This window comes from Capra hircus, chromosome 5, assembly GCF_001704415.2.
Source record: "Capra hircus breed San Clemente chromosome 5, ASM170441v1, whole genome shotgun sequence".
NCBI lineage: Eukaryota > Metazoa > Chordata > Mammalia > Artiodactyla > Bovidae > Capra > Capra hircus.
Window position 1 is genome coordinate 60,504,972 of NC_030812.1, and position 144,179 is coordinate 60,649,150.

Consider the following 144,179-nt stretch of genomic DNA (forward strand, 5'->3'; position numbering starts at 1 on the left):
CTTCCCTGGTGGTCCAGTGGTTAACACTCTGCCTTCCAATACAGGAGGTGCAGGTTCCACCCGTGGTGCCTCATGGCCAAAAAACAAAAGCATGGAGCAGAAACAACGTAGTATCAAATTCAATGAAGATTTTAAAAATGGACCATATGAAATAAATCTTTAAAAAACCGACATACAGACAGTGGGTGCTGCACCAACCATCCATCCTTCTGAGACGGCCCAGGGACCCATCAAGCTCACGTGAGGCCCTCAGGATTCTGGGGATGCATCCCTGCCCCCTGGAAGCAGAGTCACATCAGGACACTGCTCACTCAGTCCTGTCCGACTCTTTGCAACCCTGTGGACTGTACCTGGCCAGGCTCCTCTCTCCATGGAATTTCCCAGGCAAGAATATTGGACTGGGTTGCCATTTTCTGCTCCAGGGGATCTTTCCGACCCAGGGATGGAACCCATAGCTCTTACGTCTCCTGCATTGGCAGGTGGATTCTTTACCATTAGTTCCACCTGGGAATAGACTAAGGTATATTTATACAGTAGTGTATTACACAGCAGTTAAAATTAATGACTCATAGCTACAAGATTAAATATCAAAACAAAGAAAACTGAAAGAAGCAAGTTGCAGAAGACAAAAGCAGTATGATACTCTTTGTATGCGTTGTGAAATTTGTAAGCCATATATTGTTTACATACACACATTCTATGTTCTAAAATGGGGATGGGAAAGATAGTAACTTCCAAACAAAAAGCATTTCTAGATAGGAGAGAGGTGAATGGGATTAGGGAGGAACACGAAGGTTGATTCAACTATAACTGTAGTGTTTTGCATGCGAGCTCAGTTGGGTCCGACTCTTTGCAACCCAGTGGAATCCTCTGCCCATGGGACTTTTCAGGTAAGAATACTGAAGTAGGTTGCCATTTGCTTCTCCAGGGGATCTTCCCAACCTAGGGATCAAACCCGAGTCTCCTGTATCTCCTGCATTGCAGGCAAACTCTTTACCACCGTACCACCTGGGACACCGGCCACAGCTGAAATTCATCACAACTCTATCTTCTATCCTTGGAGAAGACGATGGCACGCCACTCCAGTACTCTTGCCTGGAAAATCCCATGGATGGAGGAGCCTGGTGGGCTGCAGTCCATGGGGTCACAAAGAGTCGGACACGACTGAGCGACTTCACTTTCACTTTTCACTTTCATGCATTGAAGAAGGAAATGGCAACCCACTCCAGTTTTCTTACCTGGAGAGTCCCAGGGATGGTGGAGCCTGGTGGGCTGCCATCTATGGGGTCGCACAGAGTCGGACACGACTGAAGCAACTTAGCAGCAGCAGTAGCAGCATCCTCTCCACCACCCTCTCTTGCTCCCACCCCTACAAAGCAAATCTCTAAGACATGCAAACCAGATTCCCAATTTTGGCTGATCTATGTTCCCTGATAATCAGTGGTAATGAATGCATCATACATAAAATAAAAGTGATTTGTGGATCTCCCAGAAAGCAAGCTGAAGTCAAGTCTAATAACTAGCATACAATTTCAACTTTGATTATCCATGAGTGTAGTATTCATTGCAAATGTTTAATCCCATGAGGTTACATATGTGAAAGGGCTTCGAAAGGTATAAAATATTCTACAAATGCCAAGTATGATTATTCTTGCCAATGTCACACTCACCCTCCCAACAGGTATGTGCTGGGGGAATATGCTTGCTGGAGCCAAGCATATCGAGGATGTAGAGAGTGTGACACCAGGGCCCAGTGACGTCAGGGTAAGAGCCCTCATATAATAGTCAGGAAACCTGAATCTGAACTCTGACCCTGCCATTAACAAGCTGGGGGAACTTTGACAAGTTATTGGCCTTCTCTGATCATCTATTCAGTAATAATTCAATAGCAATAATAATAACATTCATAAAACAGCAATTGCAACTATTATCATTTAAAGTCCTGTACTTGTCTAAGAGCTTTGCATGCAACAGTCTGTTTGGTTCTCATGACAGTCTGCTGTACTGGTAACATCCCATTTTACAGATGCATAAACAGATGCTCAGAGATGTGAAATGACTTAAACTGGCTCCATATCAAGTACGGAAGCGTATTTGGAGCTAAGCCAAATTCCATTTTGCTATTCATTGCAAAAGCAAGTGATTGGGAGGTTATTTATGCTCTGTTTCTATTTCACTAATAGGAAAATTAGCTATGGTTAGATTTAGAATTTGTTAGAATTCCAGAGGGAGTATATAGACTCCTAATAAATGAAATAGGCAAGTGATTGATCATGACATTTTCCTAATATGTGAGCTATGCCTGCTCTCTCTTTGGAAAATGCCTTTCAGACTGAGGGCATTGCTCCCACAAGAGGCTACCTTGCGAGAAAATGGAATATTGTACTTAACTGCTCATGTCGCAACTATTGATTGAGCCTTTTCTCTTGCTGCTTCTGGGCTGTGAATTTTTTTTTTAATGGAAAGTTCTAGAACTTGTCTACATCCCCAGCACCTACCTCAGTGCTTGTCACATGGTAGATGAATGTTCAAAGGCAGGATGAATAGACATGTTTGCAGGATGAAAGTGAGAGTGTTAGTCGCACTCTTTGCGACTGTCTGACTCTGCAACCTCATGGACTGTAGCCTGCCAGACTCCTCTCCCCATGGAATTCTCCAGGCAAGAATACTGAATTGGGTCACCATTCCCTTCCCCAGGGGATCTTCCTGATCCAGAATTCAAAGCCAGGTCTCCTGTGTTGCAGGCAGATTCTTTACCATCTGAGTACCAGCAAAAGTATAAATGCATGGATGTCTGACTCCTTGCTCTTGTGGTTCTTTGTTCTTTTCTAGGAAACCTAATTGACTTCTTACTAGAGCACAATGACTACTCTTGTCCTTTGTCACTTGAAGTCTAAGAAACCTAGTTCAGAAGCTCAGGTATTTGTTCAACCTTGGCCCTCCTGTTTCTCTGCTGTTGTAAGTCTCTGTCTGACTTCTAAAAACATAGTGTATATTTGTTGTTTGTGAGTACCTAGAACCCATTTTATCTTCTTTCAGCAACACCTACTCTGTCCTCTTGTTTTATACGACTGACTGGGCTGACACTGCTTCCTTCCCTCCACTCCTTCCTTAGTAAGCCTAGGGTCCAGGTATGAACAACTGAGCCTCGTGGTGGCTCAGTGGTAAAGAATCTGCCGTCAATGTAGGAGCTGTGGGTTCAATCCCTGGGTTGGGAAGATCCTCTGGAGGAGGGCATGGCAACCCACTCCAGTATTCTTGCCTGGAAAAATCCCATGGCCAGAGGAGTCCATGGGGTCGCAAAGAGTCAGACATGACTGAAGCAGCTTAGCACATAGTACACATCTTCAAGCCAGAGTAATTGCTTGGCTCATAAAAGAGCACATCACTTGTGGTGCTCCAGTGAATCACAGGACTTCTGTTGAGCCAGTAAGGAAAAAGCATCTCTTTCCACTAGTGACACTAGGCTAGTTTACTCAAGCCTATAGCTGCTGGTGGCCATCTTGCTGCTAGTAAGAGAATAGCCTGTGTGAGAATGAACCCAAATTAGGAAGACTTGTGTTAAGAGATGAAGGAAGAGATATTCTTGACGACACAGTGTATGCACTATTTAAGAATTTATCCGTGCTTGGAATCAATTCTACTAGTAAGTGAGCCCAAACAACCAGAAACATCAAAGTCTAGAGCATAGGAAGGTTTACTAGAGGGCCAGGCAAGGAGATGAAGTGGCTTATGGCTAAAAACCCTCAAGCTCCCAGAAGAGTTACAGCAAAGCATTTTTAAAGGTCAGGTGAGGCAGGCAAGAGTTGGGTCACAGGGTATGTGATCAGATTAAGCACAATTCTCTGATTGACTGATAGTGAGGGAACAGGGCAGTTTCACAGGGTTAACTTTATCAGTCCTTGGGGTTATGTGCTCAAGGTCATCAAGCAGTTGACTTCTTCCTTTTGGTGGGGAGTTTTTATACTGCAAAATAACTTGGGAAATTTGCATCAAATATTGTCATCTAAGTACTTCAGAGACATGATAGAGCAGAGGATATGGGAGAAGGCCTGTCCTGGAAAGGCCCCGTACAGGCCTGTTTGGTTTCACTGGGAGACTTTCAGTTATGTAATCCAATAAACCCAGCCCTTTGTGTGCATGTTTGTGTGTGCGTGTATCTAAAAATGAGCTTGGACTGCCATATACAGTTATTGTTGAGTACTATACTTTAAGGACCTAACCTAACTTGTTCCCACTATAGAATATTCCTCCCAGGTAGCTCAGATGGTAAAGATCTGCCTGCAGAGCAGGGGGCCTGGGCTTAACCCCTGAGTTGGGAAGATCTCCTGGAGAAGGGAATGGCTACCCACTCCAGTATTCTTGCCTGGAGAATCCCCAAGGACAGAGGAGCCTGGTGGGTCACAAAGAGTTGGACATGACCGAGCAACTAACATTTTTCTGACCAGTGTCTGCTGCAGGCTGGTGGTTGTATGCAGTCTCTAAGTTCTTTAAGTGTGGAACTGTTCTGTCACTGACAGAGGCCTGACCCTGCTGTTTTGACACATGTTCGTGGGGAAAGCTGGTGGTTTTCAGTTAAAGATACAGTAGCATGGCTTAATAAGTAAGGGCCTTCAGTCTCAGGTAAACAGAGTTCGAATTCCACTTTGTTCAGAAACAATGTACCCTTAGAAAATTGCTTTATCTCCATGAAAGTAAGCTTTTTTGACCATAAAATGGGGATAAAAGTATCCTGACTGCAAGGAATTAGAGAAGTTATGTAAAGTGTCTAAAACTTGGCCATACATAGTAAATGATCTTTAAATGGTATCCATTACATTATTTTTTAAATAAGCCTTAAAGGTAATCTACCAAAAAAGAATTATCTTTGGCACCCTTAAAGCTCTATACTGACTTAAAGCTATAACTGTATGAAAAACAGATGCATGTGTACTTGGAAAGAAAAAAGCTATCTTAAAGAATGATCATTATAGGATTTCCCTGGTAACACAGTGGATTGGAGTCTGCCTGCCAATGCAGGAGGCAGGGCTTCCATCCCTGGTCCAGGAGGATCCCTCATGCCATGGGCAACTAAAGCCATGCTCTACAATACTGAGCCCCGTGCCAGCTACTGACTGTGTGCTGCAACTACTGAAGCCCAAGTGACCTAGAGCCTGTGCTCAAAAACAAAAGTCACTGCAATGAGATGCCACGCCCCTACTTGCCACAGCTAGAGAAAGCCCACATGCAACAATGAAGACTCAGTGCAACCAAAAATAAATAAAGTTAAAAGATTTCAAAAAATGCTTGGGGGAAAAAAAAAAAAAGAATGACCACAGTAACAGATTGTGTCATTCTAAAATCTTCCAAAACTGGAAGTGGTCAGACATAAGTAGTTGTGTCTTATGGTCTTTGGAAGGAAAACAAGACTTTGAGGGTTGTTTTTTTTTCAGTTGAGAGGTCTTGGGCAGAAAATAAAGACATTCAATTTTATAAGGCAACAAATAACTTACATGAACACAAAAAATATGGAAAGTCATTTTAGATTTCATTAAAAAGGATTAGAGAAATATGGGTAGGACGTTTTGATATGAGACCAGCTAAGTCAAATATCACAAGTAAACAAATATGCGGAGGGGTTTATTACAATAATTTATTTATACATATGCCATATTATACTATGAAATTTTTAAAAGGCAGGCATATAATGGAGAAGGAGACAAAAATAGTCTCTGTGCATTTTTTCTGAATGTATAAAAGTAAAGATAAAATATGGCACTCCATGTTTTAAAAAGCAAAATTATTGTGGCAGAAAAGAAATATCAAGAAAAACATAATGATACATTGAGAGAGCAATATTTCTAGAGATGTGACGGTCCTTAGAAAAAGAATAATGTGTGGTTGGCAGAGACAGTAAAATGTGATGTCCAGGAGGGGAAAATTTTCACCTCTACCCCCCTGGAGTTCTTGTGGCTGGACTAATAATAAAATTGACACAAGACAAATTAACAGAAGAAAAAGAAACACATTTAATTTGTGTGCAAGAAGGTCTTGTAGAAATGGGATCTAAAGAAGTGGCCAAAGCAGGCAGCTTTTATACTTTTTAGACAAAGAAACAATGGATTTGAGAGAAATTGATAGGACAAAGAAACGTAAGCTTGGCTGCTTAATTAGTAAGTCATTTAAATAAAGTTTGGGCTTGGATAGTAAATTAGTAGAGACTAGCAAGGTTTCTTTTATACTGTCCATCATCTCAGTCTTGAATCCCCTGTCTCTGGTGACAAGGATGTCTTTCTACCTCCCAGTACGAGGAAGACCATTTCACGGGGGAGATTTGCTTCCTGCTTTCAGGGAGGCAGAGGAGGGTTGGAGCCTCCCTCTTGCAGTTGCTGTTTCTTATGTAACATTTAATTCAAACTGATCAGTGCGCCATTGGGGCATACTTTTTCCTTCCCAGGTGGCTCAGCGCTAAGGAATACACCTGCCAATGCAGGAGACTTGGGTCTAATCCCTGTGTCTGGAAGATCCCCTGGAGTAGGAAATGGCAACCCACTTCAGTATTCTTGCCTATAAAATAGAGAAGCCTGACTGGCTACAGTCCACGGGGTTGCAAAGAACTGGACACAACTGAGTGATTGACTGCAAACACACATACACACTTTTTAAAAATTGAAGTATAGCCGATTAACAATGTTGTGATTATTTCAGGAGACTGAAATAAAAAAGGGACTTAACCATACATGTACCATTGAGACATATTTTGAGGTGACATGCCTTTGGCCTCCATGTTACTGGGCAAAGGACTCAGTGCCAGATGAGTATAAACGAGTCCTATGGCACCAGCTATTGAACAAAGGAAGAGTGCTAATTTGAGGTCCCACAGATCCTAGCAAGGAGGCAGGAGGCTTGGCTCAAATCTGTTTCCTTGATTTGGCATTCAATTTTATGAGTTAGGAGAGGAGGACTGGTGTTCAGATGTACTGGTGGGGTAAGTTTTAATTAAAAGAACTTATTTACAACACAGAAATAGACCCATAAACAGACAACAAATTTATGGTAACCAAAGAGGAAGGAGGAGGAGAGATAAATTAGGAGTTAAGCATTAACATATATATGTGTTTTATATATATATATATATATATATATATATATATATATAAACTCAGACAGTAAAGAATTTGCCCATAATGCAGGAGACCCAGGTTAGATCCCTGGACCAGGAAGATTCTCTGGAGAAGGGAATGGTACCCACTCCAGTAGTCTCACCTGGAGAATTCCATGGACAGAGGAGCCTGGGAGGCTATAGTCCATTGAGTTGCAAAGAGTGGGACATGACTGAGTGACTAACACTATCATATGTAAAAATATATATATGCTATATATAACATATATATACTACTCTATATAATACATATATATGCTGCTGCTGCTGCTGCTAAGTCACTTCAGTCGTGTTTGACTCTGTGCAACCCCATAGACGGCAGCCCACCAGGCTCCCCAGTCCCTGGGACTCTCCAGGCAAGAACACTGGAGTAGGTTGCCATTTCCTTCTTCAATGTATGAAAGCGAAAGTGAAGTTGCTCAGTCGTGTCTGACCCTCAGCGACCCCATGGACTGCAGCCTACAAGGCTCCTCTGCCCATGGGATTTTCTAGACAAGAGTACTAGAGTGGAGTGTCATTGCCTTCTCCAAATACATATATATATATAATAGATAACCAACAAGGTTGGAAGAAAAGTTATGACCAACCTAGATAGTATATTCAAAAGCAAAGACATTACTTTGCTGACTAAGGTCCGTCTAGTCAAGGCTATGGTTTTTCCTATGATCATGTATGGATGTGAGAGTTGGACTGTGAAGAAGGTTGAACACAGAAGAATTGATGTGTTTGAAGTATGCTGTTGGAGAAGACTCTTGAGAGTCCCTTTGGACTGCAAGGAGATCTGTGAAGAAGGCTGAACACTGAAGAATTGATACGTTTGAACTGTGGTGTTGGAGAAGACTCTTGAGAGTCCCTTTGGACTGCAAGGACTTCAGTCCATTCTGAAGGAGATCAACCCTGGGATTTCTTTGGAAAGAATGATGCTAAAGCTGAAGCTCCAGTACTTTGGACACCTCATGCAAAGAATTGACTCATTGGAAAAGACTCTGATGCTGGGAGAGATTGGGGGCAGGAGGAGAAGGGGATGACCCAGGATGAGATGGCTGGATGGCATCATGGACTCGATGGACGCAAGTGTGAGTGAACTCTGGGAGTTGGTGATGGACAGGGAGGCCTGGCGTGCTGCGATTCATGGGGTCGCAAAGAGTCGGACACGACTGAGTGACTGAACTGAACTGGACCAACAAGGACCTGCTGTATAGCATGGGGAACTCTACTCAATACTTTGTAATAACCTAAAAGGGAAAAGGATCTGAAAAAGAATATATACATATTTCAGCCCAGCATTTATTTACCCTAGGAAGCACTTAAATGCATTAATAAATTAATAAATAGGTCTAAATTTATTCCACATATATATATACATATTTTAACTGAATCATTTTGCTTTATACTTGAAACTAACACAACGTTTTAAATCATCTGTATTTCAATTGAAAACTAACTTGTCTGTTCACAGTAAGGTCTGGAAAAGGGATGTCACCAAGTCTTCCTGGACTTGAGCCCTCTGCTTCTGAAAGGGTCCTGTCCTTCAGGTCCCAGTCCCTGTCCCTGCCCCTTGGTTTCATGGGGGGAGTGGAATCTTGGTTTCAGGTATTATTTGAGAACAAAATTCTCTCCTCTGCACACACTTTGGCTGCGTGACTTGCAGTTTAATTCTGTTGTCTCTGAAAACCAACTTAATGTCTTGTTAGAACAGGATAGTGCTCACTTGGAGTTGGTTCTGAGACTACATTTCTATACACCATCCATACTGAGTTCTTTCCTTGTCAATACATTTCTACTTTTGTTCACTCCCCTCTACAGTTGGCATTTATTTACCCTAGGAAGAAAACTTAAACTTATTAATAAACTTTAACTAATGGGTCTAAATTCAGACCTCATCCTTGAACAGCATCACTGACAAAAGCCCTCCTTCTAGTTTCTCAGAGCTGGCTCTTCCCCCAAATTGGTTGCCTTGGGAAGAAGAAGAATGAGATGTGGTTGCCCTCCTAGAAGCTCCTCTGATGAAGAGATGAGGGCTCTGCAATTGAAAACGATTTCCTTCTTGAAATGAAGCTGAATTCCATCTCCATTGCTTTTGGCCCTCTCCATCGTTCCTTTAAATGTCACATCTGCCTGCCTCACTCACTATGTTTTGCATAGGTCAGGATGCTTCCCCGTCTCAGCCAAGATGACATCTTGGGCACCGAGAATTCATCATCTTTATAGATGTTGAATCTGCTCAGTGCTAGAAAGAAAAGCCACAGAGCAAGGCCTTTAGAGTAGGATCTGTGAAATCCCTGAAAATCATGAATTTACTCCAAGAAAATATTTCAAATGTCATTCTGGGGCTTCTTGAGTGGCATAAGAGAAGAGCAAATCCTAACGGATTGGTAAAAGCCACTTGCTAATGGCTATGTGGCTTGTGTGTGGCTATTACCTTCTCATTCCTGAGTATAAATATCCACCAGGGAGGCACAGCCAGTGCTGTGGATGTTGGCAACAGATCCATCCAGATTATCGGATGGGAGGTCCTGCCTCTTAGCCCCCTGATGAGTATTGCAGAATCCAGGTAATGCTTCGTGTCTAGTATACATTGTTTCCACAGGAAAGTTACCCTTGAATCTTTTCCTACTTCCCCACTGCAACTTGTTATTGGTGTGTTGTGTTTAAATCATAGTCTAAGTTGTGTTTGCTGTTAACTCTCCCAGGATATCTATTTTAAACAGAATAGCAAGAATAGGAGGCAAGTGTTTTGCCTAGAGAATTAATCTAAGAACCCAAACAGAATCCTTTCCAGAGGCAAGAAAATTGACAGAAAATGATGGGTGAGACACAGCTTGCTGTCAGAGTAATCATCTTCAGTTGTGGGAAGGGGGGGTGAGGGTGAGAATGATCACCATTAAATGAAACAGGTATCATGGAAGACGCATTTCTGGGAGCACATTTTTGATGGAGATGCCTCATCAGCTGCCAAATCTCTCGGCAACTCGGCCAGGATCATTCTGCAAATGGCCATCGTGGCCTGGATTTCATCGCTTCACATTTGCACCTTGCAGCTTTTAAGGGCCATTAGAATCTAAATACTGCCCCATCAAAGCTCTATCTGAAAGGAGTTGTTGCTGGCAGCCAGACAGCCCATGGAATCTCAGCCTTCGACAGTTCTTAATAGGTAAATACCTTTGCTTATGAGACAGAATGATGATCTGGAAAGGGTGATGCTCTAAAACACAGATGGCATCCATGAGCAGTTGGAAATTTGACATCAACACCCATCACAGTCAGGCTCCCATCCCCGCCGCTCAGAATGGGCTGGAATGTCAGAGATTTTGCCTTTTCAAAATGTTGCATAATGCGAGACATTAAAATTAAAGGTGATGTTTACTGTTCACTTCTTATACAGATATCTCCAGATTCACAGTGGGATATTATTTCCCTTGAAAATGCTTTGTGTCTCCGCCAGTTACTGAATGCAATCAGATAGCTTTGCGTGGGCTGGCATACCAATTAGAGGCCTTGTCTGGGTTACGTGTGATGTCTTCCCTCTTAAACTCAATAGCACGTCTGCACATAAGTAGATTCAGAGAGGAGAAAACCCAATTGCCAGAAAAATCTAAGGACTCTTTCTGTTCTTAACATTACATGTGTATGTACACAGTCACAAGGTGGAAGCCAAAACAGCCATAAAGCGTGGTGAATAAAAGAAGATTAATGAGGGAAAGAATCTGACAAAAATATTTAATTAGAATGCAATGGCTTGGCCCTATTATCTTGTATTATTATACATCTTGTCATTAACCAAATCTGTATCTAAACTGTGGGCATTTGTCTTCATTATGTAATAAAACGGTATAATGAGCAGGTTCCAAACAACCAATAACTACCCTGAAATGCTCACAAATGTGGGGAATGGTAAATGTTTCTATTTTGAATCCATGGCTTCTGGTAGCTAGAGCTCAGCCCTGCTTTGAGAGAGGAAGGAATGTTTTTATGTTTAAAACTGTGGCTAGATAAATCAAATCAAGGTGTCTTTTAGTCTGACATCCAACCATCTTGGCATCCAGAGGCCTCTCTCTGCTGGAAACTCACCAGGAGACTTTTTCTGGATTATGGTTTCCTTGTCTGTCAGACATGATGGATCTGTATCTTCTCGAAGGTCCCTTCTGGTACTAATACTCGGTGTTCAAGAAAATGGTATGAATTGTCAATTCTCATTTGGGGTCTAGTTTAACTGATATGCAAGAAGCCATTCTTCATTCATTCATTTGTTCCTTCACTAAACATCTATTAGAATGTTAATAGAGTGCCAGCTGCTACTTCATGTATGAATGGTCCAGAGATGAAAAGTCTGCCCTAAGCTAGTTCTGTGGTTTCCAGTCCTAACTGCACATTGGACCAATTGGGGAGGTACTTTAAAACCCTGATGCCTGGGCCCTAGCCCCAGAGATTCTAATAAATTGACTTGCAATAGGGCACCTTTCTAAAGCATAATCTGGCTTGAGAAATTCTAAAAGAAGATGCAGAAATTGCAATACATTATACTGTAGTGTTGGGCTTCCCAGGTGGTGGTGCTAGTGCTAAAAAATCTAACTGCCAATTCAGGACACCTAAGAGACCTGGGTTCCATCTCTAGGTCAGGAAGATTCCCTGGAGGATGACATGGCAACCTACTCTAATACTCTTGCCTGGAGAATCCCATGATCAGGGGAGCCTGGCTGGCTTATAGTCCATAGGGTTGCACAGAGCTGGACATGACTGAAGTAACTTAGCAGACACAAATGCACATACTGTAGTATGTAGTATGTGTCTCTAAAAGACACACTTTCTGCTCACTGAGAGAACTCACAGGGTGCAGAGGAAGTTTTCCTGTAGGAATTAATGTCTGGGGTCAATTTTAGAAGATGAGCAATAATGAAGCTGGTTGAGAGGTGTTGGGATTCAGCTGGGTGACCCCCAAATATATTAATACCACAGTAACATATTAATTACTTTGAATTGAAGTTACTTAAGACACAGCCAATACAAGAGGGCCACTCTAACCCTCCTCTGTCTCTCAGAAAGCAGGAAATGAATCTTTCGTGTGGAAGGTGCACTCCCAGCCTCTGGAGGTAGAAGGACACCATTATCGGCAGAGACAGGATCCGCAGAGTGAGAAGACTGTATCAACACACCTGTCACTTCTTTAATGTACTATCCTACGCCCTGACTCCACAAGTTCTTTCTTTTGTAAAACTTTTTATTTTGTATTGATGTATAGCTGATTAACAGTGTTGTGATAGTTTCAGGTGAACAGCGAAGGGACTCAGCCATACGTGTACATGTATCCCTTCTCCCCAAACTCCCCCCCGACCCAGGCTGCCATGTAATATTGAGGCAAGTTCCATGTGCTATACAGTAGGTCCTTGTTGGTTATCCATTTTAAATAGGGCGGTGTGTTCATGTCCATCCCAAACTCCCTAACTATCCTTCCTCCCCTTCTTTCCCCTTCCACCTCTCCAGCAACCGTAAGTTCATTCAAGTCTGTGAGTCTCTTTCTGCTTTGGAAGTTCATTTGTATCGTTTCTTCTTCAATTCACAAGTGAAGGATGTCATAGGATATTTCTCCTTTTCTGTTGGACTTATTTCACTCAGTGTGACAAACAAATTCTAATTGACCACCTGAAACCTAAGTTTCTTTGTCCTGTCAATTCCTCACAAATGCATTTTTTTTTTTGTTTAAAAATATAAAAGCTACCTGCTTTGACCACTTCTTATGTCTTATTTCTATGAGACCTCCAAGCACAAGAATTAAAACTTCTTTCTTTTCCTCATGCTAATCTGTCTTGTGTGTTAGTCTGGTCACATGAATTCAAGTTGGGGGGAATTTCTCCTCCCAACCAAGGAAAAACAAATGTGCTCCCAGAAGAGAGAGCTGCAGAGACATCCACTGGCCCAGAGATACCTGTAATCACAAGAAGTTCAGTATGGCCAGAGCCAAGGGGGCAAGGCTGCCCAGATGAGGCTTAGGAATAAAGCACTTTGGTAGAAACTGCCGGTTATTCCCTGAAAACCCTTCATTTTATGGGGCCCATAGCTACCCAATAAACAACCACATTCCCTAGCTCTCTGGAAATTAAGTATGGCCACAGAACTGAGCGCTGGCCAGCAGGAATGTGAAAAGGAATAATGTGAATAACCTTTAGGTCTCATCCTCAGGGAAAAAAATATCTGCTTACCACCATGTCCTCTTTCTCTCTGTGCATGAGCTGAAACACAAAAATAGTGCTTCAACAACGCTGGTCAACAGCATCCAAGAGAATGAGAGAGAACAGATCGGAAGAAATTCTCTAAATGATACTCAGATCATTCACTAGCTTGGACTTACACCCCAAGTGAGAAATAAAGCTTTTATTTTGCTTGACAGACTGTTTGATATTCTTTGTTTCAATAGAATGTGTGTGTGTGTGTGTGTGTGTGTGTGTGGGTGTGTGTGTTAGTCACTCAACCGTGTCCAACTCTTTGCAACCCCATGTACTATAGCCCATCAGGTTCCTCTGCCCATGGAATTTTCCAGGCAAGACTGGAGTGGGTTGCATGCCCTTCTCCAGGGATCTACCTGATCCAGGGATCAAACCTGGTTCTCCTGCATTGCAGAGAATTCTTTACTCTCTGAGCTACCAAAGAAGCCCCACTCTTCTCTGATGTATATCCCACCAGAAAGCTACTTTCTGGTGAGGAGACAAATCACTGCTTTCAGAGGGGTGGCTTTTCTAAACATCTACTTTTGCGAAGCTCTGTTGTAGAATGTGTATCACAGGTTCTTTACAAAAGCCTAGTAAAGGAAGAAATTTCCTGAATCATAATTTTTCACAAAAATTTTAGTGTCTTTAACTTAGGCCAGTGTTTTTAAAACCTCTCAAGATTGTAGATAAATACTCTTCATTTTCAAGACCAAATCTGTCTTTGGCTAGTGAAGGCCCAGTTGTAATTCCAAAAGATTGTTAGAATGGGCCTGGAGCTGGCCTTTTGTTTCATATTCTGGAATACGATTTTTGTGTACAATTCCCAGGCTTCAGGGTAGAACAAGCTCTCAGACACTTTATTGGGTTTTGATTGAGAATATTTGCAGGAGCAATTTCCAGGGGAACACTTAGGTGATCAGCCTCAGGAGCCTGCAATCTCAGGTCCCAAGGGGACAGAAATCACCAGTGGAAACATGACTATTACTGGGGAAATCGATCTTCTTGACAGAACATAAATCAGAAGCGCTGACCAGACATGGCAATGAAAATGCCCTCAGTCATCCTATCAGAGCAGAGGTGTTAACATTGTCAGGGCGGGAGAGCAAAGAAAACCAGTTTGAATACCAGAGACTTCCCTCCTGCTTCAGTCTGTGTGGTTCACAGACCTGCTTGCAAACACTGGGCAGTTGGGGGAGGTCCAGTCCTGTGTGTCATGGGGCCTGTCCCCACAACTGGTAGTGGTTTCCACGTTCATTCTCTGGGGCTGAGCGCCCTCGTTCAGTCTTGCCCCTAAGACTGTACCCAGGCTGAAGACCCTCATTCTACCATCTCTGAGGCTCCAATTATCCCTGTCTCTCTTGCTGCTGGCTTGGTTCATGTTCCCCATGACCTTTCGTCTGAGCTGCTGCTGCAATTGTCTCCTAACAGCTCTTCCTTTCTCCCTCAGTCGTCTGCACACCAACTTCTCACTGTAGCCACAGACCCTTCAAGAGCACAAATCCAACCATGCTACTTTCCCCTGCTCCGGCCCTCCCATGTCATCCCTGTGCCCACCAGGTTCTTTCTTTGTTTCTTTCTTTGGCTTGGTGGGGTCTCAGGAGGCCCGTGGGATCTTCATTGCGGTGTGTGGTTTTCTATAGCTGTGGTGTTCGGGCTCAGGAGTTGTGGCTAGCGGGCTTACTTGCCCTGCCGCATGTGGGATCTTAGTTTCTGGACCAGGGGTTGAACTCATGTCCCTGCACTGGAAAGCAGATTCTTAACCACTGGACCACAGTGAAGTCTTGCCCGCAAGTCGGCCAACTTCCTATAGCTCCCTCAGTCTTACTCCCCGTTTTTCCTCCCTAGATTGGCAGATGCATTGCTTCTCTTGCCTCTGGGAGGGGATGATGCCATTTTCATTGCATGGACTCAGGGAGGCACTCTGGCCCCTAAGAGCATCTCTGAGCCAGAGTTCTCACTCTGCTTCTGTTTGTCTCAGCTCCTGGGGAGCAGCATTTCTGCATAGTGGGTGCAGCCAAAGAATCCACTTGCTGTTAGCACGCCTGTAACTGGCTTCTCACTATTCACAGTGCTTCTGCTCTCAGGAAGAGAGATCAGATCGGCTGTGGAAGTTTCCATAATATAACTAGCAAGTGGTGGTAGATACTACCTTTTATTTTTAAACTGAAGTATACTTTTTGGCAGCAAAAATGTATACTTCTTTGGAGATTTAATGTTTTAGATAAATATTGTACTTTCTAGTTCACTGTGGTGCCCACCACCACATAAATTAAATTTTTTAAAATCTAGTTTGCAGTAGAGTTGATTTCCATTGTTGTGTTAGTTTCAGACATATAGCAAAGTGGTTCAGTTATATATATATATATATATGTGTGTGTGTGTGTGTGTGTGTGTGTGTGCGCGCGCGCGCGCAGGTGCTTAATCACTTCAGTCGCTTCTAACTCTTCGACATTATGAATTGTAGCCCACCAGACTCCTTTGTCAGTGGGATTCTCCAGGCAAGAATACTGGAGTGGGTTGCTGAGTCTTTTTCCAGGGGATCTTTCCAACCCAAGGATCGAACTCATGTCTCTTATGTCTCCTGCATTGGCAAGTGGATTCTTTACCATTAACACCACCTGGGAAGCTCATATGTATATGTATATGTGTATATAAATATACATATATTCCTTTTCAAACTCTTTTCCCTCATAGATTGTTACAAAAAATTAAGTAGATGCTACTTTTGCATGTAGTATGATTCTAAGGAGCATGAATAAGTTTCCTCCCAATACAAACACACACACCTGGTTCCTAGGAATCAAAACGTTATTTGAAACACCTAGGGCAGCAATAGAGAAGAAGAGAATAGTAAATGGGGTGACAGAGTATTGAGAAGATAAGTTGAGAGAGAAAGCCTTGGAAGGGAATTAAAGAGACCAATTTGGAAACCTTGAGCATTTCTCACTTTTGTCAAGCGAACCCCTGGGTGCAGGCATTGTGGTTTAAAACCAGAATTGATTGGGTTTAGGTGGCCTGGGGATTGATGACTTCAGAGATGCCGAACATTTGTAATAACCTAAGTGAAAACCCTCTGAGGAGTTGGTATTCTGGGTCACTAGTCTTCTTTCTCTGACTCTCTTGAGAAATAAAGAAACCAGATATTAAAATGCAAGAAACACAAGCACTAAGGATAAGAAAGATTGGCTCTCTGTCCCAGCCTTCCCATTTACTAGCTGGGTGCCCTCAGATAAGTAGTTTAACCTCCCTGAGCCTCGGTTTATTTAATGGCAAACACAGGAGCAAGAGCACCTACTTTCCAGCCTACTGTGTCTCAATGAGATAAGGATGTTCCGCGGCAGCACCGAAGCAGCACATACGTGATCAACAGATAGATTATATCATCTCTTCTGAATATGAATCCCATCTACGTCAAATGGTAGGACCATCTGCCCTGTCTCTCATAGCGTGGTTAGGTTCTATCAGTAGATAGTGTTCATTGAAAGACCATTGTACATCAGATAGTTATTTTTGTTGATTTGTCAATTATTGTTATAATTCCTGTAGTGATTATTTATAGAGACTGGAGCTTAATATTCTGTTTTTTAAAAGGTTAATGATTCTTAGTCTAAGAAATACAGATACCCGGCAATACATGTCACTCTTGACAGTTGCCCACTCATACTGGAGCGAAGGAAGGAAACCAGTGTCAGAGAAAGGCTCGACAGTGCTCTGGGAAGCAGAGTGAATGGAAACTTAGCCTGGGAACTGTTTTTTGCTCTCAGATGACATGAGAAAGCTTAGAATTGCTTTGATGAAGCAAGGTGATGGTGAAATTATGATATGGTGCAAACCTTATATGAGGGTCATCCCTATCATGGTGAACTTCTACCCTACCTCAAACTCTTCTCAGGCATCACTTACTTTGCATGGATTTGATTCCTTCTTCTCTATGCTCTCAAGGCACCCTATGCTTACCTCTATTCATGCAGCTATCATGCCACATTAAATGCTATCCATCCATCCATCCTTCAATAAATATGTGAGTCTCTCATGGGCTGGACACTGTGCAAAGTACTCAAGTCATACAGGTGGTTCATCACCTATTCCTTTCACTGGAGTGAGAGTTCTATGACCTTTTTTATTCATGCCTATGTTCTTGAGGCTTAATCCAGGGTTTGGTTCATAATAGACACTCAGGAGATGGTTCAGTGTGGTGATTAAGAGCATGCCAAGTCCTGTGCAAGCTGCTTAAGCCTTAACCCTCATTCTCCTTGTCTGTTAGAATAATACCTACCTCTACACTTACCCTAAGGATAAAGATAACATACTCCCATAAAACACTTGGTAAGTGCTGTATAAACACTAGCCACAGTCATAATAACTGACTCCAGCTTACACTCTCAGGCATAGGAGACCCACCTGTCACTATGGATGAGGGCAGCTCACACCTCCTTGTCCCCCTTTCTTTCATCCCTCCCCTCCTGCCCCTCATCACCAATGCCCCTGTGACCACACACATATTCAGAAGCATCTTCTGGGTCCCTCTTGCTCTTGGAAGCTCACCTGGGGTAAAGAATTTGCTAAGATCTCTGACAGCCCTTCCCAGCACCGGTTGCCGTCTCCAGTTTTTAGCAACTCTGTGCCTCTCTCTGTTCTCACATCAAGAAGCATCTCAAGGGGCAAAACTCATATCTGAACACAGAACACTTTGCTTTAGAAGCAATACCGAAACTGTCTGGCCACGAACAATGTCCTTTCCCCAGGATTAATGTTGCCTTTTCATAACTGCTGATCAAATTAAGACTACAACATGAGCAAAAGCAGAGGATGGCAGAAAGGAAACTAAAGAACACAGAGAACTCTTTCCACTCACCCCCCACCCCCACGCCGACCCCCAGCCAATCACCCAAGGCTCGAAGCTAAAATAAAATTAAAGGGAAAGAAAAAGAAACGGATCAAACTGATTAGGTGCTGGTATGCAGTTTAGAAAATGAGTTTAACGGAAGCTAAAAGAGAAAAAAGTGCTGTGATGTTTCCTGTGATTGGATTTAAAAATTCATCTCCTCGGTTAAAATCTACTTTGTCACTACACTGCCATCTGTCCTGCCTCCCAGTCATCCCGATGTAGAGTCAATAGTCTCTGAATTGTGTTTCCGAGCTCCATGGCCGGTCACTAGGATGTTCAGCTAGTGACAGTCAGCAGGAAGAATCTTAATCAAAATATGTGTCTGGGGTCAGTTTAAAGCTGGGCCAGTTTGCAGATCCATGCCCTTTGATCTTATAGCTTCGAGAAAGTTTTTGAACTTCTCTGAACATGTTTTCTCATCTGTAAAATGGGTGTAATTAACACCTACCTTCCAAGGATGCTACAATGATTGCATGGATGTATACATTTTTCAGCATTCTGGAGGTGCTCCACAGTTTGGAGTTCCTTTCTTTTTGACACCTGGATATGTTACTTTTGTTTTTGTTTTTGATCTCCTTTAAAATGTAAGTCTCCATGAACAGTGTAACTCTGTAAGGCGTTATCAATTATTTGCTCCCAAATGGGTTCAAATTTTTTTTTTTTCCTGAATGCAGGTTGTTATAAAGGAGATGGATTGCAGACAGAATGTGATGGGTACAGAGTAACCACAGAATTCCTGGGAGAAGACAACTCTGGAGAGTGGAAGGATTACAGATCTATTATACCTAAGACAACCGCATGTGTGCCAGCTCAGTTCCTTCTGTTGTGTCTGACTCTTTCCAACACCGTGGACTGTAGCCTGCCAGGCTCCTCTATCCAGGAGATTCTCCAGGCAAGAATACTGGAGTAGGTTGCCACTTCCCTCTCCAGAGGATCTTCCCAACCCAAGGACTGAACTTGTATCTCCTACATTGACAGGCAGATTCTTCACCAGTGCACCACCTGCAAAGCCTCAAGACAGTCATACCTCCTTTAAGACTTACCTATTTCCTCCCTTCTTCTTTCCTTCCATCTACCTTCCTTCCTTCTCTTTCTTTTTCAGTTCTGATGCAAATCACAATGGTCACTTGGTACAATGAAGTGAATGAGAAGTCCAAAAAAGTGGTCTATTCCCTAAACTAAGGATCGAAAGTACTTCACATTACCGGGTTTTGTAGCTGTGGGGAGAGCCATGACTTGAAGCCTTGGCTATTTCTCTGTTTCTTGTCTCTTTAGGCAACTTTCATGTCCTAAACAGAGACACACACATATATACACACACATGCATGCAACATGATTTATTAAATTCTTACCGTATGCCACATATTAAGTGTCTTATGGAAATTATAATTTAAGTCCCCAAACTCGTGTATAAATTAAGTTTAATTAAGATTTTTGGAAATCCAATTCAAGCAACCCAATACAAAAGGAAAATTTATTGACTTACAGAACCCACAAGTCTGGAGCTACAGCAGGACCTGAGGACTTAGCTCTGTCTTTCTCCATCTCCCATCGCTGACTCTCTCTGCCAGATTGTTGCTTGGATGGGCTTTTCCAAGATTTCCAGTAGCTTCTGATCTAATTTCTACTGGTTTAGTTATTCCAGCATCCAGAGATCCTTTGTCTAATAATCCCCTAAAATATCTTCAATGGGAGTCTCATTGTCCCCACTGTGTTGCTGTAGCAGAAACTAACTGAGGCACCCCATCATGTTAGCCCTTATCGAACCCTGTTCTCTCCACCCATTTAACCTACAGATGTTTGTCCTCCTCTTTCTTGCTCAGTTGCACTCTGAATATGATTGCCCTCTAGCTATACCTGATGTTTATCCCTCCAAGACGAGATTCCTAGCACTCCTTTACTCTGGGAGCATTCTTTACTCCAGAAAGAATATCTCAGGAAGATGACCTGGAAACACCAGAAGCTGTCCTGTAATCTTGATCTCAATGGCCCCAGGAGGAGGAGAATGCAGGACAATATCAGCTCTAATCCTTAGCTTTAGCCCCATTTTCCATCTTAAAACTGTAAGGCCTCTTCCAACTTTCCAGGAAGAGGGTCACAGTCTTGAAAGAATTGTTTGTTGTGACCCTCTTTTGCCTGGCAAAACAATAAAACTGCTCGTTTCTACTCTGTCTCTGTGTTTATATCTGTCATTGGTGAACAGAGGCTGGTTTTGCAGCAACAGTGAGGGCATGCATGAACTTGAAACAGCCCATACGGCCAGTGGCCACTGTGCTCAGAAAGTCCAGTCTAGTGTCCTTCTCCCCAGAGCCAGCGGCGGGGCCATCCTCTTGAGAGTGCCCGAGAGTGGAATGCGCGCTCTTCCAGTGATTGCGAGACTCCTGTTTCTGAAAGCATACGAATAGTGAGAACTTGCCTTTGGTTTACAGATAATGAGGAACCTGCTCAAGGTCACAGAACTGGCAAATGATGGGGAGCTGGATCTTGAGGTGACATGGGCCCATTTCAGGGTTTTTACCCTTATCTGGGGCTGTGCTAAATAAACTCCACTCCAGTACTCTTGCCTGGGAAATCCCATGGATGGAGGAGCCTCGTAGGCTACAGTCCATGGGGTCGCTGAGTCGGACACGACTGAGCGACTTCACTTTCACTTTTCACTTTCATGCATTGGAGAAGGAAATGGCAACCCACTCCAGTGTTCTTGCCTGGAGAATTCCAGGGACAGAGGAGCCTGGCGGGCTTCCATCTATGGGGTCGCAGAGTCGGACACGACTGACGCGACTTTGCAGCAGCAGCAGCTAAATAAACTAGGTTGATACTGAGTGGAGCAATTAAATCGTAGATAGTCCCTAGATTGAGAAAATTCTTTAAAAAAAAAAAATCAATATATCATGAGTGTTCCCTTCCCTTTTCCCTGGGTTTGTTGCAGGAAGGTGGACCCCTTCCAGGGCCCAAAATTGGGCTCTTGTCTAACACTTGGAAATGAATTGTCCAAGGAGACACATGTGCTGACAAAGCAAGAGATTTTATTGGGAAAGGGCACCTGGGTGGAGAGCAGTAGGGTAAGGGAACCCAGGAGAACTGCTCTGCCGCATGGCTTGCAATGTCGGGTTTTATGGTGATAGGATTAGTTTCCGGGTGGTCTTTGACCAATCATTCTAATTCAGAGTCTTTCCTGGTGGCTCACCCATCGCTCAGCCAAGATGGATGCTAGCGAGAGGGATTCCGGGAAGCGGACGGACACGCAGTGTCTCCTTTAGACTTTTCCCAAACTCTTCCGGTTGGTGATGGCTTATTAGTTCCATATTCCTTATCAGGATCTCCTATCATAAAACATCTCATGCAGATGGTTACTATGGTGCCTGGCCAGGGTGGGCGGTTTCAGTCAGTGTGCTTCCCCTGACAGGTTCAACCTCTCTCTCACTTCTTAGCCTGGACGCATAATGGCTCTCCCTCTACATACTTCCTCTCGGGCAGAGCCTCTGTGAAAATAAGTTCTTATTAGTAAATTTGGGGGCATATCTAATCTGCATCCAGCATTTTTTTTTAAAAAGGAAACAAGAAGTTCTCAGCAATGTCAGCCTTGTCAAGTTGAAATGTGTGGAAATCTAAGTGTGGCAGCCAGGGGGTCCATGGTGAGGATAGATTTTTTTAAAAAAAATTTATTTCTACATTTGTGTTAAGGTCAGTGTATTCATTTCACAGTAGGGAGGGATGAATTTTGACATTTTTATAAGGGTGATTGATTGGTTTGTGTCCATTTGTGAGACTCAACATGGTAAAAGGCCATGGCTAATGGAAGAGGAGGGGGGAAACTCAAAAACAACTAGTTTTGTCAGAAATTTGCCTATCACCATATTGGAAGCTGCCCAGAAATGTGGACACAGATCTGAGCAGAATATAGAAAAGTGTTCAACACACATTTAGTAAAGTACAAATGGAAGGTTATTGAGAAGGACTTCATTTGAAATTTGTATCCCAGCTGCTGTGAGAGCGTTGCCTGCTTTTTACTGACAAATATCTTGTGTCCCTCACCCAGAAGACTTATGGAAGAATGTCATTTTCACAAAAGTGACCTTTTGCCTGGAACACTCTTGCCAGGAACACTCTTGCCCGGAACACCCTTGCCCACATTTCATGGTCTCCATTGAAGGTCCAGCTTATATGGGCCTTTCTTGGGGGTGTTGGAGGCTTCCTCAGCACCCGACTAACTCTATATAGCCTGACCTTTGACCTCTACATTGTGAAATGAAAATATCTCCTACCATATCAATAATCAAGAAATGTCACAGCCATCAGCAATTTCTGGCTTCCAAACATGAATAAAAGTGAAAGTCGCTCAGTTGTGTCTGTGTCCAACTCTCTGCAACTCCATGGGTTGTAGACTCCCAGGATCGTCTATCCATGGAATTCTCCAGGCGAGAATACTGGAGTGGGTAGCCATTTTCTTCTCTCAGGGATCTTCCCAACCCAAGGATCAAACCCAGGTCTCCCACATTGCAGGCAGATTCTTTACCATCTGAGCCACCAGGGCAGCCCAGGGCTCCCAAAACTGAGATCCAACAGATGCTGCCACCCACCCAGAGGTGGCTGCTGAGGAGCTGGGGGAATACAAGAAGCAAACATCTGCCACTCCTTAAGGTGGACACGGAAACACTATTGGCTTCCTGTTTCCTTAGATGAGGTGCATACGAAAGAAATGAATTCAATGAGTCCAGAGGCTTGCATCTTCCCATACATAGAATGCTAAATTCCTTAACTCGATACCTGATCCTTGAAGTTCAGATTGTCTGCTTCCTTTGTTGCAAACTTGTATATAGGCTGATTTCCCCTCCTGCCTTCTTGGAGCAGTTTTCTCAGAGTCACTGAGGTGCTGTCTTCTGGGCTTGGAGTTCTAGACATTTTCTCCAATCAAAACAACTCTCTGCTTTAAGATTGTGACAGCATTTTTTAGTCGACAACATGATTACAGTCAGAGCACCTTTAACTCCTCCATCAATCATTGTCCTCCTGGTTAGACTGAGTTTCCTGAGTTGATGAGACAAAGAGACATGTGTGTCTGCTCCTTGTTGTATCTCAAGTGCAAAGAAGAGGGCATAAAATTTGTAGTAGGCATTACCAAATATTTTTTGAATGAATGAATGGTTTTCAAACCATTTCAGTCTCTGCCTTTTGAGCTGTAGCACAGAGCCATGCTCTCATTTGAGGGAGGTATCCCCTGGTTGATATTACTCAACCACATTCTGGCACCGGGGAGAGAAGTGGACCTTTATCAAGCAGACTTAATTCTGGAGAGCTGTGAGTAGGTGGTAATGTTATGCTTCTTATCTGACTAGATCTTTGGTAAAGAATAGCAGAAGTAATGAAGGTGCCAACGTATGTTGTTATAATTACTGCTCTGGACACTGATTCCTTTCCTTCTCAGCAAGGATGAGACTAAAGCTTCATCTAAATTGTTATGCTTATAGGTGATTGACAGGGAGTCATGAATATTTACATGGAAAGCATTTCTCTATAAAACCAGAATACCATTCCTTGGTGATTCATCACCTTCTTCTATGATGACCTCACTGTTTAAACACACTGAAGCTTCCATATTAACCCAGGACTGCTTATTCCTGTGATCTCATGTACATTAGGATTTTTTCCAGAGCATCTGAGATTGGAGACCCCTGTGTGAATGTCAGTGCCAGTCACCCCAGAGTCCTACAGCTAATTCTTCCAGTGGTGATGGCCCCAGGTTTGAGCAACCACAATACTAGGGATATTTCCACAGGATCTGGAGGTGGAAGTCACGTGGTTCTATTGACTACAGACAGTTCCCCAAACAGTTTGTAAGTTACACTGTTCAGGGATTCCCTGGAGTCAATAGTACCCAGAAGAGTAACCTCCAAGTTTGCATTTTCTGTTTTGGTATTTCATTTACCTGCTATCACAAAGGGATGAAATTATTCACTTCTGGATGTTCCCCACCTGTCCCCTTTCCTCTCTCCTTCCTAAAAGAGTTGTGGTTTTATAGTCAGTTATTTCTCCTCCTCTGTTCTAAAAGATTGCCAGGGTGGTTCTTTGGATTTTCACATTGCAGAATCTGAAGGGTAGGGGAGATTATTGCTATTGTTTAGATGCCAAGCCATGCCCTGCTCTTTGCAACCCCATGGACAGAGGCACACCAGGCTCCTCTGTCCACGGGATTCTGTAGGCAAGAGTACTGGAGTGGGTTGCCATCTCCTTCTCCATGGGATCTGCCTGACCCAGGGATTGTACCCATGTCTTCTGCATTGGCAGGCCGATTCTTTACCCTGAGCCACCAGGGAAGCCCAGGGGAGAGTAGAAAACACCTAATCCAGGAAGGCAGCAGAATGTGCCTGATCAAGGAGCACTCCTCAGGGGCCATGGAATAAGTTGAAGAGGAATGAGCATAATGCATAGGGAGGATATTCGTGCTTTCACACCTGCCTCACAGCCTGAGATGGAAGTACAAAGAGAGATTAAACAGTATGGTAAGGAAGCGAGTTGGAAACTCCCAGATATTGCAAGATACTAGAAAAATAGATGATGACTAAGGTCACTAATAACAGTTTATATGAACTATGTACAGCAGCCTGCTATATGATTTTCAAGAGACTTGAGGATGATTGGAAATTCTATTTTTGCCCCTTTGTTTTTGCTAAGACCTCTACAAGTAGGTCAGGACTCAAATGAATAGACAGGGCCCAAGGCATTTCTGCAAGTTTCCACGTGTCATCAAAATAAATGGGCTTCGTCCGCAACTTGTCTCAGGCCCCTTCCTAAGGATCCTTCCCCTGTTTTAATACTCTCTGATTCAAGTCCCTTCACATCTGAACCAACCTTGGGATTCACTTCCAGACTAAGCTGACTGTGGAATCTATGTTGGGGGTGAGTGTCCTTCTGTGAACACTGTCTTATTCCTCCTTGGGGTATAATTAAGAACATGGAAACCCAGGCTTATCACACAGGGTCAGGCTGCTGCTCATTGGCCAAGGGATCTGTATCTGACATGACCCTTAGAATTGAGTTGAAAAAGTGCATGGATCCCGTCCCTGATGGTTGCTTCAAATTAACCCCGTGAAGTGGCCTCAGTAACCACTTCCTGTGCTGTCTCCTCTAACATAGTGTAAACTTCTGAAGCTATGTTCTATACTGCATCCTAAATCATCACTTAGAACAAAGTGTGTTCCCAATGTACAACACATCTTGTGCCTTTTTCTAAATTTTCCCATTTCAAAATTCAAATGATAGCTAGCCACACACATACTTTTCAAATGTTTAGCTAGCCACACTCTTGTCTTCTTCAATAGCACAGCTCTTCCCTCTTCCCCAAATCCTATGTATCCCTCCATTTTTTTCACCCATAAATTTGGAATCTACCATTCCACCTTCTTCCAAGAAGCACTACCCTGGGCACAGGGAGAGAAAACCAACTGAGAAGTTTCTCTTTCTAAGGTTCAGCAACTAGCTCAGTATTTGAGACAGAGTTGATGCCCAGTAATAGTCACTGCATGGATGGCTCTGCTTCAGAAATACCTGGCACTGTGCTCTCAAAGTGTCAGGAAGAGTGTAGAGTCAAGTTATCTAATTAACCTAATCATTCATTAATGATCATTAATCTAATCATTCAGTAGCATTGTATAAGATTTTATTCATTCAAAGAACTCATCTGCTTAGACTGCAGGGCAGTATCTGGGGCCAAGGTCTGGTCTTTCTACCTCTTCAGATAGATAATGAGCTCGAGTTTGGTTACATCAAAGATTTTGATTCAAATCTGGTTTCATCCCATTCTACTTGTGTGAATTGAGGTACTTGATTCAACCTCACTGGCTCTCTTCTTGCCTGGCTGAAAAGTGGGGATGATAATGTCTTCTTCACAGAAGAGAATGAGATAAGAAAGCCTGGCACATGGTCAACATTCAATAAATGGCCCCTGAAGGTATTGAATGATCCACTGAAGAGGCTACTCTAGAAAATTAGAAGTTTTGAGTAGGTAAGTTAGCATGGATTCACTTGAAGGAGAAACAAAAATTGATTTTTATTTTTATCACAGAACGTTGCTCCATTCTCCCTCTGCAACTCATCTATTCTGTATCAAAAAAGTCTCACTATTAGAAAATTCAGGCTCACCTTACCTAGGCAATGGGCTACTTTCCTCCATAGAGCATAATTTCTCATAATCCTGGGCATAATAACTCTTCTCACTTCTAGTCTGCATGGGGGCCATTAGTCGACATAAAGCTCCACAAAGCAAAATTTTCATTTAATTGAACGTGTTTGTTGTTTTCCCAGGCATAATGGAGATAGGTCTATGGTCACAAGCCCTGCGTCCTGGGCCATTGCCCAGAGAGGAAAACTATCACTAATTAGCACCTTTGTGGGGACTGTGGAAGGGCTGCTTTTTATTCTCCTGCTTTCATCCCTTTTGGCAAACATCCCTGGAAAGCTAGCCATAAATGTTAATGAAATTGCAATTTCTGTTGGAAAATGCTATCCCAGAACATTTGAAAGCTCAAAACCTCACTTAACTGTGTGGTGCATTGTAGGTACATTATAATCTTTTGAGACCTGCTTGTTTATACAATGTAATATCTATTTGAATAGCATTTGTCCAAAAGTGAGGCACTGGCTTATGAAGCTTCCCACCTCGCCACCATCAGCAGGGAGGGCTCATCCTAGTCACCTGGTGTGGATAAAATACATCCTCTCTCTCCTTTGAGTTTCAAGGTAATTTGATGATAAGAACTACATAACTACGTAAGTGGGTGGGTAGATACAAACTGTCAGTCTCTCAAGAGGGATATACATATGAATCCCTAAAGAATATGAAATGACTGCTTCACATGATGTGCTTTCTGAGAGCTCTGACTTTGCCAGGATGTAGCACCCATCAAAAGCAGAAAACTAAATGCCAGGAACCATCAGCAAAGGAACAGCAACATATTGCATTTCCTTTTCTCACTAAGCAGGGTAACCTACTTTCCGATCCTAGCAATTGTGTCAGGGTATCAACCCTAAAGGGGCTTCCCAGGTGGCCCTGGTGATAAAGAACCTGCCTGCCAATGCAGGAGACATAAGAGAGGCAGTTTCAATCCCTGGGTAGGGAGTATGCCCTGGAGGAGGCCACAGCAATCCCCTCCAGGATTCCTGCCTGGAGAATCCCATGGGCAGAGGAGCATGAAGGGCTACAGTCCATAGGGTCACAAAAAGTCAGACATGACTGAAGTGACTTAGCAAGTAGGCAAGCATTAGCCCTAAAATCTAGGCACCCACCTTAGGACATACAAGGACACACAGAGGAGAAAAGAAATATATACCCTAGTTAATAAATGACTTAAACATCGACTGAGCACGCTCTGGAGAGTGACCTGGTATTGGGTCCTCTGCTATGATTTTTTTTCCAGCCTCCTGGTCTATTTTAATTTCCTTGTTGCTGTTCTTGCCTCACAGTCCTGTTCGCTGGCTTTATCTGCGATTACACACTGGTGTCTGGTGCTTCACTATAGAGTTTTGGGTCTTGACAGTGTTTCCCATCACAGTGTGAGAATTTTCTATTTTCCCAGGCCCTGGAGATCAACTCTGTCTTTTGTGAGAAAGAGGCTTTCAAAAGACAGCTGAAGTGGATAAGAGCGACGTCTGGGCTCGCCAAGGAGGAGGCTGCGCATGAGCTGCCAACCGCGGCGTTAGCCCTGTTCCAGCTCAGCCCTGGAATGACTTGTTTTGAGGGGGTTGGCTTAAGCCTATGGAAATAAAAAGACTTTTCAATTTTACCTGTTCCCCGGAAAGGCCCAGAGTTATCATTCAGCGAACACAGCAGCCCCGGCCTAGAGGAATGCCAACCAAACTTATTTTAATTGAGCAGCAAAGTCCCACAGCATAAAGCCTCTCACAAGGTCAAATACAGCTTTTGCTTTCCTGGCCTCGGCTGTTTCCTTGTTTATGTGTATATTCAACACCTCCATCAGTGGGAACATGAACTATTCCCTCCTCCAATCTGCAATGCCAGGAGTAGGCGTCTGAGCAAGAGCTTTGACAGATCAGTCAACAAGATTGTTGTGCAGGTTAAGTACAGAGAATGTTGTCATGTGTGTAATACAAGAGAAAACCATTATGCAAAATCAATATCTCCTTAAACACAAATTACTCTCATTAGGTTGGGACAATGGAGGGACTGATCTGTGAAGAAGCGAGTAGGCTTATTGTGATAATTATTTGTTCTTTCAAAATAATCTTTCATCAGGTGAGTCAAGACATTTGGAAGCTCTTCCTTATACCCCAGAGCTGACCTCCCTGACCCCTCTGCTTTTTTGAGCTGCAACAGAAGACTAATGTATCATATAAAGACTATTAGATGTGGCCTAGGAATTGGAAGCAGGCATTAATGTGAACTTGGACTGGCACTTAACATAGGCTATGAGGTGCATTTATTGTATGGTTCTGTGGGAAGCATTGCATGGAAAGAACATTAGTATTATTTTGGGCTTAGGTTTCAGTAAAATTAATTTTCATTTCATTGTGCTGAAAACAGCAAGCAAACACAAATGCTGCTGTCAAAAACATTACTTTCTACACAATAACATGTTAGAAGAAAATCTTGGTTTTGGTGGATATATTTTCTGAACTTTTTGCCATGAGTAATAAACAATCTGGTACATATAATTAAAAACCAAAAAGATTCACATAATAGCAGACAGTTACTATCTAGATTGGGCTCCCCTGGTGGCTTAGCAGTAAAGAATCTGCCTGCAGTGCAGGAGACATAGATTCATTCCCTGGGTTGGGAAGATCCCCTGAAGAAGGAAATGGCAACCCACTCCCATATTCTTGCCTGGGAAATCCCATGGACAGAAAGCTTGGCAGGCTACAGTCCATGTGGTTGCAAGAGTTGGACACAACTTAAAGACTAAGCCACCACCACCACTACCTAGATCACAAAGAAAAACCTAATGAGAATGATATTAATGTTGAAGCCTGTATCTTAGCAGTGTTGGTAATTGTGTTCTTCAGTGGGAACAATAATAAACGTGCTTTTATCAGGAGCCATATTATACTCAAACATTTAAAGTTCTCAAAAACCTAAAAGAAAATAATGCACGACAGCTCCTTGGCATGATGGTTTGGCTGATGGAATGAAATGTTAGCCTGACTATAGCTGGTGGAAGCAAAAGAGGTTTCAGCATGGGTGTTAAAGTGCCATGTTTATATTTAAATATTGGGCTTCCCAGGTGGTGCTAGTGGTAAAGAACCCACTTGCCAATGCAGGAGACATAAGAGACATGAGTTCGATCCCTGGGTTGGGAAGATCCCCTGGAAAAGGACACAGCAATTCACTCCAGTATTCTTGCCTGGAGAATTCCATGGACAGAGGAGTCTGGTAGGCTACAGACCATGTGGTCACAGAGTCAGAGACGACCATGTAAGCAGCTTCTGAAATGCCCTTAATTGTGCCCACTTCCAGGTTTTCAAACCTTGAGTAATCTCCTCCCCTTAAGTACAGTGACTTAATTATGACTAGAATGTGGCAGAAAGGATGGAATGGAACTTCCAAGATTAGTTTCCAAAGAGATAGGGACATCTCTCTTATTCTTATGCTCTTTCTGGCACTGTTTGCTTGTTTGCTGTGGTGAAGCTAGCTTCCTTGTTGGGAACTGCTCTTTGGAGAGGCTCAAGTGACAGGGTACTGAGGATGAGCTTCAGCCAACAGGGCAGAGGAACTGAGGCCATCAGTCCGGCAACCAGCGAGAAACTGAATCCTGCCAACAACCAAGCCTGCTTGGAAGCAGGTCCTTCCCCAGTGGAGCCTCGGGATGACTACAGCTCAGTGATACCTCTGATTACTGCCAGTGGGAGGTCCTGAGGCAGAGGAACAGCTAAGCTGCACCTGGTTTCCTGACTCACAGACTCGGCGAAATAATAGATGCCATTTTAAGCCACTGAGTTTGGGGGTATTTTTGTATACAGCAATCGATAATGAATGTAGTAGGAAACTGAAAGTTTTATCAAGTTTGTCAAATCAAGCATCACCTCTGGAAAGGTTCAAGCCTCATTATTCCTCTTTTCACAGGATTCTAAACAATAATCTCGTCTATGGCATTTCCTCTTTTTCTAGCCACTCTCAAAATACTCTACTTGGTCAGGGTCTGGTTCTAGTTACTGTGGTGCTGGATTTGATTCCTCAGACCCTCTGATTTGAGGATTTGATGGCTTTCTGATGACTGATAGGGCCAGTGATCATATGGGTTATGATGATGGAGAACAGTTACCATAGATGGAAAAGTGTCTTGCTCCCAAAGTTCTCCAGAAGTTGACTGCAGTTCCATGGTGATAAGGGCATTAGGCCTGCTCCGTGGAGCTCCCTAGGGCTGCACCAGGGCTTCCCTGGTGCCTCAAATGGTAAAGAATCTGCCTGCAATGTGGGAGACTCAGGTTCGAGCTCTAGATTGAGAAGGTCCCCTGGAGAAGGGAATGGCTACCCACTTCACTGTTCTTAGCTGGAGAATTCCATGGACAGGGAACCTGACAGGCTATAGTCCATGGGGTCACGAGTTGAACATGACTGAGCAACTAACACTTTCACGGACCTCAACAGTTTTCACCTCCTGCATTATCCTTGACAGCTGTGTATCCTGTGCATGCTATGTCTCTGAGGAATGCCAAAATAAAGGAAACAGTTCCTGCCCTCTAAGAATGCCCAGTGTAATGATGGAGAGAGACATATCCATAAGCAACCCTAAAAAGAAGGTGAGCAAACATTGGAGTGAAGTCCTCTCTGGCTGCTGCTGCTGTTGCTAAGTCACTTCAGTCATGTCCAACTCTGTGCGACCCCTTAGATAGCAGCCCACCAGGCTCCTCTGTCCCTGGGATTCTCCAGGCAAGAATACTGGAGTGGGTTGCCGTTTCCTCTGGCTATTTCAATGTAAATGACTAAGAGAAGGAGAAGCTTGGGGAAGTTACTTTCTTCAGGACTCTGTTAACCTGGAACAATTGAAAGAGATGTTTTTCATTGATCGAACTTTCAAGTATCCTGAGGGAAGATGAAGTGAAAGTGGTTAGAACTTGAGATATTTTCTTATTGCTGACATGGTATGGTTTGGGCCATGCTATCATGCTGATCACTATGTGACCTCCAGAAAACCTGGTTAAAATCCAAGCTGGTGGGTGGTGAGTGTAGCTGGACTTGGCAACTAGAATGCCCTGGATATAGTGGGATCTTAGGGCTGACTTAATTAACGTCCTCTTTCTTCTACTTTTGACAACTTGTGAGAGCAACACCCAACTTCCCGGATATTATATTGTTTTTCTTCTCCAAAGCAGTCAGGACTCTCATGGACAATAGACTTTAAAGACAATTGTTACTTATTGATTTACTTGTTTTTGGCAGCACCGAGTCTTCGTTGCAGCATGCAGGATCTTCATCGCTGCGCGCCGCCTTTTCTAGTTGTGGTGTGTGGGCGTGGGCTATGTAGTTGCAGCACTAGCTTCAGTTGTTCTGCGGCGGGTGGGATCTTCGTTCTCTAAACAGAGCTGAACTCACATCCCTGCATTGGAAGGTGGATTCTTAATCATTGGACCACCAGCAAAATCCCTAGACAATGGGCTTTGGCTATAAATTCCCACAGGTTAACAGGATAAAAAGATGGAGAAGAGAGGAGCAAGAGTAAAACATTTGCCCTTTTCCAAGGCTATGTGTCCATCCACCTTTAATTCTCTCTAAAAAAAGAGAACTACTGATCATATTGGTAGACTCAGGATGCTGATTGGAACCTATGTACTAGATGGTAGGTTTGCCTTGTCAAGCATATACCTCAGCCTCTTCTTCCACCTTTAGCTATGTGGCTAAGGTTTAGGTGGGGAGAGGTTTGGGCCAAGATCTGCCACAAGGAATCTCCACTGTCTTTGCTGCTGTTCTTTCATCTCATGACCTACTTGGGACTCCTCCTGAGACCTAGTGAACAAAAGCCTTCCTTGAGTTCAGGGACTAAGCCATAAGCTCCAACATAGTATTATAGTAGCTCTGAACTGGGAGCATAAGACTTTGGCCTGATATGTGACAGGCACCTTCTTTCCTATTTGGCTGTTGGTCTCCATGTACAAATGCATGTATATTCCTTCAGGTTTTCAGATTTACCAAAATAAATATGCACAATGCTATGGTACTTTTAGGAATAAGGAAATAAATTTTGATGAAAACAATCTAGGAAAACTTCATGAAGATATGAAGTGACTCTTGAAGAATGGGTATGAATTTATTTAAGTGGACATGAAAGATCAGGTCATTCCAACCTGTTCCAAGCTTAGGAAGCTAGCTCTGCTGGTCCTGTGAGTAATGCCTTAGTGTTAGAGGCACTGAGAGGCATTGAGAGACAGTAGTAGCTTTGAATGAAGCTTACAATATCCTGTAAAGAATAATGTTATCTAGAGAGTGTGGTGCCATCAGAAAAGGCATGGAATGGGTCATTTTTTAGTAGGAGACATCTTAAAAAACATCTGTCAAACTTGTGATTTTTTTAATTTATTTTTTTATTGAAGATAATTGCTTTACAGAATTTTGTGGTTTTCTCCCAACCTCAACGTGAATCAGCCATAGGTATACAAGATAGACCTTAGGGGACTTCCCTGGTCGTCCAGTGGTTGAGAGTCTGTCGGCTGGTGCAGGGACTTGGGTGGGAGCCCTGGTCCAGGAAGATTACACATGCCATGGGGCAGCTGGGCCTGTGAGCCACAATTACTGAGCCCATGTGCCCTAGAAACCATGCTTGGCAACAAGGGAAGCCACTTCAGTGAGAAGTCTGTGCACTGCAACTGGAGAGTAGCCTTTGCTCACCACAACTAGAGAAAGCCTGCATGTAGCAATGAAGATCCAGTGCAGTCATAAAAAATAAATATAATTTTTTTAACTTCTATGCAGAGTACATCATGAGAAATGCTGGACTGGAAGAAACACAAGCCGGAATCAAGATTGCCAGGAGAAATACAATAACCTCAGATATGCAGATGACACCACCCTTATGGCAGAAAGTGAAGAGGAACTAAAAAGCCTCTTGATGAAAGTGAAAGAGGAGAGCGAAAAAGTTGGCTTAAAGCTCAACATTCAGAAAACCAAGATCATGGTATCTGGTCCCATCACTTCATGGCAAATAGATGGGGAAACAGTGGAAACAGTGTCAGACTTTATTTTTGGGGGATCCAAAATCACTGCAGATGGTGACTGCAGCCATGAAATTAAAAGACGCTTACTCCTTGGAAGAAACGTTATGACCAACCTAGATAGCATATGCAAAAACAGAGACATTACTTTGCCGACTAAGGTCCATCTAGTCAAGGCTATGGTTTTTCCTGTGGTTATGTATGGATGTGAGAGTTGGACTGTGAAGAAGGCTGAGCACCGAAGAATTGATGCTTTTGAACTGTGGTGTTGGAGAAGACTCTTAAGAGTCCCTTGGACTGCAAGGAGATCCAACCAGTCCATTCTGAAGGAGATCAGCCCTGGGATTTCTTTGGAAGGAATGATGCTAAAGCTGAAACTCCAGTACTTTGGCCACCTCATGTAAAGAGTTGAGTCATTGGAAAAGACTCTGATGCTGGGAAGGATTGGGGGCAGGAGGAGAAGGGGCCGACAGAGGATGAGATGGCTGGATGGCATCACTGACTTGATGGACGTGAGTCTGAGTGAACTCCGGGAGTTGGTGATGGACAGGGAGGCCTGGTGTGCTGCGATTCATGGGGTCACAGAGTCAGACACAACTGAGTGACTGAACTGAGCTGAAGTGAACTGAAGGAAAGGAAAAGAAATGGTTTTTAAAAAGGTAGATCTTAAGCTAGAACATGAACTATGTTTAAAGCATTATCTCAGGCAAAGAAGTGTGATAAAAAGGAATAAAAATGCTTGGGATCCTTCTTTGTGGAGACTTGTAAATAATCTATTTTTACAGAAAATACCAAGATATTTGAAATAATTGAAAAACACTTCTGAAAATTTTGCCCTCTGAGCGCAAATAGATGTTATTCCTCCATTGCTGATTTCAAATTGTGAAGAATAGCACTGAATAGAGATGGAGAGGCAAGGATACCTGAGGATGAAAGAGCTGAGATGCCTGAACATGTTTAAAGATGTACAAGAGTACATTGAACTGGGGAGCGTTATTTATTTTCATTCCTAGGCATTGTGCTTGCTTGTGAAGATTCAAAGCTAAATAATAAATGGTCCTCACCATAAGATCTTCCATCAAGTGTACGTCATCTTGAAGAAGTAAGTTCTCAACAGCTATAAGGAGATGAGGTGCATCTATTGATGGAAAGAAATAGCTGCTTATCCCAGTTAGGAGAAGAGAATTGTTAAGTGGAAGGATGTTGAAATGATTTAATACCTTCCCTTGGTAGGAGAAGCCAATGGGCTTCCCCGATGGCTCAGCAGATAAAGAATCTGCCTGCAATTCAGGAGACTCAGGGAACATGAGTTCCTGGGTCGGGAAGATACTCTGGTGGAGGACATGGCAATCCACTCCAGTATTCTTCTCTGCAGAGTCCCATGGACAGAGAAGCCTGGTGGTCTATACTCTGTAGAGTTATAAAGAATCGGACATGACTAAAGCAACTAAACACAGCAGGAGATGAAATTTGGAGAAAAGTAGAGGCAGGATTTGAGCAGCTTTGATGGCCAGCTGAATGTATTAGTAGAAGTCTTGGCGATGGGTAGTTTTCTAATGAAATCTGAAGGATGAGAAGAAGACTCATACTTGAACTAAGAGCATCCTCTTTGAAATGGACTCTTACTTTGCATAGGCAATAAACTCAAAGCACAACTACCTTAGAGAAGTTACCATATTAAGCTTATTTTCCATCATTCACGGTTATATTCTTTGTGCCAAAGAATGCTCAAACTACCACACAATTGCACTCATCTCACATGTTAACAAAGTAATGCTCAAAATTCTCCAAACCAGGCTTCAACAGTACATGAACTGTGAGATTCCAGATGTTCAAGCTGGATTTATAAAAGGCAGAGGACCCAGAGATCAAATTGCCAACATCTGCTGGATCATGGAAAAAGCAAGAGAGTTCCAGAAAAATATCTATTTCTGCTTTATTGACTATGCCAAAGTCTTTAACTCTGTGGATCACAACAAACTGGAAAATTCTTAAAGAGATAGGAATACCAGACCACCTGACCTGCCTCTTGAGAAATCTGTATGCAGGTCAGGAAGCAACAGTTAGAACTGGACATGGAACAACAGACTGGTTCCAAATTGGGAAAGGAGTATGTCAAGGCTGTATATTGTCACCCTGCTTATTTAACTTATATGCAGAGTATGTCATGGGAAATGCTGGGCTGGAGGAAGCACAAGCTGGAATCAAGATTGCCGGGAGAAATATCAATAACCTCAGATATTCAGATGACACCACACTTATGGAAGAAAGTGAAGAACTAAAGAGCCTCTTGATGAAAGTGAAAGAAGAGAATGAAAAAGTTGGCTTAAAACTCACATTCAGAAAGCTAAAATCATGGCATCCAGTCCCATCACTTCATGGCAAATAGATGGGGAAACAATGGAAACAATGACAGACTTTATTTCTGGGGGGCTCCAGATCGTGAAATTAAAAGGTGCTTGCTCCTTGGAAGGAAGGTTATGACTAACCTAGACAGCATATTAAAAAGCAGAGACCTTACTTTGCCAACAAAGGTCCATCTAGCCAAGGCTATGGTTTTTCCAGTGGTCATGTATGGATGTGAGTGTTGGACTATAAAGAAAGCTGAGTGCTGAAGAATTGATGCTTTTGAACTGTGGTATTGGAGAAGACTCTTGAGAGTCCCTTGGACTGCAAGGACATCCAACCAGTCCATCCTAAAGGAAATCAGTCCTGAAAAATTATTGGAAGGACTGATGCTGAAGTGGAAACTCCAGTCCTTTGGCCACCTGATGCAAACAACTGACTCATTTGAAAAGCCCCTGATGCTGGAAAAGATTGAAGGCAGGAGAAGGGGAGGAGAGAGGATGAGGTGGTTGGATGGCATCACCCACTCAATGGACATAAGTTCGAGTAAACTCTGGGAGTTGGTGATAGATAGGGCGGCCTGGCATGCTGCAGTCCATGGGGTCTCAGAGTTGGACATGACTGAGCAACTGAACTGAACTGAAGTGACACTTTTATTGATAATTTAAATAATGTAATGTTTTCTTCTGAAATCAATTTCTCTTAAGTTAAAAGTTTTCAGAAACAAGGAAAGAACTCAGAAGACATTTAGAAGACCTGGGTATTACCCAAGAGGGACATCTCAAGTTAAGTATCTCAGGAGGGTGTATTCTTAAAGAGAGAACAGACTGATGAGACAGAGGCATATTAGAAATTTACAGAAAAATGGAAGTAAGAGCTAGACAGAAGTTTGCAGAAAATTCTCTGCAATAGCCAAGATGCCTCTTTTCTTTGAATCACGGTCTTGAAAAGAGATCAACATAGGTGTTCTAATTGGCCTCTGCCACTTGGTAATCCATGATGAGTTGTCATCTTAGGATAGGGCAGGCCAAGAGAGTTGTTGATGGTCTTAGGTCTGGCTGGAAGGTCAGGATAGAGAAAGCAGAAATATAACAAAATGCCACATCTGTTAGTATAGTACAGTGGTCAGCAAAGTTTTACTTCAAGATTCCATATATTAAATAGTTTAAGTTTTGTGGGCCATATAGTCTGTGTTGCAAATAATACATTCTGCCATGATAGTGTGAAAGCAACCACAGACAACAGAAAAATGAATGAGCATGCTTGTATTCCAATAAAATTTAATTTACAAAAATAGGCTATAGGCCAGATTTGGCCTAGGCCATACTTTGCTCATGTTGCATAAAACAAATATACTGCTGGTACCATGACTTTTTAAAAAATGGAACCAAGGCTAGATTCAGCATATCTCAGCCAGTAAGTAGCTATAGGTAAGGTCCAGAGTTGGGATCTAGTAATCAGGTTTGGGCAAAAGGGCCCAGACTGCTACCATGTCTGTCTCCTGGTAGAACTTCTTGTTCAGAGTTCAGACAGGCCAAGAGAAGATGGGTCAGGGTTAGGGGTAAGAGATGTTAATTCTTACTCTGGCTCTCTAGTAAGAATCTGATAAATCAACATATGCAAAAGTATATCATAAAACTCTGTAAGAAGAGTAGGTATTACTATTTATCAAGCATTTATTTTATTCTTAGTATATACCAAGAATTGTGCAATAGATGAGGGTATCAAAATGAATAAGACTAGTCTCTTCTCCAAAATGAACTATATCAAATGGTTAATTACAACAGGTAACACTTTCATGGTATTCACTATGTTTTAAGCACTCTGTGTATGTTTAATTTAACCTTTACAGTATAAGTACAGTTATTATTTCCATTTTAAGATGAGAATATTAAAAGAGAGTTCACTTAACAAAGAGAGGTTAGGTAATTTTCCCAAGGTCACACAGCTTGTAAGTGGTTGAGCCAGAATTTCAGCGTTGGATGTTTGATTCCACTATGCTTGTGCTTCATCATCATGCTGTATTGAATATTAGGACTATAAATACTTAACTGAAGGTGATTAGAAAGTCATTACTGATTTTAGAAAGCAAATAATTAGGAAGAAATAAAAGTAGAGATGGCCAGAAGAAAACCAATGTTAGAAAAACTCATATATTAAGCTAATATATTTCTCTAAATGTATTCCATGAAACCTAAGTCCCATAGATGCTCCATGCAAAAAAGGATTTTGTAGTCAAATATTCTGGAAATATCTCGACTTTCCCCAGAGGCTTAATATATAGTAACCTGGTAAAGTTTCGTTTAAAAGCCCAGCAGAAAAGATCACTGTCTCCTTTTGGTGGGTCCAGTGTTTCTTAAAAAGATTCATTCTTAGGATCCTTTTTCACTAATGTAGTTAAATGATTTCTTCTGAATGTTGTGTCTCCCTGAGACAGTAGTGTTGAACTTACCTTTGAAGAAACTTGACATGGAGTAGGTAGTGATCTAAAACAGCTAAATGAGAATGAGAAAGGCTCTGACCAGGCACAAAGGAAGGATCTGCTGAAGAGCTCATGGGTGCAGCTGTCTTGAAAAACCATCCATGGGTGATGACGACAACTGGTGTAGTCATGGAGTTATCTCTGGCTACACACAGCTGTGGCATGTGGGCATGCATGCTTAGTTGTTCAGTCATGTCAGACTCTTTGTGACTCTATGGTTTGTGGAGTAGGGGCAGAGAAAGTGGAAGTTGGGGCTGGTCTAGGATAAAAGACCTGCTGCAAGGCAGATGAAGTAGAAGATAAGACGGGAGGAACTGAATTTGCTATATTTTTAAAGACAAGGCAAAAACAATCTTGTGTTTCTTGTACATTGTACAATCTTGCAATTGTAATAGACCTAGAGCCTTCAGAAATGTCACTGTATGAGTAACTTGACAAAAACAAACAAACAAACAAAAAACACCCGAGGGAAACATGTTTCATTATTTTAAGGGAAAGATAACTCTTTCCCAAAGTTAATTTAACATTGTTTACTCATTCCTATTGGACCCCCCCCTGGTGGTTCATATGCTTAAGAATCTGCTTGCAATGCAAGAGACCCAGGTTCACTCTCTGGGTTGGGAAGATCTCCTGGAGAAGGAAGTGGTGACCCACTCCAGTATTCTTGCCTGGAGAATTCCATGAACAGAGGAGCCTGGTGGGTACAGTCCTTGGGGTCTCAGAGAGTTGGACATGACTGAGCAACTAACAACACACTTTCACTAATTCCTATTAGGGTTCTGATAAAGACTTTCAGGGAAGAGTTGACTCATTGGAAAATCCCTCTCTGATGATGAGAGAGATTGAGGGCAGGAGGAGAAGGGGCCGACAGAGGATGAGATGGCTGGATGACATCACGGACTCGATGGATGTGAGTCTGAGTGAACTCCAGGAGTTGGTGATGGACGGGGAGGCCTGGTGTGCTGCGATTCATGGGGTCGCAAAGAGTCGGACACGACTGAGCAACTGAACTGAACTGAACTGAAAGACTTTCAGAGTTCAAACATCTCTGCCATTAGTCCCAGTACTTACAGTAAATTCAGAAGTCTCTGAGGCAAATGGATATCTTGATATGGAAAGGTTCCAGCCTATCGTGGTTAACTTAGATGCTGGTGTCTGGATAAATGATCTTGCTCACTTGTGACTAAGGCCATAGAAGCTGGCTAAAGAAGGCAACTCACATGGCAATGAAGAGTGTTGGGGGGTAGATTTCTTGAAAGAAAGAGAAGGGGTACAGCTCAGAAAACAATGAGAGGGGCTAGATTCTCTCAGTTGTTCTTTCAGAAGTAGTGCCATCTTGCAGCAAATCTTAGTTGAGTTAGTAAGCACATCACTTTCTAGGGCAGTGGTTAATAAACGTTTAAGTCTTCAAGACTTTATTACTTTACATTCTTAAGATTTATTAAGGTCCCCAGAACTTTTGTTTCTGTGAGTTATATCTATCATTTTGGTTTATACTTGAACCAAAAATAGAAACATTTAAATATTTATCAATGTATTTAAAAATATAAATAATATAGGACTTTCCTGGCAGTCCAGTGGTTAAGACTTTGCCTTCAAATGCAAGAGGTGCAGGTTCAATTCCTGGTCAGGGATCTAAGATGCCACATGCCTTGTGGCCAAAACCCAAAACGTAAAACAGGAGTAATATCGCAAAAAATTCAATGAAGACTAAACACAGTCAAAAAAAAATCTTAAAAAAAATAATAAATCCACTACATGTTAACATAAGTAAAATAAAATTTCCTAAGAAGAGTGTCATTGGTTTGCATTTTTGCAGATCTCTTTAATGACTGGCTTAATAGGAGACAGAATCTCCTATCTGTTTTTCCAATCAGTCTGTCATTATCTATTGCCCATATACATGTAATTGTAAAAGACAGAAGCATTTAATTGCTTTTCCAGATAATTGTAAACATTCTTCATTGTTGTTATTCAGTTGTTATAACCAAAAGTTGTAGTTTCATAATGGTTAGTTGCAATGTAGAAGCTGAAACCATGTTAATGAACTCCTGATACTCTGTTATATTAAAATTCATTGATCCATCTCAGGCTTATGCAGGTGTCTTATCCATGCAGGGCTTTTTAACATCATGCATTCACCATTTGGAAAATATTGGTTCACTAAGATATGCAGATTTTCAAATGTTGATATATTTCATGAAACAATATAAAATATTACATTTATTAATATCATCTTCATCTTATCAGAAAAGTCTTTAAGTTTTGGAAAGCTGTCAAGGTCTTGGTTGCCAATACAGATTTTCCAAAATACAAATTTCTGCTCAAAAGCTCAAATTTTATCATTGGCAACAAAATCTGTCAATGTTTTCTTTGAAATGACAGATTTACTTAAGGTGCCCAACCATCCTGCTATGCCCAAGACTGAGGGGCTCCTGGAAGAGTACTAGGGTTTCAGCATTAAAACCAGGAAAGTCTCTGGCAAAGCTGGATGAAGCAACCTAGGTTCGTTCACTTTTGAGAAAATATTCATCAAAAACTCAAGTCAGAGTAACTATAGCTTGTCTGTCTGTCATTCTTTCCAGCAAAAGGTGGAGTTCCAAACCAAACACAGCTAGTTCAATTTTAAAATCAAATAACCATACAAGTACCTTTTCCTCAGACAATCATAATTCTTTAGTATACAGTAGATAAGCTTTGTGGCTATTTCCCATTTTGTCATCTAGAATATTAACAACATATGGAAGCAATTTAAATGTCCATAGACAGAGGAATGGATAAAGAATAGGGGTACATATATACAGTGGAATATATCTCAGCCATTAAAAATGAAATAATGTTCTTTGTAGCAACATGGAGGGACCTAGAGATTGCCATACTGAGTGAAGTAAGTCAGAGACAGAAGAAGAAATATTGTATGACACCCCTTATACGTGGAATCTAAAAAGAAGTGATAAAATGATTTTGCTTACAAAACAGAAGCAGTCTCACAGACTTAGAGGATGAACTTATTGTTGCAGGGGCAGGGGGTGATGGGGGAAGGGATAGATAGGGAGTTTGGGTTGGACACGAACACACTGCTATATTTAAAGTGGATAATTGGCAAGGACCTACTCTGCTCAATGTTCTGTGGCAGCCTGGATGGGAGGGGAGTTTGGGGTAGAATATATACATGTATATTGGCTGAGTCACTCTGCTGTGCACCTTCAACTATCACAACATTGTCAGCTATACAAAATAAAAATTAAAATCAAAATAAAATCAAAGTAAAATTTTAAAAACTTAAAAAGATGTACTCAAGGGTCAACATTTAATAAAGATATTAATTTCTACTGCTTCATTACAGGCATTCTTAAATGCAACTAGCATTTTTTTAAACGTAGGCTTGTGGCTGTGAAGTGTGCCATAAGTATGGTAGTTTGGTGCCCCTGCCTTAGCTCACGCTTAGATAACAGCTGTTTGTCCCACCATGGCTTCTGCGACATGTGGATACCAGGTCAACAGAGAAAATAAAAGGTAAATAATGTCGTACTATATCATGAAAAGAGCTTTGATCTCATGAACTGCCTATCTTCAAGAATCTAAAAACCATCCTTTGAGAAGCCCTGTCCTGGGGCATAAGCCTTGCCAGGGGATCTGTGTAAGAACTGGTTTAAACATCTGCCCCTTGGTGAACCCAGAATTACCATCCTCTTTTTCTCCACTCCAAGGATCTTCCCAGGGTTTGGGGAGGTTTTCCTTTTAAATTCTTAAAGCACACAAGCTTTGAATACACCTTCTTTTTGATAATATTCAATAGAATTCTGACCCTACACTTACACTTCTGAATAAACTAACTTTCAGTGATTCAAAAGTGCTCTATCTTCATCCTTCTAAGAGAATCCACCTTCTAAGATCCCAACATGTTTCTCTGGCCCCATCCAAATAAAGAGTGAATACAAAACAAAGATTTAGTCTCCATTAAATTATAACGGAGAGGTTAAGTGATTACAAATGGGTCACGAAGTACACTTTAGTCCTCTGTTAGTCGTAATCATTGCCAACATTTCCTGGATCATAGAATAAGCACGGGAATTCTGGAAAAACATCTACCTCTGTTTCATCGACTATACTAAAGCCTTTGACTGTGTGGATCATAACAAATTGTGGAAAGCTCTTAAAGAGATGGGAATGCCAGACCATCGTATTTGTCTCCTGAGAAACCTGTATGTGGGTCAAGAAGCAACAGTAGAACCCTGTATGTAACAACTGATTGGTTCAAGATTGAAAAAGGAGTATGACAGGGCTGTCTGTTGTCACCCTGTTTATTTAACTTACATGCTGAGCACATCATGAGAAATGCTGGGCTGGATGAGTTACAAGCTGGAATCAAGATTGGCAGGAGAAGAATCAACAACCTCAGATATGCAGATGATACCACTCTAATGGCAGAAAGTGAAGGAGAATGGAGGAACCGCTTAATGAGGGTGAAGAAGCAGAGTGAAAAAACTGGCTTAAAACTAAATGTCAAAAAATACTAAGATCATGGACTCCAGCCCCATTACTTCATGGCAAATAGAAGGGGAAAGGTAGAAGCAGTGGCAGGTGTCCTCTTCTTGATCTCTAAAATCACTATGGATAGTGACTGCAGCCGTGAAATCAGAAGACGACTGCTTCTTGGCAGGAAAGCTATGACAAAACTAGACAGTGTATTGAAAAGCAGAGACATCACTCTGCCGACAAAGGTCCATATAGTCAAGGCTCTGGTCTTCCCAGTGGTCACGTACTGTTGTGAGAGCTTGATTGTAAAGAAGGCAGACCACCAAAGAATTGATGCCTTCGAACTGTGGTGCTGGAGAAGACTCCTGGGAGTCCGTTAGCCAGCAAGGAAATCAAACTAGTAAATCTTAAAGGAAATCAAACCTGAATACTCATTGGAAGGATTGATGCTGAAGCTGAAGCTCTAGCATTTTGGTCAACTGATGCAAATAGCTGACTCATTGGAAAAGTCCCTGATGCTGGAAAAGATTGAAGGCAGAAGAAGAGGAGGGCCGCAGAGGATGAGATGGCTGGATGGCATCAGTAATGAAATGGACACGAACTTGGGCAAATTTTGGGAGATGGTGAGGGTCGGGGAGGCCTGGCACACTGCAGTGCATGGGGTCACATAGAGTCAGACCCAACTGGGTGACTGAACAATAGTCATAATCAAGATAGAAGACTAGCATTGAAAAAAGAATGGGATGGTTTTCAAATTGATTAATGTGCTAATTTTTATTTTTTATTACACATATTCATAGATTTTACTTGGGACTGAGACGTGTACTTAGATCTCTACTTTTTTTTTTAACTTAAATTTTGGCTACAGTGCACAGCATGCAGGATCTTAGTTCCACTACCATAGATCAAACCTGCACCCCTGCAGTGTAGAAGCATGGAGTTTTAAACACTGGACTGTCAGAGAAGTCCTGGCTATACCATACACTTAAGATCTGAGTTTTCTATTGCCAGTAAGAAACCTCAGATGAATTTATAAAAATAAAAATGATATCCTGTAACCTCGAGGCCTCTGCAGAAAAACAAGACTTTGTAATAGAAAGTAGACTTTAAGCCACTTTTCCTCAAGTCTTAGAGCTGTCCAAGGTTCTCATTATCTGTCAGAACATTTGCCATAGGCTGATGAAGAATGAAATAAATGTAGTACAGTGGTGACATTTTGCTACATTTAGGGTTTGAAATAGCTTTTTATTTTTTTCTAAAAAAAAAGGACAGATGAAAAGAAGTTCAAGATAAGATTGACAGGTAGATATATTCCCTGGAGATGCACACTGCTACTCTTTGGAGTCAGAAACATAAGCCAGAATTAATTTAACTATATAATTCTGCTTTCATTTTATGTGGCATTAAAGAGTTTGCTAAATATTTAACATGTACTATCTTATGACCAACCTAGATGGCATATTCAAAAGCAAAGACATTACTTTGCCAACTAAGGTCTGTCTAGTCAAGGCTATGGTTTTTCCAGTAGTCATGTATGGATGTGAGAATTGGACTGTGAAGAAGGCCGAGCGCTGAAGAATTGATGCTTTTGAACTGTGGTGTTGGAGAAGACTCTTGAGAGTCCCTTGGGCTGCAAGGAGATCCAACCAGTCCATTCTGAAGATCAACCCTGGGATTTATTTGGAAAGAATGATGCTAAAGCTGAAACTCCAGTACTTTGGCCACCTCATGAGAAGAGTTGACTCATTGGAAAAGACTCTGATGCTGGGAGGGATTGAGGGCAGGAGAAGAAGGGGACGACTGAGGATGAGGTGGCTGGATGGCATCACTGACTCGATGGACGCGAGTCTGAGTGAACTCCGGGAGTTGGTGATGGACAGGGAGGCCTGGTGTGCTGTGATTCATGGGGTCGCAAAGAGTCGGACACGACTGAGTGACTGAACTGAACTGAATTGATCTTATTCCTCTTCACAGTAATCATATAGTAGGTATATGCTGCTGCTGCTGCTGCTGCTAAGTTGCTTCAGTCGTGTCCGACTCTGTGTGACCCCGGGGATGGCAGCCTACCAGGCTCTTCTGTCCCTGGAATTCTCCAGGTAAGAACACTGGAGTGGGTTGCCATTTCCTTCTCCAATGCATGAGAGTAAAAAGTGAAAGTGAAGTCACTCAGTCATGTCCAACTCTTTGCGATCCCACGGACTGCAACCTACCAGGCTCCTCCATCCTTGGGATTTTCCAGGCAAGGGTACTGGAGCGGGGTGCCATTGCCTTCTCTGAAAGTAGGTATATACTTTCTCCATTTAACTAGAGGAAGCCAAGGCTGATTGGTTTGCCCAAGACGCACCAAAATAAGTATCCTACCTATGTCTGTGAACCCAAAGAACAGTGTTCATCCAATGGACAGCAGTGGCTTTATGGAAACCTTGATGGTGGAAAGGAAAAAGTGGGGGCTTAGAAGTTAAATATATCAGACTGAAGTCACCTGTTGATCTCTGCTAGCTTCACTACACCACTGGGAACATAGCATCATTACCCTCTGCCTCTCCCTAGGAAACGCATTTCCTGCACCCCTTGTCAGAGTGTTTCCAGATTAGGTGGAAGGTGGAAGACAACTGTTGTTGTTCAGTTGCTAAGTCATGTCTGACTCTTTGCAACCCCATGGACTGCAGCATGCCAGGCTTCCCCATCCTTCACTACCTCCCAGAGTTTGCTCAAAATCATGTCCGTTGAGTTTATGATGCCATCCAATCATCTCATCCTCTGTTGTCCTCTTCGTCTCCTGCCCTCAATCTTTCCCAGCATTAGGGTCTTTTTCAGTGAGTTGGCTCTTCACATCAAGTGGTCAAAGTGTTGGAGCTTCAGCCTCAGTCCTTCCAGTGAATATTCAGGGTTGATTTCCTTTAGGATTGACTGGTTTGATTTCCTTGCTCAAGAGAATGAATAGTATGAGGAGAAGAGAGACAGATGTAATTTTATTGGTGCTTTAGCAGGAGTGTATGGAGATGTAGCCTCGTTGTGTCTGAGGTTTACTGTTGCCTCCTGGTGGTTTGTAGCCCAAACTCAGGGTTATAAACATCAGTGATCACTACAGGTTGTTGCTCATGGCTTCTGCAGCTTCCTGACTTTCTGAAAGCTAGTGGTGACCTGCAAATATCAAAGGCTTTGCTTGCTTGACCTTTGAAACTCCAATTCTTTCTAAACAACTATATTCCCTAAATTAAATTCTTTCCTGCTTGAAATACCTGAGAAGCTTATTTTCTAAAAAATACCAACTCAACCCCTCAAAAATTACAGTGAGATTTTTTTTAAAAAAGAACTGTAAACCTTTAAGGACAATGAGAATGTGAGTTAGAAAAACACAGAGATATCAACAATGTTTTTGGATAATAGAATGAGTAGGTGGTAACTGACATATCAGAGAGGAGAAAACTAAAACTCAACTACATGTAGTGCTGAAATGTTGATAAGGAGTAAGCAGATGTATGCTGTACTATTGATTCCTGGAAAGTTTCAGGTAATTTTGAAGTTGATGGCACCAGATGAGTTTGAAATAGGTGGATTGATTGAAAGTCTGTGTTAGTACAGTTTAGGAGCTGGAAAACTTTTTCTATAAAGAAAAATTATCAGATAGTAAATCTCTTATGCCTATATCTCAGAATTTATCTTTATGCCTCATATGGTCTCTGCCAAAATTATTAACTCTGCAGCTGCAGTGCAAAAGCAACCATAGACAAGACTTAAACAGTGGATATGACATGTTCCATTTAATTAACAAAAACAAGTGGCAGATCAAATTTGGTGAATGAACCATAGTTTGCTGACAGAATCTTCCATTGGTTTGCATAGTTTTCCCCAACCTGGATAATATAAGAAGTTTACTCTCTGGAAAAGCTGAAATAAAGAAAGTCTATAGCTGGGGACACTAGACACAGAGAAGCGTGGATATGGATTGAAGAATCATACAGAAGATAGAGGAACTACATGCAAGCCTGCAAACTGATCCATGGAAACCATAGAGACCTTACCTCCGAGCCTCATTCCTAAAAAGGATTTTTTTTTTTTTTTGAAAAGTGGAAGGTAAATAATAAGGGAAAATTGAAAGTGGTTGCCTAAAGGGAATGAGAATCAGGTATGAGGTGCTCTTTCACTTCATAGTTATCATAGTGATTATTTGACCTTTAAAAACATAACATATATTATTTAAATAAATTCAAAATTAAATTTAAAAATTAAAGTAGAAGAATTCAAGGTACAGCCTATATGTTTCATGACCCACAGAGTAGGCAGGGCAGGTATCCTGATTTTCCAAGTAAAGAGGCTGAGGGATTAAATTCTGAAGCTGAATAACATAGAGGGAAAGCTGTTACGCTGGAGAAAGGAAATATGTTGGGCCTAGCTGGTAAAAGTAGAAGAAATTATCAGCAAATTAATGGGAGGTATTGGTAGAAATGCACTAATATAGAAAGCACTACAGAGTGTTTAGGCTGTTGTGATAACAAGTGTGAGCCAAGAACATCATTGGACACCAACAGCTCCAACTGAGTGGAAAATCTTGGCTAAAGCTGAGCAATGTTGGCATCACTCCTAGTTGCCCCAGCTATGTGTACCCTCCTCACGTTAATGATATAAAGAAAAAAATGCAAATGAAGTAAATAATAATTAGGTGTAGCGTAGCAAATGGCCCAATTAACTCCATCTTGGAGGAAGTACTGGAATGGGATTTGCAGGGTTGAGGTGTAGACAAACTATGAGCTTGTGAGGAGATGGACGTGGGTTATAAGTAAATGTGAGCTGGAGATTCTCTTGATTGATGGTGACCTGTTCCGTCTCTTTCTGACACTGAAGTAGGTGTATGTTGAGTTTTCGATCCCTCACCTGTTCCACTTGGAGCCCTCAGCTGAGAGAAGGAGACTACAGGGCAAGCAGATGACAGAGCTCATAATCCGCATGAGCTTTGGAAATTTACTTGGAAGTATCACAGCTGGCTTCCTGACTGGCTTCCCCAGTGATAGTGGTATTTTCTGCCACTATCAAGACAGAAACAAACAAACAAACAAACAAACAAAAACTACTTAAATAGATACTGCTGGGACAGAGAGTTGGTGATGGACAGGGAAGCTTGGTGTGCTGCAGTCCACAGATTTGCAATGAGTCAGACACAACTGAGAAACTGAACTGAACCGAGGAGCGAAGAGGAGTCCACAGGAAACTATGTTTTAGCAATCAATACTTAGATACCATATCTTCCTCATATATCCTGGATGACATAAGGCAACTTCCATAGAACCTCAAGTTCTTCTTCTCTTAACAAATACTTGAGGGATTGTGATGGTTAATTGTATATGTCAACTTTACTGGAGTCGTGAGGTACCCAGATATTTGGTTAAACATTGCTCTGGGTGTTTCTGCATGAGAGTAACTTTCGAATTGGTACATGAATAAAGCAGATTGCCCTTAAAATGGATGGTCCTCATGTGATCTGGTGAAAGCCTGAATAGAACGAAAAAGCTGAATAAAAAAAGAATTTGCTCCCACTCTCCCTGCCTTCAAGCTGGGACATTATTCTTCTGCCCTCAGACTTGGACTGGAACTTACACCATTGGCTCTGCTGTGTCTCCTGTGACTGAAAATCTTGGGACTTCTCAGCCTCTATAATCATGTGAGCCAACTTCCGGGTGGCTGAGATGGTAAAGAACCCCCTTGCAATACAGGAGACAAAGGTTTGATCCCTGGGTTGGGAAGATCCTCTGAAGAAGGAAATGGCAACCCACTCCAGTATTCTTGCATGGAAAAGCCCATGCAAGACAGAGGACCCTGGCAGGCTACAGTCCATGGGGTTGCAAAGAGTCAGACATGACTGAACAACTAACACACAAGCACACATATGAAAGTGAAGTGAAAGTCGCTCAGCCATGTCTGACTCTGTGACCCCATGGACTATACAGTCCAGGGAATTCTTCAGAATACTGGAGTGGGTAGCTGTTCCCTTCACGGGACCTTCCCAACCCAGGGATTGAATCTAGGCCTCTCACACTGAAGGCAGATTCTTTACCAGCTGAGCCACCAGGGAAGCACCCCCACCCCCCAACACACACACACACACACACACACACACATATATACACATGCATATATATATCCTCTTGGTTCTGATTCTCTGGAGAACCCTGACCAACACAAAGATAATAATACCTTACTTTTCTCATTTTCTAAGAAGTTTTATTTTGTACTAGTATGTGATCAATTGTAAGTATATGCACACTCACAAAAAAATAGGTCTTATTATTATAACAATCTTCTTGGGAAAAAACTAAAGAAAAATCTAAAGGTGTATACATTTGTTGATAAGTCTTTGAGAACATACAGTAGAAGGTAGTAGATTAGAATACGGATTTTGTGGTTAGATAGAAACACTCCTGCCACATATTTGCGATAGGATTTTACCTATAGCAATTCCCTAACTTTACCAATTACCTAACTTTACATCATCTCAGTATATTCTGCTACTGAATGAAGTCAATAACAGTTGCTTTCTCCTGATTAGTCTGTTTTGAGGATAAAATGTGATAACACAGATAATATCTCTCATGCAGTACATGGTGGCTGATACTGTTAAAGGATAAATGATTACCAAGATCACCTGAGTAATAAAGATGAGGCCTCATCCCTGGCTGCTCAGTCCCAGGACCTCCCACTTTATCAGCATTGTTATGGTTAGAGAGCCATCCTCTGATTTTTCTGGGTGAGAAAGAATTCCTCTGGTGTTGCTTGAAAGTGAATGGACAGTTTCTACATGACCTCCCTTAACTATGCACATTTAATGAAAGAAGGGAACCTTCATCTGGCATGAACTGTTCCTTTTTTTTTTTTCCTCTGCCAAGTGCTGAAGTTGGGCTGTCCCCTAAATAGAGCCTGTGATCTCAAGTCTTGGGCTTCTTTTGATCAAACTATGAATAGCTAATGAGCAGCCTGCCAGGAGTGACAGTGGGGTGAGAGGCCAGATCCAAGGAAACCCATAAGGAATAAGATACTTATGGCTGTCCAGACTATTGAGTACCAGGCAGCTAAGATCATTATGCATAATTGCTCAAAATGATTTCCCAGACTTGGCACATGCGTATCAGGCACACATCCACCAAATGCCCTCATCCATCTGAGGCAGCAATGGGGCACCTCCTTTTCAAATGGGAAGTGCCTTTTAGGGCTGCATAACTGAAGACACTTGAATTCTGCAGGTCAGCAACAAATAATGATAATTCGTTTCTGGTTAACATCCTGAGTCTGTCATCTTGTTCAGAGTATTGTACAATTCCCGGGAAGTAGGACACAGCTTATCACAATCCTGAGCAGTTTTCAAGAGTGTGGACTGGATATCCTGATACAGTGAGAGGCAACTCAGGACACTATTCCACTTCTGATACCAAGAGTCCCCTGGAGGCCTTACCTACGGGTACATGAGTGCTTTGAAAACTGTAGCAGCATTTTAAAAGATTTTTATCTTTCCTCATTTTGTATTTATTTCATGAAATTTAATCCATCTCATATAATATAACAAACTATCAAGATCTATGGTTCTTTTTAAAAATGTCTTTATTATTTTTGGCTGTGCTGGGTCTTTGTTGCTGCACATCAGCTTTCTCTAGTTGCTGCAAGCAGGGGCTACTCTTTCTTGCTGTACATGGGCTTCTCATTGCAGTGGCTTCTCTGTTGTGGAGCACAGGCTCTAGGCTCACGAGCTTCAGCAGTTGCAGCACATGGCTTTAGTAGTTGAGGCTCGAGGGTCCTAGAGGGCATGGGCTCAACAGTAGCAGTGCAAGGACTTAATTGCTCCAGGGTATGTGGGATTTCCTGGGCCAGGGATCAAAAATGTGTCCCCTGCATTGGCAAGTGGATTCTTATCCACTCCAACACCAGGGAAGTCCCTGGATCTGTGGTTCTTAATTTCTTTAGGAGGTTGGAGGAAGCAGAACTCACAGACTTCTTGGACCCTCTATCCACACAGATACCATAGACACACACACACACACACACACACACACACAATTTCACATTGGATTTTAAGGAATTTGTGTTCTATGAACCATTGGTTGGGAGAAGGGATAAAAACTGATTGAGGAATACAGTAAGTTCCCCACACACTTTTGAAGAGTACATTCATAAGGCCAATCAGTTCTTAAGTCTAACAAAGTTAGCCTAGCCCAACTAATACGATCAGTTATATAGTACTGTAGTGTAATGGGTTATAATACTTTTCACATAAATAATACATAGAAAACAAACATACACAAAAGAAAATATTTTCAATCTTACAGTACAGTATCTTGAAAAGCACAGTAGTATGGTACAACAGCTGGCGTACAGGGGCTGACATCAAGTGAACAGACAAGAAGAATTACTGACTGACAGATGGTACTGTGCTTCTTTACACAGTACTGTACACAAACGCACAACCACTTGTAGATGATGCACGCATGTGACGATGTACTCTAGACGCGTGACAATGTACTCTAGGCGTATGGACGAACTTACGTGACTGAACATGTGAATGTGTGTTTGCATCTTTGAGTTTGCAACTTGAAGGTTCGTATGTAGGGGACTTACTGTGGTGCATTCAAAGGCATAGGAGGAGGATTCTGGGGAAGGGGCCCAGATCCTGGTATGCACTTTCATGAGTCAGCTTCTTGAAGAGCTCATTAAAAGGATTTAGGTCCTAGAAGGAGAAAAGAAGGAAGGGAAACAGGATAGAAAGAAGAGAGGTGGGAGGAAGACATGGAGGGTGGAGAAGGCAGGTGGGTAGAGACAATCAGAGATGTTCAGCCAATGCAACTGATTGTCTCCTCTACACCAGGCACGGTCCCAGAAACAGGCGTACATGAATGCTGTTTTGTCTGGAAGGGGTTCTTAGAACAGAAGGGAGCAAATGTGCCATCATTTAGCTCTGTAGAGGAGTACACACAGTACCTGGAGAGGACAGAGTGGGACACTCACAAAAAGGCTTCAAGACAGAGAAGAGATTTGAGCTGGGCCTGAAATCTAACAGTGATTTCAGCAGGACACATCAGTTTAAATATTTTTAGATCTCTAGAATGCCTGGGAAATTATACTAACAGTATGACTAATCTCATTGTTTGGAATTCTTATTTCATCTGGACTCATTCAACAAGTATGCGTGAGGCATCTGCTCTGAGGCATGGACTGAGGGAGAAAGAGAAGTAGCATCGTACACGGCCTGCAGTATGCAGAACTTAGTTTCCAGACAGATGACAGATGCTGGTGAACACAGACTAAGGGGACGCCAGGGGAGGTGGAGACCAGGAGGCTGGGGCGAGGCAGTCAGGACAGCCCGAAGCACGAAGTTTATTCTGGGTTCAAAGCACCAATTGCAGAAACTGACAGCTGAACCCAGAGAAGAGGGTTCTCCTGGCTCTGTCGTGTCTAACTCTCTGCAGCCCCATGGACGGTAGCCTACCAGGCTCCTCTGTCCATGGAATCTCCAGGCAAGAATACTGGAGTGGGTATTCCTCCTCCAGGCGAGCTTCCCGACGCAGGGATGGAACACATGTCTTTTGTGTCTCCTGCACTGGAGGCAGATTCTTGACCACTAGCACCACCTGGGAAGCCAAATTGCATCTCCACCACCCCACGAGCAAGGAGAACCTGCGTTAATTAGATGCTGGGGACATGAGTTTGAAGTAGGCTCTGGGAGTTGGTGAGAGACGGGGAAGCCTGGAGTGGTGCCGTCTATGAGGCTGCAGAGTCAGATGTGACTGGGTGACTGAAGTGAACTGAAGATTTTCTTTTCTGCCTCTTCCTCCCATTTTCTCAACAATGACATTTTGTGAATGATAATTTTTTTTTAATTTTATTTTTATTTTTTTTTTAGTTTTTTATTTTTTTAATTTTAAAATCTTTAATTCTTACATGTAATTTTAAAAAGGTTATTCCTGTTTGTCTTCCTTTGCTTTCATATAATTCCTCGAAAACATAGGCATGTTCATCTGGAATAAGAAGTTCCTAGGAGCCCAGACTGTTGGTGGCTAGGCTCATAGACGAAATGGCAAATATTTTAAAGAAAAAATTGTGGTGGCTTTCCATTTTAAAAAATCTCTTTCAGCTGTGCTGCTGCTGCTAAGCCACTTCAGTTGTGTCCGACTCTGTGTGACCCCATAGATGGCAGCCCATCAGGCTCTCCCATCCTTGGGATTCTCCAGGCAAGAACACTGGAGTGGGTTGCCATTTCCTTCTCCAATGCATGAAAAGTGAAAAGTGAAAGGGAAGTCGCTCAGTCATGTCCGACTCTTCACGACCCCATGGACTGCAGCCTACCAGGCTCCTCCATCCATGGGATTTTCCAGGCAAGAGTACTGGAGTAGGGTGCCATCGCCTTCTCCGCTGTGCAGGGGAGGTAAACTATCTTTTCATTCTACTCTTCTGAGTTCTCAGCTGGGGCTCTGTAGCAAAAGACAGATTAACAAGAGACAAGTATAGAAACTTATTTAATATATATATTTTTGTGACTGAGCATTCATAAGGAGTGGAGAGCCCAAGCAGTGGCTGACTCGGAAAGTCTCTCCAGCACCTGCGATTTCTCATATTCCTTCAGCTTAAAATATTCAATATTCCAAAGCACTCTATTTGGAGGTGTTGTGTCTTGAATCCCATCACCTGCTCTCCCTATCTTCTAACAGCTTTTATTATACTTCACCTGATTCCCTATTCTTCTTAGTTCTTGGCTTAACTTCCTTAAAAGAGAAGGAAGTAAATTCCATGTCATTAGAAGGGCAGTGAAGGAAGATGGAATAAGACATACCTGCTCCCCTCAGAGACTGTTTGAGCGTCTAGGAATATAGACACTCAATTTGTCACTGATTCATCATTACAAACATATTTATCCCGAGCCTACGGTATACTTGCCACAGTCCCAGGAGCTGAGGACAGCAAAGGAGGAAAAATAAGTAAAAATCCCTCCCGTCCTAGATATTACATTCACACAGGAGAGAGGCACTAAAAACAGGCCATTGAAATATACAATATGTCAATTTGATAAAGACAAATAAATGAATTAAAGCAAGGAAGGGACATGGGAATTCTAAGGGAAAGGAGGGCAGCAGGTTAAAAAGAGGTTAGGAAAAACCCTGCTGAGGGCAGCATCTGAGCCAGTGGCAAAGACTTCCACGAGTCCATGAAGCCCTGTTTTGCCTCAAGAGAAGTATTTTTTTGGAAAGGTCTTTTTTGGTGGTAAAATAAGAATAATAAAAAATTTACCTTTTTAAACTATTTTAAATCTACAACTCAGTGCATTAAATACATTCACTATGTCGTGCAACCACCATCACTAATTGCAAAACTATTATTTCAAACAGAAACTCTGAAAACCATTAAATGATTAAGCAATAACTCCCCATTCCTCTTCCCCTCAGAGACCCTGGTAACTTTTAATCTACTTCCTGTCTCTATGGATTTGGCTATTCTAGATATTTCATGTAAGTGGAATCCCACAATATTCGTTCTTTTATGTCTGGCTTATGTCATTTAGCATAATGGTTTCAAAGTTCATACATGTTCTAGATTGTGGCATAATTCTATTGATTTTATGGATAAGTAATATCCATGAGAGTCCCTTGGACTGCAAGGAGATCCAACCAGTCCTTTCTAAAGGAGATCAGCCCTGGGTATTCTTTGGAAGGAATGATGCTAAAGTTGAATCTCCAGTGTTTTGGCCACGTCATGCAAAGAGTTGACTCATTGGAAAAGACTCTGATGCTGGGAGGGATTGGGGGCAGGAGGAGAAGGGGACGACCCAGGATGAGATGGCTGGATGGCATTACTGACTCAATGGACGTGAGTCTGAGTGAAGTTCGGGTAATGGTGATGGACAGGGAGGCCTGGCATGCTGCGATTCACAGGGTGGCAAAGAGTCAGACACAATTGAGCAACTGAACTGAACTGAACTGAACTGAACTGAATATCCCATATGCTACATTTTGTTATCTGTGAATGTGTTGATAGGCATTTCATTTGTTTCTGCATTTTGGCTATTGTGGACAATGCTCCAGTGAACATTGGCACGTAAGTATCTATTCAAGTCACTGTCTTCAGTTCTTCTGGACTTCTGCTAAAAATGAAATTGTTGGATCATATGATATTTCTATGTTTAGCTTTTTAAGGAAGACACTAAACTATTTTCCTTATGGTTTCACCTTGTATATTCCCACCAGCAATGTAAAAGGATTCTGATTTTTCCACATCATTGCCAATATATTTTGTTTTTGAGTGTTTTTTTCTTTTGTTTTAAAATAATACCTGTCCTAATAGGAGAAAGTGTTAAGTGAAAGTGTTAGCTGCTCAGTCATGTCTGACTTTTTGTGACCCCGGGGACTATAGCCCTGCCAGGCTCCTCTGTCCGTGGGATTCCCCAGGCAGGAATACTGAAGTGGGTTGCCATGCCCTTCTCCAGGGGATCTTCCTTACCCACGGATCAAACCCAGATCTCCCTCATTGCAGGCAGATTCTTTCCCGTTGGAGCTACTATGAAGAAGTATCTCATATCTACTTATTGCGGTATCAGTTTGTATTTGCATAATGACTAATGATGTCACCCATCTTTTCATGCACTTATTAGCCAATTATATATTTTCTTTAGAAAGTGTATATTTAAGTCCATTGCCCATTTTAAAATTGTGTTGCTTTGCCTTTTTGTTGTCGAGTGACAGGAATTATTTATATGATTTGAATATTAAATCTGTCTTAGATGACTGACAAACATTTTCTGTTTGGAGAGATCTTTTAAATAAAAATCATATTGTGTGCGTGTATGTGTGTGTGTTAGTCTCTCAGGCGTGTCTGACTCTTTGTGACCCCATGGACTGTAGCCCACCAGGCTTGTCTGTCCATGAGATTCTTCAGGCAAGAATATTGGAGTGGGTAGTCATTCCCTTCTCCAGGGGCTCTTCCTGACCCAGAGATCAAACTAGGGTCTCCTGTATTTCAGGCAGAAGCTTGACTGTCCGAGCCATCATGAAGCCCCATAATCATCTTACAAAAGGTTAAGGAGTGTGGTGAAATAAAGAAGTGAAGGAAGCAGAGAGTAGACTACTCTTTGGGAATGAAGTGGTAAAGAGAAGGAGATAATTAGGGAAAATGTGTGATAAAGCTGAGGGAGAGTTAAGTGTAATAGAAGATAGAAAGGAAAGCAGAAGACAGTGAAAAATGATGGCCCTAAAGAGAGGATAGTTGATGGGGAAGATGGCATGGATTCCAGAGTGAGGCTGGATGTACTGTGCGCTGTGCTGAGTCACTCAGTTGCGTCCAACTCTTTGGGACCTCATGGGCTGTAGCCCGCCAGGCTCCTCTGTCCATGGGGATTTTCCAGGCAAGGATACTGGAGTGGGTTGCCATGCCCTACTGCAGGGGACATTTCCAACCCAGGGATCAAACACAGGTCTCCCACATTGCAGGCAGATTCTTTACCATATCAGCCACCAAGGAAGCCCATGAACACTGGAGTGGGTAGCCTATCCCTTCTCCAGGGAATCCTCCTGTCCCGGGAATAGAGCTGGGATCTCCTGCATTGTAGGCGGGTTCTTTACTAGCTGAGCTACCAGGGAAGCCCCAGTGGGTGGATACAATGCTTTAGAAATATGGAAGGAAATGAGTCTGGCACAGGACTGACAGTAAAGAATGACCTCTTTTTCCTGATTTAAGAACAAAAGTGACAAACCAGGGCTCCATGTCCTCCCTGCTGTCTTCATGGATGTGAGAAATCAAATTAAAAATAAATCAGGTCAGTATCATTTAGAATTTATAATTTCTCCCTCATAATTTCAGTAAGTTTCATCAACAGTTATTCATCAAAAAAGCCTCAAAGTTAAGCATAAAACCTATACCTGTATGTGACAAACACAAGCTCAAGTGTCTTTCAAAAGCCCTACATTTTCTGGGGCCTCCAATTTCCAGGCCAAAATGTTTTGCAAAGACCTGCTTCCCATGTCAATATTAATGGTAGTGATGGGGGAACTCTTTATTTTGATCAGTCCATGCCTGTAATTAAGAACCTTGACCAGTTATTCTTGCAAAACCAGCTTTGTATCGCCTCTGCTCTTGAAGTGGTCCTCATCATATTAAAAGATCTGTGTGCGTGTGTGTGTGCTCAGTTTTGTCCAACTCTTTGCGACTGCATGGACTGTAGCCCACCAGACTCCTCTTGTCCATGGGATTTTCCAGGCAAGAATACTGGAGTGGGTTGCTTTTTCCTTCTCCAGGTGATCTTCCTGACACAGAGATTGAACCCATGTCTCTTGTATCTCCTGCATCGGCAGGCAGATTCTTTATCTGAGGAGAAATCAATCCAACTTGGTTAAACCAGGTTTTAAAAGACTCATTCAAACAGGAAGCATTGTATTTTATGTTAGCAACTATTTGCCTCCCAAGGACCAAAAGTCTAGAAAATACACTTTGGGAAATGTTGACCCAGATGGACAATTCCTTTCCTGGAATGTTCTGCCTCTCCTTAGTTTTATCTTACGAATCTCAGAAGAAAACCTGATTCTTCTCCACCAGTGTTTTTCTTTCTTCTGTAGTTTCTTTGGTCTTTGCTTTTCTCTAGGAAGCATTAAAAATGTCAGTGAATGATATTCTGCAGAACTGAGTCTCATAATGAAAGCTGAAATAGAATTAAACATATAAATATTACTATATATATATATATATATACAGTAATGTTAGTCACTCAGTCGTGTCTGACCCTTTGTGACCCCGTGGACTGTAGCTCTCCAGGCTTCTCTATCCACGGAATTCTCCAGGCAGGAATACTGGAGTGGGTTGCCATTTCCTTCTCCAGGGAATTTTCCTGACTCAGGAATCAAACTGGGGTCCCCTGCACTGAAGGTAGATTCTTTACCACCTGAGCCACCTGGGAAGCCCATATATACATATATGCATTCAAAGCACAAAACCGTCTATATTATTGTTGTTATTATTATTGGTTCAAATTCTTTCTGTTGTTCTAATCTTTGACACCCGATGGCAGTTTTATGGGCAATGGACCATCACATGGAATTTTTGAGCAGAGATATTAATAACTCAGTAGGGGTGTGGAAATGTGCCCATGGATGTTGTGAAGACTGAAAATTGAGCCCCGTCTGAACACATAGTCTAACAGCAAGGTGGTGTAGCAGCTCACGACCATCCTGCCCATTTGTACTTAGAAAGGGGCAGTTGGTTCATAATGAGCTGGTTCAACAAGCCTATAGCTTCTTTCCTGCTGCTGTGATCATGAGCCTGTACTGTAATTCTAACAAGTGATTCCATAAACATTATGACCATGTATTAAACATATGTGATAGCATCAGAGAGACACCATAATAACAGCAGAATGTTAACAAGCAAAAATGTGTTCGTGTTTGACAAAGCATAACACGAAACTTCCTTAAGCAGTGCTTTTCCTTTTAAAGAATGCCAGCAAATTTGGAACATAAGATTTACGTCAGCTAAATAGCCAAACAAGCAACAATACACTGGGGAAAAGAAACCTTACAAAATATGAATCCCAATTCAAAATTTCAGAAAACATATTGAGTTTCTTATCCTCAGCCTAGACTTAGAATGACAGTGTTATTTAGGAGTAAAAACTTGAAATTTAGTATAAGAAGGAAGTACACTTGTTGGGTAAATAAGTTTTAACTGAGATATTTAGAGAACAAAGAGATATAGGACCAAATGCAGGTCAAGACAAAATAACAGGCATCTATTAGAGCAGGGGTCCCCAAACTCTGGGGTCTAATGCTTGATGATATGAGATGGAGCTAATGTAATAATAACAGAAATAAAGTGCACAATAAATGTCATGAGCTTGAGTCATCCTGAAACCATCCCCTCTTTCTGGTCCGGGGAAAAACTGTCTTCTATGAAACTGTTCCCTGATGCCAAAATGTTTGGGGACTAGTGTATTAAAGGACATGGGTCACACTACAATGGTTGCAGGGATGGTGGACCTCCCTGAGGGTTAAGACAAATGAAAAAGCATGAAGGCTGTAATCTCATTATGACAGCTGCATATAGAATACAGAGACATGTGCATCTGTGAAAAATACAGAACTGGTGGGAAATCAAACAGTCAGAATTTGAGATGCCTGTTTTTGAGAATACCTTTTGACTCATTGTGCTGGGAAGTGGGAAAAACATGTACGGAACATTAGGAGAACATGTACTCAGACATTAGTTTAAACTCCCCCAGGAAGGCTAACTCCTGTAACAAACATCTCCCAAATAATACATGTTTATTTCTCACACATTCCACAGAGCCATGTTGTCCAGCAGTGGGTTCCGCATCACCAAGGCATTACGGGACCCGAGGCGCTTCTATTGGCTCCACGATTCCTAGGGCTTCACAGTCTTTCAGACCATGTCTGATCAGGAGCAGAAGAAAGAGAGTAAGAGGGCTGGGTGGAAAGCTCGGCATGCATGGAGCCTGAAAGATGCAGGTATCACCCCCACCCAAAGTCCTCTGGCCACAACTCCACCATGTGGTCCCACCTATTTACTGGGAAATGTGGTCTCCCTAGAGTCAAGGAGGAAAATGAAAGGGATTTATCTCTGCCACATGAACCTACAAGTGAAAATTTTTTGTTTCACTTTTCTTATCAGTTGTCAGTCCTCACATCAGACTGGGTTCAGCATTAGGTTGCCCCATTTATCAATTATATATATGAGAAATATATATATATAATTCTTCTTCGTTCTTAAATTGGGTAGAAAGTGAAAGTATCTGTCGTTCAGTCATGTCTGCTTCTCTGCAATTCCATGGACTGTAGCCTGATGAGCTCCTCTATCCGTGGAATTCTCCAGGTAAGAACACTGGCATGGATAGCCATTTCGTTCTCTAGGGGATCTTCCCAACCCAGGGATCAAACGTGGGTCTCCTATGTTACAAGCAGATTCTTTACCATCTGAGCCACCATTGGATAATAATAGTATATTTATCATAGAGAATCCATGAGGTTTAAGCAATATGAATTATATAAAGAAGTTAGCATAGTCTCTGGCATAAATAAGCATTGACAAAAGGTCAATTTACTGCAAGATTCTTATCAGGTCTAAAGTTTGAGATTTTGTTTTTCTTATATTGGTTAATGACAAGTCAGCTCATATCCATTGTTATCAGAGAAGGAAACGTTTCCAGGGTTGGCAAACATTTGACATCTGTGTCACTGCTCTCCTCTTTCATAAATATTGTGTGTGTGTGTGTGTGTGTGTTCAATCACTCAGTCATTCCTAATTGATAGCCACCTTTTCCCCCTTTAAGTTTAACATGTCCTCAGAGTCCGTATAAACTTAGCATCAGAGTTGGCATGAGTGATGCAACCTATCTGTCATGATGAATTTAAATTTTATACTAATAAAAAGTGAGCTCAAATGCTCTGGGACCAGTTGCACTATACAGGTAACAGGTTTGGTTGCACGAAAGATCTCGATTTCAAAGTTGAATTTAGTACGACTCAGAGAGAAGAATATAAAGTAACATCCAGGTATATGAAGTCTAGCTGGGGAGCTCATAAGCCAGAAAAGAGAATAAGGATAACTGAAGCTGATAAAGAATTTTAATGACCAATTGAATCCCCAAATCAGAAGCTAAATTAAATAAAATCAGGGCTGATGAAAACCTATTTGATTTGAGCACAATAAGAGGTTTTCAGTGGGCCTCTGGATGCTCTTTGTGTGCTATAAGGAGCATAGGACTACCGGTGGAGGACTACAGCTGTAATCATTTGTGTCTGCAGATAACACAGGTTGAACTCCCTTCTTAAGCAACATAACCAAAAATACAAGGGAAGAAATTGGTTCATGCTTAGGCAGGAGTTGATGATCGAGGAAGGATTTTTTAATAATAGGAATCACAAAACTATGCTTAAAACTGTATGGAAAGAACCCCAGAGACCAAAGTTCTCTTTCATAATCACAGAAGAAAGAAAAATAATAATGGAAAAACCCCAAAGAGAAAACTTGCAGGAGCACAGCTGAGTGACAAGAAGCCAGGGGAAATTAGTAAGAGGCCAGACACAGCCCTCACAAACCAAGGACTCCAAGTGGCAGGAGGAAAAATGGCAAACTTTCCACAAGTTAGGAATGGTACAGAGAACCTGAGAAAACCAGGGCAAATGGATCTAAACTGAACGTTTCAAAGTAGGAACATAAATTCCATTTTAGATTAGGACAGGACTGCAGCTGAGGAGTCTGTGAGTCATGGGGTGGGACTGCCCACATATAGTGGCTTTGCCAGGCCATGCTTTCATCTCCAGTTCCTCCTTTAGCCCCCAAATCATCTTTCCTCTCTGACAGTCCCTCATGCACTGCCATCCTGTCTTCCCATGTGACTCAAGTAGGGGAGAGGAACGCAGTGGAATGAACCAATGCAGCAGGAAATAGCCTAGGGTCTGAATCCTAACTCTGTGAAAGTCGCTCAGTCACGTCAGACTCTTTGCGACCCCATGGACTGTAGCCTGCCTGTGAGGCTCCTCCTGTCCATGGAATTTTCCCCACAAGCATTCTGGTGTGGGTAGCTTTTCCCTTCTCCAGGGATCTTCCCAACTCAGGGGCTGAACCCAGGTCTCCTGCATTGTAGGGGGATTCTTTACTGTCTGAGCCACCAGGGAAGCCCAAGAATACTGGAGTGGGTAGCCTATCCCTTCTCCAGGGGATCTTTCTGACCTGGAAATCACACTGGGGTCTCCCGCATTGCAGGGGAATTCTTTACCGGCTGAGCTACCAGGAAAGCACTCAGTGCTTACAACCACTATTTCCCTCACTTGTTAGGCGAGAATAATATTAATAATACCTCTTTTAAAAGACTGTTACAAGGAATAAAATAAGAAAAGACATATAAAACATCTAGCACTGTTCCTCATGTTAATAGAGTCTCAATAATGACTGGCTATAATTATTTAAAAGCAGAAGAATTCCACTCTATGGTTCTTCTATAGTTCGGTACACTAATTATTTTATTTGATGGCTTTGCACAACATTACAAAAATAAATTGGATAACTTCTGTTTCTGGCCATGAGAGACTCATAGGATCCAGACTCATCCTCCCACCATACATAACTAGAAAACTTGACAAAAATATGCAAAAAGCTGTTTTCAGACACTGAACCATCAGTAGTAGAGGACAATGGTCTTTGAGAAATAACAGAAAACAACAGAGGTAAGCCCTGTGATAGCCCTGGATTTTTCCTTAAAGGTAATTTATGAATCAATATGCAGAAAGGAGAACTTAAAACGAAGCCCTGCAGTATTTCAGAGTTGAGGAAATTGAGATTGTACATTGGGAAGGTGAGGGATCTAAAAATTTCAGGGAGAGTGTCAGAAACAATGGAGCCGTAAGCAAAACAGTTTCTGAAACCTATGTAGGGGTCACTTCTAGTCTTTGGTGAACACTAATAAGCATGCAGTATGGCTGAATGCCATAAGTAAGGTAAAACTTCCTGAGATCAAGTGAAGAATAACTTCCAAGGAAAGAACAATTCTGAGAACTTATAAGCTAAAGTTCCCAGAGCTCATGCAGAGCTAGAACTCTTTATGTTTCCAAAAGCCAGAGTGGAAAGACCAAACTGAATACACGGGCATTCAGTAGAGACTTCAGAACACTCACAGCTTCCTGGTGGGACTAAAGCGGACCTACACTTACTATAAATAAAGCTTAAAATCAAGTCTCAAAAGGATCAAAGTGATCCACAAGTAACTTCATGGCCACCAACACTTTCTAAAGAAAAAGGGAAAGTGCAAAAAAAAACAAAAAAAAGCAGCACTCAACATTATAAAATTCACAAAATTCATTCAATTAACTCCTTAAAATGTGTGTGTAAGTTTAAGCTATATCAAATAGTTGTGGAAGATGTGTAGAAATCACAATTCTTTTAAGTATCAACAAACTTTTTTTTCTAAATAGTAATTAGGATAAAAAAATTTTCCATCTAAAATAATCACTGCTAGATATGCAAGGAAGTAGGAAGATGAGTCCTATAAACAAAAAAGAAATCAATCAACTAATCAATCAATATAAACAGATCCAGTCATGACAGGGAAAATAAAATTTCCAGACAAGGATGTTAAACACGCTCAGTGTGCTCAAAAATTTGAAGGAAAGTATAATGTAACAAGGGTAAGAATAGAAGATATAAACAAGAACCAAATGGAATTGAAATGAAAAATAAAACATATGAAATAAAAATTTTACCAGACAGGATTTATAGCAATTAGACAGTACAAAAAATTCAGCAAAGTTGAAAAAGCAATAACAGAAGCCACTCAAAACTTAAGCACACAGAATAAGAAACACTTAAAAAAAACAAACCAAGAAGAATCTCAAAGAAAACATCAAGTGGTCTAACCAGTACACATCATCGAAGTCCAAGAAAAAGCGTTGGTGGACAGAACGGAAAATATACCTAAAAGAAAAAAAAGGCCAAAAATTTTCAAATTTTAATAAAAGTAATAAATCTATAGACCCAAGAAAGAAACAGAATGCAGGGAAAAAAATCAAGATTCATCACAATTGAATTATTAAAAAACAGGGATAAAGAGAAAATCTTAAACATGGCAAAGGAAACAAGTCGAATAGGTATAGAAGAAGAAGAATCATCATCTCAGACTTCTTGGGAATTATGTAAACCAGAGGCAACAAAACAATGGATTTAAAGTGTGGAAAGAAAAATAGCATTATCATTTTAGAATCTTAACATTCATCTTAAAATACCTTCCAAAATTAAAGTGAAAACAAAAACTTTTTTAGACACACCAAAGCTGACAGAATTTATTGCTAGTAGACCTGAGCTATAAGAAATATCAACTTGAGTCAAAGAGAATAGTATTTTTTTTCCTCAGACACATAGAAGATCCAAAGGAATATATTAAAGCATAGTAGAACTAGTAAGTCATTTTAGCAAAATTGCTAAAATACACAGGTCAAAATACTAAAGTATGTGTTGCTCCATACTAGAAATAAGCAATTGGAATATTAAATTTCATAACACCATACTATTTGGAATCTCATTATGAAATTTCATATCAGTTGTATTTATAGTAGTAAAAATGGGAAATAACACATAGGTACATGGAGAGATGAATAGACTTTTAAAAATGTGGCATATTTATACAATGGAAAACTACTCAGGAGCAAAAAAGTAAAAAACATGCATGAATCTCAAAAACATATATGGCTAAATAAAGGAGCCAGAGACAGAACAGTCCCTAGGGCTCATTTCAATTTTTGTGAAACTTTAGATAAGACAAATCAATATATAGTGAAGAAAAGTTGATCAGTTGCTACCTGGGGTTTGAGGATGAGGAGGATATTGGAGGAAAAATGGAATGATTAAATCGTTTGTGCTGGCAAAATATTCATCATGATTTTATTAGTAATTATAGCTATTTATCAAAACTTGAACTGTATTCTTTATTCCTTTAAGTAGACAACTGACAGATATTTTTTATTTTTTATCATATATTTTATATTCAAATTTTTTTTTGTATTGGGGTATAGCCAATTGACAATGTTGTAATAGTTCCAGCTGAGCAGTGAAGGGCCTCAGGCATACATAAACATGTATCCATTCGCCCCCAAACTCCCCTCCCATCCAAGCTGCCACATAACTTGGAGCAGAGTTCCATGTGCTCTACAGCAGGTCCTTGCTGGTTATCTGTATACTTTAAATTATTGTATTTTGTGCCTGCATGCATGCTAAGTTGTTTCAGTCAAGACCAACTTTTCACAACATTATAGTCTGTAGCCCACCAAGTTGGTCTGTTCATGGGATTTCCAGGCAAGCATACTGGAGTGGGTTGCCATGCCCTCCTCTGGGAGATCTCCCTGACCCAGGGACCCACCCCAGGAGTCTTATGTCTCCTGCATTTGCAGGCGGGTTCTTTACCACTAGTGCCACCTGGGAAGCCCATTCTATTTTATGTTGTGTAAATAATGTCACAATAAATAGGTCAAAAAATAAGCTGAGTCTGTCATTCTTTCTCCATTAGGACCAGTCCTTGGGCTCCCTACTGCCTCGCGCCAAGCCCACTACATCCTATGAGAGGGACAAGAGCAAAGTGAGGCAAGTAAAGAAAGTAGAAGGCAAGAGTTAAGAGTGCCCTCACTCTCAGCGTCTTGCACAGCCCTGCTCTTTTGCGTAACCTGACTTGCTCTGCAGCCAGGTTTCCCGGCTCGCCATTCTTTTAAAGTTCACCAAAACAACAGATTTTCTGTGCTTCTACTTGCTGTCCATACAACTTTGAGCAATGTTTCCAATCCTAATCATCTGGAAATCTTTTATCCTTATTAGCTCCCAATTATAGGTATGCTCTGGCTTTCCATATACTCCTCATTAGCCTGTCCATCCAGCGCTGTGGCGGCAATTATTCTGCTCTTCAAAGGGCCTCTATATCATTTGTTTGAGCTTTGCTGTCTATCCTGAGCTCCAGATCTGAGTTTTCTCCAGTCACTGTACAGTAACACAGGAAATCTCATATTTATTGTACAATTCAGCAGATAAATATAAAATCACCAACTTGGCTCCAAATTACCTTCTGACTTCCTTCTTCAGAAGTTCTCCCGTCACACTGCTCCTTTCCATTGCCACATCCTGTCAACTCCATCTCTTTAAATGTTATCACTTTCCTTATTGCTTCTACCACCTCCCTCCCCTCAAACTTACAACTCAGTATCTTTTACAAGTGCTGCCTGAAGACTAGCTGCTGTATGCCGCTCAGTCTCTCCTATTCTAATCCACCCGACCCAATTCCTGTACATCTAACAATTTACTCTTGTTTTTCAAAATTCTTTTTTTCTAATTGGAGTATAATTGATTTACAATGTTGTGCTAGTTTCTGATGTGCAGCAAAGTGAGTCAGCTATATGCATACATACATCCCCTCCCTCCCACCCCATCTCACCCCTCTCGGTCATCACAGAGACCGAGCTGAGCTCCCTCTGCTCTACGAGGGGTTTCCACTAGCTATCTATTTCATACGTGGTAGTGTATTCATATCAAATTCAATCTCCAAAATCGTCCCACCTCTTCTCCTCCCTCCTGCGTCCACACATCTATTCTCTATGTCTGTATCTCTATTCCTACCCTGGAACTAGGTTCATCTGTGCTATTTTTCTAGGTTATATATATTCATTGAAATTGGAAGTTGCTCAGCTGTGTCTGATTCTTTGTGACCCCATGGACTGTACTGTCCATGGAATTCTCCAGGCCAGAATACTGGAGTGGGCAACATTTCCCTTCTCCAGGGGATCTTCCCAACCCAGGGGTTGAATCCGGGTCTCCCTCATTGCAGGTGGCTTCTTTACCAACTGAGCCACAAGGAAAGCCCAAGAATACTGAAGTGGGTGGCCTATCCCTATTCCAGGGGATCTTCTCAACCTAGGAATGAAACCAGGGTTAACCAACTGAACTATCATGGGAGCCAATATATGGAAGCCTGATACAAAGAATCCTGCTGATACTCCGATTTCAGGCTTCTAGCCTCCGGAGTGGTGAGGAAATAAATTTCTGTTTCTTAAGACTCTCGATCTGTGGTGCTTTGTTATGGCAGTCCTAGCAAACCAATGTGATCACAGCAACAAAGGTTAGACATGTAGTAGGTGGTATATTCAGGGAAAGTGCAATTCTCCTCTAAGATTTGAGTAGAGGACTAATAAGAGATAAGTGTGAAGGACCTAGAATTTGTCATACAGGGTGAAGTAAGTCAGAGAGAGAAAAACAAATATCACTTCATATGTACTGAAGTTCACCCTGTATAACAAACTATAGGTCCATCCACATCTCTAAAAATGACCCAATTTCATTCCTTTTTATGGTTGAGTAATATTCCATTGCACATATGCACTACATCTTTATCCATTCATCTGTCAGTGAACACAGGTTTTTCCCACTTCCTGACTATTGTAAATAGTGCTGTAATAAACACTAGAGTACACTGTCTTTTTGAATTATGATTTTATCAGGGTATATGCCCTGTACTGACTCTCCTTCACATACTGAATAACAGATCCCTAGTTTATGTTCAAGGTTCTCTATTCTTTATCTTAAACACCCCTCTTTCACACTTATCTCTCATTACTCCTCTACTCAAATCATCTTAGAGGAGAATTGCACTTTCCCTGAATATACCACCTACTATATGTCTAACCTTTGATGCTGGTGATCATATTGGTTTGCTAAGACTGCCATAGCAAAGCACCACAGATTGAGTGTCTTAAAAAACAGAAATTTATTTCCTCACCACTCCGGAGGCTAGAAGCCTGAAATCGGAGTATCAGCAGGATTGGTTTATTTTAAGAACTTTCCCCTTAGCTTATCTTCGGCCATCTTCTCCCTCTGTCTTCATACGGGCTTCCCTCTGCATGTGTCTCGGTTCTAATTTTCTTTTATAAAGACATTAGTCATATTGGAATAAGGCCCATCCATGTGACCTTATATTGATTAATTACCTCTTTAAAGACCCTATCTCCCAATAAAGCCATATTTTGAGGTATTTGGGGTTAGACTTTAACTTAACAAATTTTGAGGGAGACACAATTTAGCCCCAAACAATGACCGTTGGTTTAGTGTGCCCTTGTTCTTCGTGACAACCCATCCAATCTCTATCCAGCCTCAAACATCAGATCAGATATTACCTTCATCTTGAAGTTTTTCCATATGGGCAAACCCGACAGGCCTGCTTACTATTCTGGGCCCTGGGAACATTTGGTTTGTACATCTGTCAGTATGTGAATCATAGTTACTATGCATTAGAGCTACTAGTAAAATTTCCTTCTCTCTTCTCTAATGCAAATTCTGTGTAGCCAGAGAAGGTGTTATTTTCATTATTTTGACATTGTTCTGGCACAAACAAATATTTGTGATTGAATATGATACTCCAAGATGGGTCAGCCTTCAAGAAAGGACTTTGGGAATGAAGAAAGGTTGCTTCCTTTTTTTTTTTTTAATGGCATTGGCAATTGATTGTAGATGAAGTACAATATCTTGATCAGTGAAATGATATTTTAGGTTTTTAGAGTAGATGTTAATGGTGAGAAAGCATGAAGACTATTGAGAGCTGGGCCAAGGAACAAGGCAAAAAAGGAGTATAAACATTTGTTGAGGATTTACTATCAGATAGGACTGTTAGTCCCAGTATTTTGATCACCTGCTGCAAACTGCTGACTCACTGAAAAAGTCCCTGATGCTGGGAAAGATTGAGGGCAGAACGAGAAGAGGACATTAGAGGATGAGATGGCTGGATGGCATCACCGACTCAATGGATATGAACTTGGGCAAACTTTGGGAGATAGTGAGGGGCAGGGAGGCCTGGTGTGCTGCAGCTCTATGGGATCACAAAAAGTCTGACACAACTGGGTGATTGAACAAGGGCAAAGACTTAGAAACTTTTTGCTCGTTTAATCCTTATGACAATGCTATGGAGATAGGCTGTAGTTTTTCACAGTTTACAAAAGAGAAACATGAGGCTCAGAGAAGCTAAGTGACATGTAGTTCATAGCTATTGGTACTTCAGGGCACAACCAGAATTCCAAAGCAAGTCCAGCATATTTCCGATACTTGACCTCAACCTCTTTCTACCAAGTCCCATTCAACTGTAGCTCAGGTAGTTCTGACAGTAACACAGGATATGGCATTTCTTAGGTGGGAGGCACTGATCCAAGTGTCTTAGATACAGTTGCAGTTGCTATTGTTGTTTAGTCACGGAGTCCTATCCGATTCTTTGCGATCCCAAGGACTATAGCCCACCAGGCTCCTCTGTCCATGGAATTTCCCAGGCAAAAATACTGGAGTGGGTTGTAATTTCCTTCTCCAGGGGATCTTCCTGACCCAGGGGTCAAACCCATGTCTTCTGCATTGACAGGCTGATTCCTTACCACTGAGCCACCTGGGAAGCCTATTTAGATATAGTAATTCATTTTTAAAACTCAGTGAGGTAGGCCCTATATTATCACCATTTTACATAGGCAGAAACTGTGGCACAAAGATGTGAAGTAACTCCCCCAAGTAATAATAAGTAGAAGGTCTGAGATCTGACCTAAGCTGACTAAATGCAGGGCTGCAGCCCTGAACTACCACCTCTCTTCATAAGAGGCCAACTTCCTGTGTGACCCTAGACTCGTGTTGCCATTCGGAATCTCTGATCATCAGCTGTCTGATGAAAAGCTATCATCTGGAGGCCAGCCAGGCATAGACACACGAGGCAAACCATTCCCAGTTTCTTTCTTTCTTATACTTTTTGTAGTGCAGTAACTACTGAAATAATAGGTACTAGACATTCACTTTCACCCTCTGGGAAACATGCTTTCTAGTCCACATGCCAGCACACATACCGCTCAGCCCAAGCTGGGGGGTGAATTGGTTTTTTGTTTGTTTGTTTGTTTTAGGAAAAGTGCATTTCTCACATTTAGTTGATCTCCTTGTGTTGCTTTTTGGTTTTGGTTTTATTTTTACTTTTTAAAGAGGAATGTATAAAGTGGGAAGTTGTCCAAAAGTACATCAATTATTTACACACAGCGTTGTATGTGCAGGCACTGTATTTGTGCAGACACTGTCCCCAGCTGCTGCTAAAAGGCAAGAAGACATTTTCCTAAAGGTTTTACCTGTAGCAACTTGCTTCTATTTGTTGCCTTTGAAGAAGGAAATTGGATTTTACCAAGATGTAATGTGAGATGTGTTCTGAATATTGCATCTCTCCTTCTGGTTTCCATGGTGGAGGGGGCAGGACTCTTTCAGCTCCTTTCCTCACTTTGCCCCTATGGGGATGAAATAATTGATCTCACTGGTAAATATGGGGAGAATGGCTGGATAAAATGCTATTCCTCTTTAACACTGCCTTGAACTGCCTTCATGGCTAAGAGAGGGAATTCACCTTAAATTTGCAAGGCAGCTTCATACCGCAAAAGACATCCCACAGGAATTCAAACTGACTTTAGATTTAATCATTACATTTAAAAGTAGGCTTCTTGGGAAGAAGTTCTCTCAAGTCTGAGCAATTTCAAGACGAGAATCAGTGTCAGCGGATACGGCAGCATACAATCAAAACACTCACAAGATTTGGTGGAGACCAAATAGAGTCTGAATAGAGTTCACAGTGTCTGGAGCTGCCACCATTCAAATTTTGAAACATTGCTAGAAGGTAGGAAGCTCTCCAGGGACCTTCTGTGAGAATGAAGCCAATATGGAGACAAATGCTTTGTCTCTTGTACATGGTAAATGCAGTGTGCTAAAATTAAGCTCTTGTGGGAACATTTCTGTCAACAGTGTTTAAGTTCATAGATTGTGACTTTGGAACAACTGGCACTACTAGATTATATATATATATATATATATATATATATATGTATCAGTCCTTCATTAATCATGACATTATTCTACCTTCTCAACCCTGCAAAGTCCCTTTTACAACAGGTAAGTTTGTTCTCTTTTTACATCTTTTTACAATACTGTTATTGGTGAGTAGAAAAGATAAAATAGGCTATAACTTTTTTGAGAATGTAATTGATATGGTGGGCTTAACTTCAGTGGAGTGTGTCTGTAGAGCTGTGGAACAGTGACTTCAGTTCCTCTCCCATTGAAATGATGGGCCAGTGACAGATAGGACCGTTAGCTGATGTCCCACCTAGACATCTCAACTGTCACACATGGCACCTGCCACTGGATTTGCTGAGCTGATCTGCCAACATTGAAAAGGTTACCAATTTGACTGCTTAAATATTATTCCTAAGTCAGTTCTTTTCAGGCAAGCTGCGTCACTCTGGCTTGGGGAGGAGAATGCATGAAAGTTTGAATTTCAGAAAGCATGCCAATTTTTCTTGAATCGTGAAAGACTCTGAAAGGTTTTTATTTTTTTTAATTTTTTTTTGCAAGGCATTAACTCTCAGTAAATGTTTACCTTTAATTTTAACTTGAAACTAAGTTTGAGAAATTCCAGTCCACATGGATTTTGTTTTCACAAAACTCATCAAGAAGGCTTACAGAAGACCGCCTCTGATAAAAGATGATGAAACTGCTGCTTCACTTCCAAGAGAATCTGGAGTATTTTATTTATTATGACCTCATTTACAGACAAAGTTCCAATTGGTGAAATCTAATTTAAATATCAGAAGTTTCTGTATCTCCCAAACCAAGTGCGGGGGGCAGTGGGGGGGGGAGGGGAGAAACAAAGAAAGGAAGGAAGAGAAGAAAGGAAAGAGAGGAAAAGAAGAGGGGAGGGATGAGAGACTGAGAGAGGTGGGAGGGAAAGTGAAAAAAAAGAGTGTTACAGGAGGCTGGGCTGCAAACACACCAATGTAGATATGAGAGACGACCGATGGGGACTTACTCGACAGCACAGGGAACTCTCTCCAATATGCTGTGATAACCTACATGAGAAAAGACTCTAAAAAAGAATGATTAAATGTCTATGTATACCTGAATCACTTTGCTGTACACCTAAGAATAACACAATATTATAAATCAACTATACTCCAATAACATTGAAATATTTTTAAAAAAGATTGCTGAAGAGCTTCGCTGACTTTCTGAACTGCATCCAAAACAAGCAATTAGAACAGGAAGGGCACTGAGTGGAGTCCCTGATACACGCCCAGAAGAAACTTCAGGACACCACCGTAACCACTTCTGTGCTTTCTCTCCATCTCTCCTCATTCCGTTCTGAACCAGAACTTCCGTCCTGCTTCACCCTGGAAGGAAATGAGCCCTGCTGCTGAGAATAAATACAAGCCGCACCTTCCAGTCTCTACCTACCTCTCCGTGGCTCTCCGGTCTCTGTTTTTCTTACAGTGAGGCCCTAACACACTCCACAGTTCCTTCAAGCGCGGTCTGGAGGTCAGACTGGAGAGAGGACTCAGTTTCCAATGAGACTTCAGGCTTATGTCGCTTGACCAGGCTGTCTTCCTAGGAAGCACTCTGCTGGCGGTATACTTCATCTCCAGGGGTCTGCCTGCTGTGAGGTCTGAGCTCAAAGCCTGCTGTTGCTGCTGCTGCTAAGTCGCTTCAGTCGTGTCCGACTCTGTGCGACCCCATAGACAGCAGCCCACCAGGCTCCCCCATCCCTGGGAATCTCCAGGCAAGAACACTGGAGTGGGTTGCCATTTCCTTCTCCAATGCATGAAAGTGAAAAGTGAAAGGGAAGTCACTCAGTTGTGTCCGACTCTTCACGACCCCATGGACCGCAGCCTACCAGGCTCCTCCATCCATGGGATTTTCCAGGCAAGAGTACTGGAGTGGGGTGCCATTGCCTTCTCCATCAAAGCCTAGCTCTTGACTTCAATGGTTGAATGGCCCACACCACTGCCTGTTCTTTTCTTTTATTTTTTTTTCCAAGATGCAATTCTGACCAGGTGCCTGCCCTCCTTAGAGCACCTCAGTGGGTCACCATGGCATTTTTGCACAAAAGTCAAACCTTGCATTCTGTCTTATAGGCTCTGCAGATTCTGAGCCCTGACACCTGCCTTGAGTTTTTCCCCACACTACTCTTCCACTCACTGAAAACTTTAACCCTCTGGCATCTTCTTCAGTACTGTGATCTCTTTTGCTTGACTCTAGAATAGGACACAAGACACTTTTCCCGTAAAGGGAAAGATGGTCAATATTTTTTTTTCAGGATTTGCCTGCCAAATGGTCTTTGTCAGAATGACTCACCTCTGCCACGGTGGTGCCAACATAGAGCCCCTGAAGAAGGGCATGGCAACCCACTCCAGTGTTCCTACAGGTAAAATCCTGTAGGAATGGACAGAGGAGCCTGGTGGGATATAGCCCATAGAGTCTCGAAGAGTCAGACATGACTGAAGCGATTTAGCACACACGCGTGCAGGTATAAGAGCCTGTGCCTAAAGTCAGTGGCTCTCAGCCTTCATGAACAGTGGCATCACCTGGGAGAGCTTTAAAAGTTGCTGATGCTTAGATCCTACCTGTGGAGATTCTTCTTCAATTGTTCCGGGGTGCACTCTGGCATGAGAATCTTTACAGTCTCCTCAGGTTTATTAGTCCCCTTGGGCTGCCGTAACAAATTATTGTAAATCGGGTGGTTCAGAGCAACAGAAATTTATTCTTCCAGAATTCTGAGCCCTGAAGTCTGAAATTAAATTATTGGAAGCTCTAGGGGGTGCCTGTCCACATTCCTTGGCATCTTGACTGGCCACATACCTCCAATCTCTGCCTCCCTCTTCTTATCACCTCTCTTCTCTGTGTGTCAGTTCCCCTCTGTGTACCTCTTAAAAGGACACTCATCATTGGATTTAGGGCCCCCTCGGATAATCCAACATGATCTCCTTGCAAGACTTCAACTTAATTATATCCGCAAGGATCTTTTTTTCTAAATAAGGTCACGTTCACAGATTCTGGGAATGAGAACAAGCACCTATCTTTTGGGGAGCCTATGTTCAACCCCAAACACCAGGGAATTCTGATCTATAGCCTCCCTCTAAGTAATGTGCACATGTTTGTCAGTGGGCTGAAACATCGGTGCCCAGGCTTGTGTGGGGACTGGTCACTTCTCCTGTCAAGTGAGAAGGGTCATTTTGGAGCATTCCTTACCCTGACAGAAGAGGAATAGAAGGTGAAGGACAGATGGTGTGGATATGCCAAGCTAGTGAAACAGAGGGGATTTAAAGCATGGATTTGATAATCAACTTCCCAGTTCTTTGTTCTTCCCTATGCTCTCCATCAGAATTATCTTTCCCTCTATAAAGGAATCTGAACTATCCAGACTTTTCTCTCTTTTATTTTCCTTCCGCATTCTCATTTGAAGAATTCCGTCTTAGACTGAATAGCTACAATCGTATCATCTCATCTTGTTTCAAAGACAACCATGCCCTTACTGTGATCAGACTTGTAGACAAAATTGTGGGCAGGTTTTTTGTATGTTTCTTTGAGTAACTGAGACATTCATAGTTATGATAAAGGAAATCCTGCTCTTCTTTCAGACTAATTGAGGATGGAAAGTCAGATGTGCCCCTACATTTCAGTGAACCCAGAGCTGCTGTCTCACACTGAATCTGAATCCTTTGAAAACTGAATTTAAAAAAAAAGGAAAATAAATGAAATAGGCAATTCTTATGAAATTAGGACTCCTTCTTCCTTGTCTGTTTGCTGTTTAACTTTCGAAAGTCATTTTAGTTTTTATCAGAACCAAGTTTGAATACCTAACAGTGATGATTATGTTCTGGAAGGAGGTCATGGGATTGGGGATGGAATGCTCGGCTGCTTATAGATTTTTCCTCTCTGCCATCTTTAGGGAACCAAACATCATCAGAAGTTCCAACAATTGCAGTACAAACAGTACTTTCATGACAGTCTTTCAGCAACCTCCTTGATAGGAAATGTCTAATCTTCATTTATAATAACATAAAAACATGATTTGAAAGAGGCAGCATGATATGGATTTTTTTTTTTTTTGGCTGAAAGAAGAGAGGCAGCATTTTTTTTAACGAAGGAAGGGGAGGCTGTTGGATGCTGTTTAGATAAGAAGTAGTAGGAGGAGTGTACTCAGTGATGCATTCTATTACCAGGCATGTGAGCTAATTCCAACTGCTGGCATCAACTTGCCTCTGCCATTTTGTTAGAAAAAAAAAGAAGAAGAAAATACCCATTCTGCCTGTTTTCGCTTTATTGTCTCATTCTTATTCTAATCCTCTAATAAAGAGGGCAGAGTCCTTTTTGCTGATTCAAGACTTTTTGCAATTTGGAGGAAAATCCTATTTTTTTTCCTCCTCCCAATTTTGATGAGATGATGAGCTATCCTGGTAGACTAATTTAGGTGACTTCTCAACTGAAGTGAGAATTGCCAAAGAAATGCAAAAAATGCTAGCACTTATCAGAAATGCAAATGTGGCATTTGTTCAGCTTAATGTGAATAGCCCAGCCCAGGCAACAACAGAAGAGACAATTAGAATGCAGTCATGGTTCCCCAAATTCAGTCTTTCTTCCAGCTAATGTGACAGTCTTTCAAAAAGAAAGGAAAGAGAAAGGAAAAAAATTAAAAAGAGGAATGTGGTTTTGCTTCAGTTACCAACAGGAAAAAAACGCCAATTTGGTACGAGTTTTATTTTAACTAAGAAAATCTGTTATCGTGCAAGTGTTGTCAGAACAAAGTAGCAATAAAGGCATTTTATGTCTGTGCTGCATTCATTATGGCTGGGTTTTAAGAGCAACGGAACTCAGGTCAACCAATGTTAGGAGCGACGGTGGGTGTTATTTGCCACTGAGGACTGTGGCGGAATAGCCATGTTTATTGCCCATCATTTTTCAATGATTTTATGCCATCATTTGGGAGATGAATGAAATAACTCTGTAGCAGGCATGCATGTAAATAAATTAAGCATTAAGAACCAGCCAGTTGTAATCATCTTTCTTTGAGAATGTACTAAATAGTTGCAATCAGTGAAATGGACGAGAAATTGCATTAAATTGCAGTTCCAGTTACACAGCATAGCAGCAAAAACAAGACTCTGGTTCGAGAGGATGTCTGCAGGGAGCGAAGAATGCAGTTGTCTTCTGGGTGTGTTTTAGACTACAAAACCACACTGGGCAAATAAGGCATGGGTCACTTAGCCTTCCTAAGTGAAATTATCTATTATTGATGAACAAATAGCAATGAATGAACTCTTTAGCTGCATATTACCATTTCCCTCATTTAAGCATCAAGACTTTGAGGCCTGAGAACCATGGCAAATATAAAACCAATTGTCCTCTTGTATCATGCCTCTTCCACAATGCCCATTTTGATTATTCAGATGATGCTTTTAAACATTAAGATTGATTGGGAATGAGAAGAGAGACTTTGATGAAGAAATATGGATTTTTTTTCCCCCATTTCTTTTGGAAGAAAAATGAGAACTGTGTTCAGGGAAACATTTTCTTCACTTTTACTGAGTTAATGGTTGTACTTTAAGGGTACAGATTTTCTAGCATCTTCTGCAAAGTGAAAAAAAAAAAAAAAGGTGCCCTCCCAACTTTTTCTGATTTTCAGTTGAATCGAGGTACATTTGGCCACTTTGAACACCTGCTTTATTTGTTTGGGGTTTTCCTGGTGTGTGTTTTTTGTTTTTCGTTTGTTTTCTTTTTTTTTTTTTTTTTCCACTTTTGGTTGTGCCATGTGGCGTCGTGGATCTTAGTTTCCTGACCAGGGGTTGAACCCAAGTTCCCTGCATGGAAGCTCGGAATTTTAAGCACTGGAACAATCAGGGAAGTCCCCTTGGATACATGCTTTAGTCAGGAGATATCTTTAGCCTAATATCTTGATTTGTGATGACTATGAGCCAGTTTATCTGGAGAAAATCTCAGTGCAGAAGAAAAAGTATACATTCAGTCACCACAGTTGTTCAGTCATGCCCAACTCTTTGTGACCCCATGAACTGCAGCACTCCAGCCTTCCCTGTCCCTCACCATTTCCCAGAATTTGCTCAAAATCATATCCACTGAGTCGGTGATGCCATCCAGCCATTGCATTCTCTGTCCTCCCCTTCTCCGCCTGCCTTCAGTCTTTCCCAGCATCAGGATCTTTTCCAATGAGTCAGCTCTTCACATCAGGTAACCAGAGTGTTGGAGCTTCAGCATCAGTCCTTTTAGTGAGTATTCAGGTTTGATTTCCTTTAAGAGTGACTAGTTTGATCTCCTTTCTGTCCAAGGAACTCTCAAGAGTCTTCTCAAGCACCACAATTGGAAAGCATCAATTCTTCGGCACTCAGCTTTCTTTATGGTCCAACTCTCACATCCATACATGACTACTGGGAAAATCATAGCTTTGACTCCATGGACCTTTGTCAGCGAAGCATCACCAGAGACTGATTCAAATCCTGATTCTGTCACTTACAAAATGTTTGTCCTTCAGTTAAGTTTCTGACAAACTATTTGTCTTTTGTTGAGTTTCTTTGCCTGTCTGAGCCTTTTTTTTCCCCTCATAGATAAAATAGACATCTTATGCTCACATTATATTAACCTCCTGGTACAATGTTTGGTCCAGTGTTTGCACAAATGGTGGAGGCTGAAACTTAGTCTTACAATTCAGAAAACTTGCAAGTCTAAATTGTTCTTAGAACAGTGCCATTGACAGACAGCTAATGTTCATCAAGCTCCTAAGATATGCCAGAAAGTCTAATAGATACTCTCATGTATGTCATCTCATTTATTTATGACACTCAAGATATTTTGCATAATTCCCATTTTGCTATGAGACAGAACAAAGCTCAGGGAGTGCGTGGCCTGCTCACAGACTACTCAAGTACTAGAAGCTAGGGTTGGAATTTGGATCGGAGTAGTCAATTCCAGGTTAAGGCCTCTCTCTCTCCAGTGTTCCCTAAACCACATGTGCCAGTAGAGTTAGGGGGTCAGAACTCAATGTTTGAAAACTAAAGCCTTTATCTATGGCTACATTATTACTACCAACTCAGCAATTTGTTTATATTCATCAGAATCCACTGTCACAAATAAGTAAAATCTAAATTTTACTGGATTATGAAAAAGGAGAAGTTATTGACTCAAATGATGGAAAAGTTCAGGAGCAGGCACAGGTGGATCCAGCATCAGGATCCAACCAAGTTCAATGACTCTTCATTCCTCCTGACTCAGGTACATCGCAGTGGAATCTCCCCCTCCTCTGATATGATTGACAGCATTTCCTTGCAAATAGTTGCAGAGTGAAAATAAAAATCCTCTCTTCCTCAAAAGAAAAGTCTTCAAAGTGATTTTTTTTGTTTGTTTGTTTTTGGCAACTTGGAGACACATGCCCATTCTTTTATCAGTCATTCTGACCAGGAGAGCTGGCCAAAACTGAGTCATATATACTCATGTCTGGAATCAGGAGTAAAGTTCCATCACCTGAAAAACATAAACAGAGATGCAAGAGGGGTGTCCCAAGAGAAGCGTCTGGAATGAGTGTGAGTGAACCGAGTTACAATCGCTGCTCTGGACAGAAAACTGAGAACCAAGTCTCTCGTCTACACTGTATGTGACCTTGAGCCAATTAAGGTGCCAGACAGACCAGATGAATTCTGGCCCTATCACTTTTCAGCTACGTGCCACTGAGCAGGATTCACCATCTCTCTGTTCCTCAGTTTCCTCATCTACAAAATGTCACAACTCATAGAGTTTTGGAGGAAGACTAAATAGTTTAAAATATACACATACATATGGCTAGAAAATGCTTGGCATATAGTAAGTGTTCATTCATAGCTGCTAGCTAACATTTTAAAATTTATTATGCCTCCATTGCCTTGAATTTAACAGGATTTTGCCTTCCTTGCTTAACACACACAATATAAGTGAGAACGCACACATGATGGCACACTGAAGAACAAAAAACATTCTGAAATGGTTTTGTAGGGGACTACCCTGGTGGTCCAGTGGTTAAGAGCACACCTAGCAGGGATGCAGGTTTGATCCCTGGTCAGGGAACTGAGATCCCACGTGACACAGAGCAATTATGCCCCGGAACCTCCACTTCTGAGCCTGTGCGCCACAACTAGAGAGTCTGAAAGCCCCAAAGAAAGATCCTGCGTGCTGCAGATAAGGCTCCAATGCAGCCTAAATAAATAAATAAGTATTTTAAGTGCCTGTAATGGCATTGTGACTGCACTCACAGGGATCAGATGCCTTCCCTCCCTCAAATGAAATTTGTGTTACCAGCCCTGTGCAGTGATGTTGCTGGAATCCTACAGCACTTGACATTTTCTGGTGAGCTGCTCCAGCACAACTTTGTGGATGAGTCCTTGGCTTTTATCTGAGTGAAAAAAAAGGGGAGTCATTGCTAGTGTTTGGCTGATCAGCTCTTTCCTCTGCTCAAACCTTCCAGTGGCTTCAAATCTTATTCAGAATTAAACGCAAGGTGCTCACCATGGTCTAAGGACCCTACAGAATCTGTCCTCCTAACTTCTTTCTCTATCACCTCAGCATTTCACATTCCCCTCTTCTCTCATTGGCTTTATCCACACTGGCCTCCTTGATCTTTCTAAAATGTGAACATAGTAGGTTTGGTGCAGTCTCAGGGCCTTGGCACATACTTGTAATTACTCCTTACCTATCTTCTCACTTCAGTTAAGTATCTGGACAAATGTTAGCCTTGTCTGTGAAATCTTTTATAATCCACCCATCACAGAATATAGCCCTTAGTCTACCTTACCTCGCCACACTTTTTATAAACACTCAGGTTTACTTGCCATTTTATGCATTTGTTTATTTATTTGTTTATGATATGGTTCCCCTACCTAGAATAAAAGCTCCTTACAGGAAGGATCGTCATGGCTGTTGTTCATGGCCGTATCTCCAGAGCCTATAAGAGTCTGGCCATACTTACTAGAGATTCAATATTAATACATATTGGTGGAAGGAATGAATAAATACAAGATGTAAAAGTACCTTGGTGAAAAGCTTAGAACATAATCAATATTCATTAAGTCTTGGTTTAAACATATGTTTTTAGTTAACCCCTCAGTGAGATTTTCAGCTTCCCTGGTGGCTCAGATTGTAAAGAACCTGCCTGCAGTGGAGGAGACCTGGGCTTGATCCCTGGGTCAGGAAGCTCCCTGGAGAAGGAGATGACAACCCACTCCAATTCTTACCTGGAGAATCCCATGGACAGAGGAGCCTGGGGCTACAGTCTTTGGGGTCGCTCAGAGTTGGACACGACTGAATGACTAACACTAACACTACAGTGAAATTTAGTTGGTAGTTATTGAGTTATCGGAGATACTATCCAGCAGTTGCACTCCTATGTATTTACTCAAGTGATCTGAAAATTATGTTTGTATGAAAATCTGCAAGTGAATATTTATAACAACTATATTCATAATGGCCAAAATTTGGAAGCAACCAGAATGTCTTTCATTAAATAAGTGAAAGGATAAGCAAATTGTGGCACATCTAGACAATGAAATGTTGCCCAGCAATAAAAAGAAATAAGCTGTCAGTCCACAAAAGGACACAGATGGATGTAAACTTCATATAACCAAGTGAAAGAAGCCAGTTTAAGAAAACTATACACTATATGATTCTAATTACATGGCATCTGGAAAAGGAAAAAATCTAGTAATGATAACAAAAACATCAGTGATTGCAGGGAATTCAGGGGAAAGAGGTGTGTGTATGCATGCTCAGTGGCTAAGTCATGTTTGACTCTTGCAGCCCCGACCAGGCTCCTCTATCCTTGGGGTTTCCATGTAAGAATACTGGAGCAAGTTATCATTTCCTAGGGAAAAGACAAGGAAGGGTTAAATAAGTGAAGCATGGGAAATTTTTTAGGGTGATGAAGCTACTCTGTATTTATGATACTGCAATTATGGATACAAGACCTTATATATTTATCAAGTGAATTTTACAGCACAAAGAGTAAGCCTTAATTTTTGTAAATTATTTTAAAAATCATTTTAGAAGGTCTAGTAGTCATGGGATACAAAGCAGACTGTCACACAGTAATCTGTGTTGGAAATGTTTAAAACCACCTCACTGGTGGGGATAGGAGAAAAGTGCTTTGGGAATGAATAGAATATAAAACTAAAGGCAAAAGAAGTTGTAGATAAGCACTGTATTCTAGCTGATAAGGCCATATGCCACAGGGGTATCAGGTAATAATTCTGATACTGCTATATGTGTGGACTGGAATTGAACAATGCAGTTAATGGATGGTGGATGGTGGAAGCCAAGCTTATCACTGCTGGAGTGGAAGTTTACAGATACACACAGGGTAGAGGCTGGAGTGATCCGTGTTGCAATGTATCAGAATTTGAGACATCAGTATGAAGTCATGTTTAGCTTAACATAGATAGAAATGGTTCCATATAAAAATATGTATAGATATACATGTATCTGTAAACCAAGACACACATATATGTCCTTGCTGTCTCAGCTGAGATAGCCTGGAAGCAAAATGAGCACACCTAGAAGGCAGCCCTTGGTTTTTCAGGCCACTCCACAGCAAAAGGAACAAAAATTCCTTGAAGAAATAGCTGAAATGACTGAGTCCAGGAATAAGATAGGAACTATACAAGATGAGTCTGGAGTGCCAGAAAGTAAGTGCTAACAAACCAAAAACAAACAAGAGCCTCACAATGGTGAGGGTGTGTCAAAGAGACACAGGAACAAACTGAATGAGCTCCCAGTGGGCAGAGCTGGAACAATTTGAGCAACAAAATAAATAAAGTAGTATTGGGTTATTACCTAAGATTTGAAATAAATATCCACGAGCCACATTGATATAAAGTAATTGATAAATAAATAAATGAAGAATAGGCAAGTTCCCCATGCCAAAGAATTCCAAATATTAGGTATTTCACTTTCTAGAATATGGAGCAAAGTCGTGTCTGACTGTTGTGACCCCATGGACTGTAGCCTGCCAGGCTCCTCTGTCCATGGGATTCTTCTGGCAAGAATACTGGAGTGCTTTGCCGTCTCCTTTTCAGGGGATCTTCCCGACCTAGGAAATGAACCCTAGTCTCCTGCATTGCAGGCAGATTCTTTACCAACTGAGCTACAAGGGATGCCCAGAATACGGAGCATAGCTCCCGAATCACTGAAGTACAGCTGCACCCAGTGGAGGAAGCAAACATACACAGCCTCAGCCAGGTGATGGAGTCAGCAATCTCAGTGACTGTCACGGTGATAAATGTACTCAACAGGATGTGATGAACATAATACTTCTCTGTGGTCTTCCTCCCTCAAATACATAACCCCAGTCTAATTACAAGAAAAATATCAGCCCAATCTCAACAGATTAGTCTACAAAATACCTGACCAGTATTCTTCAAACTGTCAAGGTCACTAAAAAAAAAAAAAAAAAAAGCACAGTCTGAGAAACTGTCACAGCCAAGAAGAGCCTAAGGAAATGCGGTAATTAAATGTGCCATGGTGTCCTGGATGGGGCCCTGAAACTGGAAATGAAAAAGAGCACATTATGTAGAAACGAAGGAAATCTGAATAGGGAATGAGCGCACTTAGTCGCTCAATTGTGTCAGACTATTTTTGACCCCATGGACTGTAGCCCACTAGGCTCCTATGTCCATAGGATTTCCCAGGCAAGAACACTTAGGTAGGTTGCCATTTCCTCCTCTAGGGGATCTTTTGACCCAGAGACCAAATCTGAGTCTCTGGCATCTCCTGCATCGGCAGAATAAGGAATGGACTTTAGTTAACAATATCACTATTGGTTCATTAATTGTAATAAATATTATTATACTATATTATTAATGGGAAACTAGGTTTAGGATTTAACAGGGAACTCTCTGTATTATATTTTCAACTTTTCTATAAATATAAAAGTGTTTTTTAAAAATGAAGTTTATATAAATTAGAAAAAATTACTGAAGACAGAGTCTTAGGTAAAAGCTCATGGAATAAGCATGTGGAAATCAGATGAAAGAGGTGAAGAGGAGGATAGAGGTCCTCAGTGTCCCAGACTTTAACCTGGGCTGATTAACAGTTTAATCTACCTTCATTAATACATGCATCCAGCACAGAGCCATTGCACAGCTACATTTACCAGGACCTGTACCTGGAGATGGGGACACAATGGTGAGCCAAGAAGGGCCATATCTGCTGTCCTAAGTGATCCAAGGAGAAGGCAATGGCACCCCACTCCAGTACTCTTGCCTGGAAAATCCCATGGATAGAGGAACCTGGTAGGCTGCAGTCCATGGGGTCGCACAGAGTCGGACACGATTGAAGCAGCTTTGCAGCAGCAACAGCAGCAGGTGATCCAAATGAGTAGGGAACACAAACATTACTAAAACAATCACACGAGTAAATGTTAAATTCCGGTGGTAGGCAGTGTTACAAAAGACAAGTACACAGAACCATGGGAACACAAAAGGGGGCATCTGAATCCATCAAAGAAGCCAAGAAAAGTGTCCCTGACACCACATTGAAACCTCAGTGGTGAAACACGGTGTAGGGAGACACTTGAGCTATTTACCACACAAAATGGAACTGCTTGAGATTTGTTAGCTTCATTTTGTCTGTTGCAGTCTGAACAGATCGACTGTTAAACAAACAACATCCATTTTGCTTAGTTTTTGATCATTTTCATTTTGTTATAAGAAATTTCAACTGCTTCCTGTTTGAAGTGGGAAACTCAGTAAGGAAGAATTCAAAAGATTTTAAGACTGCCTTACAGGATTGCTTCATGATAACAAACAGAGCCATGAGAATTGTTTGAAGTGTGAAAGATTACTTCCTCAGGGTTTTGGTATTTTTGTTGTTGTTGTTGCTGTTGTTTTTTCCTGGGTGCTCCTTCTCAATGATCTCCCCCAATAGATAAGAAATAATTGCTTGTTTCTGGAGGAATAAAAAGAAGGAATATCCTCAGGCTGATTTCCTCATATTTGGTGTGAATGTGACTAATATCTATTCTAATCCTTGAGGCATTCTTAAGAACCAGCAGATGAATTTTGAAAAGGCTTTAACCTTTTTCCTTTTTTCATTATGTGACTTCTACTTTTTAGCTTCTTTTTATCCACCCCCACCCCCAGTCTCAATGCTAATTCCCCTCCCCTTAATTTTTCTGAATGAGCATGCTTCTCTTTTGTCATTTTCCAGGATTTGAGTTCTTTGTGGGTAGATGAATACCTATTAGAACTATGGATGTGTTTACCAGTTTACCCATTTAGAAGGTAGTGAAGGACAAGGAGAAAAAATGATTAAGGAGTCCTCTGGATAAAGCCTGGAAGCTGATGGTCACGGCAAAGTTCTTTCCAAGCATTATGTGGTAATCTGGCTGCATGGTTGGAGTATGCAAGAGATTATTGAACATTCTAATCTCTTATGGGTAACAACAGCCCAAGTATATTAATTATAACTTGAGAAATCCACGTATCTAACACACAGGCACATTTTCCTCCAGGCAGGTTGAAGCAGTGTGAGCATAGACATAAAATAATCATCAGACTCACTGCCAACCTTTGCCCTCATTTTCATTCCTGGTTTTATGCAGGAGTAAATAAGCAGGTTAATGTCACAGAACTGGCTATGATTATTTTTAGTTTAAACAACAGTGTCTGCCTAAGATAAATGCGTGTGCAAGATAGATTTCACCCCGGAGAGCAGTTCATCTTTCCTTTGGTGTGCCGTTTTCCCTTTACTGCCCCTCAAATGGATTCTAAATGTATAGATTGCATTATCACATTAAATAAGGATGGGTAAACTTCAAAGGATTCAGAGTTAAGATGCACCTGGACTTTTAGATTCGGACTTGAAAGAGAGCTCACATTAGCTGAAGTATGAAGCCGTAATGGAGACACCTAATGCCGTTGTCAAATTCCTTTGAATAGTTTGTAAATGAGGCAACCAAATGTAGGACTTGGGGGCTTTAGAATTATCCTCTCTAAACTGATGCTGCAAAGGAAGGGGGAGGAAAGATTTAAAATTTTTCTAAAATTTTGTAAAAGTACAGTGATCTCAGTACCTAGAGTGAACCTTATGTCTCATGTGTCTATTTAGTCATTTAACAAGGAAAATGTGTGTAAATCAGTTCTTGGCACATAGAAACAATGCTCCACACACATCGTTGTTATTTTTGTTTATTACTTTATTCCTTCAACAAACATTCCCTGAACTCCCACTATATCCACCTTGCTTAGAAGCGCAGTTGTGTCTGATTCTTTGCGACCCTATGGACAGTAGCCCCATAGTTGTTGTGTTAAGCCATGGGGTTTGGGGATTGGCTTGTTATTGTAGCACAACCTGGTTGAATCCTGACTAATAGAGTGGTTCATTGATTACCTAGTAATCATGGTGACAAGGGTTGCCATTTAGTAGGTTCATAGCAAAAATTCTTCAAGGTAGATATTATTGTTCATACTTGAGAAATTGAAACTCAGAAGGTCAAATAACTTACTCAAAATCACATAGTTTATAAGAAACAGAGAAAGGTTCTGAATCAGAGCCTCATGTTCATGAATATGTCTCCTATCATAATTAGGAGCTACCCACAAACATAAAGATCTTTCACAATATCAGAAAGATATTTACTGATTCCTCCATGTAGTTCAAACATAAAAGAAAACTATGCTTAGAGCAATTCATCCTGAAATGCGACAAAATTCTGGATCCTCAAGATGTTAATAAGACTGGTTCTATGGTCAAATGATTTTGTGAAACACTCTACACAATTGTATATAACTCAATTTATGCACCCATTCAGACTGATTTAACTTCTCCTGTCCCCCAGCTGCCACTACCTGGCTCAGCCACTACCAGTATGACCAGCTGTCTTACCAGGTACTGGGCTCCAGCAAAGCCTCCATTGCTCTTCTGCTGTGTAGTTTAGACACAGTTCACAGATATGTTAGCAGGACTTATCGGTGCTTGCTGGAGTAAATTGCGGCTGCATAATGGCTACGCAGTGGGTAAGCCTGAAGCCCTCGCAGTGTGTAGAGCTTCAGGTAGTGTATTACAATGGGCCACATGCTTGGTATGGAGGAGAGGTGCCTGGGGTTTGAATATTCAATGACTTCTGGGCAGAACAAATGGGCTGCTTGTTTGGCTGTGCATGCACTTTCCGTTGCTTCAGTCACGTCCTACTCTTTGCGACCCCATGGACTGTAGCCTACTAGGCTTCTCTGTCCGTGGGATTCTCCAATCAAGAATCCTGGGGTCAGTTGCCCTGCCCTCCTCCAGGGGTTCTTCCTGACCCAGGGATCGAACCTGCATCTCTTGTCTCCTGCTTTGGCAGACAGATTCTTTACCACTAGCACCACCTGGGAAGCTTGCCTGATTAGCTAGCGAACTGGAAAAAAACAAGACTGAAGGATTGATGAAAAGGTCTGGGATAGAGCTATATAAAAGGACCCATGCAAATGGATGCAAATGAGCCAGCTTTGACAGCTCTGGAGACTGAAGTACATTATCTCTGAAAAAGTGCAGAGTAGAAGGAACTATGATAAGGCTTCCCTTGATACCCAACGCCCTTCTGTTGCCACCACTGCAGCTCTCATAATCACCGATCCATTCTTGACCTCAGTACAGAATCAATCTACATTCATAGGAAGCACCAGTTTATGGGTATGAATAATTGTATGCATGCATAAATTAATGCATCACGCTGACAAAATAACATTTCTGTCTTAGTAAAGGTCTTCAGAAGTCTATTGTAAATGAACAGGTGGCAGGGGGTTTTCCCTACAGCAGAAAATAGCAGAGGAAAGGTTTCTGAGCAGGCTTCTTGCATTAGGTCATCAGTGTTGCCTGAGGAAGATCAACTCTTCAGTGGTATTAGTGCCTCCCAAGAACAGACTCATTCTTCCCAGTAGGGTCCTAGTTAGGGACACACTGAGAGCTCTTGAGACACAGGAACGTGCCGCAGGACTAAAATGTTTGATAGAGGAAGGAAAGGTGTGCTACTACAAGCATTTCTAGAATCATTATTCTTCACAATTGATTTTCTGGGAAGTAAGCCTTAAGCAATATGACAGTAATTCTGTAGATGAAGTGGTGAAGTCCCCTCAGATGACCTAGACTTAAATCTTGGCCATGCTGCTTAGTCAGTAAGTTAACTCTGGGGAAACAACTAACCCTAAATCCCTTCATCTGCACAATTGGTTGTAATAAATAATATCATACATAATATCATTATATTATATCATCATATAATAGTAACATATGTCATTGTTATTATAAATTTTTAAAAAATCATGGTTCTTCCATTATTTGTATAATCATGGACAAGTAATTTAAATTGTCTGAGTCCCATTTCTTCCATATCAATTGTCTATTTGAGGCCTTGCTCAAATAATCAGCAAGACCCTTCTAGCTCTGGTGTCCTAGATCTCTGCATATGAAACTGTTAATTGGGAAGTATTAGAGAAATGTAAATTTCATTACCTCTATGACATTTGTATTAGTAGTATAGTTTTGAATGCAGTAGTTCTCGGGAAAGAGATATCTCTAAGAAAGGAAAAAGCATAGTTCTGATAACTTCCACATGGGACTACTGTCAGTGGCAGAGATTTGTCTCTGTGAGGCCATTGGTCAGAAGCATTGAGCCCTTTGCTCCTCCTGCTTGAAATTGATGACCTCCTGCTCAACCACCAGAAGGGAGACATCATCTGTTTCCTGTTCTGATTTACACCCAGGAGCTTCTAGCAGCAGGTCTGAGATAAATGAACCTGTACCCTCTAGAAGTCAGAAGCAGCAGAATCATCAATTTCTCATTGATTTCAAGGAGGGGGAATGAAACTCTGCCCTCTCACCTCCTCTCCTCTCCTCTCCTTGGAGGATCGATGGAGTACTGCAAAGAAAATTTGGTTTCCAAAAGGTCATAAAAACGCTCTTGGAAGTTACTTCCTGTTATCATTCCTTTACAATGATGATAAACCACTTATTAAGACTTGACTGTGTACTCCACCCTGAGACTGTTGTGTGCCCATATTTTCTTATTTAATCCTCACAACAACTCCATGAGGTAAATATCACTCTTTTTGCCCAGGATGTGGAGGCTTAGAAAAGGTAAATAACTTGGAAGTCAGTTATAACCTATACCTGTTTGACTCCAAAGCTAGTAATTCTCTCTCTCTCTTTTTTTTTTTTTGGTATCAGGACTACTTTACATTTTGAAAAATTATTAAGGGCTCCCAAAAGATTTTACTTCTCTTATCTATTGATATTTACTGCATTGAAAATTCAAGCTGTGAAAAATTTTAAATCATTAAAATATACAAGCAAACATTTCATTAGTCATTTGGGTGATGATGTGATCACTTTATTTAGCCTCTAGAAAACTCCATTATACACTTAAAATAGAATAAAAGAGACAAATAACTTTACAGTACAATGTGAAAATAATTTTAACCTTGTGGACTCCCTGAAAAAGTTTTGAGGATCAGTAAAGTTCCCAAAATCATCTTCCAAAAGCTGCTGTTGTAAACTTTCACATTCTACATTCTGTGCTACCATGACTTATATGTCTAACATAATGGTAAAATGACATAAATATTTTCTATAAATCAGACAGAGGTTTACAATTCTCAAATGCTTTATTTCCATAGTTAGGAATTGATACCCTTCATCCGTTTTGAATATGAGAATTAGTCTTTTTTTTTTCCTCTTCTAATGGTTATTATAAATGAAAGGCAGCATTCTGTTATTATTTATGATTCATAACTCTCTTGCTCACGCTTTTCTCATGGGGTCCTGAAATCAAAGTGTTATAACATTTTATCACCTCACTCCATAAAAAGAGATGATGCTGGAAGTAGTTCATTTACCTTCCAGAAATCTTTGATGTTGTTTAGTCACTAAGTCCTGTCTGACTCTTTGTTACCCCTGGACTGGAGCCCGCCAGGCTTTTCTGTTCATGGGGTTTCCCAGGCAAGAATACTGGAGTGTGTTGCCATTTCCCTCTCCAGGGGATCTTCCTGAGCCAGGGATAGAACCCATGTCTCCTGCATTGGCAGGCAGGTTCTTTGCCACTGAGCCACCAGGGAAGCCCCAGGAAATCTTTATCCAATGCCTACTATGTGCCAGTCACTATGGCAGGACAAAATTTACAATGAGTGTATGCCAATCCCTGCGTTCAAGAAACTTAGAGTCTGATCTGATAGAAAAGAATAGACAAATCAAAAAGTAATTTATAAAAATAATGTGATAAGTTAGGAATATGAGACCACATAGTAACAGTATCTAATTCATCTCTCAAAAACCAGAGATTAAGAAATATGCTAGTAATTTTCCTGCTATATTTCAAAGAGCCCATTTTAAAATTTAACTCCATTATCCAACTTCATGTCACTTTCAACATTGACTTCTAGTTTTCTCTCCTTTATTTAAATGTTGAAGGTTTCTTTTTCATATTCAGACTCATCGCTTTGCATTTTCAAAGTCAAGTCTCATTGTTATTCCTTCTCTAGGTCCTTTTGTATCATTTTTCTGATATCCCTGGTATTCATAATATCTCCCAAATGAGTACCATCTGTGAATGTCATCAGCATGCTGCCTGCTCCCTATTCTGGCTTATGAATGAAGATGTTAAATAAGAACAGACATTGTAGGGCAGCTGCTTCCTGCTGCACCCTGCATCTCAGCTTTTAGCAACCTTCTCACTGGTGTTTGATGTATTTTGTTTATAGTTCTTCAGGTAGTTTTGACTCTCAAGTGATAAGGATGATGATCAAATTAATTCAGAGTCTTGTGACTGTGAGGTAAGGAGTGGCATACTTTCTGTTGAGTTCTGGGTTCTAGGAAGCAGTTGCCTAACTTCTGCTCCTCCTGACTTCTAGCCCTGAATGACTCAGTATTTGACTTAAACATCTGCATGTTGAGAGTACTTTATCTCAGTGTATAGGATGATGAAATGGAAATAGGTGCCACATTTTGATATGAAGTGAGAAACCATGGGATTGGATTTGCAAGAGAAGTAATTAAAAATCAGCAAAAAGATTTTAAGCCCAATACCCCAACAGCTGAGAGTATTGGAGATTATAGAGAGACTTTTGGAGTCACTGGGTGTATTGTGAGTCCCCACCGTTTACTAAGGTGTTGGAGAGGTATTTCTCTCTTTACTTCAAGCCAACAGAGAGAGGGTTTAAGATGGCTCAGAGAGTTTGATAGCTATGTTCTGAAAGTTGATAGTTGTCACCAACATGGCAACAACTAAAGGTAAGAAAGAGTGATTGTCCTTAGCAACTTGCTGTCTTAGAATTAGCCTGGAATTAACCTGAGCAAAAACTATGGGACCACGTACGAATATGCATAAGGGGAATTCACTTGGGCTCATTATTATCTTGTCCACAACTAGTAAAAAGGATTTTTTCAGAAAGAAGCTAAAATTACCACTCAGTTTCTTTTGATGACTAATGAAATGTAGGTGTTCATCCAGAATAGAAATTAATTAGTCTAGGTCAATAATTATTACTTGATATGGAGTAAGAATAGTGCAACTTGCAAGAGTCCATGTGTATCCATGCTACCTTTTGCTGCATAAGAAAATATGCCCAAGCTTAGTGTCTCTTAACTATTTGTTTAGCTTGTGATTCCTGAGGTCACCAGTGTAGTGACAAATCAGCAATGCGTGCTTTGTAATTTATGCTGGCACGCTCATGCGTCTGTGGTTAGTCATGGATCAGTTGAGGTCTTAACCATTTAGTGTAGCCCCGGCTGAGATAGCTAGTCTCTTTCTACATGGCCTTTCAATAGGCTGTTTCAATGCCATCGATGCTGATTTCCAAAAGAGAGTGAAGGAATGCGGGACTTCTTGAGGCCAAGGCTTGTAACTGAAATATCTTCAGTTCCTTCATGTTCTGCTGCTCATGGCAAGTGACAAGGCCAATCTAGACTCAGTGGGTAGAGAATCAGATTTCACCTCTTGTTGAGAGGATTTTGGTTCCTTCCTGCCTCTTTCTTTGTGTGAACATACGCCCAGAAGTGCAGCAGTCTACTCCTGACCATGAGATAACAAACATGTTGAGAAAGTTCTGATTCTAAGAATATCAGAGAGGGAAGAATGGAGAGGGGAGAAAAAGCTCTTTCATACTTAATGACATCACTGATTAACTAACCAGCCCTGTTCTACCTACTCCTACCCTCTTATTTCATGAGACAATGTAACCCCTTTCCTGTTTAAGCTACTGTTCATTGAGGTCTTTGTTACTTGCCAGCAAAAATATTCCTGACTGATAAAATAGTACATTTTTATATAAGATGACACTAAACTGAGCTGCATGAATAAAGAGGGATCAAATTAAGAGACGAGTCATAAAAAATGGATTAAGAGTGATATGAGAAAACATCAAAGCAACTTAACTTTTTCCGGTCAAAGAAGAAAATACAGAACTTGGAGAGTGAGTTTAGCAAAATTGTGTGAATGGTTAGTGTGCAAGGATTATGAATAAGCTTTGTATCTTATAGAAAGAAAGGAACAAGACTCAAGATTACACTGTAAGATAGTTCAGTGGATAAATTCATCTTTGAAGTGAACAGTGTAAACATTGGGATTCTGTTTGAACATTATTCTGAATCTCTATTTCTATAAATCTTTAAGAGTATAATATACCTTTTCTATATAAAATTAGATAAATTTTTATACTAAAGAAAAATAAATTAAGTAACCCTTATTCAGTATTTTTCAGCCCTATGTTTCTTCAGCAAGGTCTTAGTTATACATAAAAGGAATAGATAAATATATGAGGCAAATCTAGTACCTTCAATAACTGGAGGTAGGCTTTTGAGAGGCCGAAGGATATGCCTTAGAACACTGCCCTGGTGACTTATGCTTCTATTATGCTACATTCAGAGTCAGAATCTTAACTTCTTGACTCCACACCTCACAGTTTTATTCAATAAGGGAATCTCATTTTCCTGTAGAGATTCATGGTATCTTGATATATCTCCTTCACAATAGAAAAGTGATTTCTTTTACAACAAATAGTCATGGATCTTATAATCGTCATTTCAAACCTTGTCCAAACTTGATCATGCAGCATCAGTTGCTTGGATCTGTTGCCATCGTTTCCTTCATTTGCTCCAATTCCTGTGTATCACCTGAGGACTCACCATCCTTTAGAATTTAAGCTTTCAGCACAAGACACCCAGGCTCAGTTACTGTAAATACTATATTCATAATACATGCGACTGTTTCAGTCCTTGGGACATTTTCTTTCCTTGACAATAATGTGGCAGTATGCCAAAAAAAAAAAAAAAGAGAGAGACTTATTAAGATAGAATTTTATGTGGGGACTATTTATCCTGGTTTATCCTGACTTTGACAGCAAAATCAGGACTATAGCAGTTATATAGTGTCATATAGATCACTTACCTGCCTAGAAGGTTTACAAAAACAAAGCAGAATTTGAGAATGACTGGAATCTAGATTATAGGATAAAAAAATACATGTCTTAAAACACATTATTCATGTTAAAAAGCTATAAAGGACATCCCCAGTGGTCCACTGGCTGACTCCATGCTCCCAATGCAGGAGGCCTGAGTTCAGTCCCCGGTTAGGGATCTAGATTTCACATGCTGCAACTAACAGTCTGCATGACAAATACATATTTTTTAAAAAGACTAAAAATTTTTTTGAGTAAAATACTTTGAATTCTGACAGAAAAATCAAAATTTTCCTCAATTAGTAACTTTAAGATCCGTGGGGATACATCAACATCCTTTGGATTTTTCTTGCCATCTGTTCCATGCCATCCCCACCAGTTGATATCTTCAGAGAAATGTCTATACCTTGTTTTAGGACCCTAATTATTAAACATGACTAATCTCATCTTTGATAATGCCTTTTCTCAAAGGATAGTCTCCAAATACTGTCATGTCAATTAATTTTTTGAAGGGCTTAGCATCCTGTATTTCCTAAGTTCTCAGGAAAAAGTTAGCTGGTGCCAGAAGTAGATTTGCTGTGAAGCTAATGAGGTCAAGCTTTGGTACCCTTCAGTTTCACAGGTCCCTTCCAAGGCTCTGCAAGAAGAACCTATACATGAGTAAAATTTATATGAATAAGATAATTTAGCCACAAATACTTAAGGCTACTGTTTCTTTCTAGGCTTCCCAGGTGGTGCAGTGGTAAAGAATCCACCTGTCAGTGCATAAGACGCAAGAGGTGCAAGTTTGACCCCTGGGTCTGAAATATCCCCTGGAAGAGGAAATGGCAATGCACTCCAGTGTTCTTGCCTGGAAAATCACATAGAAAGAGGAGCCTGGTGGTCTACAGTCCATAGGGTCGCAGAGTTGGACACAACTGAGTGTCTGACCGTGTGTACACACACTGCTTCTTTCCAATCTCCACTCTATCCTACTTGCCTTTAAGTCAGGTAATGATATGACTGCATATAGTTGGGGATTCCGTTAAGGGGAAGTGGAATTGTTCATACCTTAATTTGTGTGACATGTATTTATGAGGCTTCCAGGCCCTTCCAGATATAGTTAAGATACTGCTGGCCTTCCTGGTGAGGCAGCGTCTCCCAGGCACCCTCCTGCTGTTCACTAGCTGCCTCACTCAGGTTCATGACACCACCGTGCTTGCATGGAGGTTACAGCATCACACGAATGTGTCCAATAGCAGCTGGCACAGGACATATGCAGGTACTGGAGGGAAAAGAATAGTTTTAAAGATGTAGAAAAGGAAGTGGGACTGTGGAAAATCCTCCAATCAGAAGTCACATATAATTGAAAATGGATGATTCAGTTCTCACAGATGTCTGGTCAGGAATTTCTCTCCTTTCAGGAATATACCCAGAATATGGGATATATGTAATTACAAATGTACCATCTGTTTACTTTTTTAAAGGTAGTAGTAAAAACAAGTTTTATCAGAATTCCTGTGTTTGTTTTGACTCAAAACTATCAGTATTACTTGTATAATAGCTTATATATAAATGAAACTTCACAGGATTTTCCCAATTTGTGAAATGTTCCCAATAACTAGTGTTGAAGATAAAATTTTTCTAAATTGTTGACAATAAAAATACATATTAGTTAATAATACTAGAAGACTCATAATTTTATATTTTGTCTAGAAAAATTATATTTCAAAAGTAGTGTCATGTGAAGAAACAATCAGAGAATATGCAGCCAAAAAGAAGTTTTGAAATACATTAGGGAGTTCATCAAAAACATTGCTATTTTGGGTAATATTTGTGGTATTTCAGTTCAGTTCAGTTCAGTGGCTCAGTATGCCCGACCCTTTGTGACCCCATGGACTGTAGTACGCCAGGCCTCCCTGTCCATCACCAACTCCTGAAGCCTACACAAACTCATGTGCATTGAGTTGGTGATGCCATCCAACCATCTCATCCTCTGTCATCCCCTTCTCCTCCCATCTTCAATCTTTCCCAGCATCAGGATCTTTTCCAATGAGTCAGTTCTTCACATCAGGTGGCCAAAGTATTGGAGTTTCAGCTTCAGCATCAGTCCTTCCAATGAATATTCAGGACTGATTTCCTTTAGGATGGACTGGTTGGATCTCCTTGCTGTCCAAGGAACTCTCAAGAGACTGTGGTATTTGGCAGCTTTTAAAGATGTATTACTTGTTGTGATTTATACTCTCACTCTAAATAAATATTTATTCTAATAACTAGATTATCATTTATAATCTTATATTCTTTTTCTTAAAGTGAGCTCTGTAAATTGTAAAAGCTTCAGGCTCCCAGAAACTTAAAACCATCTTGGACCAAAGTCCTCCCTCAAGTCCCCCCGGCTCTGCCCCCGCCACACACAGGGTTTAGTGCACTTGAGTTCGTGTTCTTTACGACATTGCTTCTTATTTTTTAAGTTAGACTTCTTGTTATTGTGATAGAGAAGGACAATTTAAAGCTTTTTCTTCCTGTATAATGAACAGTCATCCATCCAGGATTGGGGGAGATCTGAGCTGATAAGAGGCTTTCCCATGGGGCTTCTTCATGAGCTTCCTTTTCTAGCAAGAGGTTAGTGTGTTTAACCACATCACCTGCATGATCAAGTTCGTGACCTTCCCAATAATTGCTTCCTGTGTGCCACCATAGTCATCTTCTTCCTCCTCCTCCTTCTTTAATAAACCCTATAATTTAGCTTTTTTTTTGTCCAAGTGATGAGGAAAATAAATGCATCAGGAAGAGTACTTCCAGGCCACAGGAGGTCAACTGGCATTCCAGGTAGGGCTGCACTTCCTGTGATACCAGAGGGTGGCACAGGTTAAACAGCAGATGTGAACCTCTTAATAGGATTAGGAGGATGCTGAGGCCAAAACTTGCAAGCCATTGGTTGGGGTGGGAGGAAGTTCTAACACCAAGGGAGAATCCAGGTAGTCTAAGAACAGGGCAGTTCAGAGACATATCTAAAGTCTAAAGTAGAGAAGGAAAGAGTCAAATGACCAGGGGATGGGGAATGAGTCCATTGGAGACACTTGGAGATGTGGGTCCAGTCTAAGTCCTAGATCTAAATCAAATAGATGTGATATTAAGGATGTAAAACTATAGTCAGTGGTATGTGGGCCATGAATGATATCCAGGGCCAGGCTGGCAGCCAGCACCCCAGCTGCTCCAAACCCTGCGCTCCTTCCTTTGAAGGATTGGACCCCACTGTTGTTCTAGCATAATAGCAGTAAGAGTCTCCTCACCCAAGAATAGCATGGACTCCAAGAGTTTGTAAGCTATGAGTTCATGACCTCCTCTTCAAGCAATGATTCCATTTTCAAATAGGTATAGGCATGGCTCTCTTCATATTTTAATGGCAGGTGTCATATCTGGAAGGTGATAGAAGATTGGAGGGTTCAGGGTACAGTCCTTCCCATAGCAAAGGCCTTCACCCCAGTGAGTCTCTCCATTAATGAATAGCAACCTCTTTTCTTTACATTACAAGTAAATTGCTAAAGTCATTTATTGCTATTAGAGAGGTGAATTTTTACAAAATAATTCATTCTATTAACATTGTTAGCCTGCTTTAGAAGTTTTTGCATTCTTCTTTTTCATTAAACAAACAAAGCATACATCCTAGATGTTAGAGTTGCTGTTATTAGGAAGAATAGTAGCATCTAATTTTACTTACACAATTTATTATATTTGTCCAAATGAATGCTATTATGTCCCAGAATAATGAAAGATATTCATAACTTTCTCCTATCCTAAAATAAACCAAGGACTTAATGTTTTCCCCATGTACCTCTAGCCTTGAATTCAAGTATTATTCCTCCTTACTCATTCTTCCATTTTGTTCTATCAGAACTTCCAACTTTAAATATTGCTTCAAACCCCTCTGAGTTTTACAACCACGGGCGGCATTTAAACAGACTTCACTTACAATTAATTAGTTGAATGTATTTAACTATTATTCATTGTCCAAATAAATGCAAAATAAATTGCCTCTGCTTAAACGTACAAAATAGCCATCTATAAAATCATAAGCAATAAAGTCACAGAGTTGGATTTGTTCTATTGCTTTGGCTGAGATAAAAATAGAATGTTAGCTTCTCAATAACATTTTCTTATACTAAAGGAAGATATAGCACTTTTGATTGCCTATCAACTTTAATATTTGCTGATATGGAAAAGCGCTAGTCTCTGCTAACTACGGAGAAGTCTTGACCTACTTTATTTGATTTTAACATCTTGCATTCTAAAATGTAGGATCAAGGACTGTAGATTTTTATCACTTTTCCTTGGCCTTCTCTAAAATAAAGGCAGCACAGGGAAATATTGGAAGGAGAAAAGATGCAGAACTCTTGAGGCAAATTTAATAGAAAGGATTATTTTAAATAAATTTAAAATGAAGCGTGTTGAGACTTGTACAAGGAGGCATGGAATTTTCTTCAAGTAGTATAAAAAAATCAGGTATATTCACAATGAATGCTTGGCTTGGAAAGATTTTATAAGCTTGTGCCTCACACTTGCTCGTCTCTCCTAAATTTGTCAGATACTGAGGACCAGGAGATATTGGGAATCGTTCTCTGGGGTTAATGGTAGAGAGTGCTGTGTTTGTCTGGAGAGAAAAGCCCACCATTACGAGTCAACTTTGGGGGCTTCTGAATGAGCACTCCACAGACATCTGTGCAAATCAGCCAAATCTAGACCAGAGGAGAGAAAGGCAGTGATAAGACCTTCCACAAACACAGCTGTATGACAAGACAAAGCAGGAAAGGTTTACAACTCTCAGTAACTTGGGAAAGAAATTATCAGAGAAAATTCAGCAGCAGATAAGAGAGGGGGAGAGCTAAAGGAGGAAAGAGGTATCTGGGGCAGGCGCTGAGCCTACACAATCCCCAGGATGCTTACATTAATAGATATCTGGGGGTGGGAGTTGATTACGAAGGGAGTTGGTTGTTTGTGATAATCATGGATATCTGAAGGGCCAGAGAAATACGGCAATAGCTAATACTGCCTTTGTCTACTAGCCATTATAACAGGAACTGGGATAACATGGTCCCAAACAGAATTTTCTAAGAAATGATGGCATTCCAAACACTATTTTACTTTAACTTGAATGTCTGGAATACGGGGCACTAATCTGTTACTCAGCTATTTAAGAGTCTTTAAAATTTTCTGGTTTGAGTCTGAATGATTATGGCACTCAAATAAAATTATATTACGCCCACTTGTTGTGGTTTGAGAGTCTCCCAAAGCAGATCCTAACATAAGGACTTCAGATCATGTACCTCTTCAACCTTCTCCATTTATGATAATTATTGCAAATGGATTTCTGGGGAGGTGTTATAATGCAACAGTTACAGGCAAAAGCTCTCAAGCCAAACTCCTGGGTTTATAGTCTGGAGCTGCTATTTACTAACCATGTGGCCCTTGAGTAACCTCCCCTGTCTGTGCCCTGACATTCTTATCATTAAAATGTTGATGTTACTAGGATTCGACTCTTAGAGTTGTTGCAAGTATAAAATAAATTAATACAAAGACTGTACTTAGAATAGGACCAGGTGCATGACAAGTACCTAATAAGCATTAGCTCTTTTGATCATGGATATTTCTTCAAACAGCTTCAGAAATCCTTCTGAAAACAGTTCTAGTAAGCTGCTGTTAGGGAATAAGGATTGACACAAGAGTCTCCATCCTCTATATAGTGAGAAAAGTGTGGTACAAGTAGCAACCTGTGTTTCTGTGTCCATATGGCTCTGAAGACTTGTGAAATCACAGAATCTCGGAGAAGAAAGGGACCGTAATAGCCACTTTAACTTTTATCCTGCTCTGGACATTTCTTCTGTAGAATGTCCTAACACACATGCATCTGGGCCTATGCTTGTTACTCAATGCTCATCAAACTGTTTGATTCACTTTAGATATTGCTGCTGTAACAAAATACGTTACATGACTGTGTGACTTAACAGAAATTTATTTCTTATAGTTCTGAAGGCTGGGAAGTCCAAGATCAAGGTTCTGGCTCATTTAGTTCCTGGTGAGGGCTCTCTTCCTGGCTTGAAGACAACTGCCTTCTTGCTGTGACCTCATGTGGTTTTCCCTTGGTGCATGCACATGAAGAGAGAGAGATTTCTTTCTCTTCTTTAAAAGGTCTCTAACTCTATAGGATGACCCTAATGATCTCATTTAGCTTGAATTACCTCCTAAAAGCCCTATCTCCAAATACAGTCACGCTGCAGTTTAGGACTTAAATACATAGATTTGGGGGATGCAAATTAGTCTATAGAAAACATTTTTACTTTTATTAAACTGAATTTAGCCTCACTACAAGTTGTAATTTTGTTTCCAAGAGCGACAAAGGAGTTGAGACGTCCTCCATGTGACAGACTTATAAGAGTTCAAAACACTTAAAGCGCCCTCTCTAGTTTGTCTTGTCTTCGGGTAAAATGTCCCTAGTTCTTCCAGTAATTTTTCACCAAGACTTTTCATCATCCCAAGAACACTATATCATTTGTTAATTTCTAAAATTAAAAAATAGTATCTACAGTTGAAAACAATGTTCCAAATGTGGTCTGATCAATATAAAATGTGAAGCCATTAGTATCTTCTCTATCATTTAACTATTTTTGCTTTGATGCAGGCTGACATTGAATTCATTATGTTAGTCACTGGATGAACGTTTATAGGCAATTAATTTACTCTCTGGGATTTAGGTACTCAGTAAGCATTGGTAGAATTGAACTGAAGTCCATTCTGATGGAGTTTCTTGTTACAGTAAGTTTATGTTTTTTTTTCTGAACCATATCCTGTCTAAAAGATTCATACAAAACTAGAAGCTGGGCCATTTCACTGGTCTTTTGATATTTCTGCCTTTTAATTAAGAACAGTAGGAGAGATCTGGTCCAGTATAAAGAAAATTGCAATGAATCAATATAGAGATTGCCTACACTGAAGAAAAACTGATAATGTTGTTTTCATCTCTTTCCAGAATATCATGGGTATAGAGAGTGAACAAGGGACTGTGCTACTGTTATGTGTCTTCAGTAATTGCTTTAACATGTAACTTGTCATTTAAGTAATAAATGACATTTACTAAGGGTTTAATATATGTCAGCTACTGTGCCAGACATTTCATATTATCTTATTAATCCCCTCAATAGCCCTGTGAGGTTGCTGCTCTTACTAGCCTCACTTTACAGAAAAGTTGGGCTTCCCAGGTGGCTCAGTGGCCAAGAATCCACCTTCAAAATGCGGAAGATGCAGGAGATGTGCATTTGATCTCTGGTCTGGGAAGTTCCCTGGGTGAGGAAATGGCAACCCACTCCAGTATTTTTACCCGAAAAGTTCCCTGGACAGAGGAACCTGCTGGGCTACAGTCCATGGGGTCTCAAAGAGTTGGACACAACTAAGCAACTGAGCACAAAAGCAGAAAGATTATGGAGCTTGCCTAATTTTACATGCTAAAGATAGTCTTTGATTGGCTGCCAAATCTCATGTACTTTCCACCACACCTGAGCTAGTTAAACTGGGGATACTGGAAACCACAGCTTATAATTGGCACATCATCCTAAGACATTAATATTCCTACAGGCAGGTGTGTTTATCTATTAGGGTTACCAGAACCAATACCACAGCCTGGATGGCATAAACTACAATTATTTATTTCCTCAGAGTCTGGAAACTAGAAATCCAAGATCAAGATTTGGGAAAAGTTGGTTTCTTCTGAAGCTTTATCCTTGGCTTGTAGATAGCCAACTTCTTCAAATGTCTTGATATGGTCTTCCTTCTGTTTATATTTGGGTCTTAATCTTCTCTTCTTATAAGGACATCAGTCATATTGGATTAGGACTCACCTCACTGACCTCATTTAAGCTTAATTACCTCTTTAAAGACTATTTCTTCAAATATTGCCACATTCTGAGATACTGGGGAGAGGTTAGAACTTTAACATGAATTTCAAGGGAACTTAATTCATCTTATAATAGCAAGTAATCAAAAACATCTTAAAAAGAAAGTGAAATATAATGCACAGTAGCCTTGGCTCAAAGGTTCAATTGCTTCGGTTGAATCCTGATTCTTTCACTAACCAGCTGAGTGATCTCGGGCAAGTTATTTACCCATCTGTATCTCAGTCTCCCAGTTCTTTAATATGGATATGTAATAGTAAACTCAAAGGATTTTTTATGAGGATTAAATGAATATATATGAGATAGATCATATATATAATACATATGTATTTATATACACACATATGTATGTTTTTTGTTGTTGTTCAGTTGCTCAGTCATGTCCAACTCTTTGCAACCCCATGGACTGCAGCATGCCAGGCTTCCCTATATGTGTGTGTGTTATATATATATATATATAGATTTGCATTGTTTTCTATGTTTATTAACTCATTACATTACAGAATAGAAATGAAAATTTTCTTTAAAGTTAAAACATATTGTAGAATTTTTACACTTAAAGAAGGCTGATTCAATCACAAATATCCATTCATTGTCTTCTTCTAATGGGGTCAAGTGGAGAAAAAGTCTGAAAGGCAATTTCTGCTGCTGTGGATTTCCTCTTCATGCTAAGCAGAGGATGCCTCCCAGTGATCTCCACCAGTGGTATTCATGCTGATGAAAGCCCCTCCCTGTAAGTGTAGGCTGGACCTGGTTAATCACTTTTAATAAATAAAATATATATGTGCTAAGTCACCTCAGTTATGTTTGACTCTTGGCGAACCCATGTGCTGTTGCCCACTAGGCTCCTCTGTCTGTGGGATTCTCCAGGCAAGAATACTGGAGTGGGTTGCCATACCCTCCTCCAGGGGATCTTCCTAACCCAGGGATTGAACCCATGTCTCTTATGTCTCCTGCATTGGCAGGCAGATTCTTTACCACTGGCACCACCTGGAAAGTCCCACAAAATACAGCAAAAATGTTGTAATGGCACTTCCAAAGGTAGGTTACAGAAATCTGTGAGCAAGCTGCTCGCTTGTTCTCTCTTCTGTTTTTTTGGCCTGCTTTCTTTGATGGGGTAAGTCATTGTGTTTGGAGTTGCTCCATGCATAGGTCCACGTGGCAAATAGCTTAGCACGGCTTCTGGCCAACAGTCTTCAAAGAATTGAGGTCCTTCAGTTTAACATCCTACAAAAAATTGAATTCTGCCAACAACTGTATGGTTGAGTTTGGAATTGAATTCCTTCCTATGCAAATTCTTTCCTTTCAAGCCTTGGATGATTGAAGCCTAGTTGGTACCTGGATAGCAGCTTGTGAGAGATCTTACCGCAGAAGACTCATTTAAGCTGTGCCCAGATTTCTGACTTAGAGAAATGATGAGGAAAATAAATACTACTGATTCAAGCCATTGAATTTTGGGATAATTAACAGCAATAGATAACTAATGCACTCATGGAGAATGTTGTGGAAGAAGATGGAGCCATGATGATTCAAGTGGAATACAAGATTTACACAGACACAGCAGAAGGACCTAAAGAGGGCTAGAAAGGGGCTGTCTTTGGAAGATCCCAACTATTTTCTAGCACTCACTCTGCTCAAGTAGCTTTTCTCCATCAGCATTGTTAGACTCAAACCTCAGTTGGGTAGCTTGCAAATACCCTTGCTTTGCACCAGTTGTATTTCAAAGCACTTAAATTGCTCAACCTGCTCCAATACATTTACTCCTACTGTTTTCATCATTAATGAGGCATTCAGCTTTTATAATCTAGGAGATGACCTAAAGATCAGAGTTAATTTAATTTAAAATCAATGTACTAGAGAAGAGAGCTGCTGCTTCTAGTATCGACGTTGAACTGCAGGCATCTACAAACTCAGGGGCAAAGACATGTAACAGCATATTCCATGCTGCTATTTCTAGCCAGTCATGGAGTTCTACAAAAAGAGATTTTGAAAATTGATCCCCGCCTGATTTAGTACTACTTATTGGAGGGTTTTGTTTGATCAAGTGAACTGCAAAACACTTCCTGGATTCATTAATGAGTCTTAAATTCCACTGAGTTGCTAAGACCAAGATCAATGAATCCTACATCTTTGATATTTTGGACAAAGTCACTCATGACCAAGATAATCAGAAGGCTTAGATTTATGAGCAATGGTTCTTGGAAAATATTTGTATTTTTAACTGATTTCTATTTGCAAAGTTACTAACTCCTACTGCAGGAAGTAAGAAGTCTCTGTGATGCAATGCCTGGTTGTATCTAGCTCACAAAGTCGAATTTCTGATTTTTAAGGGTCTGCAGTGAGATGGCTTCACAATTAACTGTTTTCTACTCATCTAGTCAGTCATTTGTTTATTCATACAATAAATACTTACTGCCTATCTTCTGTGCCAAGCACCATGCTAGGTCTTAGAGATGAAAAATGAATAACATCGTCCTTCAGTCAAAATAGACTAAGGTTTGCTATTGTAACAAGCAAACTCACAATTGTCTCAATGGCTTATCCTAACAAGCTTATTTCTTGCTTTCCCCAAGCCTTCAAGGTGCATGCGAGACCTCCATGGTAGTACAGGCTTCTCTTTGTTCTAAGATGAGGGACAACCAGACTGGAAAGCCTAGTAGCAATGACGAAACACTTCCATCAGAAAGAGATACAAGTTCTTCTATTTTGCCAGAAGACCAGGTCTGGCTGAAGACTTGGGGCCAGGTCTACCCCAAGTAGAAGTGCAACCCCCAGGAGAGTTTCATTAACAGGAGAAGCAGAAATAGAACACACTGTTGTCTTCCACACACAGATTTTGTCCCCTCACAATTCCCACCCAGTTGAGTTTTGTGCAGACATGTCATAAGAATTTGTATGAATTTTTGTCAACTCTTTAAAATATTAAACATATCTTGGCAACCTCCATTACTGTTCTCATGGACAATCAAGAGAACATGGGCTTCATGTGAGAAATGACCCGTATCCCTTTCTCTGAAGATTCTTTTCTCTCTCTTCTCCTCTGGCTCAGGAAAGAAAGCCTGGTCATTCCTTGAAAGTGCAGAAGTGAACAAAGGAGGCCATAGCTCAGACCAAGTTAGACTTTGAGAATTATATTAACTTCTCCATCATTTACTTATCTGTGTAGTCATCTGACCATTTGACAACTGTGCAATAAGCATCTCTACTATCTGCTGTGTGCTATAAATGAGATATTGATCAAAATAGACACAATTCAAACAATGTATTGAGGGAGATTGTCAAGCAATGAGCAATTACAGTGCAGTGTAGCAAAAGCTTTGCTAGATATGTGCAGAGATCTCTGGGGACACACTGGGGGACCCAAGGAGGGGAGGCCCCTGGAGGAAATAAGGCCTAATCAAAGGTCTTAGATGTACAGAGGAGTAAGTTGGGTGAAAAGATGACTGAATATTCATCACTCATGGGAATGAGTGAATATTCCAGAAGAACAGAGGCCTGGAAGAGAGAGAGAGGCAGAAGGAGAGGAATAGACATAAAGAGAGGAGAAAGAAAATGAAGCTCTTGATATAATCAGGGAACTACCCAGAGCATAGACTCAAGGTGGGGGAGTTTTGAGAGATTAGGCAAGCGCCATGAGGATGAATCAGGTTTCAAAGGACCTTGTAAGTCATGAACAAGAGTTTGGGTTTTTTTCCTAAGAGCAGTGGGAAACCACTGAAACATTTCAAATAGGAGAAAGTGATATTATATTCTTTGTATTTGAAATAACAATTGCCTTTTACAAAAGCCTAGCAGTTTTTATGCTGGCAAAAGACCCAACCCAATGCTTGCTCACAGCAGTCCTGGTCTTTGGCTGGTTTTCCTAGTAGGGCAGTTTATGAGGGGATTTGTGTGTTTGGTATGTTTGAGAACAGGAGAGGCCCTAACATGAAACTGTTTTTTCCACCCTTTACCATAAACACTGAAATCCCACTCTATTCCTTCTTTTTATTTATTTATCTGTTCATCAAATATGCACCAAGCACCAGATCTGAAGATGGAATAGAGGTTAGACAATAAAGAAAAGAAGGCACGGACAAGGCTCTTGCTTTCAAAGGCTAAAAGTCTAGCAAGGAAGATAAGATGAGCTGAATAGTATTGAAATGGAGCAGGACCCTGTAGTCCTTGCCCCCTCATGTCCTCAGCCTACCTTTTGTCTGTGAAAAAACTTTAGCCAAACAATAAATCAGAGAAATAAGAAACTGCAGAAACAAAGGAAAACAATCAAATGAAACCAAATAACAATAGTTCAGTCATTAAGCAAGATCAAGGAGATTTAGTTCCTCTTTAGGGGCTATAGACAATATTTAGTGCCATATTCTGTGAGCTGTTATATAGATACTAAAGCCCTCACCAGGTGGAAAAAGTTAACAACATGATGAGCAGACTGATATAATTTTGATAACTGGCCTGAAGGAAATGGGAACAAACTGACCCTGGAACCGCAGATTAACTCTACTTAAAACAATCAAGATGGCACTGGTCAGACCACCACATGACCAATTTCAAGATGACTGTTAGAGATGATTGTGCTGTTTTTACATGTAGCCCCCTCTGTCAATAAAAACTCTTGCCACTGGTTGTCAGGGAAGGGAATCAGCCTTTGAACAGGAGTCTGTTCTCCCCACTACCAACCCCCATGGCTACCTGTATCTAAAATAAAGCAAACTTGCCTTTCTACCAACTTGCCTCTTTATTGGTTTTTGAGCAGTAAACAGCTGGACCCCCACTTTCAGTAAGAGTATCATGCGAGAGAGAACAGAGTTATAAGAACCCAGAGGAAGAAATGAGAGTTTCAAGTTGGGGACCCCAGGGAAGGCTTTGTGAGAAAAAGTACCACTCTGGCTGGGCCTTCAAAGATGAACATGAAAAGCTTTGCTACAGAAAAGAAAACCATCCACAGAACAAAAAGACAATCTACCAAATGGGAGAAAATATTTGCAAATGACACAACAGATACGGGATTAATATCCAACATGTATAAACAGCTCACACAACTCAGCATCAAAAAACCCCTAACCACCCAATTAAAAAATGGACAGGAGAACCGAACAGACATTGTCCCAAAGAGAAAACACAGATGGCCAACAGGTACATGAAAAGATACTCAACATCACTAATCATCAGGGAGATGCTAGTCAAAACCACAATGAGAGATCACCTCACACCTGTCAGAATGGCCACCATCAAAAAGAACACAAATAACAAATGTTAGCAAGAATGAAGAGAACAGGGAAGCCTCATACAATATTGGTCGAAATGTAAATTGGTGCATCACTGAGGAGAACAGTATGGAGATTTCTCAAAAACTAAAAATAGAACTACCCTATGACCCAGCAATTCCACTCCTAGGTATATATCTGAAAAAAATAAAAAGACTAATTCAAAAAGATCCACGCATTTCAATGTTCACATTTTTGCTAAGATACGGAAGCAACCTAATGTCATCAATAGATGAATGGATAAAGAAGATACACACACACACACACACACACAAATGAAATACTACTCAGTCATAAGAAAAAAAATTGCCATTTGCAGCAACATGGATAGAACTGGAGGGCTTTATATTGTATGATATTGCTTATATGTGGAATCTAAAAACTACAATAAACTAGTAAATATAACAAAAAAGAAGCAGAATCACAGATACAGAGTGAATAAGTGATTACCAGTAGGGAGAAGATAGGGGTAAAATGAGGTGGAGGAGGTGGGAGCACAAACTATTGCCTGTAATATAGGCTCAAGGATGTATTATACAACATGGGCAATATAGTGAATATTTTGTAATAACCGTACATGGAGAGTAACCTTTCAAAATTTTATTAAAAAATAAATAAAAGATGAACATGATTTTCTCAGTGTTGAGTTACATTTTAATCAGAAGGCTTTCATCAATTCATGAGAAAAATTAATTCCGAAGAGTTTAAACAAAAACAGAGCATTATTGGTTCCCATGCTGGGAAGTCCGGAGGTGGCGCTGACTTCAAGCCTAGCTGCATCCAGGGACTCAGGTTATAATCGGAGCTCAGTCTTTCTCTCTCCCTTCATAGGGCAGATTCTCTCCTGCAGACAAGATGGCTCTCTTGTGGAGAGAGATGGATGGACAAGAGAGTTCAGTGTATTCATCCCATACAGCTGCTCTAACAAATCATCATAAACTGTGTATCTTAAAACAACAGAATTTTATTCTGTCACAGTTCAGGTGGTCTGAAGTCTGAAATCAAGGTGTAAAGGGTTAATTCCTTCTAGAGGCTCTGAGGAAAAATCCACTCCATGCATCTCTCCTAGCTTCTTGTGTTTGGCAGAAATCCTTGGCTTTTGGTTTTTTTTTTTTGTTTTTGTTTTTGTTTTTTTTTTTTGCTTTAGATGCATTTCACAAATCCTCACTTCCACCTTCAAGTAATTGTCTTCTCTGTGCCTCTTTATTTAAAGTTTGCCTCTTCTTTCTTTTGTAAGGATGCTATTCACTGTATTTAGAACCCACCCTAAATCTAGAGTGATCTTTCTTGAGATCTTGAACTCAATTTCATCTACAAAGAGCTCATTCCAAACAAATCAGAGTTTGAGTTTCCAAGTGGACATGAATTTTAAAGGGACACTATTAAATCCACTGAAGTGAAAAGTGAAAGTGTTAGTCTCTCAGTCATGTCTAACTCTTTGCAACTCCATGGACTGTAGCCCGCCAGCCTCCTCTGTTCATGGGATTCTCCAGGCAAGAATACTGGAGTGGGTTGCCATTCCCTTCTCCAGGGGATCTTCCTAACCCAGGAATCAAACCTGGGTCTCCTGCAGTGCAGGCAGATTCTTAACTGTCTGAGCAATTCAATCGCTATACCCAGAAAAGCCATCTTTCCCACCATCTATGGCACAAAGTTCTCCTCCAATGGATCTAGCCGGGGTCATGCACCAGATCTGTGATGGAGGAGTGGGCTGTGGAGTTCAGTCTCATTGGAACCACATGGAATAAGTTCTCAAGGGCATAAATGTTCTACTCTCAGAAGAATAGAAGAAGACACATCAATGGGAGAATCCTGGAACAAGCTGACTAGCTTTCTGAGGGAAGATATGGCCAGGTCTTTGGAAATTCTGTTTCAGAACTGAAGGGACTATAGAGGTTGTCTGGTCTATGGGCTTCCACTCTCTATTGCAGATGAGGAACCAGAAGGACAAGTATGATCGATGACCTCTGGACCTAACAGTCAGTGAGGGACATTCTGTTTGAGGACAGGTGCTCCCTGACCTGAATTTGGGGAGCAAGAGGCCCCCAGAGAGTAGAGCAAGTCAGATGGGAACACGCCAGCACAGAAGACATAGATAGATCCTCAAAATACATTTTACAATAATTCCTACAACTACCCTGCCTTAGTCTACTTAAGCACTTTACCTGTGGAGCTAAAAATTAGACCACTGGCTTTCAGGAGCTACTCTAAATACCAGTGTGGATGTGTTGTTTATATCCATCTTCAGTGAAATTGGAAACTTAAGAATAACATGGAATTTTTAAACTAAGTTAATTCCACTTAAAAAGCTATATTTTTTCCCCAGTTCAGTCCTTTCTACTGTTTTATCATTTGTTTCATCATTAATGATAATATTGGAATTTTTAAAAGTTTTAATTGGAGGATAATTGCTTTACAAAATGCTAATTTATGCTACACAGCAATGTGAACCAGCTATAAGGACACTTCCCTCTTGAGACTCCTTCCCACTCTGGCCCCCAGTTTCACCCCTCTAGGTCATCATAGAGCTCTCCAGTTTTTTTCTTTTGGTATTTGTTAAGCAATTTTTTAAATTAAAACATGGTCATAGTAGAAAGTAATTTTTTAAATTAATGTATTTATTTTAATTGGAGGTTAATTACTTTACAATATTGTATTGGTTTTTGCCAACAAAGGTCCATCTAGTCAAGGCTATGGTTTTTCCAGTGGTCCTGTATGGATGTGAGAGTTGGATGGTGAAGAAAGCTGAGCGCCGAAGAATTGATGCTTTTGAACTGTGGTGTTGGAGAAGACTCTTGAGAGTCCCTTGGACTGCAAGGAGATCCAATCAGTCCATTCTAAAGGAGATCAGCCCTGGGATTTCTTTGGAGGGAATGATGCTAAAGCTGAAACTCCAGTACTTTGGCCACCTCATGCGAAGAGTTGACTCATTGGAAAAGACTCTGATGCTGGGAGGGATTGGGGGCAGGAAGAGAAGGGGATGACAGAGGATGAGATGGCTGGATGGCATCACTGACTTGATGGACGTGAGTCTGAGTGAACTCCGGAGTTGGTGATGGACAGGGAGGCCTGGCGTGCTGTGATTCATGGGGTCGCAAAGAGTCAGACATGACTGAGCGACTGAACTGAACTGAGTGGTTTTTGCCATACATTCACATGAATCAGCCGTGGGTGTACATGTGTTCCCATCCTCAACCCCCCTCCCACCCCATCCCATCCCTCAGGGTCACCCCAGTGCACCAGCCCTGAGCACCCTGCCTCATGCATTGAACCTGGACTCACAATCTATTTTGCATATAGTAATATAGATGTTTCAATGCTATTCTCTCAAATCATATCACCCTCGCCTTCTCCCACAGAGTCCAAAAGTCTGTTCTTTACATCAGTGTCTCTTTTGCTATCTTGCAATATAGGGTCACCGTTTCCATCTTTCTAAATTCCATATATATGCATTAATAAACTGTATTGGTGTTTTTCTTTCTGACTTACTTCACTCTGTATAAGAGACTCCAGTTTCCTCCACCTCATTAGAAATGATTCAAATGAATTCTTTTTAATAGCTGAGTAATATTCCATTGTGTATATGTACCACAGCTTTCTTATCCATTCATCTGCTGATGGACATCTAGGTTGCTTCCATGTCCTGGCTATTATAAACAGTGCTGCGATGAACATTGGGGTACATGTGGATCTTTCAATTCTGGTTTCCTCTGTGTGTATGCCCAGCAGTGGGATTGCTGGGTTTTATGGCAGTTCTATTTACAGTTTTTTAAGGAATCTCCACACTGTTCTCCATAGTGGCTGTACTAGTTTGCATTCCCACCAACAGTGTAAGAGGGTTCCCTTTTCTCCACACCCTTTCCAGCATTTATTGTTTGTAGACTTTTTGATAACAGCCATGTTGACTGGCGTGACATGGTACCTCATGCCAGTTTTGATTTGCATTTCTCTGATAATGAGTGATGTTGAGCATCTTTTCATATGTTTGTTGGCCATCTGTACATCCTCTTTGGAGAAATGTCTGTTTAGTTCTTTGGACCATTTTTTGATTGGGTCGTTTATTTTCCTGGTATTGAGCTGCAGGAACTGCTTGTATATCTTCGAGATTGACTCTTTGTCAGCTGCTTAATTTGCTATTATTAGTAGAAAGTAATTTTTATCTTGTGTCATTTTGTTTTGAGGCTTGTATTCAGCAAATGAAAATGTTGGCAACCCCATGGCGATTTTCCATATTTTTGGACAGGGAGGGGATTTTACTGACTCATGAAATTCGAAGGTCTTAGATACCTAATCTTGACCAACTGCTGCATCTCATTAGGGTATACCCAGAGGACTTCCCTGAACATTCATTTTCTAGAGAGGAAAGTGTCCTTAATTTTGAATTGATTTTTTTGTGTTTGGAATGTTTTAAGAAAGCCCAATTTTGCTTAGGATGAGATGAAATTTGTTAATTGCATTATTAGTTGCTAAAGGATGTGTCACTCTTAAGTGAAGCATGCACGTGGTATCCCCTAAACTCCTGTAGCTTAGAGACCTTGCCACCTTTATCACAAGTGTTCAAAAACCACAAGACCCACTAGTTAGTCAAAGCAGCTGAGCTGGTTGAAAGCACCTGATTCATTTGAAAACATTTACCCGTACTTTTTCAAACAGGAAAATTAGCAGGGCATTCTTCAGAGTAATTGACCTGTGAATTTGAATTTGGTTTGTTTATCCACAACTGCCAGCCATTGCACAAAGTTAGCAATAAGCAAGCTTCAGTCAGATCTCAAGGTTGGTGACATCTGAGTTGCATATCATCCATCATGCTACAAGCACTCTGATTAGAATAACTGTTTAGAAATAAGAGGATCATTGTGAATGTTTATTTAAGAACCCAGTTAGACATAAAATAATTCTTTCCTGGGACTTAGAAGGATGAGTTGTCTTTACCTAACCAGGAAACAAAGAGAGACTCAAGTAGCATATTGGCCTTCCACTGGGGTCCCTATAGAGACCTGAATTTTTGTTAGGTGGTCCTATTGGATTCACTCTTTCCACTTTCCTGTTTCCTTTAGGTGTCTTCAGTTTCTGAAGAATGAAGGAGATAAACAATGCTAAAAAGCCAGCAAGGAAAAGAAATGAGCGTAATCTAGTATGTGATCAATGCCTTATCCTGCAGACCTTGAAACAAAGAAGATAGTAAACATTCCCAGTTCACAAACATTCACTTAGTTTATTCACTGATTGGTCAATCCACTTATTCAGCAATCCATGGAGGGCCTAGAGGAGCTATCCCACGTTGAAGGTCAGGAACGGCGGCGGTAAGGAGATACCCCTCGTCCAAGGTGAGGAGCAGCGGCTGTGCTTTGCTGGAGCAGCCGTGAAGAGATACCCCACACCCAAGGTAAGAGAAACCCAAGTAAGATGGTAGGTGTTGCAAGAGGGCATCAGAGGGCAGACACACTGAAACCATATTCACAGAAAACTAGCCAAACCAATCACACTAGGACCACAGCCTTGTCTAACTCAATGAAACTAAGCCATGCCTTCGGGGCAACCCAAGATGGGCTGGTCATGGTGGAGAGGTCTGACAGAATGTGGTCCACTGGAGAAGGGAGTGGCAAGCCACTTCAGTATTCTTGCCTTGAGAACCCCATGAACAGTATGAAAAGGCAAAATGATAGGATACCAAAAGAGGAACTCCCCAGGTCATTAGGTGCCCAATATGCTACTGGAGATCAGTGGAGAAATAACTCCAGAAAGAATGAAGGGATGGAGCCATAGCAAAAACAATACCCAGTTGTGGATGTGACTGGTGATAGAAGCAAGGCCCAATGCTGTAAAGAGCAATATTCCATAGGAACCTGGAATGTCAGGTCTATGAATCAAGGCAAATTAGAAAAGATGGCAAGAGTGAACGTCAACATTCTAGGAATCAGCGAACTAAAATGGACTGGAATGTGTGAATTTAACTCAGATGACTATTACATCTACTACTGCGGGCAGGAATCCCTCAGAAGAAATGGAGTAGCCATCATGGTCAACACAAGAGTCCGAAATGCAGTACTTGGATGCAATCTCAAGAATGACAGAATGATCTCTGTTTGTCTCCAAGGCAAACCATTCAATATCACAGTTATCCAAGTCTATGCCCCAACCAGTAACGCTGATGAAGCTGAAGTTGAAAGGTTTTATGAAGACCTACAAGACTAACACCCCAAAAAATGACCTTTTCATTATAGGGGACTGGAATGCAAAAGTAGGAAGTCAGGAAACACCTGGAGTAACAGGTAAATTTGGCCTTGGAATGCGAAATGAAGCAGGGCAAAGGCTAATAGAGTTTTGCCAAGAAAATGCACTGGTCATAGCAAACACCCTCTTCCAACAACACAAGAGAAGACTACACATGGACATCACCAGATGGTCAACATCGAAATCAGATTGATTATATTCTTTGCAGCCAGAGATGGAGAAGCTCTATACAGTCAACAAAAACAAGACCAGGAGCTGACTGTGGTTCAGATCATGAACTCCTTATTACCAAATTCAGACTTAAATTGAAGAAAGGAGGGAAAACTGCTAGACCATTCAGGTATGACCTAAATCAAATCCCTTATGATTATACAGTGGAAGTGAGAAATAGATTTAAGGGACTAGATCTGATAGACAGAATGCCTGATGAACTATGGAATGAGGTTGTGACATAGTACAGGAGACAGGGATCAAGACCATACCCATGAAAAAGAAATGCAAAAAAGCAAAATGGCTGTCTGGGGAGGCCTTACAAATAGCTGTGGAAAGAAGAGAGGCAAAAAGCAAAGGAGAAAAGGAAAGATATAAGCATTTGAATGCAGAGTTCCAAAGAACAGCAAGAAGAGATAAGAAAGCCTTCTTCAGTGATCAATGCAAAGAAATAGAGGAAAACAACAGAATGGGAAAGACTAGAGATCTCTTCAAGAAAATGAGAGATACCAAGGGAACATTTCATGCAAAGATGGGCTCGATAAAGGACAGAAATTGTATGGACCTAACAGAAGCAGAAGGTATTAAGAAGAGGTGGCAAGAATACATGGAAGTACTGTACAAAAAAATCTTCATGACCCAGCTAATCATGATGGTGTGATCACTAATCTAGAGAGAGACATCTTGGAAAGTGAAGTCAAGTGGGCCTTAGAAAGCATCACTATGAACAAAGCTAGTGGAGGTGATGGAATTCCAATTGAGCTATTTCAAATCCTGAAAGATGAGGCTGTGAAAGTGCTGCACTCAATATGCCAGCAAATTTGGAAAACTCAGCAGTGGCCGCAGGACTGGAAAAGGTCAGTTTTCATTCCAATTCCAAAGAAAGGCAATGCCAAAGAATGCTCAAACTACCTCACAATTGCACTCATCTCACATGCTAGTAAAGTAATGCTCCAAATTCTCCAAGCCAGGCTTCAGCAATACGTGAACCGTGAACTCCCTGATGTTCAAGCTGGTTTTAGAAAAGGCAGAGGAACCAGAGATCAAATTGCCAACATCCGCTGGATCATCGAAAAAGCAAGAGAGTTCCAGAAAAACATCTATTTCTGCTTCATTGACTATGCCAAAGACTTTGACTGTGTGGATCACAATAAACTGTGGAAAATGCTGAGAGAGATGGGAATACCAGACCACCTAACCTGCCTCTTGAGAAATCTGTATGCAGGTCAAGAACTGGACATGGAACAACAGACTGGTTCCAAACAGGAAAAGGAGCACATCAAGGTTGTATATTGTCACCCTGCTTATTTAACTTCTATGCAGAGTACATCATGAGAAACGCTGGACTGGAAGAAACACAAGCTGGAATCAAGATTGCCGGGAGAAATATCAATCACTTCAGATATGCAGATGACACCACCCTTATGGCAGGAAGTGAAGAGGAGCTAAAAAGCCTCTTGATGAAAGTGAAAGAGGAGAGCAAAAAAGTTGGCTTAAAGCTCAACATTCAGAAAACGAAGATCATGGCATCTGGTCCCATCTTTTCATGGGAAATGGGGAAACAGTGGAAATAGTGTCAGACTTTATTTTGGGGGGCTCCAAAATCACTGCAGATGGTGACTGCAGCCATGAAGTTAAAAGACGCTTACTCCTTGGAAGAAAAGTTATGACCAACCTAGACAGCATATTAAAAAGCAGAAACATTACTTTGCCGACTAAGGTCCGTCTAGTCAAGGCTATGGTTTTTCCTGTGGTCATGTATGGATGTGAGAGTTGGACTGGGAAGAAGGCTGAGCACTGAAGAATTGATGCTTTTGAACTGTGGTGTTGGAGAAGACTCTTGAGAGTCCCTTGGACTACAAGGAGATCCAACCAGTCCATTCTGAAGGAGATCAACCCTGGGATTTCTTTGGAAGGAATGATGCTAAAGCTGAAACTCCAGTACTTTGGCCACCTCATGCGGAGAGTCGGTTCATTGGAAAAGACTGTGATGCTGGGAGGGATTGGGGGCAGGAGGAGAAGGGGACGACCGAGGATGAGATGGCTGGATGGCATCACGGACTTGATGGACATGGGTCTGAGTGAACTCCTGGAGACGGTGATGGACAGGGAGGCCTGGCGTGCTGCGATTCATGGGGTTGCAAAGAGTCGGACACGCCTAGTGACTAAACTGAACTGAACTGATTTTATGCAAGATATTTCTGTTTTAGAGCCATAGGATAGAGAAGTAATTAAAACGAAATTAAAGAAGGCTGAGTGCTGAAGAATTGATGCTTCCGAACTGGGTGCTGGAGAAGACTCTTGAGAGTCCTTTGGACGGAAAGGGGATCAAACTAGTCAAACCTGACTGGAAACTCCTTTTCCTGAAGGAAATCAAACCTGAATATTCACGGAAGGCTTGATGCTGAAGCTGAAGCTCTAATACTTTGGCCACCTGATGTGAACAGCTGACTCAGTGAAAAAGATCCTGATGCTGGGAAAGATTGAGGGAAGTAGGAGAAGAGGGCAACAGAGGATGAGATGGTTGGATGCCATCATTGACTCAATGGACATGAGATTGAGCAAACTCCAGGAGAAGCTTGCAGTGCTGCAGTACATGGGGTCTCAAAGAGTCGAAACAACTGAGTGACTGAACAATGGCAACAAAAGGAAAGGAGCTTTTAGGAAACTCACTTTAGCCTAGTGTTGAGGAGATTGTGGTGTCCTGAGCACCCCGGGTATGCTGGCCTCAAAAATGTTGAGCAGGTTTCAGGCTTCTGTTTCAGAAGAATTTAAACAGTTCAACTGGCTGATTAAGGCTTGCTCCAGGCCTAATATCTTAAAGAAGAGAAACACAACATTGGTGAGTCCTTCCCAGGGACAGTCAGTTCCTCAAGAGAGGAAAACAGACAAGGACTAAAGGCATATGCCTGTCTAGAAAGAACGCCTGTGTGTCTTCTGGAACTCAAACTCAGGGGCAATCTCACTGGGGAAGAAGGGAAAAGAAACTAGCTACTAACTACCCTGATTTGCCATTAATAACATTTGTACTTATTGATGTTAAGAATAATTATTGACTATTGGATATTAAAAAACAAATCTAAGCAAAGGTTCGGAACCTACTCATGACCATCACTAAACTGAAGTCTATACAGACAAAGAAAATATAGCTCTTAATCTTTAGGAGCTTCTTAAACAGTCATGGGGGAATACTTATTAAGAAAAAAAGGAGACACTCTCAGTTTCAATTGAGCTTTACAAAACACAAGAGAGAAGATAAAATCTTTCCATCCATCCTTTTCATCTCATTGGAGAGATGGTTCTATCTTTTATTGAAAACAATAATTTGTTGTTGTTCAGTCACTATGTTGTGTCCAACTCTTTGTGACCCCATGAACTGCAACATGCCAAGCTTCTTTGTCCTTCACTGTCTCCCAGAGTTTGCTCAAATTCATGTCCATTGAGTTGGAGATGCCATCCAACCAACTCATCCTCTGCCACCCCCTTCTTTTCTTTTCACTCTTTCTCAGCATAAGATTGAGTTAGCCCTTTTCCAGTGAGTTAGCCCTTTGCATCAGGTGGCCAAAGTAGTGGAACTTCCACTTTAGCATCAGTTCTTTCAGTGAATATTCAGGGTTGATTTCCTTGAGGATTGACTGTTTGATCTCCTTGCAGTCCAATAATAGCCACATATAATGCATACATACTATGTGCCAGGTGCTATTCTAAGTGCTTTGCATACAAAGTTGGCAGTCTGCAACCCAGAAAAGGGTCCTCACCCAGAACTTGACTGTGCTGGCACCCTGACCTTGAAATTCAGCTTCCAAAACTATGAGAAACAAAGGTGTGGTTTATAAGTCATCCAGACTATGGTACTTTGTTATAGCAGCTTAAACACTATGACAGTGATCAAGAAAGTTCTCATCGAGGAAGTGATATCTGAGCCGCTGAATGAAGTGAAGCATTGAGCCACGTGGACAAGTGGAGGAGCAGTGATCCAGGACGGGGAGGAGCAAACACCAACCTGGGTCTGCTCATGTCGAGAACACAGTCCCTATGTGATATGTTGGGCGTAAAAAGAGGAATCCAATTTGGATCCTGAACTCGGGGAGTTAATAGTCAAATACGGGGAGATGGGCAAGTTCAAAAATATAAACAGTTAGGTTGATTGACCTCATGATGCCTGTGGCAGTGAGGGTTAGGTCACTGTAAGAAGACAGGACAGGGATGATCAGGGCAGACCTCCATTTGAATCAAAACTTTACTTTCTAGAGTTAACAATATAAGACTCTGATCATCACATGCAGAAAACAAAGCCATGGCTATGATTGTTTCCTTTTACTTCTTCCACAAGAAAACTTGTCAGGAGTAGCAGGTTATAGCTACGTCTACATATTTGTGTGATGGCCTACGGCATCTTCTCACTGATGTGGAGACTAATGCGAAATCCATCAAGAAACAACAGACGAAGAAGCTCTGATTCTCAAAGGTTAACCTTAAAATCTAAAACTGTCATGTTGCCACAAATAAAGAGACATTTGCTAAGAATGCCCAACTAAAGCTACCAGTAAAACTCTCTTGCCCTTTCTAGCTTTCTCTCTTTCTCTCTCATGCACCGAAGAATGATTTATCTTTTAACTTAGCCTTAATTCACAATTTCACATTTAATTAAACATCAGCCTAATCATTATATCCACAAAGCATTTAAACTGATGTTGGGAGAATGATGGGGAAATGAATAATGCTTTGAAAGTCCATTTCAAATTAGTTATTTGATTAATGAATATTCCACAAGGGTATTTGGGAGATGACCTCTGTTGATGACTTAAAAAAAGACTTGTCTGTTTAGATAATGAGAAGACAAAGTGAGTTTGAGTTATCTCTGAGTATACGTTGTGTAGAATTACAAGGATTAATCCATACAAAATGTATTACTTTTCCTGTGGCTTGTTGGAGATAACATAGAATTGTAAGATCAATAAATAAAGTTTGGCATTTCAAAGATACTGCTTGATGATAAACTGTGCGGTGTGCACCCCAGACCGCCAGCTATGGTGGCTTTGAGTACAAGATGCCCACCAGAGGCTTATGAAAGAAAGCTAGGCTTGTTCCTGATAAGGCATGCTGTGGGGCGGGCTGTTTGCCTCATAAACTCTCTATAATCCCTCCTAACACCTGACCTTTCGATTTCTTAGATGTATAAGAAGAAAATTGGTTGTCACCAGCTTCCTGTATATTCAAACAAATAAGAAGCAGCTTACCTTGTTTTGTGGTTTAGAAGGAACCTTTTCCCTGCAGTTTCATGATCAAAAACACATACTGCAAAAGGGAATCTAATATAGGTCAAAGACGATGACTGCAGCGCATGATAAGAGCAGGACTCAGAGGAGGAGGTGTTTCTATCACAAGCAGACTGCCTTCTTTATCGAGAAATACGTATCACAAACCTGACATTGCAATCTCAGACAGTTACTTTTCATCCTTAATTATACTAAATCTTAAACAGTCCAAGCTGAACCAAACGGAGGTCATCAGAGTCCCCAAAGGATTGGAATTGTTTAAACATGAAGCAAATGCTGCTGCTGCTGCTAAGTCACTTCAGTCGTGTCCGACTCTGTGCGACCCCATAGATGGCAGCCCACCAGGCTCCCCCATCCCTGGGACTCTCCAGGCAAGAACACTGGAGTGGGTTGCCATTTCCTTCTCCAATGAATGAAAGTGAAAAGTGAAAGTGAAGTCACTCAGTCATGTCCGACTCTTTGTGACCCCATGGACTGCAGCCTACCAGGCTCCTCCATCCATGGGATTTTCCAGGCAAGAGTACTGGAGTGGGGTGCCATTGCCTTCTCCAAATGCAATGCTGGATAAGGTTTAATTGCTATGACAAACAACATAGTATGTCTTTCCCTCCTGAGCTGTTTTTCATTTTAAAGCATGAAGCAATCCTCCAAAAGCAGAATTTACATTCATTCCATAGATAACTAATAATCCAGAGCCTTCTGGTGATAAATCATTTCTTGGGAGCAAGTTGAGAACTTGAACTCTTATATATACCCCAGGAGACCTTTGGATGCCCAGCACAGGGGGTGGAAGGCAGGACCTTTAACTGCTATACACAGGGGGAGGTTGGAAGGAGACTTTCTATTGGTGCCCAATGCCTTCCCAATGTATAAAGGATGCATTCATATTTTCTAAAACCATCCATTAAGCAACTCTGAATGAGTCTAATTCTGAGGGAAGAAAGGAGACTTAGGATATGGTTCAGACTTCAAGACTGTAGTCTGAAACAATCAAAATCTTAGATATTATAAGATCCTGGATCTAATGGTGGTACTGAAACTGATTAACTGTTCGGCTTTGGGCAAGTCACTTCATTTCCCTCCTCTAAAAATGGAGGAACACAAGGTCCTCCTGTGTAGTACAAGCCACTGTATTCAGTATCTTATGATAAACCATTATGGAAAAGACTATTTAAAAAAACTATATATATATATACATATATCTATATAGTTACTCAGTCATATCTGACTCTTTGCGACCCCATGGGTTGTAGCTCACCCGCCTCCTCTGTCCATGGAATTCTCCATACAAGCATACTGGAGTAGATTGCCAATCCCTTCTCCAGGGGATCTTTCTAAACCAGGGATCGAACCATGATCTCCTGTATTGCAGGCAGATTCTTTACCATCTGAGCCACCAGAGATATACATATATATGTAACTGAATCACTTTGCTATACAGCAGAAATTAATACAACATTGTAAATCAGCTATATTTCAACTAAAAAATAATAATAATTAAAAAATAAAAATGGAGGAGCTTTGTTCAGTTCAAAGTTTTCTTTCAGATCAAATCTCTCTTCTTCTATTCCTTTGCATGGGTGAAAAAAATCAGGAAGTATGGCATGGAAATTATTTGTAGTTTTTGTCACATGACCATTAGGAAGAGTCTACCAGTCTTTGGAGCAGTGGTTTTTTAGAACTGAGTCCTCAATTTTTGCTTTGCAGGTGTCCTTTAACCTAAATCACCCAGAAGGAAGTTATCTATTACACTCTGCATTTATCTGTACTCACTTCCCAAAATTACCGGAGAACCAGGTTTCTCATATCATCTGTGATATCGCATGATGATTTTGACGTCTTCAGGCACACAATCCTTTTGGACTTAAGATATTTTAGCTTATATAGTTTTTCTAAAGGTTATTGTCAAGGGAAAACCCTTGCTTTAATTTGCCCTTAAAAAGATTTCCTTATGCTGAATATTTTCAAGATAAGCTTACTCCAGGAGATCATTTAAAAGTCAAATGACAAGACTGGTTTACATTTCCCCTTTTCAAGTCCAGAAAGACTTTCTTGAAATACTTGGCATCTTACTCTTTGGTAAAACAGCATTCGGGGATTGCCCAGGATGACTTTTTGGTTTCTTACCCTTTTCTCTCTGTTGTTACAAATGGAGACACCCTTGCCATTGGGATCAATTCATAACTAACTAGGGCAGGGGGGATTTGAGTAAGTCTTTTGCCCCTCCCTGGCCTTGCACTGTGTCTTCCTCAGCACTCCCTTAGTTTGGCCTTTGAGCCCCACACCAATGACTGATTTTCTACCATTGTGCCTTCATCTTTGCCTTTTCTCTGGAGCCTCAATACCCAGGAGCAGTGGTCACCTGGCCTTTTAACTGGTGCTCAGTGACTGCCTATCTGATATTACCTGGAATTCTTCTAGGATGCCACCTACTTGCCTGGCTTTATCAATAAATATTAGACCTTGTTCTGGTTCATTAAAAAGTTACAACACTTTAAAAGTGCATTCAGGAACATCCACCTGCAGGGTTCCAGGGACCAGGCCTTTGTACTAATGACACTAGCTGCTCCTTGAATTCATTTCTTGACACTAGTCTCACCACAACTGACAGCACAGCTTTAACACCATAGGTGGTTCCATCTTCACCTGTATGCATTACGATTTTAATAATGTACAACATTATATTTACTCAACTAACGCAAGCACTTTCCTTACCAGAAATTGGCCAATGTGCAAATTCTTCAAGTAATTTTTTGTTGATAACCAATCCCATCCTCTTGAGTTTATGAAAAGTGAATGTGAAAGTGTTAGTCACTCAGTCATGTCCAACTCTTTGTGACCTCGTGGACTGTAGCCAGCTAGGCTGCTCTGTCCACGGAATTCTCCAGGTAAGGATACTGGAGTAGGTTGCCATTCCCTTCTCCAGGAGATCCTCCCAAACCAGGGATTGAATCCAGCCTCCCACATTGGAGGCAGATTCTTTACCAACTGAGCCACCAGGGAAGCCCAGAGTCTATAACGGGACCTAAATTTCACAATACGTGACAGTCCCAGAATGGACTCATAAATACAAGTGCTGAACTTCTGATTTAATCATCATGATATCCTGGTACTTTTGCTTCCTGTCTGAAAACTGCTCCCCTCATCAGCAAGCTCACTCTGTTATGAATGCCTGGTTTCTTGTTTTAGGGCCTCTCCTTTCGGGCCCCAGGACAGTCAACTATACTCTGTTTATCCACTTGCAAATAAAGCTAAGAAAACTGATTGAATAGCATTGACACAGGGCTGACAGAAAATACCCTATTATTCAGAAACTGTAATGCTACCAGTGCCTTTCCAATTTTCCATTTTTTCCTATTCTCTGCCATTTTTCCCTTTCATCCTGGGCGCCACCTTCTCATTAGTATCCCAGTAGGAAAGATACTTCACAGGGAAAGCTTGCTGAAGGTGTCCTCATGGAAACCTGTTCCCCTGCATGCATTTTCATGGCTGAAATCCACAGTTATATTTGCTACCTACCCTTTATCACCTGGGCTTTCATGAAAGAAAAGAAATTTGAGAAGCAAATGTAGTAAGAGTCTAAAAAGACCAGAAAGTATACTTAAGCACTGGATCTCCAGCAGAGCAGAAGTACTCAGGAGAGTAGAGGCAATCTTTATTCAGGAACGGACCCAATTCAGAGGGCTTTTAGTGCAGAGAAATCTCATCATTGATAATCATCAGACATGATTTTTATATTGAAGGGCCATTGTGTAGTTCCTTTTTAAGATACTAAACTTATTTTCTCCACTCTCTGAAAGTTAAAAATCAGGGTTATTGTGAGTATACCCTACCATTAAAGTCTATAGGAGGGAGAGAATGTCTCCTATATTCTAAAGCAAAAGGCATGTTTACATATACAGATAGAACACATGTGAAGAATTCTTAGCATCTTGGCATATGGCAAATGTTAAATTTGGCCTGGGGAGTAACACCTCACAAGAAAAAAGAGAAGTGAGGGAAGCCTTGCTGTCTGGTGCTTTCAATGCCAACTTGCAAGTCAAACGTTGGTGTTATGGGTGACTGCGGGGCAGAAATCTGAGTTAGTATCACTTTGGATTCATTTCTCCTATTGACAAGCAGGAATCTTGTACCATTTGGATGTAGAAGGGATGAAGCTATCCCTAGCATTTCTAGGATCCTTGATTGTGAAGATTGTGATGTTGGAGAATGCTACTAAGCCATTCTTACCAATAACTTCTCCCCGGACAAGTTCTAGGATATGAAGGTACAGGTGGAATTGGAAATGGAGGTTGGAGTGGCATAAATACAGTGACCTACACTTTATCGTTATGAGTTACCTTTAAGATATCACTTAGGATTTTTTGTTTTTTAAGTAATTGTGGCTCTCCCATACCAGAAAGAGAATGTAGGTAACTTTTCCCATTAAGGACGCCACTGGAAGAACTGATTGAGGCACATTTCATCACAAAGTACAAAAACTTTGCTAAGTTAATTAGGAATATAGAGGAGCTCATGGGACCCATTTGTAGGAGGTTCAGCTAAGTTTTATACTGACTGGCTCTGGAGATGTGGAGCCTCGATATAGAAGGGCTTGCTGCAACTGTCTTTTCTCTTCTTTTCTTCTTTTCTCTTCTTTTCTTCTTTTCTCTTCTTTTCTTAGTTTGTCTGTTTTCACAGAGATAATTCAGTTCACTCTATTCAACTTTGGGAGTTTCCAACATCATCAGCTGGTCCAAATAGCACGGGCCAAGGAGGGACTTTTCTATGCCCAGTCCCTAGCATGGTGACGAACAAACAGTGGACATTCAATCAATACATGTTTGTCAAATGAATGAATGAATGAGTCACGACACAGCAACCCCACTACTGGGCCTATACCTTGAGAAAACCATAATTCAAAAAGTTAAATACTTTTTAAATGAATTAGAGAACTATCATTGCAAAACCTTTTTTCAGTAGTCACATATGGATGTGAGAGCTGGACAGTCAAAAAGACTGAGCTCCAAAGAATTGAAGCCTTTAAAGCTGTGGTGCTGGAAAAGACTCTTGAGAGTCCTTTCTACTGCAAGGAGATCAAACCAGTCAATCCTAAAGGAAATCAACCCTGAATATTCATTGGAAGGACTGATGCTGAAGCTGGAGCTCCAGTATTTTGGCCACTTGATATGAAGAGCTGACTCCGTGGAAAAGACCCTGATGCTAGGAAAGACTGAGGATAAGAGAAGGGATGACCAAGGATGAGATGGTTGGATTGCATCACCAACTCAATGGACATGAGTCTGAGCAAATTCCAGGAGATGTTGAAGGACAGGGAAGCCTTGCGTGCTGCAGTGCATGGGGTCACAAAGAGTCAGACACAACTGAGTGACTGAACACAAGAACAACTTTGCCCAGAATATTAGGGAAGCAGTAATCCTATGGAAAACAAAAAGTGACTTGAATGAGGAATAGACACAAATATTCACTATTTAAGGATTTCTGCTTTATACTCTGGATGGTGCTACAGGGGAGGGAGGCAAACAGAAAAAATAGCCATAGGTTCCCGAGGACATTGGGAATGGGGTCATTTCTCAATGAGAAGAATACGGGATGCCAAGATCCCCAAATCTCCCCCTAAACCAGCTTCACGTTCCAACCATTTCCAAAATGTCATGTCTTACAGAAAGATTTCTAGGAGAGCATCACAAAAGATAAAGACATAAAGCTTTATGAGTGTCTAAAACATTTTGCAGACTTCAAAACACTCCATAGATATGTCCCCTGATAAAGATTCCTTCTTTGAACAAATAAGTCAGAAGCCTCTGAGCCCTCTTTGACAAAACTTCAAACTTGGCCTGCCTCCAATAAGAATTCTGTTAGGTGTTTAGCAATAATTCCTTACCCTTGGTTTTCTCTCTTAGTAATTATCTGTCTACTGACCCTCTCACTCTTCTATAAATCTCCAGTAGATGTTGCTATATTTGGAGTTGAGTTCAATCTTTGTCTCCTGTTATAGTAGTCTTGACCCCTGTTGAAACAGCTTTGAATACAGTCTTCCTTACCATTAAAAAAATTTTTTGGAATAATATACTTTTTACATTCCTTCACCACTCACTAGCTATTCCCCACACCCCCAGGTTACCTTTCCTGGTCTCTCTGGGGGAAAAGGGAATATGCTACTTCCTGTAGCACCATCTAGAATATAAGGCAGAGATCCATAGGTCAGTGAACTTTTGTGTTTATTCCTCATCCAAGTCAGTTTTGGTTTTCTTTGAAACAATATTCTTCTTCCCTGGTATTCTGTGTAAAGAGATTTGGCAGTAGTATTTCTCTAATTCATTTAAAGATTATTTGATTCATTATTCATTCAACAATAATGTATTAAGGACCCACCACTTGCTCACCATTAAATCAGATACTAGGCATAAAGAATCCTTAAAACTCATAGTCATGTCTTTTGTTTTAATTAATCTTTAGACTTTTTGAAAACTAAAATAATCCATTAGTAAAAGTGGAACATCCTCAAGCACAAACCACTTCACCCCCACTCTCCAAGATTCTAATCTCCTGAGGAGGTTCTTACAGATTTTTCTCCAAGTCCAAATACATAAACACAGGTTCAAGAGAGCTGGATTCTCTCTCTTGGTATTTGTAGTTAATGTCTCATAGCTGTTCCATCTTCATTTCCTTCCCTGAGAATTTTAAGATAATTTTGATGTCAAAGGAATTTTGATGTATGGAGTGTCTAGAATACTACAAATTATCCACAAATACCTGTTGAATAAATAATGTTCCACACAGACACCTTGGCTGACTCAAGATCACCTGTTGCTCCCATGGAAAACTTCTATATGTGCTTTGACACCAATGACAGTTTCTTCATTTGACCTACTATTGTATTATATCCTTATATGTACATTGTCTGTGCTATTTGGTTACTCTTACTTTACATATGTATCTTGTCTCCCAACTAGAATAAAAACTTCTTGAGAGTTCAAGGGTAAAGCTCACATTAGTGAAAGATGGCAATGTGCCAGTCTCTGACCAGGTGCTGTGGATATAATAACAGCTAGTATTTATAAGCACTTACTACAAGTCTCATACTTTATCAAGCACTTAAAGGGGAATGAACTCTTTTAATCTCCACTACAGTTATGAGGCAGGCACCCTGTATTGTTAGCAATATTTTACTGATGAAGAAACTCAGGCACAGAGAGGTTAGGTAACTTGCCTAAGGCTGCTCATTTAAGAGGTAGAGCCAGGTTTCAAGCCCATTCAGTCCAAATCCAGATTCCATGCAGCTGCTGAGATCTCTGTTTTATAGTCTGACTCATAATTCCCAGTTAATTAATTTGAATACATGGGAAGAAAAAATTTTTCTACCATTCACTCAATCTTAAAAGAACTGTGTTGGAGAAAATAGGTTGGCAAGTTTGACATCATTTTAGCTGGTTTGCGTGAAGAGACGCCTGCTGTTCTGGAAATAACTTCAGCATGACACTGTGTTTTGCCAGCCTCCCAGCTAACTTTAAATCGTGTGGGTCACAACTATAAATGCTCTGTCCTTTTTCTGGTCGGGGTTTTGAATTTGCAGAGCTTACATAAGTAGATGTTGTTAAGACAAGAATGAGAGATGATTTGATTCCGGTGTATTTGCTCAGGAAAAAGGCACAATGGAGAATTAGCCCTGAAGAGAAAGACTTCTGATATCAGTTTTTCATTTTCCAGGGAATCCACTGTGCCTCTAAGCAAGTCATTTTACTTCTATCTTCCTGTTTACTCTTTCCTAAAATATGTGAGATAATCCCTGTGCCTCCTGGAAATAGATAAAGATGCTAGCTTATTTAAATATCAAAAGAAAATAGGATGAAAAATTGTATGATTACATGGTTTTGTTATACTAAACAATAGCAGATCCATAAAAGTGTAAGTGTCTTGATGTGAAGGTAGCACACCGACAAAATTAAAGTCCATTAAGGCAACATTTTGGAGGAGGGGGCCAATTAACTGCTTATACCCACCCACTCTGGATCCCAGCCTTTGAGAGTCTACTGTAGAGGAATCAATATAAAATGCCATCAGGAGGGGGCTTAACTCTAGACTTCAGAAAGACAAAAGAAATGATTCAGAATAATATGAGTACACATTATTAAAAAACTAGGACATCACTATGCATACATAACAAATGATAAATTCTATGTCCATTAAATTCTGAGATAAACTACCAATTGTCCTCACAAAGAAACTAATGACAGCCCTCAATCAATAAGGTCAAGAGTCTCATCTATTAAGGATTCTTTATTCAGACTCTCTTAGCTTTATGTATATGTTTCTCATAATCTGTTGAGGTTAGTAGTATCTTTATATTAGTCTTTACTTCTTTTTTGCAGATGATTCTCAGTCTCTGCAAAAGTGTTGGCATAAAATTCACTCTAATCAATTCTTCATCAATTGACAGGTACAACGACACTTTCCAGTAGGCTCCCCAAGATGCCTGTAGCCATGATTTGTTAAGCCCAGACTGGTGTATCTAACCCACTCTGTTCCATATATTTTCTGCTGTGCTGTGTGATAAACAGACATATTTCATCACCTGGCTGGGGTCCAAGCTGAAGAAGACAAAGGCTTCTTTCAGCACACTGAAACTCCCATAACATAGCCTGAACTTGCAAACAAAAGTAAAAACAAATACCCTTAGGCCTAATGTCATTATATTTTATCATTAATCACAAAAGAGACTGGCCCAGACTTGCCTGTGAGTGTCCAGGAGTCTCCGGCAGAAGCATGGGTCGGCAGTGGCCTGTTGCAGGGTCGGAGCACTAAGTGCCACAGTGCATGCATGGTATCTTTTGAAGGAGGCCGCCATTATCTTCATTACCTCCACCATAGTTTGGCCTCAGGTCAAACAACAGGGAGGGAACACAGCCCTGGCCATCAACAGAAAATTGGATTAAAGATTTACTGAGCATGGCCCCTCCCATAAATGAAGCATCTGACTCTTTGCTACCCGATGAGTATAGCCCACCAGGCTCCTCTGTCCTTGGGATTTTCCAGGCAAGAATGTTGGAGTGGGTTGTCATTTCCTTCTCCAAGGGATCTTCCCAACCCAGGGATCAAACCCAGGACTCTCACTTTGCAGGCAAATGCTTTAACCTCTGAGCCACCAGGGAAGCCCGTGAGCCCATAAGCCTCCTGTTAGAACAAGACCCAGTTTCCCCCTCAGTCACTCTGTCCCATCAGGAAGCTTCCATAGGCTTCTTATCCTTATCCATCAGAGGGCCAACAGAATCAAAACCACCATCACAGAAAACTAACCAAACTTATCACATAAACCACAGCCTTGTCTAACTCAATGAAACTGTAAGCCATGCTGTGTAAGACCACCCAAGACAGACGAGTCATGGTGGAGAGTTCTGACAAAATGTGGTTCACTGGAGAAGGAAATGGCAAACCAATTCAGCATTCTTGCCTTGAGAATCCCATGAACAGTATGAAAAACAAAAAGATAGGATACTGAAAGATGAACTCCGCAGGTACAATATGCTACTGGAGATCAGTGGAGAAATAACTCCAGAAAGAATGAAGAGATGGAGTCAAAGCAAAAACAGCACCCTATTATGGATGTGACTGGTGATGGAAGTAAAGTCTGATGTTGTAAAGAACAATATTGCATAGGAACCTGGAATGTTAGGTCCGTGAGTTAAGGCAAATTGGAAGTGGTCAAACAGGAGATGGCAATAGTGAACACTGATATTTTAGGAATCAGTGAGCTAAAATGGACTGGAATGGGTGAATTTAACTCAGATGATCATTATCCACTACTGTGGGCAAGAAACCCTTAGAAGAAATGGGGTAGCCATCATAGTCAACAAAAGTCTGAAATGCAGCACTCGGATGCAATGTCAAAAATAACAGAATGATCTCTGTTCATTTCAAAGGCAAACCATTCAATATCACAGTAATCCAAGTCAATGCCCTGACCAGGAATGCTGAAGAAGCTGAAGTTGAATGGTTCTATAAAGACCGACAAGACCTTCTAGAACTAACACCCCAAAAAAGATGTCCTTTTCAGTATAGGGGACTGGAATGCAAAAGTAGGAAGTCAAGAAACACCTGAAGTAACAGGCATTTTTGCCCTTGGAATACGAAATGAAGCAGGGCAAAGGCTAACAGAGTTTTGCCAAGAGAATGCACTGGTCATAGTAAACACTCTCTTCCAACAACACAAGAGAAGACTCTATACATGAGCATCACCAGATGGCCAACATCAAAATCAGATTGACTATATTTGCAGCCAAAGATGGAGAAGCTCTATACAGTCAGCAAAAACAAGACCAGGAGCTGGCTGTGACTCAGATCATGAACTCCTTATTGCCAAATTAAGACGTAAATTGAAGAAAGTAGGGAAAACCACTAGACCATTTGGGTGTGACCTAAATCAAATCCCATATCATTATACAGTGGAAGTGAGAAATAAATTTAAGGGACTAAATCTTATAGACAGAGTGCCTGATGAACTATGGACAGAGGTTTGTAACATTGGAAGCAATCAGGACAATCTCAAAGAAAAAGAAATGTAAAAAGGCAAAATGGTTGTCTGAGGAGGCCTTACAAATAGCTGAGAAAAGAAAAGAAGCTAAAGGAAAAGGAGAAAAGGAAAGAAATACCTATTTGAATGCAGAGTTCCAGAAAATAGCAAGGAGAGATAAGAAAGCCTTCTTCAGTGAACAGTGCAAAGAAATAGGGGAAACAACAGAATGGGAAAGACTAGAGATCTCTTCAGGAAAGTTAGAGATACCAAGGGAATATTTCATGCAAAGATGGGCACAATTAAGGACAGAAATAGTATGGACCTAACAGAAGTAGAAGATATGAAGAAGAGGTGGCAAGAATACACAGAAGAACTGTACAAACAAGATCTTCATGACCCAGATAACCACGATGGTATGAGTCACTTAGAGCCAGTCATCGTGGAATGCAAAGTCAAGTGGGCCTTAGGAAGCATCACTACAAACAAAGCTAGTGGAGGTGGAATTCCAGTTGAGCTATTTCAAATCCTAAAAGATGATGCTGTGAAAGTGCAGCACTCAATATGCCATCAAATCTGGAAAACTCAGCAGTGGCCACAGGACTGGAAAAGGTCAGTTTTCATTCCGATTCCAAAGAAAGGCAATGCCAAAGAATCTTCAAACTACTGCACAATTGCACTCATATCACATGCTAGTAAAGTAATGCTCAAAATTCTCTAAGCCAGGATTCAACAGTATATGAACCAGATGTTCAAGCTGGTTTTAGAAAAGGCAGAGGAACCAGAGATCAAATTGCCAACATCCGTTGGATCGTCAAAAAGCAAGAGAGTTCCAGAAAAAACATCTACTTCTGCTTTATTGACTATGTCAAAACTTTTGACTGTGTAGATTACAACAAACTGTGGAAAATTCTTAAAAAGATGGGACTCACCAGACCACTTGACCTACCTCTTCAGAAATCTGTATGTAGGTCAAGAAGCAACAGTTAGAACTGGACATGGAACAGACTGTTTCCAAATCGAGAAAGGAGTACGTCAAAGCTGTATATTGTCACCCTGATTATTTAACTTTTATGAAGGGTACATCATGTGAAATGCCAGACTGGATGAATCACAGGCTGGAATCAAGACTGCCGGGAGAAATATCAATAACCTCAGATATGTAGATGACACCACCCTTATGGCAGAAAGTGAAGAGGAACTAAAGAGCCTCTTGATGAAAGTGAAAGAGCGTGCTGCAGTCAATGGGGTCTCAGAGTTGGATGTGACTGACTGAACTGAACTGAACTGAACTGAAGGCTTTGTGGCCCTAACATCAAGTGCCTAGTGGCATCTTGACTTTCTTTTGGAAAATAAAATACCAAACTTATCATGTGTATAAGAAAACAATGAGATAAAGAGAGTAACAGGGAAGTAACTCCAGGAAGTGAAGGAGAAAAAAAACACGTGCTGCATTTCATAGCTGGTTTTGCCTTAGGATCTTGGGGAGATGACTTTCCTTCGCTCTTTCCCTCTGAGGAAATACATGTTTTGGATATATCTCTGATACAGGGAGTTAGCTATCTCTGTTTACTTATACCCTAGTTCGGTGGCTCAATCCTTTCACAATTATCAGGAGCTAGTAGGAATATGAGAATAAGAGAATTATTCTACATTTGAAATTCTGTGGAATAAGAGGAATGGGTTAATTAGGAACAAACTCGAGTGCGTTGACAGCATAGCTTTCTGACCAGGCTATGCTACATTTCTAAGTATACCAGGTATGCAATCATACTTTGTAAATAATGAAGGGTTATCTAAAAGCAAAGTAGCTTTTTGTTGTAAGAAGAATCTGGGTATTTGCACACCCATGGCATATAAATACATTGTTGTTCAGTCACTCAGTCATACATGTATGATTCTTTGAAACCCCATGGACTGCAGCTCACCAGGCTCCCCTGTCCTTCACCGTCTCCCAGAGTTTGCTCAGATTCATGTCCGTTGAGTGGGTGATGCTATTTAACCATCTCATTAGTGGCAGCCAATTAAGCTCAGAAGCATAAGCACAGAGCTCAAATAGGTTTTCTTCAGTTTGTGTGCGATCAAAGCCCCTTTTCCACTTGACTTGGACCATTCTTTCTAATTTACATTTTGGTGGAACTGAGGTTTGTTTGCCAGGCAGTCCCTCCTTGTGACATGACCCGAGAAGGCACACTTAATGAGCTGTGTACATGGTGACAAGATTTGGGGGCAGATATCTGGAGAATCAGTCCTGTGCTGTTTGAAATGTGGTGAGGGCAAGACAGTCCTGGAATATGATCACTGCAGCTCATCATCAGAACTCATCATTACAAACTTCCCACAGGTGGGAGGCCATGCCGTCTTGGCAAAACATGTGCTCTTGATACCATCTTCTTTTGCAATATTCCACAGAGCAGTGAATAGTCCCTTCAAGTGAATACCTGAATTGAACACTTACGCATGTGGAATTGACACTGGAGTTTATCAGTACGGGTTGGTATTAGCTATAGGAGGATTCCCTCAGCTGTTTTCAGGTAATGGGTGTATCATGAATGGCTCAAGGCCCCCCATGAGTGACTGGAGGTGTGGGCAGGATGCTGTCATAGAGAAACAGAGATGTTTTCAAACTTGAGTTTGGCTCCTCTGCTTGCCAGAGGTGTGAACATGAGCGAGTTACTCAGACTTTCATAACTTAAGTTACCTTATCTGCTAAACAGTGATAATATCCATGCCATAGGGTAGTATGAGGGTGGGCTTTACCTGGAGGTGTTCCTTCAGCAGAGGCTTCCTAAAAGCCTGACTTTAAATCATTGTAAATGTGATCTCTGTAATCTCTGCTAGAAGACAGAGATAGCACGGCTTGGTGATAGCCATCAGCCCTCACTTTGGCCAGTGAGGTGCCAGACACTACACATGCAATGAAAAGATCCAAGAAAAGAGAGTGAATTTCATTCACATCGTAGAGGGACTGTGATGGTACAGAAAAATGGCAGACGCACCGTGGCCAAGAGCCCACGTCAATGATTTGGGCGTACTTGTGTCCTTCACCCTTTCCACCTAAACTCCTCCAGTGTCTTCTGCTCCAAACCTGTAAGCCAGGGACTGTACTCACCCACCTGGATTTCACCTGGGGTATGAGGGTTTTTCTGGGCTTCCCAGGTGGTGCTAGTGGTAAAGAACTTGCCTGCCAATTCAGGAGACGTAAGAGAAGTGGACAGGCTTCCCTGAGTGGGGAAGATCCCCTGGAGGAGGGCACGGCAACCCACTCCAGTATTCTTGTCTGGAGAATCCCAAAGATAGAGGAGCCTGGTGGGCTACAGTCCATAGCACTGCAAAGAGTTGGTCACGACTGAAGTAACTTAGCATACATGCACACATGAGGATTTTAGTATGGTGTGAAAGTTTGTGTCCCCCTCAAATTCACGTTAAAATCCTAACCTCCAAGGTGATGGCGTTTAGCAGGTGGAGCCCTTGGAAAGTGCTTAGGTCATGATGCAGGAGCCCTCACAAGTGGGATTAGCATCCTAATAAAAAAGGCTCAGGGAGACCCTTGCCTCTCCCACTGGGTGAGGACACAGTGAGAACTTTCTGAAGTCTATGAAGCAGGAAGAAGGCTCTCACTCGACACCAAATTGGCTGGTGTCATGATCTTGGACTTCAAAGCCTCCAAAGCTCTGAGAAATAAATGCTTGTTTTTATAAGCCACCCAATTTATGTTATTTTTGTTGTAGCACCCTGCACCAACTAAAACACCTCAATAAAACCAGCACACAGTGGATGGTCAAGAAATTAGTTTCCTTCTCATCCTCTCCCTTGTTAAAATGCACTTGGATATTCTGATACTATAATCATGCTACCTGCATGAATAAACATTGTTTGAGTGTAGTGTTTTTTGTTTTTGTTTTTGCTTTCCAAAAAAGTAAACAACTTTTATCATTCTATCTAAGGCCTTAAATAGGACATAAGAAAAACAAATAAGAAACAGTCATTTAACTTGTACTTTACTGTAATGAAACTTTTGTTTTAAGTCAGTGAGTGAAATTATAAGCATATAAAAGTTTTGCCCACAATAAAAATGTTAGACTTGCTACCAATAATTTCAGCCTGAAAACCAAACATTTCACTTAGTCCTCATTGTATGGCATGTTCCTTTAGTGAGGCTGCTTGGAAGTTATTTTTAAATATAGCCACTTAAATCATCATGTCTGGCATACTGTCTAGAAGATGCAATGTTTCATTATCAAACAGAAACATTATGTACTGTGGCATATGAGTCATTAAACAGCAAGATATGTTTCACCCCCAAATATAAGGCTTGTTACTATTATTGATGATGTCTTTATAGAACCTCTTAACTGAGAATCTCAAACAACATTCTAATTGAACCACCTAAAATGCCAATAATACAGTTATTCTAAAAGAGTTTTGTTTCCATAGTTCATACTTTCATTTATTTAACAAGCATTTATTGAGTGTTTACTATGTGCTAGACACAGAGCTCAGCCCTGAGGACTCAGAAATGAATAAGGCTAAGACAAAACCTGTGAATCAGTCGATATGGAGACAAATTTAACTGGAAACTATTTTAAAGTCTGGTCTCTGGTGGCTCAGATGATAAAGAACCCACCTGAAATGCAGAAGATCTGGGTTTGATCCCTGGGTTGGGAAGATCCTCCAAAGGAGGGAATGGCTACCCAGTCCACTATTCTTGTTTGGAGAATTCAGTGGACAAAGGACCCTGGCAGACTACAGTCCATGGGGTCACAAAGAGTCGGACATGACTGAGCGAGTGAATACCAACAACAAAAACCAGAACTTGTTAGGGTGCAGATTTCAAAATAAAAAAGCAAAGATGATTTCTGGAAAACATGTCATTTGGAAGAAACCAAGAGATCATTAAAAAATCTTTCTATATTCTGGTTAAGGGTAATTTTGGTTTAAGGTATGAGTGAGAGAAAGTTGGAGGACATCTCAAATTGGATTTTGTGTTTTGTTCTCTTAAAAGCTTTGAAGAAAACTATGCTTGAGAAAAGAAGCATAGTTTATATTTGGACCAATGATTCATACTATATATGTTTGTCATTTTTCCACCTATTTCAGATAAGAAAAAAGGAAATATTGATATAGTCAAATAGCAAGAAAGACTAAGACAATTAATATGTGTTTCTGATTAGTGTGAAAATAATTAGGTTCCTACTGTTAGAGAATTTCTTTAAAATTTTTGATTCCATGTAGTTCTGAAACCCTTGAGTACTAGAAATATATATACATGTACGTGTGTGGGTATGCAAGTTACTCTGTGTAGGTGTATTTCCTGAGGACTTTTGGACTTTAATCATTAAAACACAATTCATACCACTGTCAAAGATTGCTCTTTGAATCTGTAAGCCTAAATTAAGAAAATGTTGAGACAATAATAAATAAATAAAGTCAATACTTATTTTTAAATACATTTGATAGTTTTCCATTTTTATCCTTTAATATGCTCCTTTGACATGTGCACAACACTTAAAAATGTTAATTTGTTGTGCAGAAACTTTAAATTTTAATTAGATCCCATTTGTTTATTTTTGCTTTTATTTCCAGTATTCTGGGAGGTGGATCATAGAGGATCCTGCTGTGATTTATGTTGGAGAGTGTTTTGCCTATGTTCTCCTCTAGGATTTTTATAGTTTCTGGTCTTACGTTACATTTGAATCAATTCTAATGAGGTGGATGAAACTGGAGCCTATTACACAGAGTGAAGTAAGCCAGAAAGAAAAACACCAATACAGTATACTAACACATATATATGGAATTTAGAAAGATGGTAATGATATCCCTGTGTGCAAGACAGCAAAAGAGACACAGATGTATAGAACGGACTTTTGGACTCTGTGGGAGAGAGAGAGGGTGGGATGATTTGGGAGAATGGCACTGAAGCATCTATACTATCATGTAATAAATGATATGTTCGATACAGGATACAGGATGCTTGGGGCTGGTGCACGGGGATGATCCAGAGAGATGATATGGGGTGGGAGGTGGGAGGGGGGTTCAGGATTGGGAACTCACGTACACCCGTGGCTGATTCATGTCAATGTATTGCAAAACCAATACAGTATTGTAAAGCAAAATAAAGTAAAAATAAAAATTTTAAAATAAAAATAAAAATACTGCAAAAAATGTTAATTTGTTTTAAAGTATTACATTTTACTTATAGATACTGTATCAGAGAGCTAATTTATAATGAAAAAATGATAAATGAATAGAAAATTATATTCCATTATGCATCCTCAATATTAACCACATCTTCTGGAAACCCAACAGCATGGATCTTGAGGACAAAGCTGAGGCATTATTGTCTCTTCAGTGGACATCCCAAAGTTCAGACTTAACCTTCTTGTAGCTATCTCAACCAACAGAAATAGTTCATATAGTCATTTAACATGTATTGAAGATCTATTATGTACAGGCATTGTCCTAAGTGCTGGAGATTCAACAGCGACTAAAACACAGTCTCCTCCAGCAATTCACTGTTTGTCAAGGAAGATGCTCAAAGCGAAATGAGACAAAGACCAATGGAATTTTTTGTGAGATTGTACAAACCCTTCCCTATCCAGATAGGGAGTACTGGAACATCCTCTGCCTGGAATGTCCATTCCTTCCTTTTCTGAACTGGCTAATGCTAACCGTGTAAACAACACTTTTACAGAGACACTTTCTCTGCAGCCAAGGGATGGTCCATCTGCTTTAGGTTTCCATAGCACCCTGTACTTTCTTTATTTCTTTTTTGAAATTCACTATACCTTAGGAAATAGATGGGGAAACAATGGAAACAGTGTCAGACTTTATTTTGGGGGGCTCCAAAATCACAGCAGACGGTGATTGCGGCCATGAAATTAAAAGACGCTTACTCCTGGAAGGAAAATTATGACCAACCTAGATAGCATATTCAAAAGCAGAAACATTACTTTGCCAACAAAGGTCCATCTAGTCAAGGCTATGGTTTTTCCTGTGGTCATGTATGGATGTGAAAGTTGGACTGTGAAGAAATCTGAGCACTGAAGAATTGATGCTTTTGAACTGTGGTGTTGGAGAAGACTCTTGAGAGTCCCTTGGACTGCAAGGAGTTCCAACCAGTCCATTCTAAAAGTGATCAGTCCTGGGTGTTTTTGGAAGGACTGATGCTAAAGCTGAAACTCCAATCCTTTGGCCACCTCATGCAAAGAGTTGACTCATTGGAAAATACTTTGATGCTGGGAGGGATTGGGGGCAGGAGGAGAAGGGGATGACAGGGGATGAGATGGCTTGATGGCATCACCGACTCAATAGACATGAGTTTGAGTGAACTCCAGAAGTTGGTGATGGACAGGGAGGCCTGGTGTGCTGCAGTTCATGGGGTCGCAAAGAGTTGAACATGACTGAGCGACTGAACTGAACTGAACCGAACTGATAACCTTAGGATGACTTGTTTGAAGCCTGTCTTTCCGGCTAGCACATTTGCTCCACAAAGACAGAGCTTAGGTGTCTTCTGTTTACTGCTGTCTGCCACAAGTAGAATAGAGATTTCCACATCACAGGTCCTTGGAAGAGAACATCAGAGGAGAGCTGAGCAATTATAAACTTTCTGAATCATGCCATCGTTATTGCTGTTTATTCGCTAAGTCATGTTTGACTCTTCGCGATTCCATGGACGGTAGCCCACCAGGCTCCTCTGTCCCTAAGATGTCCCAGGCAAGAATATTAGAGTGGGTTGCCATTTCCTTCTCCAGGGGATCTTCCCAACCCAGGGATGGAACCTATGCCCTCTGAACTGACAGGTGGATTCTTTACTGCTGAGCCACCAGGTGAACTTGCCCATTTTTATCAGACTCTGGGACCTCACCCTCAGCTTTCTGTCTGTTATCAGTCTATTTATTATCTTTTTGATACCTAATAACTAATCCTAGACTACTGGCCTGTGGGGGTTATCCAAATGGTTCTGTTTACTTTTAAGAAGCATTCGGAATCTCAACTAGTCTTCACAGTTTGGACCCAAGCTCTCTTTAGAATGGTTGATGTCCCAGTTGTTACCCCATGTTTGTACTGCAGGATCCTCTTAGAGGCCTCGGCTGAGTTCCAGCTGAGTATTTCTAGTCAGAATTGGTGGTTTTGTCAAGTTACGGTGCTGACATCGAGCCTGGCAAGCACAGGTCCATAAAGAAGCATCCCACATCAAAGGCTTTGTGTATGAAATTTTGTTTCTTGTAATATTTAGGTTTAAATATTAATGAAATTTGTATCTGTACAAATTAGATGAGAAAACAAGGGGAGAAAAGTGCCTCCTAGATTCCCATGAGACAAATCAAGCAAGAGTACATGCTTCCTTCCACAACAGGACATGCTTTGAAATTCCCCATCAGTCATATTTAAATTTGAAGTTGAGCAGCAGTGATTTCTGAACAAGGATGACCAGATTTATACAACAGGAAGAAAAATAAAGTACATTGTTAGTCAAACCAATTTTTTGGTTCACTGGAAAATTACTAAAACATCATAATTTCACCAAAATGGAATAACCAGGACAATGCATTTAGGAAATGCACATATAAGCTCCATAGTGATATATTTTCACACAGGGATATATATTAAAACATGATTTGTCACAAAAATTTACTTTTATTGACTCTTGCTTATTTTTGAAAGCTTCTATAACATACACATTTCCAGTTATATTTTATTACCCCACCCTTAAAGAGTTAAATGAGGTTTTGCCTGAGGAAGACACTTTACTGCTAAATCCTCATTTATAGTTAGACTTGGACCAATATTGTTCAAAAAGCAAAACTAATTAATGGGAAAGTTAGATTAAGTCTTAAGGTACTTCCTATTCTAGTCCATACTTGAAAATAAAGATACAATTTAATATCCAAAACTAAGTGAATTAGCTTGAATATTAAGTTTCTTGAAATAAGTTATCTTGTCAGCTTTCTTTGAAATCATGAAATAATTTTCTTTGAGATCATGGAATACTAAATATTTAAAGAAAAGGTTAAAGGAGTTGTGATACAATTGTTTCTAAATATCTAATGAGGACACAATTATTCTCACCTGGACTCCATTAAAAACAAACAGCATACATGCCTACCCTGAGACAGTGAAAAAAAAAAAAAAAGTGTCTTCCCAAGAGTGACTAAAATGCTAAAAAAGATTATCAAAGAAGATCCAGGAGTCACTTTTGCTATTTTTTAAAATATCATCATATATTTTATTCAGATTGCAAATGTTGTACAGCTACATAAAATGCAGATGTTATGGAACTAATATCACAAAAAGTGAGAATCGCTCCCAAAGGTAACTACTCTGAAAAGCTAGGTGCATATTTCTCTGATGTTCTTCTCTAATTCATCGTTATTTTAAAATGAGATCATATCATATTATTGCTCTGCAACTTGACTTTTATACTTATCAATTATCTTAATCACCTTTTCATATCAGAAATGTTATTTTCTCTCTCTCTTTTTTTTTCTCTTCTTTCTTTTTTAATGGCTGCATATAAGTAATCCATTAAAAGAATTTTCTCATATTCTTAACCATTTTCATAGAGATAAACTTTTCAGTTATTTCCATCTTGGGGTTAGTCCAAACAATACTGCAATGAATATTCTTTTATGTATTTATATGTAAAATGTGGAAGTATTTTCTAAGGAAAATTTTCCAGAAAGCTTGATATTTAAAAAAATTAATAGAGAATAAAAAAACTAAGAGAAACTCAGTATGTTTTCTGAAAGTATGTGCCTGTTTCTACATACTCATAATTATGGGACCATCAGTTTTAAGTATTCTGCAAATTTGATAAAACCAGCATTCTCTTATTTTCAATTTCATTTGGATTTCTTTGATTGTTAGGGATGCTGAGTAATTTGTAAGTTTTTTCACCAAAATCACTTATTCTTTTTCTTGTTACAGTATCCCTCCCTTCCCTTATCCTCAGGGAGATACTTTCTAAGAACCGCCCCCCCCCCAACAAGTGGATGACTGAAACTGGAGATATTACTAAACTCTATGCAAACTATGTTTTTCCTGTACATACATACCTATGACAAAGGTTGATTTACAAAATAGGCACATTAAGAGATTAACAATATTAATTAATAATAAAATAGAACAATTATAGCAGTTATCTGAATGTGGTGTCTCTCTCCCTCAAAATATCTTATTATTTTGTATTCATGTTTCTTCTTTTTCATAATGAGATGTGAGTCACATTCCAGGCAGGACAGAGTGGGAAGCTGCATGATTCCATTTTGCTATTCAGAATTTAAAACATATGAACTGTCTTTTTCTGCAGTTTCCCATATAATATTTTTGGTCTGCAGTTGAACATGAATTAACTAAAACCATGAGAAGTGAAAACACAAATAGTGGGTAATTATTGTATTTTATTTCCTTTCTTTTGGTTTGTTTCTTTTTCTTATTGATTTTTAGGAGCTCTTTATAGAGTATGGACAAATCACCTCTTTCATTAAATATTTGTACATATTTTGCAGCGATATGACATATTTAACTTTGTTAAATTGAGACACAAGGTTTACTGGTTCAAAATCAGGGGAACACCAAAGCTTGTATTCAGGCTTATTTTTCATTTTTGGCTACTGATAAACACATTCTGGTAAAGAACCCACCTGCCAATGCAGGAGACGCAAGAGAGGTGAGTTCAGACCCTGGGTTGGGAAGATCCGCTGGAGGAGGGCATGGCAACCCACTCCAGTATTCTTGCCTGGAGAATCCTGTGGACAGAGGAACCTGGCGGACTATAGTCCACCGGTTCAAAGAGAGTCAGACATGACTGAAGTGACTTAGCGCACACACAGACATATTCATGCATTCTAAATCTAAGAGTAAAATTGATTTTCAGACATGAACTCTTTCTGAAAATATTTACCTCTAACTAACCTATTTTTTGGAAGCTATCAGTAAATGTTCCACAAACTCATGGGTGCCTCTTCCTATAAGGGTACTAGTTGCACCATGAGTGCCCCACCCTCATGACCTTATTACCTCCCAAAGAAAGTGAAAAAAAGAAAGTGAAGTCACTCAGTTGTGTCCCACTCTTTGCGACCCGTGCACGGTAGCCCACCAAGCTCCTCATTCCATGGGATTCTCCAGGCAAGAATACTGGAGTGGGTTGCCATTTCCTTCTCCGGGGGATCTTCCTGACCCAGGGATCGAACCCAGGTCTCCCACATTGCAGGCAGACGCTTTAACCTCTGCACCACCCAAAGGCCCCATCAAATTCCACCATGCTGGGAAATAGGGCTTCAATATATGAATTTTGCAGGTACACAAACATCTAATCCATAATACTGAGATTTTCAATTTTTTGTTGCTGTTGTTTTTTTGTTTTTCTCTTCTGTCTTCCCACTAACTTGGTTTAAATCTCTGCTTCATTGTTAACTAAGTACGCAACTTTAGAAAATTTATTTACCTCTTTATGTTTTCATTGTGTCCATTTCTTCACCTGGAAAGAGGAGATTATTGTATTTCCCACATAAGATTGTGATTAGAATTAAATGTCTGTAATGCACGATGGTGTGATCACTCACCTTGAGCCAGACATCCTGGAATGCGAAGTCAAGTGGGCCTTAGAAAGCATCACTATGAATAAAGCTAGAGGAAGTGATGGAATTCCAGTTGACTATTTCAAATCCTAAATGATGATGCTGTGAAAGTGCAGCACTAAATATGCCAGCAAATTTGGAAAACTCAGCAGTGGCCACAGGATTGGAAATGGTCAGTTTTCATTCCAATCCCAAAGAAAGGCAAGGCCAAAGCATGTTCAAACTACTGCATTATTGCACTTATCTCACACACTAGTAAAGTAATGCTCAAAATTCTCTAAGCCAGGATTCAACAATATGTGAACCATAAACTTCCAGATGTTCAAGCTGAATTTAGAAAGGGCAGAGGAACCAGAGATCAATTGCCCACATCCGCTGGATCATGGAAAAAACAAGAGAGTTCCAGAAAAACGTCTATTTCTGCTTTATTGACTATGTTAAAGACTTTGACTGTGTGGATCACAATAAACTGTGGAAAATTCTGAAAGAGATGGAAATACCAGACCACCTGACCTGCCTCTTAAGAAATCTGTATGCAGATCAGAAAGCAACAGTTAAAAGTGGACATAGAATAACAGTCTGGTTCCAAATAAGAAAAGGAGTACATCAAGGCTGTATATTGTCACCCTGCTTATTTAACTTCTATGCAGAGTACATCATGAGAAATGCTGGGCTGGAGAAAGCACAAGCTGAAATCAAGATTGCCAGGAGAAATATCAATAGCCTCAAATATGCAGATGACACCACCCTTATGCAGAAAGCAAAGAAGAACTAAAGAGCCTCCTTATGAAAGTGAAAGAGGAGAGTGAAAAAGTTAACTTAAAGCTCAACATTCAGAAAACTAAAATGGCATCTGTTCCCATCACTTCATGGCAAAAAGATGGAGAAATGATGGAAACAATGAGAGACTTTATTTTTTTTTTGGATTCCAAAATCACTGCAGATGGTGACTACAACCATGAAATTGAAAGATGCTTACTCTTTGGAAGGAAAGTTATGACCAAATTAGACAGCATATTAAAAAGCAGAGACATTACTTTGCTGACAAAGGTCTGTCTAGTCAAGGCTATGGTTTTTCCAGTAGTCATGTATGGATGTGAGAGTTGGACTATAAAGAAAGCTGAGCACTGAGGAATTGATGCTTTTGAACTGTGGTGTTGGAGAAGACTCTTGCAAGTCCCTTGAACTGCAAGGAGATCCAACCAGTCCATCCTAAAGGAGATTAGTCCTGAGTGTTCATTGGAAGGACTGATGTTGAAGCTGAAACTCCAATACTTTGGCCACCTGATGTGAAGAACTGACTCATCTGAAAAGACTCTGGTGGTGGGAAAAATTGAGGGCGGGAGGAGAAGGGGACGACAGAGGATGAGATGGTTGGTGGCATCACCAACTCAATGGACATGAGTTTGAGTAAACTCCCGGAGTTGGTGATGGACAGGGAAGCCTGGCATGCTGCAGTCCATGGGGTCACAAAGAGTCAGACATGACCGAGCTGAACTGAAGATTATCAGCAAATGTGTAGTCATGTCCAACTCTTTGCAACCCCATGTACTGTAGCCCACCAGGCTCCTCTGTCCATGGAATTCTCCAGGCGAAAATACTGGAGTTGTAGTAAGATCCCCCTTCTCCAGGGGATCTTACTGACCTAGGGGTTGAATCTACATCTCTTGTATTGCAGGCAGATTCTTTATCATCTGAGCCACCAGGGAAGCCCTCTGTGCTACTATAGATGTAAAACCCTAGATAATGTACTAGTAAATAGAGTAAAGTAATATAGTAAACAAAAAATTCACTACAAACATGTATGGTTTTTTCCCCAGTGTAAGCGTATTTCATTACTAGAAACTTAGGTCTCTAATGTGAATACAATCACCTATTACTTGGAGATGATAATGGTATATACCTAATAGAGTTGTTCTAAGGATTAAATGAAATATTTTTTATTGAAGTATGCTGCTAAGTCACTTCAGTCGTGTCCGACTCTGTGTGACCCCATAGATGGCAGCCCACCGGGCTCCCCCGTCCCTGGGATTCTCCAGGCAGTAACACTGGAGTGGGTTGCCAGTTCCTTCTCCAATGCATGAAAGTGAAAAGCGAAAGTGAAAAGTAACATGGAAGTCGCTGAGTCGTGTCCCACACTCAGCGACCCCATGGACTGCTGCCTTCCAGGCTCCTCCATCCATGGTATTTTCCAGGCAAGAGTACTGGAGTGGGGTGCCATTTAGTTGATTTATAATACTGTGTTAGTTTCAGGTGTGCAGCAAAGTTATATGGATAGTGTTTCAGATTATTTTCCATTATAGTTTATTATAAAATATTGAATGTATTTCCCTACCCTATATACCAGGGCTTCCCTGGTCGCTCAGCTGGTAAAGAATCTGCCTGCAATGCAGGAAACCCCAGTTCAATTCCTGGGTAAGGAAGATCTACTGGAGAAGGGATAGGCTACCCACTCCAGTATTCTTGGGCTTTGCTTGTGGCTCAGCTGGTAAAGAATCTGCCTGCAATGAGGGAGACCTAGGTTCGATCCCTAGGTTGGGAAGATTCCCTGGAGAAGGGAAAGGTTACCCACTCCAGTACTCTGGCCTGGTGAATTCCATGGACAGAGGAGCCTGTTGGCTACAGTCCACGGGGTTGTGAAGAGTCAGACACGACTGAGCGACTTCATTTTCACTTTTCACTTTCATGCACTGGAGAAGGAAATGGCAACCCACTCCAGTATTCTTGCCTGGAGAATCCCAGGGACAGAGGATCCTGGTGGGCTGTCGTCTATGGGGTCACACAGAGTTGGTCACGACTGAAGTGACTTAGCAGCAGTAGCAGTTTGCATATATTAATCATACACTTCTACTTTATCCTCCCCTTCCCTTTGGTAACCATAAATGAAATATTTTATGTAATACTTAGCTCAGTACCTGGTAAGTACTAACTTTGGATATATTTTGGCTATTTTTATTCTTAACATTATTATTTTAGATTATAGCTAGGAGAGCATATGAGCATCCAGAGAAATTTTAATTTTTTGATAAATCTAACAAAGATCATGGCATCCGGTCCCATCAGTTCATGGGAAATAGATGGGGAAACAGTGGAAACAGTGTCAGATTTTATTTTGGGGGGCTCCTAAATCACTGCAGATGGTGACTGCAGCCATGAAATTAAAAGATGCTTACTCCTTGGAAGGAAAGTTATGACCAACTTAGATAGCATATTCAAAAGCAGAGACATTACTTTGCCAACTAAGGTCCGTCTAGTCAAGGCTATGGTTTTTCCTGTGGTTATGTATGGATGTGAGATTTGGACTGTGAAGAAGGCTGAGCGCCGACGAATTGATCCTTTTGAACTGTGGTGTTGGAGAAAACTCTTGAGAGTCCCTTGGACTGCAAGGAGATCCAACCAGTCCATTCTGAAGGAGATCAGCCCTGGGATTTCTTTGGAAGAAATGATGCTAAAGCTGAAACTCCAATCCTTTGGCCACCTCATGAGAAGAGTTGACTCATTGGAAAAGACTCTGATGCTGGGAGGGATTGGGGGCAGGAGGAGAAGAGGATGACCGAGGATGAGATGGCTGGATGGCATCACTGACTCGATGGACATCAGCCTGAGTGAACTCCGGGAGATGGTGATGGACAGGGAGGCCTGGTGTGCTGCGATTCATGGGGTCACAAAGAGTCGGACACGACTGAGCGACTGAACTGAACTGAACTGAACAACTTTTCTTCCTCTAAGTATATAAATTTCTATAAGTAAGATATAGAAATAAATTTCTTTAATTAAGGAAAGAATAGCTGTGTAAAGATAGCTGGCAAATATTATATTCAAAAATGAAATGTTAGCAAATTATCATTAATCCCGTCACCAAGGATACTTGCTATCATAGCTATAATTTAACATTATCTAGGAACTGTTGCTAATGCACAAAGTCAAGAATAGTATATGAGATAAAGATATGTAAAAAGAGTGAAATAATTTATTATTTACTTATGATACATATTTCTACCCAGAAAAATCAAGAGCATCAACTAGTAAGCAAATTTAATAAGAAGGGTACTGAAAAAATACACAAATGAATAATTTTCTTCCCTATTAGCAATGACTAGTTAGAAGAATAGGGTAGGAGCTCTTACCTACAGAGGAAGAAAAAAACCCCAGTACAGAACTCAACAAGCAATGTGTAATGACCTGTATGAAACAAAGAATGGGATGATGATGATATTTTAAAAACCTGTTTAAATAAAAAAGAAAGTGCTATCTGCCTGGGTGGAAATAATGTTCCTTTTAATTTATATAATGTTCCTATAATATTATACAAATAAATCAATAAATTTAATGAAATTCTAAGAGAACTTCTGAGGAAATTATACATCAAATAAAATTACAATTAAAAGAATATTGTATTGCATGGAAAAATTTTCTCAGTACAATGTGAAATGAGGGAAGGAGAAAAGTATATGCACTAATATGTGCTGCTCCTATACAGCTGACCTGGAATGACATAGGTTTGAACTGCATGGGCCCATATATATGCAGATTTTTTCAATAGTACGTACTACAGTACTACAGAATCCATAGTTGGTTGAATTCAAGGATGTGGAACCATGTATATGAAGGGCCGACTGTAAGCTATTCCTGGATTTTCAACTGTGCAGAGGGTCAGCATCCTTATACTCTGTTGTTCAAGGATCAAGTATAGTTTTAAGTTATAAAAATAAATAGTAATTAAATTATTAAATTGTTTACATTTCACTTTATTATTAAATTTATTATTAAAATTAAATGATAATTGTAAATTTGAAATACAGGAGCAGTACATACAAAATATCTAGAAAAAAATTACCACAAAATTTTAACACTGGGATGGAGGATGAGGACAGGGATCACTGCAATATTTTCCTGCATATTTTCAGTTTTACACAATGAGAATATATTACATTCTGTATTTTTTTAAAAGGCATACTATAGAAGTAAAATTTAATAAAATGATCTTACCAGTGTGAAGTAAGTTGATGATGGCATTTGTTTTCTCTCATTCACACTTGTCCTCTGCAAAAACATCATTATCCACACTGTTTTTTGTGTAATGGATAATATATTTAATAATTAACTCTCCACAGTGTGTGGGAATTACACCTCAATATTAAGTTTTATTTCACATAATAGATTTCAGTAATGTGTTTCAGCACACAGTATAATTAGTTAATGGGGTTATATTCATAAAGACATGGTCCAACATAGAATTATGCTCCGTTTAAGACCTCTTCTTTTTGAAATTATGCATTCTGATATGCTTGGATCATGCACACACACACACAGACACACAGACACACACACACTTAAATATTCATTTAGATGATCTTAATTTGCATCTTTCAGAGAGAGCTTTCTATTTTAATTTCTACTTTTACCTTGTGGTAGAAAAAATGTCAAGAGGTTGAAAATCAGGTGAAGTTTAGAAATATTACTAAGGCTGTTTATTAAATATTATGTCTCTAGAATAAAGTAAAAGAGAAAAGTTCTCATCTAGAAAAAAAATAATACATTAATTTGAAAAATTGCACTTTTACACATTCTAAGCTAAGACATTTATTCATATAAATGTTATTTTATATAACGGTATTTTTAGAGAGGATTCATCAAAACTTTTTCACCAGACTTAAAAAAAAAGTAATCACTATCATTTCAGTTTCAATGAATGCTTTCTTTTGTA